The sequence below is a fragment of the Salmo salar genome, chromosome 23, assembly GCF_965601325.2.
Source record: "Salmo salar chromosome 23, fSalSal1, whole genome shotgun sequence".
NCBI classification, from domain to species: Eukaryota; Metazoa; Chordata; class Actinopteri; order Salmoniformes; family Salmonidae; genus Salmo; species Salmo salar.
The window spans coordinates 14,518,299-14,662,477 of record NC_138313.1 but is presented as its reverse complement, the minus strand read 5'-3'; the positions used below and the strand labels follow the sequence as shown (position 1 = coordinate 14,662,477).

General features: G+C 41.6%; 3 protein-coding genes across 5 annotated transcripts; 2 read left to right on the top strand and 1 right to left on the bottom strand.

The window, feature by feature from the left end:
* Positions 1-1,441: 1,441 nt before the first annotated feature.
* On the bottom strand, positions 1,442-18,097 carry LOC106584200 (leukocyte elastase inhibitor). Of its 2 annotated transcripts, XM_014169210.3 has the most exons (8): positions 17,866-18,097; positions 14,427-14,465; positions 12,553-12,735; positions 11,275-11,412; positions 10,850-10,967; positions 6,527-6,669; positions 6,053-6,220; positions 1,442-2,036 (listed from the first exon to the last, which is right to left on the bottom strand). In XM_014169210.3, the coding sequence occupies exons 1-8, from the start codon at positions 17,914-17,916 to the stop codon at positions 1,629-1,631; spliced, it is 1,248 nt and encodes a 415-aa protein (XP_014024685.1). In that variant the 5' UTR covers positions 17,917-18,097; the 3' UTR covers positions 1,442-1,628. The 2 variants fall into 2 exon arrangements, with proteins under 2 accessions (XP_014024685.1, XP_082824048.1); XM_082967922.1 differs by lacking the exon at positions 17,866-18,097 and having other exon boundaries at positions 12,553-12,731; positions 14,427-14,447.
* A 22,663-nt stretch (positions 18,098-40,760) lies between these two features.
* LOC145862974 (uncharacterized) lies at positions 40,761-54,519 on the top strand. The gene is made up of 3 exons (XM_082967851.1): positions 40,761-41,042; positions 53,961-54,255; positions 54,496-54,519. Exons 1-3 carry the CDS (start codon positions 40,978-40,980, stop codon positions 54,517-54,519), a joined length of 384 nt encoding a protein of 127 aa, XP_082823977.1. The 5' UTR covers positions 40,761-40,977.
* A 15,975-nt stretch (positions 54,520-70,494) lies between these two features.
* On the top strand, positions 70,495-112,782 carry LOC106584199 (uncharacterized). 2 transcript variants are annotated; one of them, XM_014169209.3, is made up of 14 exons: positions 70,495-70,916; positions 101,489-101,585; positions 101,804-102,161; positions 102,305-102,531; positions 104,887-104,992; positions 106,507-106,600; positions 107,219-107,328; positions 107,611-107,752; positions 108,351-108,421; positions 108,543-108,671; positions 108,961-109,113; positions 109,245-109,323; positions 109,449-109,499; positions 109,630-112,782. In XM_014169209.3, exons 1-14 carry the CDS (start codon positions 70,776-70,778, stop codon positions 109,690-109,692), a joined length of 1,821 nt encoding a protein of 606 aa, XP_014024684.1. In that variant the 5' UTR covers positions 70,495-70,775; the 3' UTR covers positions 109,693-112,782. The 2 variants fall into 2 exon arrangements, with proteins under 2 accessions (XP_014024684.1, XP_014024681.2); XM_014169206.3 differs by lacking the exon at positions 70,495-70,916 and adding an exon at positions 93,741-94,971.
* The last annotated feature ends 31,397 nt before the right edge of the window (positions 112,783-144,179 follow it).

Genomic DNA, 144,179 nt, shown 5'->3' with positions numbered 1-144,179 from the left:
AATTGGATTACCTTTGCTGTTCTTCGTCAGAATGCACTCCCAGGTCTTCTACTTCAATAACAAATGTTGGTTTGGTTCCAAATAATCCATAGTTATATCCAAATAGCGGCGTTTTGTTGTGCATTCAAGACACTATCCGAAGGGTTTCGTTACAAAAAAATTCAAAATATTCCATCACCGTACTTCGAAGCATGTCAAACGCTGTTTGAAATAAATTTTTATGCAATTTTTCTCGTAAAAAAGCGATAATATTCCGACCGGGAGTCGTTATTTTCGTTCAAAGACAGAAAATTTAAACATGGTGTCGTCTCGTGCACGCGCCCCCAGTCTCATTGTTCTCAGATCGACCACTATCCAAATGCGCTACTGTTTTTCAGCCATGGCCTGCAAAGTCATCATTCAACATTCTGGCGCCTTCTGAGAGCCTATGGGAGCGTTAGAAAATGTCACATTACAGCAGAGATCCCCTGTTTTGGTTAGAGATTATCAAGAAGGCCAAGAAATGGTAAGAGAGGGCGCTTCCTGTTTGGAATCTTCTCAGGTTTTGGCCTGCCAAATGAGTTCTGTTATACTCACAGACACCATTCAAACAGTTTTAGAAACTTTGGAGTGTTTTCTATCCAAACCTAATAATTATATGCATATTCTAGTTTCTGGGCAGGAGTAATAATCAGAATAAATCGGGTACGTTTTTTATCCGGCCGTGAAAATACTGCCCCCTATCCATAACAAGTTAAATTAGGTATTTTAAAATATATATATTTTAAATGAATAAATGCTTTCACTTTTTCATCATGAGGTAGTGTGTGCAGATTGATAAGGAAAAACAACTAATTTAATTCATTTCAGAATAAGATTGTAACATAACAAAATGTGGGGTCTGGATATGTTTCGAATGCACTGTATAGCCATTGATTTTTGATTATAACTCATACATCCTTCTCATGAGTGTAGTTCAACTCTGTTATGGTATTGTGAACAAACACAGCTTCAAAACATGGTTAAAAATGTATGGTCAGTCCTTGCATCTATAGCTCTGCCTATGTATTTGAGTGGTTGCATTTGTTCAACCATTTCAGTGACCTTGTGTTTTGAGTGGCTCGATCCCCGGCCGAGTCATACCAATGACTGTAAAAATAGTACCCAGTGCATATCTGCTTAGCACTCAGCATAAAGTAGACAGATTGGGGTAAGTCCCTGCAATAGACTAGCGTCCAGGGGGTATACAAGTTGACTCACGCTACAGAAACAGAAGATAAGCTCCTGCTCCTATGAGCAGTCTATCGGCTTGTGCAAGGCTACTTTACTACATTTCTCCAGCCCCAACTCTCAGCTGTTTACTCCTCCCCCCTTGTTATTTGAATCCCAGATTGCTCTGTTGTCAAAATAAGTGTATAAGGGAACCAAGATCGCACACAATGATACTTTTCAAACAGACAAATGTAGACATTTTCCTTTATTTTATTTTATTTTTATTGCGGATTCAATCAAGGGCTGATGAAACTAGCTACTAGCTAGCTTGCTAAATCTGGCACATTTACAGAAATGTTGAATGATGTTCATTTGTCCCTGTCAAATAAATGTTATAAATATAATGAAATCCTCTCTATGCTTTTTTAACCAGTCTTCTACTGAGGAGAGGAGAATCTACCGAGGAAGAGGATGCTTTTGCTCTTGTTATGCCTGATGAAGAAGAGGAAGGGATGGTCAGCTGTGAAGTGTTCCTCTCGGATCATACAGAACGATATTATCCCAGCAGTGGCGGCGGCAGCCTCCGTCCCCTCCTCGTTCACCTCCACAAAGGCCTTATGGGCCACCGTAGATAGGAAGAGCCCCAGCTCCCCGTTCATCCCAGACAGGTCGGCCCTGCCCCCCTCAAACACGTCCTTCATGCCCAGCTGGGTCAGGGGCTCGTTCAGCTCGTAGTCCTCCTCCAGTTTAAACTTGGGCAGGTGAACTATGACCTCTGTGCCCGTGTCCATGTTGTCCCTGCTGGTCCACTCGTCCAGTTTCTCCATGGTCAGCTCTCTCTCCAGCTAAAATGGTACATACAGTTAAAACCCAGTCAGTATATAAAGAAGGTGAAACACACACAGTTAAAACCCAATCAGTGTAGAGAGGCGTAGCAGCATTGACACGCCAGATGATACTGTAGTAGTGTGATATTCAGCAGCCTACCCGGGCCTGAGCCAAGTCCACCACCTAGTGGCAAATGATGCGTGGAAAATGCTAATATAGGTACCATGACTTGCATTGGATTTTGCCATGCCAGGGAAACAAAACCAACGCATGGATTGCTGTCACAGTGGTTCTTCTTTAAAAGTTTAGAGCTTAGGCCGTGACCATTAGTGGTAGATTCTGTCATTGCGCCACACTATCACAAGGGGGAGTTAGGACGCTGATCTATTGGTAGTCTAAACTGTTGCACAAATTGACTATCTTTTCGTAAATTAATGGAAATATTTTCAGTCTGTGTCAGAGAATGATTAAGTCATTGAAGGCAGACCAGCAGAAAGAGAAACATTCTCTGTGGGCAGAAATACGGGCGACAGCTGATACATTGGTCCAGAGCCAGGCGGTATTGGCGGAGAGTCAGGTGGAGAATGACGCGTTGAAGAGGGCGAGGCACGAGATGGAGTCACAATCCATGCCAGGCACACCTGTGAGCTCTGGAACCCAACCTCCGACAGGCAGAGTCAACATACGTGGTGGGTTTGTCAGTTCGTCGGTTCACCCTGACATTTCCATTCCTCTTCTGACAAGAAAACTTGACGAACTGCTCACCAGGCACAAGCAAGGGCCATCCGGACCGTTATGCTGTTCTGCTATTCCAAGGATGTGTAACCAAAGAGAGATACCATGAGTGGACACAGAATACCAACTGGGATGGATCCCGAGACAAATGTGGCTTACCAGTGAACCTCCGGGTGTGTCTCAGAAGTTTCTGTCCATAACTGATGGAATCCGAAAAAGCATTAAAGAGAGTTAATGAGTACTTAAGGTCACAGAGAAAGTCTGGACATGGCCTGCTCTCCCTTATGTAAGGAATTAGGCACTTTACCATGTTTACTATGTACTGTTGGCTATGTTTACTTGTCAGACTGCACAGTAGCTTAATAAACATATATTTCAAAACATAAAAAAAAAAATTGAATTCAATAATATATTTGTACCACTGTAGATGCTGTTTTTATTTACAGTTGTTATGAACAGCTGGAGGAATTTTGAAAACATGTTTTCAAACACTTGTTTTTCACAAAAGGATACTCTAATAGCTCGGCTAGGTGTGAAAAATCCCCAAATTTGTGCCACAGTTTAGACTACCAATAGATAGTGCGGTCAGTCAGAGTTGAGTCCTGTTGTAATGTGTAGCCTAAAGGCCAAAATGGGCAAACTTACAATGTATTCGATGCTTAAGTACTCTAAAACCAGATTTGCCCCAACAAAAAAATGCATCAACCCCTACAAATATATACATTTATTATTAACCCTGCATTAAAATTGTATAAAAGCCCCTTAGATATTAATTTAGAATCCTCTAAATGTAATAAGATTTACAAGGACATTTTATTGATCTGCCAGTATATTTATTTCGAGATTCCGGTAAACTCTTTGAAGTTTCCTTTTATGTGTCCTACTAATTATTATTGGATTATTCACCATGGCAACAGACTGAATGTATTTCTTAGTTAGGTTGGCTTTTGTGGAGATCAGACTATTTTCATTTGCAGGGATATTTGTGCGTTTTTGACCAAATGTAAGTCAGAACAAATACTTATTTCACTTTTATAATATTCCTGTTGCTATTGTTATATGTAAATACAATAAATGTGTATGTAACTTTCTTTACCAGTTCTCTTACCATTTTGTACAATTGTGTGATTAGCCTACCGGTTGGTGTAACTGTAATGTTAATTATCTTGAGAGGAACTATGGTGTGCTATTTTTCTCTTATTGTCAATTGTGTATATAGATTGTTGATATTAGTGTTTAATGTAATATTGTTTATTGGATTTACATTGTAGTAATTTTCTATTTCTTTCATCCTGTTTCCCTCTGTACACAGACCACATGTATACTCTGGTTCATCATTAAACTCCTAGACTGGTCTTCTGTGTCTGTCATCACTCTTTGACCAGAGTGCAGTACAGTATCCGTTTACTCCCAGTGGCCTATCCACACATTAGAGAGCACCAGACGCTGTTTTAATAATATAACTTATTTTGAACAAAAGCCAGGAATGAGTAAGTCACTCAGCCCTATGCTGTTCCTGCTTCTGTTGTCTATTCTCATTGCCCTGTTGGTTTCGTCAGACTGCACAGTAGCCTAGTAAACAAATTCATTTTAAAACAGTTTTTTAAAATCCAATTCAATAATATATTTGTACCACTGCAGATCCTGTTTTTATTTTTAGAATACAGTTGGTTTACAGTTGGAGGCATTTTGAAAACATGTTTTCAAACATTGCAGGTTGTTAACAACGTTTACACTCCGAGAATGAGAATGGTAAATGACCCTAATTAAAAAATGTATTTAATACATTGGAATACAAAAGAAGCCATCCACTGAGGATGGTCCATTAGCAGGACAATAGGAAAGGAGGGTAGGGGGACCAATGTATTTAAAGATACTGCACACTAGCCTAAAAATGAATTCAATAACATATTTCTACCACCGTAGATGCTGTGTTTTGGTTGATGGCCAATATTAAAACAGTCAAATGCATTAGTGAATTCAATCGCTTTAGATGACATGTTGTGGTTTATTCATTGTTGAATTATTTAAGGGTCCTTTCTCTTTGTGCTGGAGTTCTTGAATGCAAAAGAAGCCTTCCACCCTTGATAGGCTATCAGACGGACAATAGACACTTGCCGAGTTTAGGGACTTTAAATGCATTAATGTATGTTTGCGAGGCATGTCACCTCTCCCATACTTTTGCATAGCCCACCAAATGCACTGTTTTCGAACCACATCTGGATGGATCCAAAACAAATTACTATGGGAATAAATATCACTGAATAACAGAAATATTGGAATAAAGTAGGCTAAAGAAGGCAACAAATTGTTGCTTACTAAAACTCCCAAAGTCATCCAATTGTTATAATAGGATTTGAAGCAATAGCCTACCCGTGTGTGGTCAACTATTTCAGCACTGTTTTGTGCTGCTCTAAGACAAGCATGGGGACTGGGCTTGATAAATCAATGAAATATTATTTTTTTATTTGATCTCCATTTGGGTATTGGTTAGCCTACAATTAGGGTGGGAAATGTTAGGATTATTTTGCTCTTCACTCGCAGTCACTTAGTAGCCTAGGCCTACTCCCGACCGGTCACGTTGTACAGCGCCATATTTTCTTAATATTAAAAACTGGCAAATGCATTCCTGAATTCAATCGCTTTAGCCGACATGTTGAGGTTTATTCATTGTTTAAATATTCATGGCTCCCTTTGTTATTTCATTTTATAACTAAAATGCTTGAATGTATTTAAAGACATGTAAGACTTGTATACTGTGTGATGACACGCACAAATGAATTAATGAATGATTCATATACTGTATATTGAAGTAGGCCTGTATGCCAATAAGTAAGTTACGCTATAACAGCTCTTAAGGACTCTTAAGTCTACAGCTCCATGTCATTTCAATAACATAACTTCTCAAAGATGCCCTCTGGTGGTCAAACTAGAATTAATGGCAACAACGGCTAACACTTAAATAACGTGCCATAGAATTCTGCAGCAGCCCACAAGCTGTGCTGCAGTATGACACAACTTTCAAAAGAAGAACCACTGTACCTTGTCCATAGTCTGTTTTCAGGGTAAGGAAACCAATGTAATTTTGTAATTTGGGTGAAGTATCACTTTAACTATAGGAGGTTTTGTAGTGTATCAAACAAAGGGACAGCGAAGCGAACCCGGGTTGCTGGCATGAAAGGCAAAACTCCCTACGCAACGAGCCAATAGGGTTAACCCACTTTGTGGGAATTGTAACATGGCTCATTAGTAAGGATTGCTTCAGTAGTGTGACAAGGTTACAGGAGGTTGTGTATACCTTCACTAGAGGATCAGATCCATCAGTGGCCTCCTCAGGTAGCAGGACAAACATACTGAGCTCCTCGTCCACATACGGAAGCTCCACGATCTGGAGGTTATAGTCTGGGACGTAGTTAAAGGGGAACTTTTTCATCTGGTGCATCATTTGAACTGGCTTGCTTTCATTCTAAAAAATCCCAGAATATAACAGACAAGGAGAATGAGTTCATCTGACCACCATATAATTCACAATAGGCCTATACAGTGTAACTTGAAGGTTTGTTTTGTCTCTTGGATGACACACAAATGTGTCAAATCTTTGCCTGTACCATTGTTAAAAATAAGGCCCATTTAAAGTGAGCTTTTGAATCCTTTTTGGTTTAATATACATTTTCATCATATCTTCTAGCAGTGTAGTATATAATTATATTATAATTCCATTATTTAATTACTGAGCATAGATATCTATCTAAATATTATTGACAATATTGACCTGGTTTAGTTTGAAGGGCATCTCTTTGGTGTCTTTTTGGTCAAATCGATTCAGCCAGTTTCCTTTGAAGTAGATGGCGTTGACTAGAGCCAACCTTGTCATAACACTGACTGTCCCCGGCTTCAGCAGATCTTTGATTTTATCTGTAAACACAAACACACATGCACGTACACACACAAAATGAAACAATCTAAACCAAAAGCAACTCTAAAACAAGAAGTACCATATGGTTATAATTATGTAATTTAAGCAAAGACACATTTATTAATCTTATGTTGAGTTCCATGTTAGCTGATCCTAGTTACAGATCTGATGGTTCAATCAATCAAATGTATTTATAAAGCACATTTTACATCAGCAGATGTCACAAAGTGCTTATTCAGAAACCCAGCCTAACACCCTAAACAGCAAGCACTGCAGATGTAGAAGCACGGTGGCTAGGAAAAACAGCCTAGAAAGGCGGAACCTAGAAAGAAACCCAGAGAGGAACCATGCTTTGAGGGGGTGGCCAGTTCTCTTCTGGCTGTCCATGGCCATTAAGGCTAGATTGTTCTTCAAGATGTTCAAATGTTCATATATTTGTATTTGTATTTATTATGGATCCCCACTCTTCCTGGGGTCCAGCAAAATTAAGGCAGTTATACATTTTAAAAACATTACATTCATAACAGATTTGACAACATATTAAGTGTGTGCCCTCAGGCCCCTACTCTACTACCACATATCTATAACGTGTATGTATGTTATCATGTGTTATTTGACCAGCAGGGCCAAATAATAATGGTTGCTGTTCTTTAATCTAATCTAACGTGTGTGTTTAGTGTATGCTGTTGTATTTATGTTGTGTTCTTTCCTCCCTGTATTGCACTACAAATTTCCCAACTTGGACAATATACAGTATCAGTCCAAAGTTTGGACACACCTTGTCACACCCTGACCTTTGAGATCTTTTTATTCTCTATTTTTGGTTAGGTCAGGGTGTGACTAGGGTGGGTAATCTAGATGTTATATTTCTATGTTGGCCTGATATGGTTCCCAATCAGAGGCAGCTGTCTATCGTTGTCTCTGATTGGGGATCATATTTAGGCAGTTTTTTCCCACCTGTTGTTTGTGGGATCTTATTTTGAGTTAGTGCATGTTGCACCGCTGTTGTCACGGTTTGTTATTTTGTTTATAGTTTGTATGTCTTGTGAAGTTTCACATAATAATAAAGATATGGAACAATACTCATGCTGCGCCTTGGTCCTTCTCTACAAACAATCGTGACACACCTACTCATTCAAGGGTTTTTCTTTATTTTTAAAATTTTCTACATTGTAGAGTAATAGTGAAGACATCAACACTATGAAATAGCACATAAAGAATCATGTATTAACCAAAAAAAGTGTTAAACAAATCTAAATATTTTATATTTTATATTTGTCAAAGTAGCCACCCTTTGCTTTGATGACAGCTTTGCACACTCTTGGCATTCTTTTCCAACAGTCTTGAAGGAGTTCCCACACATGCTGAGCACTTGTTGGCTGATTTTCCTTCACTCTGCGGTCCAACTCATCCCAAAACATCTCAATTGGGTTGAGGTCATGTGATTGTGGAGGCCAGGCCATCTGATGCAGCACTCCATCACTCTCCTTGGTCAAATAGCCCTTACACAGCCTGGAGGTGTGTTTTGAGTCATTGTCCTTTTGAAAAACAAATGATAGTCCCACTAAGCGCAAACCAGATGGGATGGCATATCGCTGCAAAATGCATGATCTCTTATACACTATTTTAGGCTCAGCTGTTGAAACTTTGGCTTACCGGAATGTAGCCACTATATCGTGATCACTGCATCCAATGGGTACGGACACAGCTTTAGAACAAAATTCTACAGTATTAGTAAAAATGTGATAAGATACATGGGGATGATCTTGTTCCTGTAGTGTTTGTAAACATCTTGGTAGGTTGATTAATAACCTGAACCAGATTACAGGCACTGGTGTTATTAGGCCCGAGACTTTGAAGCAAGTCTCTTCTTCTTATTGCTGTCCTTTAGTAGTGGTTTTGTTGCAGCAATTTGACCATGAAGGCCTGATTCACGCAGTCTCCTCTGAACAGTTGATGTTGAGATGTCTGTTACTTGAACTCTGTGAAGCATTTGAGGTGCAGTTAACTCTAATGAACTTATTCTCTGCAGCAGAGGTAACTCTGGGTCTTCCTTTCCTGTGGCGGTCCTCATGAGAGCTAGTTTCATCATAGCGCTTGATGGTTTTTACGACTGCACTTGAAGAAACTTTCAAAGTTCTTGACATTTTCCGGATTGACTGACCTTCACGTCTTAAAGTAATGATGGACTGTCGTTTCTCTTTGCTTATTTGAGCTGTTCTTGCCATAATACAGTGGCTTGCGAAAGTATTCACCCCCTTGGCATTTTTCCTATATTGTTGCCTTACAACCTGGAATTAAAATTGATTTCTGGGGGGTTTGTATCATTTGATTTAAACAACATGCCTACCACTTTAAAGATGCAAAATATGTTTTATTGTGAAACAAACAAGAAATAAGAAAAAAAACTGAAATTTTGAGTGTGCATAGCTATTCACCCCTCCAAAGTCAATACTTTGTACAGCATCTTTTGCAGCAATTACAGCTGCAAGTCTCTTGGGGTATGTGTCTATAAGCTTGGCACATCTAGCCAGTGGGATTTTTGCCCATTCTTCAAGGCAAAACTGCTCCAGCTCCTTCAAGTTGGATGTGTTCCGCTGGTGTACAGCAATCTTTAAGTCATACCACAGACTCTCAATTGGATTGAGGTCTGGGCTTTGACTAGGCCATTCCAATACATTTAAATGTTTCCCCTTAAACCACTCAAGTGTTTCTTTAGCAGTATACCTAGGGTCATTTTCCTGCTGGAAGGTGAACCTCCGTCCCAGTCTCAAATCTCTGGAAGACTGAAACAGGTTTCCCTCAAGAATTTCCCTGTATTTAGCGCCATCCTTCATTCCTTCAATTCTGACCAGTTTCCCAGTCCCTGCCGATGAAAAACATCCCCACAGCATGATGCTGCCACCACCATGCTTCACTGTGGGGATGGTGTTCTCGGGGTAATGAGAGGTGTTGGGTTTGTGCCAGACATAGCGTTTTTTTGATGGCCAAAGAGCAACATTGATTTCTCATCTGACCATAGTACCTTCTTCCATATGTTTGGGGAGTCCTATGGACAGATACTCCAATCTCCGCAGTGGAGCTTTGCAGCTCCTTCAGGGTTATCTTTGGTCTCTTTGTTGCCTCTGTGATTAATGCCCTCCTTGCCTGGTCGGTGAGTTTTGGTGGGCGGCCCTCTCTTGGCAGGTTTGTTGTAGTGCTATATTCTTTAAATATTTTAATAATGGATTTAATGGTGCTCTGTGGGATGTTAAAAGTTTCTGATATTTTTTTATAACCCAACCCTGATCTGTACTTCTCCACAACTTTGTCCCTGACCTGTTTGGAGAGCTCCTTGGTCTTCATGGTGCCGCTTGCTTGGTGGTGCCCCTTGCTTAGTGGTGTTGCAGACTCTGGAGTCTTTCAGAACCCGGTGTATATATACTGAGATCATGTGACAGATCATGTGACACTTAGATTGCAGACAGGTGGACTTTATTTAACTAATTATGTGACTTCTGAAGGTAATTGGTTGAACCAGATCTTATTTAGGGGCTTCATAGCAAAGGAGATGAATACATATGCACGCACCACTTTTACGTTTTTTTTTTAAATTTTCATTTCACTTCACCAATTTGGACTATTTTGTGTATGTCCATTACATGAAATCCAAATAAAAATCAATTTCAATTACAGGTTGTAATGCAACAAAATAGGAAAAACGCCAAGGAGGATAAATACTTTTGCAAGGCACTGTATGGACTTGGTCTTTTACCAAATAAGGCTATCTTCTGTATACCACCCCTACCTTGTCACAACACAACTTATTGGCTCAAACGCATTAAGAAGGAAATAAATTCCAAATGAACTTTTAACCAGACACTCCTGTTAATTGAAATGCATTCCAGGTGACTACCTCATGAAGCTGGTTGAGAGAATGCCAAGAGTGTGCAAAGCTGCCATCAAGGCAAACGGTGGCTACTTTGAAGAATCTGAAATCTAAAATATTTGTTTAACACTTTTTTGCTTACTACACGATTCCATATGTGTTATTTCATGGTTTTGACGTCTTCACTATTATTCTACAATGTAGAAAACAGATTAAAAAAGATAACCTCCGGAATGAGTAGGTGTGTCCAAACTTGTTACTGTATGTGATTGATTAACTGAATGATTGATTGATATGTTGAATGATCATACTCGCTGTCTGCTGCTCCACCCAGCCGTTGATCTGTCCTCTGGTCTCCTCTGCTGCGCCGAGGAAATCTACTGCCATCATGTCTGCATGGTAGAACTTGTGGGTGGATTCTAAAAACTCCTACAGCAGAGTGAAACAGTTCAATTAGCATATAGAGGACAGTAAAACCCATACAGGAGAGAGAACAGTTCAATAAGCATATAGGGAAACACAGTAGAACTTCTGGGGTCAGTAATAACACAGCCAGTCTGTTGTCTGTTTCAATAAAGCCCTATTTGCACAGGACTAGTATTACTAGAGAACATCGGGTATGTAATTATTACCTCAGCATATCCGTAAATGTGATAAGACTGTATAGATTAGTAGACTGTAAAGTGGTAGTGTGGCTGTTACTTGCATGAAAAGTATAGTTTATAGTGAAACTCACAGTCAGGAAGTTGCAGGTCTTCTCTCCATACAGACGGTTGGCCAGTTTCATGATGTAAGATGCAGAGGGAGAGTTGATATCTCCATTGAGTGTCTGGAAATCTGTGTGGACGTCTTTAGTCAAGTTGAATGACAGAACCTGGGGAGAATTCAGAGAGGAAAGATGGTTAAAGTGATGATGATGGTGGTTAGGGTTGCAAAACAACTGGTAATTTACCAACGTTACCAGTTATTTTTGGTCATTTACAGTTAATCTATTGCAATTGATGGTAACTTTGGTAAATACTGTATACTTGAATAACTTTAAAAAAAAATATTCGTACAAAATATTCATTTTTATATCTGTGTCCATATTGTCCATGAGTTTCTAACGGATAAACTATGAGAAAATAGCGTAATTAATGAAAAAAACTAATTCTAATTAACAATGGAATCATTTTCAACTCTTCCAACTTTTTTCACAACTGACACCAGTTAAGTGCCAAAATATTTACAACAAAGACATATTGACATAGCAAAATAAAAAAGAGTATAAAAATAATAAAATATTTCTTGCTGAACTCCTCATATTAAATATGAATGAATGCTATTAAACTGGGTTATATTTAGAATAATATTTTACAGCTTTGTAAATTTTTTTTAAACATTTTAAAATCCTCTTATTTTATATATTTTACGTTATAAAATGTCTAAATCATACCCAAGTTTCCTAAATTCTGGTAGTTTACTGGTAAACTTAGAAAGTTATCGGTAATATACCCTCCCTTTGCAACCCTTTGGGCGATGATGATGAAATTAATAAAGGTGACTAAATCAAGCTTGGACTGTGTGTAGATAAAGTGCAGTGTACATCTCACACAGAAAGAGATTGTTATGGTGTAATACGCTACTGTAAATGAACAGCTTTGATTGGACACTGACTGACTCTGGGTGTGCGTCCCAAATGGCACCCTATTATTCCCTGCCTATAGCCCTATGGGCCCTGGTCAAAAGTAGTGCACTATATAGGGAATAGGGTGCCATTTGGGAAAAAGTAACCTGAGGGTTTATAGCCCTCTCCATGGTAACTAGCTGGACAGTGTCTTCCCTGACGTAGATACTGCTGTGGTACGTTCCAAAGTACAAGTTGAGTAGCAATAGTCAGAGTTAGTCATGTCTTCCATCTATGTTACATGTAGCCTACTTTAAGGGTGTGTATGTGTGTCTATCTCTCTCTGTGCATATCTGTGTGTATGCGTGCGTGTGTCCATGTCTGTGTATCTGAGTATGTGTACGTTACCTTTGCCATCTGAGCAGCTGTGTCTCCTTTAGCTCCCAGGTAGACCATAGCCAGAGCTGAGCTGATACTGAAGGGGGAGATGAAGACATTCCCTGTGTTGGTCTGACCCAGAGTGCGGTACAGCTCCAAGGCAAAGGCTGTGTTAGAGCTGCTGAGAGAAGCCATGGCTGATGACTGATCTGTCTGAAGAAAGGAGATTACAGTATTGTTTGACATATGCAGACTAATCAGATCATCAGATCTACACTGATTTTGGTGTGACAATATGAAGTTTTGCAGCATCTTAAGTGACCAAAATCTACTCCACACATCTCCCCATCTATTTCATTTTGGAAATAAAGTTATCATTGATCCTGCATGAATTCCAATCCAATTCACTCTAGTTTGGGCCTGCACTGTATAGGCTACTCAATGACATTGACAATAGAGAAATAAATAGCTTCTAAGGCAGAATGTTATTGTTCATTTTAACCCAGTGTGCTTGCACCCTCACATACCAATTGCTACAGGTGTGTGCCTTTCTAAATCATGTCCAGTCAATTGAATATACCACTGGTGAACTCCAATCAAGTTGTAGAAGCATCTCAAATCAAATCAAATGGTATTAGTCACATGCACAGGATACAACAGGTGTAGACCTTACTGTGAAATGCTTACTTACGAGCCCCTAACCAACAGTGCAGATTCAAAAAGTAATAATATGGATAACAATAAGAGATAAAAGTAACAAGTAATTAAAGAGCAGCAGTAAAAAATAACAATATATACAGGGGGGTGCCGGAGTCAATGTGTGGGGGCACTGGTTAGTTGAGATAGTATGTACATGTAGGTAGAGTTATTAAAGTGACTATGCATAGATGACAATAGAGAGTGGCAGTGGTGTGGAGAGGGGAGGGGGGGCAATGCAAATAGTCTAGTCATTTGACTAGATGTTCAGGAGTCTTATGGCTTCGGGGTTGAAGCTGTTTAGAAGCCTCTTGAACCTAGACTTGGCGCTCCGGTACCGCTTGCCGTGTGGTAGCAGAGAGAACAGTCTATGACGAGGATGGCTGGAGTCTTTGACAATTTTTAGGGCCTTCCTCTGACACTGCCTGGTATAGAGGTCCTGGATGGCAGGACGCTTGGCCCCAGTGATGTACTGGGCCGTTCGCAATACCCTCTGTAGTGCCTTGCGGTCGGAGGCCGAGCAGTTGCCATACCAGGCAGTGATGCAACCAGTCAGGATGCTATCGATGGTGCAGCTGTAGAACCTTTTGAGGATCTGAGGACCCATCTCCTGAGGGGGAATAGGTTTTGTGTGCTTGGACCATGTTAGTTTGTTGGTTATGTGGACACCAAGGAACTTGAAGCTCTTAACCTGCTCCACTGCAGCCCCGTCGTGGGAGAATGGGGGTGTGCTCGGTCCTCTTTTTCCTGTTTTTCACAATCATCTCCTTTGTCTTGATCACGTTGAGGGAGAGGTTGTTGTCCTGGCAGCACACAGCCTCACAAGAGTGATCAATGGAAACAGAATGCACCTGAGCTCAATTTCGAGTCTCATAGCAAAGGGTCTGAATACTTATGCATCGGTATTTCTGTGTTTCATTTTTTATAAATTTGCAAAGAATGTCTAACAACCTGTTTTCGCTTTATCATTATGGGGTATTGTGTGTAGATTGCTGAGGATTATTAATTTATTTTTTAAACGTAATCAATTTTATAATCAGGCTGTAACTTAACAAAATGTGGAAAAGGTCAAGGGATCTGAATACTTTCCGAAGGCACTGTATATTCAACAGCTGAAAGCAAAATGCATGTAGGCTACAAGTGTAGGCCTACAAATCATGCTACTGTAGTGTTGCTTGGGATTAGGATGACTAATATTTGTCACTTACCGGTTCTGCTTCTCTGCGTGTGAAAAGCTTCGATATGCACTGTTCCAGTGAAAGAGAAACAAAACAGACTTAAAGAAAGCAAATAGGTAATGCCTTCCTCAACAGAGGACTGCAAATAAGCCCTGGAAATTTGCCGCATGCCCAAGTAATTTGGTGTGTCCTTTAATATAGGCTATGCACTGCTCTACCGAGCCATAAAACTGGGTGGGGACTGAACATACAGGCCTGTCCACTTTGCGTAAGTCAGTTCGCCTATTGATATTGTCAGTAAGAGTGAGTTAATTTTCACTAGGCTACTACCTGCTGGACTTTGGTCCCTCTGCCATACCTGCCCTGCTAAGATAGAGGATGTCCAAGCAGGGAACCCACAATTCAGGATGACTTTAATGATTAACACATACACAACTTCAAAGCAGAGTCAGAGCAGACAGACACCATTACCAGTCACACCTTGAAATAACCCATCAATATTAAGCCAGGTGACTTTTGTTCTCTCTGATACATTCCTGTCTTCTTCAACAGCAGGCAGGTGAGTTTCTGTCTCAGTCCCGTTTCAGTTTCCACCCTTTTCTTTCTTATTTTGTGACTTTTTAAAATTTAACTAGGCAAGTCAGTTAAGAACAAATTCGTATTTACAATGAAGGCCTTATCAGTCACTCCAAATGGGGTAATCCATGGTGACCAATGCAAAACAAACATGACTGATTCTCACTATCAATACCTCGCCCCGCCCTCCCTTTCCGCCCCTCTCTCTCTCTCTCTCTTTTGGCTGAGGTCACCCGTCCTCCCCGACAGTACCAAAACGAGGGAACAGACAGAAAGGGGACATACAGACAGGGGGACAGAAACTGCCACACCTGATTCAGTTAGTCAAAGGCTTGATGATTAGTTGACTTATTGAATCAGGTGTGTCAGTTTAGCGTTACATTTTTGGGGGGAATGTCTGGGGGGGGGGGGGGGGGCGAGGAGAAGGTTGGAAAACCCTGACGCTTCTGACCTTGACTTAATTCCCTAATAATTCCAGCACCTTCACGCGCGAAAATACAATGAATAGTTAGTTAAAAAGGTAAACAGCCCATAGTTAGTTAGTTAGCCCATAGTGCACGTCAGAGCAAAAACCAAACCATGAGGTCGAAGAAATTGTCCGTAGAGCTCTGAGACCGGATTGTATGATTGTAGAATTGGAGGTCCCCAAGAACACAGTGGCCTCCATCAAATGTTCGTTTTTATTTTTTATATTTTTTAATTTTTACCACTTTTTCTCCCCAATTTTGTGATATCCAATTTGCAGTTACAGTCTTGTCCCATCGCTGCAACTCCTCTACGGACTCAGGAGAGGCGAAGGTCGAGAGCCATACGTCCTCCGAAACATGACCCCGCCAAGCCGCACTGCTTCTCAACACACTGCTCGCTTAACCCGGAAGCCAGCCGCACTGTGTTAGAGGAAACACTGTCTATCTGGCGACCAAAGTCAGCTTGCAGGCGCCCGGCCTGCCACAAGGAGTCATGATGGGACAAGGAAATCCCGGCCGGTCAAACCCTCCACTAACTCGGACGACGCTGGGCCAATTGTGCGCTGCCCCTTTGGGTCTCCCAGTCATGGTCGTCTATGACATAGCCTGGGATCGAACACGGGTCTGTAGTGATGCCTCAAGCACTGCGATGTGGTGCCTAAGATGGCTGCCCCACTCAAGTTTGGAACCACCAAGACTCTTCCTAGAGCTGGCCGCCCGGCCAAACTGAGCAATCGGGGGAGAAGGGCCTTAGTCAGGGAGGTGACCAAGAACCCGATGGTCACTCTGACAGAGCTCCAGAGTTCGTCTGTGGAGATGGGAGAACCTTCAAGAAGGACAACCATCTCAGCAGCACTCCACCAATCAGGCCTTTATGGTAGAGTGGCCAGACGGAAGCCACTCAGTAAAAAGCACATGACAGCCCATTTGGAGTTTGCCAAAAGGCACCTAAAGGACTCCCAGACCATGAAAAACAAGATTCTCTGGTCTGATGATACCTGACAACATCCCTACGGTGAAGCATGGTGGTGGCAGCATCATGCTGTGGGGATGTTTTTCAGAGCCAGGGACTGGGAGACTAGTCAGAATCGAGGGAAAGATGAACAGAGCATAGTACAGGGAGAGCCTTGATGAAAACCTTATCCAGAGCGCTCAGGACCTCAGACTGGGGCGAAGGTTCACCTTCTAACAGGACAATGACCCTAATCACACAGTCAAGACAGCGCAGGAGTGGCTTCGGGGCAAGTCCCTGAATGTTCTTGAGTGGCCCAGCCAGAGCCCGGACTTGAACCCGATCTAACATCTCTGGAGAGACCTGAAAATAGCTGTGCAGCAATGCTCCTCATCCAACCTGACAGTTTGAGAGGATCTACAGAGAAAAATGGGAGAAACTCCCCAAATACAGGTGTGCCAAGCTTGTAGCGTCATACCGAAGATGACTCTAGGCTGGAATCGCTCCCAAAGGTGCTTCAACAAAGAACTGAGTAAAGGGTCTGAATACTTATGTAAATGTGATATTTCATAATTTTTTTTATATAGCAAAAATGTAAAAAAATAAAAATAAATCCTTTGTCATTATGGGCCATTATGGGTCTCTCCAGAGATGTTCGATCGGGTTCAAGTCCGGCCTCTGGCTGGGCCACTCAAAGACATTTAGAGATAGGGCTGTGGGATCACAAAATTTCGTCAGCCGGTGATAGTCAAGCAAATAACTGTCGGTCTCATGGTAATTGACCATTAATTAACATAAACACATTTGGCACCTCCTGGCTTCCACACATTTGGGACATCTACATATTAAAAAGTCTAATAAATCCATGTAATATAGCCTACATCTTCACAATAAATCCATTATTTATTTTAGACAGGTCTAAAGAAGCATGATATGCAGAAAATGTAGTCTATTTCAGAACAACAGAATAGCATACTCTTGAGTTGTCCTTATGTTAGGTCCTGATCTGGCTATGCCAAATGGCTGTGGGCTACACTAGTTAATTTAGCAGAAAAGATTTGCTTAGAATTCCGAGGCATTATTTTATAGTATGAAGAATACAATTAAACAAAGCTGAAAAAAATCTAAAATATTTGAGTGTGCGCCCATGCGGCTATTCTGTGTTGAGCGGTAAACAAAGTAATAGGTATTCCTATATGCTTAATTTAGAGTTATTAAATGTTACTTTAGTTGTTCTACAAATGTTGGGCTATATGTTTAGATTTTTAATACATTGTAAGGCTGCATGATGTGACTAATGATTATTTGAGAAAAGTCGCTTGAAAGTCATGAACTCTGCTTTGTTTTTTGTGCAGGCTGTACATGTACATCAGTCACTCATTCACAATTTGACAAGCACTTGATAATGCGTAGAATTTCACGGCGGCATTCCCTTTGCGTGTCGTAAAGCACCCTAAAACCCCAAAAATTGTACCTTTTGCGGCCAGTGGCGGTCATGCCCTTCTCCCTGAGTGCTATGCTCCATCACATGATCGGGTCTTTCTCACATGCAACAAGTGGTGACAGACACATCCGGGACGCAACTGCACGTGGCCTTATCCAATTCCGAAGTGCATATTAAAGATATTGGAAGAACTGTCCACATTTACTTTTCGTCAGCCAACAAGATGAGTCGGCCTAACGAACAGCAAAAGCAATAGCCTTTGTCAATCTACTATCCCCCAGAGTACAAAGGTCGACCTATTCTATTCTGTGCGAGAAATAAATATTCCAAACATAGTCTGGGACAATAGTGGGATGCGATAGAACCCAAATGAATACAACCACTAGCATCAAAATACTTATTTTACGCAATGTGGCTGACGCAACAGATCAGAATGTTTAGCTTAAAATGTTGATATACTATTAGACAACTTATTCACATTGTAAGCGCATCAATACGCACATGGTAGTAGGCTATAAGCGTGAATGTTCCATCAGCGGAAAACACCATTATCAAAAGTGAAAGCAAATGCAAATATGCATGTAATGCTTTTATTATAAAGGTGCATTTCTATGGTGAAAATGATCTCTCCCAAACTTGAAACTCACGCGCTGCTTATGTATGCCAGTTAAACACTACACCCATTGTAAAGCAGAATAATATGCTACATTTTAAAAAGTTATTTGGCCACTTTAGTTGTGATACAAACCTTATGAAAACATTTTAGCCTATGGGCTAGGCTACATGAGGTGCGACTATGATTCGAAGAACAAAATTGGTGTCCCTTCCCACAGGATGGTTAAGCAAATGAAGGCTAATGTGATTAGCATGAGGTTGTAAGTAACATGAACATTTCCCAGGACTTGGACACAGTTGAAGTCGGAAGTTTACATACACTTAGGTTGGAGTTATTAAAACTCGTTTTTCAACCACTCCATAAATTTCTTGTTAACAAGCTATAGTTTTGGCAAGTCGGTTAGGACATCTACTTTGTGCATGACAAGTCATTTTTCCAACAATTGTTTACAGACTGTAAGGGCTGTCTTCAGGAATGGACCAAGGTGCAGCGGAGTTAGTGTTCATCATCATTTAATAAAGAGCGAACACTATACAATTTACAAAAACAAGAAACAACCGACAGCCAAACAGTACCGACAGCCAAACAGTACCGACAGCCAAACAGTACCGACAGCCAAACAGTACCGACAGCATAACACCCTGAACAGAAACAATTACCCACAACCCCAAAGAAAAGCACACACTACTATATAGGACTCCCAATCAAAGGCAACTCAACACACCTGCCTTCAATTGGGAGTCCAACCTCAATTAACGAAACATAGAAAAACAAAAACTCTGCCACGTCCTGACCAAAACTAATACAATTACGCCCTCTGCTGGTCAGGACGTGACACAGACAATATTTCACTTATAATTCACTGTATCACAATTCCAGTGGGTCAGAAGTTTTCATACACTAAGTTGACTGTGCCTTTAAACAGAAAATGATGTCATGCTTTAGAAGCTTCTGATAGGCTAATTGACATAATTTGAGTCAATTGGAGGTGTACCTGTGGATGTATTTCAAGCCTACCTTCAAACTCAGTGCCTCTTTGCTTGACATCATGGGAAAATCTAAAGAAATCAGACAAAAAAATGGTAGACCTCCACAAGTCGGGTTCATCCTTGGGAGCAATTTACAAATGCCTGAAGGTACCACATTCATCTGTACAAACAATAGTACACAAGTATAAACACCATGGGACCACGCAGCCGTCATACCGCTCAGGAAGGAGACGTGTTCTGTCTCCAAGAGATGAACGTACTTTGGTGCGAAAAGTGCAAATCTATCCCAGAACAACAGCAAAAGACCTTGTGAAGATGCTGGAGGAAACAGGTACCAAAGTATCTATATCCACATTAAAACGAGTCCTATATCGACATAACCTGAAAGGCCACTTAGCAAGGAAGAAGCCACTGCTCCAAAATCACCATAAAAAAGTCAGACTATGGTTTGCAACTGCACATGGGGACAAAGATTGTACTTTTGGGAGAAATGTCCTCTTGTCTGATGAAACAAAAATAGAACTGTTTGGCCATAATGACCATCGTTATGTTTGGAGGAAAAAGGGGAGGCTTGCAAGCCGAAGAACACCATCCCAACCGTGAGTCACGGGGGTGGCAGCATCATGTTGTGGGGGTGCTTTGCTGCAGGAGGGACTGGTGCACTTCACAGAATAGATGGCATCATGAGGGAGGAAAATGATGTGGATATATTGAAGCAACATCTCAAGACATCAGTCAGGAAGTTAAAGCTTGGTCGCAAATGGGTCTTCTAAATAGACAATGACCCCAAGCATACTTCCAAAGTTGTGGCAAAATGGCTTAAGGACAACAAAGTTAAGGTATTGGAGTGGCCATTCCAAAGCCCTGACCTCAATCCTATAGAAAATGTGTGGGCAGAACTGAAAAAGCGTGTGCGAGCAAGGAGGTCTACAAACCTGACTCAATTACACCAGCTCTGTCAGGAGGAATGGGCCAAAATTCACCCAACTTATTGTGGGAAGCTTGTGGAAGGCTACCCGAAACGTTTGACCCAAGTTAAACAATTTAAAGGCAATGCTTCCAAATACTAATTGAGTGTATGTAAACTTCTGACCCACTGGGAATGTGATGAAAGAAATTAAAGCTGAAATAAATCATTCTCTCTCCTTTTATTCTGACATTTCACATTCTTAAAATAAAGTGGTAATCCTAACTGACCTAAGACAGGGAGTTTTTACTAGGATTAAATGACAGGAATTGTGAAAAACTGAGTTTAAATGTATTTGGCTAAGGTGTATGTAAACTTCCGACTTAAACTGTACCTGTAAGGGGTGTTTAACTGGCGGCAGAGAAGTCAGACGCAGGAGAGAAATAACTGTGTTTCCAACGGCGCAGTTTATTACAAAAAACCCACCGGAAAACATAATAATAAAAATCAATGGGTTAACATAACCTGACGCACACCAGTACAGATGTACCCAAACACTTACAATAAACAATCTCCGACAAGGACATGAGGGGAAACAGAGGGTTAAATACACAACATGTAATTGATGGGATTGGAACCAGGTGTGAAGGAAGACAAGACAAAACCAATGGGAAATGAAAAATCGATCAGTGATGGCTAGAAGGTTGGTGACGTCGACTGCCGAACACCGCCCGAACAAGGAGAGGGACCAACTTCGGTGGAAGTCGTGACAGTACCCCCTTTATTTATTCTACGGTGCTGACTTGGTATACAGGGAGAATACGGTAAGAATGGCCCTTGTTCTGAATTCTCTCGCTGTACATTTCAAAAGTGCTTAACAAATAGTTATATTGACTACGTCTGTCCTAGCTTGCTCATTAATGTCTTAATCAAAATGACATTATGCACTCATCGTCCCCTTATACCATAGTTTGTACATCTCAATTGTCAGTAGAAACCACATTTGTTTAAGAAAGTCAGCCATATCAGCTATGTTTTTTTAAAAGACAGTAAATGAGGCTGAATGAACTGTTTCGCTGCCAGACAAGGCTCAGCTGATAGACAGGTGTAACAGTGGTAAGATGTTGGGACTGCTGTTTGGCCCTAACAGTTTGTGGTCACCGTTATAGTCCAATGAATGTATTGTTTAGTGTTGTGTTGCGTTGCGTTGTGTTGTGGCTTTTCTGGCATGCATCTATTAACAATTTGGGGAGTTTGCCCCACCAAGATTTACATGCTAAAATCGCCAATGAAAATGACTCAAGTAAAACTGAAGTCACCCAGTAAAATACTACTTGAGTAAAAGTAAAAAAATATTTGGTTTCAAATATACTTAATTATTAAACGTCAATGTAAATGCCTAAATATGCTTAGGTATCAAAAGTAAAAGTATAAATAATTAAAAATTCCTTATATTAAGCAAACCAGTTGGCACAATTTTCCATCACTCAGACATAATTTACAAATTAAGCATTTGTGTTATGTGAATCCTCCAGATCAGAGACAGTAGGGATGACCAGGAATGCTATCTTGATAAGTATGTGAATTGGTCCATATTCATGTCCTGCTAGGCATTCAAAATGTAACGTGTACTTTTGGGTGTCATGTATGGAGTAAAACGTTGATTATTTTTGACAAGTAGAAGTTGTCAAAAATATGAATAGTAAAGTAAAGTACAGATATTCAAAAAAAAGTTGTACTTGAAATTATTTTTACTTAACTACTTTACACCACTGATGTTAGTTTACCACATAACATTCTTGTTGAATACCCAGTTCTCTTTTTGAGTTAGCATTAAATAGTGTACACTCCCCTGTATTTTATATTTTGACAAATAAACATTATTTAGAAATATCTGAATGTCTACCATCTGTTTGATGCTAAAGAGCCCTGTACAGCTTATTTATATCTTCTGTGATTCCATAAAGGTAGACAAGTTTGGAAGATGAAATAAATATGGATATGTTCTATCAATGGTGTTCTATATGGTCTTATGCTGAGCCACACTGTCTGCAATTACACAGGCAGCCCAATTCTATATATTTTCCACTAATTGGTCTTTTGACCAATTACATCAGATCTTTTTCAGAACCAATTAGTGAAAAAGATATCAGAATTGGGTTGCCTGTGTAGACGCAGCAATAGTCCTTTATCCGGCTTCAATACACTGGCAGTGGTGTTTGGCATGGTGGCTTGTGAAAGCTGAGACTGTTTGTGCTTGTGGCGAATGGTCTTGTTTTGTAGACGTGTCTTTGTATTGTGTTTTGAGAATATGCAGAGAGAAGAATGAGGTGGTTGTGTCATTATTGTTCTAGTCTTGATTTTATACCTTTCAGTGCACCTTGCTGGTTTTTGGCCCACAATCTTTATGTGCTCCATAACCGCAAGGTGTGTCCCTTCTGTCACGCTCGTGTACCCAGAATTCTGCCGTTTGGTGTATTTTTCAGCAGGGCACGGTGCTCATTGTAAATAAGAATTTGTTCTTAACTGACTTTCCCAGATAACCAGAGTTTTACAAAGAGAAAATGGATAGACTAAATTGATTACATGTTCTGGAAGGTACTCTGTGGTCACCAGCCAAGCTTCTGGGAGAGCACGAGGGTCCCCTTTTGATTAGGTACCATGTGGTATTGGTATTTATTAAGCAAAAGCAGCAGCTACTTTTCTTGGAGTCCACATGAAACATGACATAATACGTAGTACAGAACATTATTAATCAAGAACTAAACTACATGAATGTTTAACGTCACACAGCCTACATATCCGTACATACACACAATATCTAGGTATAATATATAACAGTGCAAATTACAATACAATATATATAAAATTGCTTTCTCTTCACAATCCCCTTTGTGCAGGAAGGTGTTCTTTTGTCTGTTTTTTGAATCTGGTTGTATTGCTAGCTTGAGTTATCTGGGGTGGCAGAGTTACATGTAGTCATGGCTCTATTTAATACGGTGCACTTCCCAGCCTCTGTTCTGGACCTGGGGATTGTGAAGAGACCTCTGGTTGCATGTCTTGTGTTTTTCCGATGAGTATCTGAACTGTGTGCCAACTGTTTGAACAGACAGTTCGGTATCTTCAACACATCAATACCTTGCACAAAGACCAATAGTGATGCAGTCATTCATTTCTCAACTTTCAGCCAGGTGAGATTGACATGCATGTTACAGACACTTGCCCTCCATGTACATCTAAGTGTGATACATGCTGCTTTGTTCTGGACCAACTGCAATTTATGTCCCTTTTTGTCGCACATTTTTGCCGCCGTAGTCCAGGTGTGACAAAACTAGGGCCTTGGTCGACTGAAATATCAAGAAGGGAGATCAACGCCCTATCATGGACAGACCTCTTCCCATTTTAGCAATCATTGAATTTATATGTTTTGACCATGACATCTTTCTATCTAGGGTTACACCCAGCAGTTTAGTTTCCTCAACTGGCTAAATCACCACATTATTCAATAATAGATCTAAATGAGGTTCAGCATTGAGCAAATGATTTGTCCCAAAATGCTTTTTTGTTGTTGTTGATATTTAGCACTAGCATGTTGCTAGTTACCCATTCTAAAACTCACTGGAGCTCTATGTTAAGGGTGTCAATTATTTTACTGTTGCAGCCGACGTGTATAATGTTGAGTTGTCAGCATACATAGACACAAAGGCTTTATTCAAGGACAGTGGAAGGTCATTAGTAAAAACAGAAAACAATAATGGCCCTAGCCGACTCCCCTGTGGTACACCACACTCAACTGAATTTGCATGAGAGAGGCTTCCATTAACGAAAACCCTCTGTGTTCTATTAGATAGGTAACTCGCAAACGATAGCAAGGCAGAGGATGCAAATCCATAACACCTACGTTTTTTCAGCAATAGGTTAAGATCAATGACATCAAAGTCTAGCAGATTTCAGTGGTCTTCAGGTTACATTTAACCACCTGTAATCCCATAACACAAACAGAAATCCATACAAACACTACCCAATTCATGTTTATGCCATGCTTACTTTAAATTGCGCTATATTAGTTGTCAGTTGTAAATAGTTTTTGCCAACTTACATTCACCTTGTGCGGAGTTAGGGGTTGAAGGCACATGCAGATTCTATACCACCCACAACAAAATACACAACAATACACAATTGAATCACCCCACTAATTGTATTGATCTCTATTAGACTGGCTAGCTTAGCACACCTAACATGGACATTTCAATATTGTCAGCTTGCTGTTAGCTGGTGTCACTAAATTGGCAGCAAGACTGCTAGCCAGCTGAGAACCAACTAACCAACCATAGATGATTTATACACATTCATCATTGCTACCAACACACGAACAGAGAGTGAGTAAGCTATAGCGACAATTATATTTTTAGTAACAGAGTGTTTTCCAGACCAGGGTGGAATAGATAGCTACCAGATTGAGCTACTCTTATTTGCTAATGTTAGCTAGCTTATGTTAGCTAATGTTAGTAAAAAAATAGAACGAACAAACAAACATCTTTACTCTGCTGAACGTACCAGTCTAGCAGTGACTACCATGGCATAGGCAAAATTGATTGACAGTGTGTATCCAAAAGACAGCTAGCTAGCTATTTGATTTAGCTGATGGCTTTCAGAGTTCAATATAGGACTGTAATGTTAGCTAGCTAGCTAACTTACCTAGTCCAGCTAGGCTAGCATGCTAGCTAATGTTATGTTATCTCTAATCAAGAATCTTCTGTTTTGTTGTGAGGGAAAAAAATGATGGTATTGCATTACTTCTCTGCTATCGTCCAAATGAATTCCCCATCAGTTGGATGGCGGTCCCGTGTCGTGCAGCGGGCTAAGGCACTGCATCTCAGTGCTAGAGGTGTTACTACAGACCCTGGTTCAATTCCAGGCTGTATCACAACTGGCCGTGATTGGGAGTCCCACAGGACGGCGGACAATTGGCCCAGCGCCGTCCGGATCTGGCCGGGGTAGGCCGTCATTGTAAATAAGAATTTGTTCTTAACTGACTTGCCTAGTTAAATATTGGTTAAATAAATAAAAATCAGTTCACCCTGAAAATCCCTCTAATCTTTGGTCACTGTAAGCATTATTTTTGGTAGCGGCAAGCCACTGCGGCAGCATCGGGATAAATCTCTGGTAGGTATAACAGCACTCGTTCTAGCTTGTGGTTTTGCTAATTTTGATGTTTCTGACCAAAAAATGTAATGTTGTTAATATAGTAATGACAATATGTCGTGGCAGAACCAGGGTGAAATTCCCCCGTTAATCTTTGGTACTTCATTCAGCTGACTAATGTTAACTAGCTAGCATTTGATGTTGAGACACTACACTGTTAGACCTACTGTGTCAAATGTTCCCTTACCTCAGTTCTTTTAAAGTCCTTCATAGTCGACTTTGTTGAAAGTCTTGTTGAAGTCTTCTCATTAAAATCACAGCTACTGAGGACAGGCATGATTTTTTTTAAGGCCCTCTAAAAATGTATGTTACGGTGGTTCAAGGCCCTCTCCTCTTCTCTCTATACACCAAGTCACTTGGCTCCGCCATATCCTCACGTTGTCTCTTCAACTACTTTTCTCCTTCCCCCCTTCTGTCACCCAGGTGACGACATGCATCACTGCTTTCCTGGCAGATATCTCAGCTTGGATGTCAGACCACCACCTTAAGCTCAACCTTGACAAGCCAGAGCTGCCCCTTCCTCCCAGGGAAATCCTGCACACTCAAAGACCTTTCCATCATGGTTGACAACTCCACAGTGTCGCCCCCTAAGAGTGCAATGAACTGTGGCATGACCCTGGACAACACCCTGTCGTTCTCTGCAAAATCAAAGCAGTGACTCATGCTCTACAACATCCATTGAGTGCAACCTTACAACACACAGAAAGTGGCGTAGGTCCTAATCCAGGCACTTGTCATCTCCTGTCTGGACTACTGCAACTCACTGTTGGCTGGGCTCCCCCCTTGTGCCATCAAACCCCAGCAACTTATCCAGAATGCTGCAGCCCTTCCTGAATTCTCCCATGTCACCCTGCTCTTCCTCACACTCCACTGACTTCCAGCCGAAGCTCGCATCCACTACAAGACCATGGTGATTGATTATGGAGCAGCAAGAGGAACTGCCCCTCCCTACCTTCAGGTTATGCTCAAACCTCTGGTCTCTTGGCCTTCCCACCGTTACGGGAAGGTAGCTCCCACTCAGTCAAGCCAGTCCAAGCTCTTCTCTGTCCTGGCACCTCAATGGTGGAATCAGCTTCCCCCTGAAGCTAGGACAGTAGAAACCCTACCTCTTCAAATAGTATTTTAAATAATTCCCCCCCCCCAACACTTTCACTTGATCCCCTCCCTTTCTAGTTCTGACTTTGCTGATAACTACTTTATTGAGGAGAAGTGTACTTACTATGGCTTTGATGTGTGGTTGTCCCAACTAGCTATTTTAAAATTAATGCACTTTAATGCACTGTAAATCGTTCTGTGTAAGAGCGTCTGCTAAACGACTAAAAGTAAACTGACACTGAAATTAAAATATTCCCGCCTCAACATGAGTTGTACTAGCTAGTTGGTCAACTGTGTACTGACATGACACTAAGATGTTTCCTCTTTCCAAACGCGAGTGTCACGCAGTTTACACACCACAAAAAATACAAATTACGTTAATGCACAATAATCGGTGTGCACGATCCCAGAAATCCTTGTTAATGTGTAATTGGGAGTGTCCAGTCCCGGAAATACTTGTGTCAGTGCGTGGTCAGGAGTGTGCAGCGATCGGCACACAAATTTGAGAAATTACAGCTTACCTCCTGCTCAAATTTCACAAAATGTGTACATTTGTAATAATGTGATTACGGTGTATGTTTTCGCAAATGATGCATACTCATAATGGGGGACAGCTAGTTAATCAGCTTCTGATAGATGTAGTGTATGTTGCTAGCCTGATCATAGTTCTGTTTGTGCTGTCTGCACTTGTGACAAGGAGTGACATTACCAAAACATCTGCGATCAGTCTAGTATGTTACTAGGGAGATAAGTGAATTCCAACAGGCTTTAACACATGTCCATTCTCAAATAATGTTTGACCTTTTAAAACAGTCCTCATTGCTATTATGGCTTATCCATGAACCTTCTGAGTCACATACAGTCCAGGCCTGTCAGGAAGCCAGCTTATCATGGAAAGCACAAGGGATTCTACCTTGTTATTTATCTACCAACGTCCTCTAACACAGGACATTTAGACACACACACACACACACACACACACACACACACACACACACACACACACACACACACAGTAGAGATGACAGGAAAGATATGAAGATATCGAGGCAAATGGCAGTGTTTCACATCTTGCATATGTGTGCTAGGGCCGAACAGGGTTAAGGTCAAGGTGCTGTGTGTACATTACTTTGGGAAACTATGGTGGCTGGAATTTTGGAAGCTGTAAACCCTAGTCCATGCATGCATGCACAAAAGATTACACATGATGGTCAGACAGCTTTCATGCTCAGACTCAGCCCAGTGTATCCAACACACACACGTGCACGGGCAAACACACACATACACACACACACACACACACACACACACACACACACACACACACACACACACACACACACACACACACACACACACACACACACACACACACACACACACACACACACACACACACACACACACACACACAAACAGCTGTGACCTTCTGAGGGATCCCACAGGAATCTGTCCTATTAAACTGCTAGTAAACTGTGTTAGGTTATACTGTTTATCATCTGTCAACACACAGACACACGCGCACACACACACACTCAGTATATCATTCAAATTTAGTGATATATCTATCGCAGTTTACACACCATCTCAGGCTATGCATACTTCCAGAATACAGTACAGTTTATATGGAGATCTATAAATTGCTCTAACTAATTGTAGCCTACACAGCCCAGGACAGACCAGCCCTTTGAAGGCCACAATGTCTTCTGCTGCTGGTGCCTCTCACCTTTACATATTTGCTGTGGCCTAGGTTGGTCTAGCAGTCTTAAGCTGCTGTCTCTGGAATACTGCATCATGGGTTTGAAACCAGCCTACTGCTATTTCAACACCTCTTGCCACTGTCTTTCCTCTAGCTACTATCTTTCCTCTAGCTATCCTATCCAATAAACAGAAAATACAAGAGGAGTGGGACTGCCCCACTCCTTCAAAAAACAAACAGAATTGCTATCTCAGAGCTGGACAACAAGGTTATAGGACTCTCTCCAAATCGTGTTCTATGATGACCTGTATCATTTACAGTAAGTTCTCCAGAGAAATGTAACCCATCTGTCATAGCAGCCCTTTAGGACTTGACTTCAAAAGGATTTAGAAGACAAACTTAAAAACATAAGATGTATCATTCAATGAAGACGAAAGGCTCTATTAAATCTGTAAAGCTGAAGCATTATAGATTCCTCAATAAAAATGTGAAGTTAATTTCCGATTGAGCCGACATATGCAGCATTTACCGTGAATGCAGTCTCTGCTAAAGCGGAAACCTTGCCTTAAAATTTCAATCTCGCTGTATAGCCTTAACTTCTGCAAGGTGGATTGAATTGAGCCCGAAGAGTTTTATCCCATTTGTTTACAGAACATGTCATGGGGTTGTTAAGTGACAGACATGTATTTGTTTGAAACCTATCACTAGATGGTTTAATTTCAGAGAGACAAACAATCATGTTTTGTTGCAAAACGCTATATATCCACGCCACTCAAAGAAAAAAGTAGCACTGCAAGGTTATACACAGTCCAATGTGACTATGCAAATTAGTCATTTGTGACATCAATATTTAAAAATAAATATCTTTAAAAAATGTATCAATACAGTAATATGAGCTCTGTACGTAAAATACACAGGAGAACATTCCATTTCAGATAAACAATAGATACATAGCATCTTGTGGCAAACCCCATTTTAATGCACATCTAAAATCTAATAATAGAAAATAAAAAATAAAACCTAATATTTTACAGACACATTAAGCATTCATTTCTTATGAAAAAACACAAACTTGAAAAATGTGTCAGTATTGCATTTTTGGAAAAAAACTATTCAAACATAAGACGCATCCTTCCTGTCATAGATAGATGTGTAATTCAGGCCAAATTCAGACAGTGCAGCCTATGATAAACTTGACACCTTAGGGGACTACTATCCCAGCCAACAACAAACGTTCCCACAACTTTAAAGAACTTTCCCTTAAGAGTCTCATTAGGTCATGACCTAACGTTTTCATAGAAATGTTCTAGTGATGTGCAAGGACTGTTTCCAAGAGACCATTCCCTAAATGTCAAACAGAACTTACACAGACCATGGTTACTATCTTCTCGGAATATTCAGTATTAATATTCTACACGTTTCATTGGAACATTGCAAGAATATTCCAGTTTGCAGTTTTCTGAGGGTTAGGAGAATAGTTCAACGTCACACCAAACACACACAGAATATGGTTTCAGAATATAAGACATTAATGTTCTAGACAGGTTTCATGGGAATATTGCAAAAACATTCCTGTGTCCAATTACGTTTAAAACATAGGACGTTCTGTCATGGTCCCCTGGAGGTTTTTGTCTAGTTCCCAGTTTGTTCCGGGGACATCCCTAAAGACTTTTTAGGACGTTGCCTGATTGTCCCAAAGAGATGCTATCCCCCAGGAAACGACTTGCTTCTCTACACACCTCTTGTTACTGTTGCAGAGCCCATCAGTGCCCTGATTGGTGAACCACTGATCCATTTACAGCTCACCCCCCCACACAGTGCTCTCAACATACTATACAATGTTTTCAACTTACATACGTGATTCCATTATGCATGTTTATTTATACAGTAATTATTATTCACAAATCTTGTTTCACAGCAATCCAATCTTCCTGCTACACCACCATGTCTGCATCAGGTATCAGTTAATCTGACTATTTTCTCATCATTTATTGAATTTACTTAGTACAGCAATTTTAGGGTTTCTATATACAACAGTTGCCTAATTTTGGTGGGGCATATTCATCTGTTTTAATGCTACTTCTTAATCACTTTGATAAATAAAATACTTTTTCTTGAGTGTACTTTTAACAGAGCTGAGATTTACTTCAAAGTGCAAAGTGTAGCAATACAGTAACCGGAAGCTTAGAATGCTGTGAACCAAGAGGTTGTGAGTTCAAATCCCAGGAGAAGACATGTTGAATAATAATAATCACTGTATAAATGAACATGCACAATGGAATCATGTGTGTCAAATAATGTATGTCAGATGAAAGAACTGTGTGTGGGTGTTCCTAACCATGCCAACAGACAAAGTGCTGTGAATGGATTACTCAAATCCAATTTTATTGGTCACATACACATATTTAGCAGACATTATTGCGGGTGTAGCGAAATGCTTGTGTTCCTCGCTCCAACAGTGCAGGAGTATCTAACAATTCACAGCAATACACACAAATCTTAAAGTAAAAGAATGGAATTAATAAATAAATAAATATTAGGATGGGAAATGTCTGGTTCACCAATCAGGGCTTTTTTCTTCTTCTTTGGGACCATCAGGCAACGTCCTAAGAACATCTTTAGTGTCACGGTTGTCGAAAGGAGGAGCGGACCAAAGTGCAGCGTATGTGTCGTTCCACATTTTATTTACACTGTGAAACTATGCAATACATAAACATAAACTAAAGAACAAAACAACAAACCGTGACGCAGAGGTTCCGGACTGTGGGCCGTCTCAGGAGGTTCCGGACTGTGGGCCGTCTCAGGAGGTTCCGGACTGTGGGCCGTCTCAGGAGGTTCCGGACTGTGGGCCGTCTCAGGAGGTTCCGGACTGTGGGCCGTCTCAGGAGGTTCCGGACTGTGGGCCGTCTCAGGAGGTTCCGGACTGTGGGCCGTCTCAGGAGGTTCCGGACTGGGGACCGTCGCTGCAGGCTCCGTGCCATGGATCACCACTGGAGGCTTTGTACCATGGATCATCCCTACAGGCTCCGGGCCATGGATCATCCCTACAGGCTTCTTGCCATGGATTATCCCTACAGGCTCTGGGCCATGGATCATCCCTACAGGCTCTGGGCCATGGATCATCCCTACAGGCTTCGTGCCATGGATCATCACTGGAGGCTTCTTACGTGGAGCCGGAACAGGCCTCACCGGACTGGGGAACGTCGCTGGAGGCTCCGGACTGGGGGACGTCACCGGAAGCTCAGGACTGGGAACTGTTGCCGGAAGCTCTGGACTGGGAAGACACACTGGAGGCCTGATGCGTGGAGCTGGCACAGGTGGCACCAGACTGGTAACACGCACCTCAGGGCGAGTGCAAGGAGCAGGACACACCGGACTGGGCAGGCGCACTAGAGACCTGATGCGTGGGGCTGGCACAGGTGGCGCCAGACAGGTGACACGCACCTCACGGTAAGCACGAGGAGTTGGCTCAGGTCTCCAACCTGACTCTGCCAATCTCCCCGTGTGCCCCCCCCCCAATTTTTTTGGGGGGGGGGCTGCCTCTCATGCTTCCCTTGTTGCCGCGCTCTCGCTGCCTCCACCTGTTCCCATGGGAGGCACTTTTCTCCTGCCCCTAAATCCTCCAAAGCCCTGGAATTACTCCTCCTTATCTCCTCAATAGTCCACTGGTCCATACCACGCTGCTTGTTCCTTTGGTGGTGGGAGATTGTTTTTGAGTAGTGTATGTTTCACTTCTGCGTCACGGTTTTTGTTTTGTTCTTTAGTTTATGTTTATGTATTGCATAGTTTCGCAGTTTAAATAAAATGTGGAATGACACACACGTTGCACTTTGGTCCGCTTCTCCTCACAACAGCCATGACATTTAGGGACATTTTCGGAACAAGCTTGTGGACTAGACAAAAACCTCCAGGGGACCATGACAGAATGTCCTGTGCTTTAAACGTCCATAGACACAGGAATGTTTTTGCAACGTTCCCATGAAATATGTCTAGAACAATAGTATCTCATATTCTGACAACATGACAACCATGTTCTGTGTATGTTTGGTGTGACATTGATGGAATATTCCCCAAACCCTCAGAGAACTGGGCACATGAATGTTCTTGAAACGTGTCTAGAATATAAATATCTTATATTCTGAGAACATGAGAACCATGTTCTGTGTATGTTTGGTGTGACATTGATGGAATATTTTCCCAACCCACAGAAAACTGGAACATGAATGTTCATGCAAAGTTCCTATGAAATGTGTCTATAACATTAATATCTTAAGTTCTGAGAACATGGTAACATCGTTCTGGGTAATTTCTATTTGACATTAAGGGAATGGTCTCTTGGAAACATTCCTTGCACATCACGGGAACCTTCCAATAAAAACGTTAGTTAATGACCTAATGACTCTTGAGGGAACATTGTCTACACAGGCAGACCAATTCGAATCTTTTTTTCCACTAATTGGTCTTTTGACTAATCACATCAGATCTTATCACATAATGTTTTTTTTTTTTGTTGATCGGATTGGTCAAAAGACCATTGGTCATAGTGTTATGAAAACAGAGAGCGAGAAAGAGAGTGATAGAGAAAAGAGACATGAAGAGTGAGGGGAGCGCAGAGAGAAAGAGAGAGGGAAAGACAGAGCTGGACTAAAGAGATAGAGTAGATGGAACAGATATTTAGAAAGGGAGACAGGAAGGTGAGAGGAGAGCTAGAGAGGAGGGGATATAGAGTAGAGGTAAAGGGAGAATATATGGGTTGTATGGTGTATTTTCATAAGTGTAACTTGGTAATTTTTGGGGATTTCACATAATTTTAACATTCTATCATAAAGAGCATACCCTGAAGCCCAAGGCAAATACTTGGTATTTTGTTTGAACGACTTAGTATCTCGTTTGAACTACTAAGTCATTCAAAAGAGATAAATCGTTCTAACGAAATACTAAGTCGTTTGAACAACTTACTTGTTATTTTGTCTAATTAGGCCTCATTTGTTATGCAGTTATGCTTTTCAGACCGTTTCTGCAGCCATATATTCACTGACTCCATCCATCGATATGATTATTCATTGATCGTTTTTTGATAGGGCTGCTATTGAATGCCACAGCATGTAAGTGGACCACGGTTATCTCAGGGTTTTACCAATTTGACTTCAGATTCTGACGTTTATCCACATTTCTCCAAATGTCAAATTTCAAAGTGTTTTTGAATCTTTATTTGTTTACTAAGTCGTTTAAATGAGATACTAAGTCATTAAAACTTGATACTGTCGTTCATTTTTTAAAATTTGTTTCGCCTATGGCTTCAGGGCACCTGTAAAAGCACATGTTCAACTTCATAAAAATCATGTTTTCCCATCTCAAGAGGTAAAATTAAAAAAAGACTATAGTAAGTGCCTATTATATAAAATATATAAATAAAGTAACAGGGTTGACCATAATAGGGTTGACGATTTAAATCCCCTTGTGACAGGAGGAATGGATGCTTGTTGTGTGCAACAGGGAGTGGCAATTTAATTAAATCTTCACCCCAAACATTTTTTTACGTTCTTACAACATTTCTAGCCTGTCTATCTATGGGTAACACGGTTGACGTGTTATCCTCGACTGGCTCAGTTTTCTACCACAAAACACCAGAACATTTCCTAAAATAGTAGAACCAGCTCACCTCCTTTTACACTATGATTTGACTAATAGATGTTCAATGTTTCTTCTAAAAAAATATTTTAAAAGGAATACTTTTTTCCATATTAAAAAGAGTTCAGCTCACGTTAAAAGGTTAACCTTAAAATGAGGGACAGACGTAAATGAATCACTAATCACATTAAATAAATAATAATCTTCAGAAATGACTTTGTCCAAGAAACCAAATAACCATGGCTTTACAATGATTGTGAAAACTTGGAGAAATGTTGGGGTTAAGTGGGTTCAAATCTTCAAAGAAGTGACACAGGGTTGATGGAGGGACATGTCAAAATGCTGAATTTTGGCACTTTAGCAATCCAGCTTGTACAAAATGTTCCAAGAACTATATGTTTCTTAGATCTTGGTATTTCTTGGAATTTCATTACTTTAACAAAACGTTTCCTAAAAGTTGAAACATGGTTAAATTTAATAAATGTTTTGGTAATGCTCTAGCATCGTTCTCCTGTTAGCCAGCCTGCCAGCTTAGTGGAGTCTGCCACTAGCACAGTCAGTGTAGTCAGCTCAGCTATCCCCATTGAGACCGTGTCTGTGCCTCGACCTAGGTTGGGCAAAACTAAACATGGTGGTGTTCGCCTTAGCAATCTCACTGGAATAAAGACCTCCTCCATTCCTGCCATTATTGAAAGACATTGTGATACCTCACATCTTAAAATAGGGCTACTTAATGTTAGATCCCTCACTTCAAAGGCAGTCATAGTCAATGAACTAAATACTGATCATAATCTTGATGTGATTGGCCTGACTGAAACATGGCTTAAGCCTGATGAATTTACGGTGTTAAATGAGGCCTCACCTCCTGGTTACACTAGTGACCATATCCCCCGCGCATCCCGCAAAGGCGGAGGTGTTGCTAACATTTACGATAGCAAATTTCAATTTACAAAAAAAAAGAAGACGTTTTCGTCTTTTGAGCTTCTAGTCATGAAATCTATGCAGCCTACTCAATCACTTTTTATAGCTACTGTTTACAGGCCTCCCGGGCCATATACAGCATTCCTCACTGAGTTCCCTGAATTCCTATTGGACATTGTAGTCAAAGCCTTAAATATTCTAATTTTTGGTGACTAATATTCACTTGGAAAAGTCCACAGACCCACTACAAAAGGCTTTCGGAGCCATCATCGACTCAGTGGGTTTTGTCCAACATGTCTCTGGACCTACTCACTGCCACAGTCATACTCTGGACCTAGTTTTGTCCCGTGGAATAAATGTTGTGGATGTTAATGTTTTTCCCCATAATCCTGGACTATCGGACCACCATTTTATAACGTTTGCAATCGCAACAAATAATCTGCTCAGACCCCAAACAAGGAGCATCAAAAGTCGTGCTATAAATTCTCAGACAACCCAAAGATTCCTTGATGCCCTTCCAGACTCCCTCTGCCTACCCAAGGACGACAGAGGACAAAAATCAGTTAACCACCTAACTGAGGAACTCAATTTAACCTTGCTCAACACCCTAGATGCAGTAGCACCCCTAAAAACTAAAAACATTTGTCATAAGAAACTAGCTCCCTGGTATACAGAAAACACACGAGTTCTGAAGCAAGCTTCCAGAAAATTGGAACGGAAATGGCCCCACACCAAACTGGAAGTCTTCCGACTAGCTTGGAAAGACAGTACCGTGCAGTATCGAAGAGCCCTCACTGCTGCTCGATCATCCTATTTTTCCAACTTAATTGAGGAAAATAAGAACAATCCGAAATTACTTTTTGATACTGTCGCAAAGCTAACTAAAAAGCAGCATTCCCCAAGAGAGGATGGCTTTCACTTCAGCAGTAATAAATTCATGAACTTCTTTGAGGAAAAGATCATGATCATTAGAAAGCAAATTACGGACTCCTCTTTAAGTCGGTGTATTCCTCCAAAGCTCCGTTGTCCTTAGTCTGCACAACTCTGCCAGGACCTAAGATCAAGTTAGACACTAAAGTGTTTTAGTACTATATCTCTTGACACAATGATGAAAATAATCATGGCCTCTAAACCTTCAAGCTGCAATACTGGACCCTATTCCAACTAAACTACTGAAAGAGCTGCTTCCTGTGCTTGGCCCTCCTATTTTGAACATAATAAATGGCTCTCTATCCACCGGATGTGTACCAAACTCACTAAAAGTGGCAGTAATAAAGCCTCTCTTGAAAAAGCCAAATCTTGACCCAGAAAATATAAAAAACTATCGGCCTATATTGAATCTTCCATTCCTCTCAAAAAAATTTGAAAAAGCTGTTGCGCAGCAACTCACTGCCTTCCTAAAGACAAAGAATGTATACGAAACGCTTCAGTCTGGTTTTAGACCCCATCACAGCACTGGGACTGCACTTGTGAAGGTGGTAAATGACCTTTTAATGGCATCAGACCGAGGCTCTGCATCTGTTCACGTGCTCCTAGATCTTAGTGCTGCTTTTGATACCTTCGATCATCACATTCTTTTGGAGAGATTGAAAACCCAAATTGGTCTACACGGACAAGTTCTGGCCTGGTTTAGATCTTATCTTTGGGAAAGATATCAGTTTGTTTCTGTGAATGGTTTGTCCTCTGACAAATCAACTGTAAATGTCGGTGTTCCTCAAGGTTCCGCTTTAGGACCACTATTATTTTCACTATATATTTTACCTCTTGGGGATGTCATTCGAAAGCATAATGTTAAATTTCACTGCTATGCGGATGACACACAGCTGTACATTTCAATGAAACATGGTGAAGCCCCAAAATTGCCCTCGCTAGAAGCCTGTGTTTCAGACATAAGTAAGTGGATGGCTGCAAACTTCCTACTTTTAAACTCGGACAAAACAGAGATGCTTGTTCTAGGTCTCAAGAAACAAAGAGATCTTCTGTTGAATCTGACAATTAATCTTGATGGTTGTACAGTTGTCTCAAATAAAACTGTGAAGGACCTCAGCATTTCTCTGGACCCTGATCTCTCTTTTGAAGAACATATCAAGACTGTTTGAAGGACAGCTTTTTTCCATCTACGTAACATTGCAAAAATCAGAGACTTTCTGTCCAAAAATTATGAAAAATTAATCCATGCTTTTGTTACTTCTAGGTTGGACTACTGCAATGCTCTACTTTCAGGCTACCCGGATAAAGCACTAAATAAACTTCAGTTAGTGCTAAATACGGCTGCTAGAATCCTGACTAGAACCAAAACATTTGATCATATTTCTCCAGTGCTAGCCTCCCTAGACTGGCTTCCTGTTAAGGCAAGGGCTGATTTCAAGGTTTTACTGCTAACCTACAAAGCATTACATGGGCTTGCTCCTACCTATCTTTCCGATTTGGTCATGCCGTATATACCTACACATACGCTACGGTCACAAGACGCAGGCCTCCTAATTGTCCCTAGAATTTCTAAGCAAACAGCTGGAGGCAGGGCTTTCTCCTATAGAGCTCCATTTTTATGGAATGGTCTGCCTACCCATGTGAGAGACGCAGACTCGGTCTGAACCTTTAAGTCTTTACTGAAGACTCATCTCTTCAGTAGGTCCTATGATTGAGTGTAGTCTGGCCCAGGAGTGTGAAGGTGAACGGAAAGGCTCTGGAGCAACGGACCGCCGTTGCTGTCTCTGCCTGGCCGGTTCCCCTCTCTCCACTGGGATTCTCTGCCTCTAACCCTAATTCAGGGGCTGAGTCACTGGCTTACTGGTGTTCTTCCATGCCGTCCCTAGGAGGGGTGCGTCACTTGAGTGGGTTGAGTCACTGACGTGGTCTTCCTGTCTGGGTTGGCGCCCCCCCTTGGGTTGTGCCGTGGTGGAGATCTTTGTGGGCTATACTCGGCCTTGTCTTAGGACGGTAAGTTGGTGGTTCAAAGTATCCCTCTAGTGGTGTGGGGGCTGTGCTTTGGCAAAGTGGGTGGGGTTATATCCTGCCTGTTTGGCCCTGTCCATCGGTATCATCGGATGGGGCCACAGTGTCTCCTGACCCCTCCTGTCTCAGCCTCCAGTATTTATGCTGCAGTAGTTTATGTGTCGGGGGGCTAGGGTCAGTCTGTTATATCTGGAGTATTTCTCCTGTCTTATCCAGTGTCCTGTGTGAATTTAAGTATGCTCTCTCTAATTCTCTCTTCCTCTCTTTCTTTCTTTCTCTCTCTCAGAGGACCTGAGCCCTAGGACCATGCCTCAGGACTACCTGGCATGATGACTCCTTGCTTTCCCCAGTCCACCTGGCCATGCTGCTTCTCCAGTTTCAACTGTTCTGCCTGCTGCTATAGAACCCTGACCTGTTCACCGGACGTGCTACCTGTCCTAGACCTGCTGTTTTCAACTCTCTAGAGACAGCAGGAGCGGTAGAGATACTCTCAATGATCAGCTATGAAACGCCAACTGACATTTACTCTTGAGGTGCTGACTTGTTGCACCCTCGACAACTACTGTGATTATTATTATTTGACCATGCTGGTCATTTATGAACATTTGAACATCTTGGCCATGTTCTGTTATAATCTCCACCCGGCACAGCCAGAAGAGGACTGGCCACCCCTCATAGCCTGGTTCCTCTCTAGGTTTCTTCCTAGGTTCTGGCCTTTCTAGGGAGTTTTTCCTAGCCACCGTGCTTCTACACCTGCATTACTTGCTGTTTGGGGTTTTAGGCTGGGTTTCTGTACAGCACTTTGAGATATCAGCTGATGTAAGAAGGGCTATATAAATAAATTTGATTTGATTTGACATTGGGAGTGTTCTCAAATAGTTCAGAGAACGTTAAGAAACAACGTTCTTATGTGGGTACCTCAGCATAATGTTTCCTATAGGTTTTCTCATGGTTCTATTTAAAGTCATGTTCTCAAATTGTTCAGAGAACGTTAAGCAATGTTCTCAGAACGTTCAGAGACTATACAGTTCTCCTTTATGTAATTTCTTGGCAATATTCTGGGAATGTAAAAAAAAAACAAGAATTCTGCACATTAACATCAATTAGCTCTCAATTCCGTTCCCAGAATATGGAGAAAAAGTTCCATAAAAACCACAAGAAAACTTTAGTAACATTCAGAAAAGAATGTTATTTAAAAACACTCATTCCATTCTCAGCGTCAACAGGGGTGTATTCATTTTGTTTTGCAACGAAACCATTTACCGTTTTAAGAACCAAACGGAATCAATTAGAGCAAACAGAACAAAACAGGTAGGAACCTACCTTCATTTATCCAATAGAAACTCTTAAAGAAACAGTTTCTGTGGAACAACCCATATAGAAGAACAGACTTGGGGGATTAGAGCAGTAAGTGTCAGTGACCCTTGGGAGTTACGAGTTGTTCAGCTGGACTATAAAAGTCCTAAATATACTGAGTCCAGGTGGAGAGGACCATCCCACTCATAGCCTTATGGTTAACCGACTGTTAAACCTTATGGGTAAACTATATGCGTATCTTTATGGCCAGCCATCAAATCAAATAAAATCAAATCAAATTTATTTTTATATAGCCCTTCGTACATCAGCTGATATTCTCAAAGTGCTGTACAGAAACCCAGCCTAAAACCCCAAACAGCAAGCAAAGCATGTGAAAGAAGCACGGTGGCTAGGAAAAACTCCCTAGGAAAAACTCCCTAGAAAGGCCAAAAACCTAGGAAGAAACCTAGAGAGGAACCAGGCTATGAGGGGTGGCCAGTCCTCTTCTGGCTGTGCAGGGTGGATATTATAACAGAACATGGTCAAAATGTTAAAATGTTAAAATGTTAAAATGTTCATAAATGACCAGCATGGTCAAATAATAATAATCATAGTAGTTGTCGAGGGTGCAACAAGCACGTCCGGTGAACAGGTCAGGGTTCCATAGCCGCAGGCAGAACAGTTGAAACTGGAGCAGCAGCACGGCCAGGTGGACTGGGGACAGCAAGGAGTCATCATACCAGGTAGTCCTGAGGCATGGTCCTAGGGCTCAGGTCCTCCGAGAGAAAGACAGAAAGAGAGAAAGAGAGAATTAGAGAGAGCATATTTAAATACACACAGGACACCGGATAAGACAAGAGAAATACTCCAGATGTAACAGACTGACCCTAGCCCCCCGACACATAAACTACTGCAGCATAAATACTGGAGGCTGAGACAGGAGGGATCAGAAGACACTGATCCTGCACACATAAAAAAATGACCTACAGTATATTCTTCTATTCTATTTTTAATCCCTTTCTGTTGTTCCTCCCTTTACCCTTGTGTTCATGCCTTTAAACCCCCATCCTCTGTCCCTTCTTTAAACCACCCAAAGTCCCAGTTGTCAGCCCTTTCTTACCCTTAATTCCCTTACACCTGTCTCCCCTCTTCTCTCCTCATTCTCCCTTATTCCTCTGTCCCTGTCTCCCCCTCCCTCTCTCCCTGTCCCTCTCTCCCTCTCCCCCTGTCCCTATCTCCCTCTCTTTCTCCCTCCCCCGCCTTGTTCCCCTCTCCCCCTTTGGGAGACACATGGCGCTACAGCATTCCAGGCGTTCCATTATAACAAGCCACATTCCCTGGAACACTTCCTCGCTCCCATCTGTTCCTGTGGTCCTGGAGGGGTGCAGATATATAGACCCTCCTCTAGTTTGTATGCCTCCTGCCCCCCTACTCCTACTATACCACTCCTTCTCCACCTCCTGCTTCTGTACCCCTCCTCCCCCTCTTAACCCCTATTCTCTCTATATACCTCTCCTACCCCTCCTCTCCTCTGTACCCCTCCTCACCCTCACCCCCAACCCCATCATCCCTCTATATTCCTCCTCACCCCCTCCATAGTATTGATTCTTATCCCTTCAGGGCCACTACAGATCACTCCAACTCCAGCCCTGTACACTGAGTTGTGTTACTAAACACACACACAGGACAGAACAGACTCTTCTATTACCAGACCTGTCACCCCAGTGCTCAGCTGAGCTGGGAAGTGCCCACTGCTTACTGTGCCCACTGCTCATCACAGGAGAGAGGGACAGAAACAGTGGACAGAAGAGAAAGAGGAACTGTATCGATGAGAGATATGGGAGGGAAGGAGAAGAAGATTTTGGGCATAACTGATGTTCCGAAATACCAGGGGTGAGTGTCACTCAATCCAGTTTGCTTTTACAAATGAGCTGTGATAACCGGAAAAAGAAGACTTTGATAATGCAAAACAATAATTCAACCAGTCTGACTTTTTTATACATTTGCATTCTGCTATGAAAACAGATTAGAGCCCTTTAAGTTTAACCTCTTGTTAGCCTTTGTTGTATCTGTGTTGGTCTCTGTTATTCTACAGAGGTTCTATGCAATCCCATGCATGCACAATAACAATGCTATGAACGTTAACACCCCAGCTAGCAAATAACGTTCTGAAATCCATGTGTTTCTCAAAGCTTGGTGAGAGCGTGGTTGTCCTATGGTTATTTTGCATACAACCATCCCATAACTTTCTTGGAATGGTGCAGGATAGTTGCTTGTCTTCGGAACATTCTCAGCACATTTAACATTAACAGAACGTTTCTTAAAAGTTTAAACATGGATACATTTCATTTAAATTGGTTTGACATTGGGAAGTTTCTAAAATAGTTAAGAAAAGTACTGTGGGAATTTCAGTACTTAAGGATAACATTTCACACAGGTTTTCTCATGGTTCTATTTAAAGTCAGTACAACTGCATAACGTTTCCTACATGTTTCCTCATGGTTCTATGTTAAGTAATGTTCTCAAATTATTCCGTGAATGTTAAGAAGCAACGTTCTTTTGTGGGAATTTCAGTGCTTCCACAGAACATTCCCACAAGTTCTGATGTAGTTCTATTTATGGTAATATTTTTACTACATTCTGGAAATGTGCTAAAATATGGTGTAACTTAAGCGATGTTCTCAAAATGTCCAGAGAATATATGGTTGTCTATTATGGCAGTTCTTGGCAATATTCTGGAAATGTAAAAAAAAATGATAATGGAATTCTACATGTTAACATCAAATATCTTTCAATTCCGTTCTTGAATTTTCTATAAAAATCACAAGAAAACGTTTTAAGAATGTTATTTAAAAACATATACTTTCCGTTCTAAGAAAATGAAGAAACATTTCCATAAAAAACACAAGAAAACATTAGTAACGTTCAGAAACGGTTCTAAGAATGTTATTTAAAAACATATATGTACCGTTCTCAGTGTCAACAAAACTATCTGTATCCTTTATCTTGTTAAGCATGTTCAGGTGTGCTAAAATGAACACCTTTGTATGCATAAAAAAACATGGCATGCTAGCTCCATCCTGGTGGTGCGGTGGACTAATTCCTGGGGTAGAGAACAGAAGATCATAGGTTCAAATGCTATGTCAAAATAAATGGTTTCCATGATTAATGCCTAATTCAATGAATGTCCATGTGTCCTACTGTGCTTAGACTTCAAAGAAGTTTACCCAAAATAAGCTAGCAGTGTAATTCAAAATAAAAACATTTTGAGTCTGAAGAACACTTTCAATAATAACCATAGCAAATTTTTCACAACATTAAGAGAATGTTCTCAGAATGCTATTTAATTACCTTCAAATAGCCTCTCTGACAGATACTTTTCCAACCACTTACAAGAAGCCTGATCCAGGCCTATATCAGTCAACCTTTGGATAAGAATGTGATGGTCAATGGTATTGAAGTCCTCGGAAAGGTCTATAAATAAGGCAGCACAATGATTGTTTTGATCCAAGCAATTGAATACATAATCTAAAACAAGCGTAGCAGCTGAAACTGTACTATGTCCTGGTCTAAAACCAGATTGGTGCACATTCTTAACTGAAAGTTAGTCTGGGATTCTAAAACTTTGTAAATTGGACAGTAGTTATCTATGTCAGAAGCATTTCCTCCTTTGTGTAGGGGGAAGGCATGTGCCGCTTTCCAGATCTTAGGGATAACACCAGAAACAACTGTCAAGTTAAAAATATAGGTCAGTGGTTATATAATAAGTGGGGAAGAGAGCTGCGGTAAGAAGGGATCACGTGTATGCTTTTTTTTTTACATCAATCTTTAACAAAGCACTTCATACATCATAGACATCAAAGGGTTGAAATGAAAATAAATAGGTGGCCAGCTGAAGCAAAATGGCTGTTAAAAGCATTACCATTTTCCATTTTGTCTAGAATGGGACCACAGGCTGTCAAAACCTGCTGGGGCAATGAGGGATTGGAGTTTTGTTTCAAATATTCGACCACTTTCCAGAAGTTGGCTGGATTACCACCACTCTCTGAGACACAACTCAAGAAATGTGTTGATTTACTTTTTTAAACCAGGGATAGACATCTATTTCTCAAATGTCTGAAGGACTGCCAATCAGACATAGAATCAGTCCATCTAGCCTTAGCTCAAGCTACATTTCTTTGCTGTAATTTCTCAGACAATTCATGGATAACATCGGTCTTTTACCCTTCATTTTTTTTTGTATGGCACGTTTATCTGCAAAAGTGTTAAACAGGGAAATAAAACAATTAAGAGCCTGATCCGAGGTCAGTGATAGTTGACACAACCCCCCAGTCACTCAACCTCAGCTCAGACAAAAAAAAAAATGCTCATTAAAATTCCCAAAATGTATCTTTGTAATAATGTGTGAGCAAAATGTTGGTAGTTTAACATCTCTTATACAGGCAAAGGAACAATGGTCTCTAAACTCATTGGCAAATATCCCATTGGCTGTAAATTTATGAGAGGCATTAATTAGGATACTATCTAATAGAGTAGATTTCCAGGGTGCTTAAAGTTGGGGTGAGTTGGTTTAGTTATCAGCTGAGTTAGATTTAGCTAGGTACAAATATATTTCAGCCCATCAAATGCTGGCATCAACCAATCTAGATTAAGATCACCCACTATCAGTAAGTCAGATTGAGCATAGTTAGAAAGCAGGTCAAACAATTTTATTTTCTAAGAGGGAGGGCGATTAATTCCCACTAGCTTCAGATTGGCATTTTTACCAAGTCCCACATTTAGGACTAGACATTCAAATTGCTTAAGGACAGAGTTGGTGATGGATACCAACACATTTAAGTAGCTCTTTATGTATATGGCGACACCCCCTCTGCCAACTCTATCATTTAAAAACATTAGAACCAGTCAGATACGCATCAGAGTCCGGAATAGACTTCTTTAGCCAAGATTCAGTTTGACCAGAATGTCCACTTTGGTTTGAAAGGCCGGAGTTACAATAAAATCCATTATCGAAAAATAACTTCTGGCATTTACATGAATCAGTCCAAGGCTGCAGCTGTGGGATTTCAGATCAGCCTGAGTTATAATACACACATGTCATGTTCAACAGGTAACCCCCTACTTTGAAAAATGCCAAATCCTCCAACTTCCAGTAGGGGGCCTAGCCCCCTTCCGGACCACCCCCCAGCCATCCTCACATACTTTGTACTCCCTCATATTTTGGGGGTGCATGTCACCCCTGCTGCCCAGTGTGAGAGGCCTGATAAGGAGGAGGCCATAGTTGGATTTGTCTCCCACTTCAATCTTGGTGGTGACTGAAGCCAAGTGGGTGACTGAAGCCTGCTTGATTGAAGCAGGGTACATGGGTCCCCCTCCTTTCCCACTCCTCTCCCCATCAATCTCTGTAGTTGGTTGCATCTCATAAAGCCTAAGTAATTCACTTTTACGTGATATGATACATGATGTCACATTTTTGTTACTGAATAGTTTTTCCCCCCAAGCATTCGGATGGGACATGAGTGTTACAAATTATACAAATCAATGGGTCCTGCATACTGTAGGGCGGCCGGGTGCCTATATTAGGCTTATGCCTCTAATAATATTTTGATGTAAAATTATGTCTCACCATTATTTCTCAACTTTATTTATCATTAGTGTTAATGTTGATCGATATTTCAGCTATGCTGGCCAATTGTATATGATCAAATAAATGTCTGATCAATGCATCCAATTCTGAACAAATTGTCATTTATAATGTTAATTAAGGCAGAGGCACCAATATATTGCCGAGTACACTAATTGTATACTGTTTTCATGTACATTCCCTTATGTCTACGTTTTTAAGGTGGCCCAGGCTTTACTAATTCTTATGAAGCAAGGTATCACTGAACTGTATTCTGTAATGAGTTACAAAACAATAGAAATGCAATTGTGTATTGCTGCTTTTTGTCTGATATTCAACAGTCCATGATCAGTTCTGTTGACCATGAGATTATTTTGAAGATAATTTTTTTTGAGGCATACTTTTTAGGCGCAGAGTGACATGTCGCCCATTGTTTGCCTTGTCTTCAATTACATGTGGCCATTGTTTACCTTGTTACCTGGCAACGACCACAAGGGCGTTTCAAAGAGCTATCAGTCAAAGTGAGCTCATGAATTTAAGCTCCCCGCCCACTCAGGCTTCCTGATAGTTAGAGATGAGAGAAAAAGGTACAATTTCTTCATTTCTGAACATTTTAATAGCATAAAAATATTATAATGTTTTGCTCATTCAAAGGCTATTTTTACTTGGGAAATAGGAGGAATGTGTGGGATCTTTTCTTTCAGTTTTACCAGTCAGCAAATGTATGGCTTCGTTCCTACAACCAAAGTGAAACCAAAAACATGCATTCCCACAACTTCAAAGGAACCAAATGTGCTAGCTGGGACCTCTTTCCCTATGGTGTTGGTTTCATCCCCTGCAAGGTGATAGCTAACAATAAACTCTGCACAGGAACATTCACAGTTTAGCTATCGTAGATTTCATGGTGCCCCATGGAACATTTCATAGATTTTTTTAACTATTGGCATACAGTATAGCCCTTAGTGAGGAATATTAACTTTGTTATGAACCCAAAAACATGATTTGCATGCATGTGAAGTCTTGTTATATCATTTACATGTCAACTCAAAAACAAAAACCAATCAGGAAGGCCCTGCTGCTTGTAACACTGTACTCTGAAGGTAGTCAGCAGGCCACGCTGACAGGAAAGACACTTCATAACTTCATAGCTTTTTAAAGGATGGGTATTTTTTCTCTCTCACAAGATATGTATTAATTTACTACAACACCTTGTTGTCCATATCAAAGAGAATATGGGTTATTAGCATATATACATTTTTGGGAATTCACCTTAAAGATTATATGACAACACAAATCATTGAATATTTGAAGCAAATAATTATTCAACTGCCAGTACTGAACCCTTACTGAATTGAACCTTTGAAATGCAATGATAACAGATGCTATATTGTCTACTTCTCCACTTCTTATAGTTCAATATGCCTCACTTTTTTACTTTATCAATATAATTACTTATACTGCAAATAATAATGGAGCAAATGAGTGCTATAACACCTGCAGTATAACGCAGAATCTTCAACATCAACACCTACAACTGCTACAGTTTTACATGTCTGCACAGAGAGATGAGGTACACATGCAGAAATTCACAGCAGGGAGATCTGAATGTGAGATTCCATTATGATTATTTTTGGTAATGCCGAATGTGAGTCCATCTGCTGCATACTAAAATAAGGACACTCTCTTCTTTGTTCTCTGCTGTGGAATGGAAAAGTACATTGGTTGGGAGGAGAAGGGTACAGTTACACTTTTCTGCAAGGTTGCTTGGCTGTCGCCGGTGTGAAGGCTGAGGAACGAGTGTGTTTGTGTGTGTTTTTGTGTTTGTGTGTGTGAGCGAGATAGAAGAGATAGATAGAGAAAGAGCTACCAAGAGGGAAAGAGTCAAGTGCAAGTGTGGAATTATTTAAGATACTATTTGAAGATGGTTTCAGATGGTTTCATGTGCCTTCATGTGTGTTTGCCGCATACATGCAGGCCTATAGACTTGGGGTTAGGTTATGGAGCATTTAGGTGTTGTAATCATATACACCCCCAGTCCAGCCTTTCAATAAGAGTGACGGTGATGATACTGTGATACTCTGATGTGTGTGTGTGTGTGTGTGGGTGTGTGTGGGTGTGTGGAGGAATGTTGTTGGCTTGAATGGAGAAAATAAACTTGCTGATGGCTCACATATTCAATTTATTTGGCATTAACCTACTATTAATTAGTGAAGTGGACTCTGTCACAGTGTCAGTTAGAGAGATAACGTCACACAATCACACATCCTCTCTTTGAGGGCCTCTAAAGAGAGGGGACAAGGGACAAACACAATCTACTTGGCCTCCTTTGGGATCTTTCTGGTAAACTGTGTTCATGTTTGGATAGTGTCGTCAATTAGTCCGGGGGTATTTGGAGATCTACACATTAGACTCTGGCTAAAGGCCTGGGAGCTGCCAGTTAGATCTACATGTTAGTCTCTGGGCTAAAAGCCTGGGAGCTGCTAATCAAATCTACACGTTAGTCTCTGGGCTAAAAGCCTGGGAGTTGCCAGTCAGATCTACACATTTGTCTCTGGGCTAAAAGCCTGGGAGCTGCCAGTCAGATCTACACATTAGTCTCTGGGTTAAAAGCCTGGGAGCTGCCAGTCAGGGCCAAAACTGGATAAAAAACTTGGCAGCTGCTAATGGGGATCCCTAATAAATAAACTCAGCAAAAAAAGAAACGTCCTCTAACTGTCAACTGCGTTTATTTTCAGCAAACTTAACATGTGTAAATATTTGTATGAACAGAACAAGATTCTACAACTGAGACATAAGCTGAACAAGTTCCACAGACATGTGACTAACAGAAATGGAACAATGTGTCCCTGAACAAAGGGGGGGGGGGTCAAAAACAAAAGTAACAGTAATAGTCAGTATCTGGTGTGGCCACCAGCTGCATTAAGTACTGCAGTGCATCTCCTCCTCATGGACTGCACCAGATTTGCCAGTTCTTGCTGTGAGATGTTACCCCACTCTTCCACCAAGGCACCTGCAAGTTACGGGACATTTCTGGGGGGAATGGCCCTAGCCCTCACCCTCCGATCCAACAGGTCCCAGACGTGCTCAATGGGATTGAGATCCGGGCTCTTCGCTGGCAATGGCAAACACTGACCTTCCTGTCTTGCAGGAAATCACCCACAGAACGAGCAGTATGGCTGATGGCATTGTCATGCTGGAGGGTCATGTCAGGATGAGCCGGCAGGAAGGGTACCACATGAGGGAGGAGGATGTCTTCCCTGTAAAGCACAGCGTTGAGATTGCCTGCAATGACAACAAGCTCAGTCCGATGATACTGTGCCACACCTCCCCAGAACATGACGGACCCTCCACCTCCAAATTGATCCCGCTCCAGAGTACAGGCCTTGGTGTAACGCTCATTCCTTCGACAATAAACACGAATCCGACCATCACCCCTGGTGAGACAAAACCGCAACTCGTCAGTGAAGAGCACTTTTTGCCAGTCCTGTCTGGTCCAGCGTCTATGGGTTTGTGCCCATAGCCGACGTTGTTGCCGGTAATGTCTGGTGAGGACCTGCCTTACAACAGGCCTACAAGCCCTCAGTCCAGCCTCTCTCAGCCTATTGTGGACAGTCTGAGCACTGATGGAGGGATTGTGCATTCCTGGTGTAACTCGGGCAGTTATTGTTGCCATCCTGTACCTGTCCTGCAGGTGTGATGTTCGGATGTACAGATCCTGTGCAGGTGTTGTTACAGGTGGTCTGCCATTGCGAGGATGATCAGCTGTCTGTCCTGTCTCCATGTAGTGCTGTCTTAGGCATCTCACAGTACGGACATTGCAATTTATTGCCCTGGCCACATCTGCAGTCCTCATGCCTCCTTGCAGCATGCCTAAGGCATGTTCACGCAGATGAGCAGGGACCCTGGGCATCTTTCTTTTGGTGTTTTTCAGAGTCAGTAGAAAGGCCTCTTTAGTGTCCTAAGTTTTCATAACTGTGACCTTAATTGCCTACCGTCTGTAAGCTGTTAGTGTCTTAGCGACCGTTCCACAGTTGCATGTTCATTAATTGTTTATGGTTCATTGAGCAAGCATAGGAAACAGTGTTTAAACCCTGTACAATGAAGATCTGTGAAGCCCCCTTGAGGAATATTCAGGTCCCTGAGGTTCTCTGCGGTCTGTTCTGGTCTGCGTCCTAAGTGGCTCCCTATCCACAGGCCTCACAAGACTTGTCTGAAGGTCCCCCGGTACTAGGTGAAAAAAATGAATGGAAGTACATTATATGGACACTGTTTAGTGACAAAAATAAGGGGTTAAATAGATGTAAAAAAATATAACAAATGTTTCCTAATCTTTCTTGTATCTCTCAGATATAGGAAATACACTTCAGAACAAACTTCCTTTAGATTTTTTCGGGGGGGCTATCTGTTGTTCCAAGTATTGAATCTATTTTCACATTACTCTCCCCTTGTACCGTAAAATAACTACACACCCTCCCCTCCCATAGAAAACTAAAAATAATGTTTACGACCACAAATAAAAATAACTGTAGCGACCCTGTGTTTATAAACGTAGATATCAACTTTGCCACTTCCGCATGCTTTTGTGACACAGTCAATGCCACGCAGGGCTATGGGCCAGAAGGTTGAGGGTTCACCGACCACCGCAAACGACCTCACTCTCCCTGCCTGTTCCATTAATTACAGTACGATCAGAGGCAGCTGCAGGCAATGATCAGCTAGGGGGAAATCAGACTTTCAACATTTTGATGCCATATTTATAATAATGTAAAATATATGCAACACATTTTCCGCCAACAGGTTTCTGTACCAATGCAGCACACAACCAATAAACAAAGCATACCGACTTCGGGAACTTCAATATCATAGTTTGCATTTTCAACACCACAGTAAATAGACTATGTCAATCTCAACAACCAGAAAACATTTACATTTACGTCATTTAGCAGACGCTCTTATCCAGAGCGACTTACAGTAGTGAATGCATATGCCCTCCCAGGCTCACCCATGGCTGCGCCCCTTCCAAGTCATGTGAAATCTATAGATTAGGGCCTGATTTCCTTATATGAACTGAAACTCAGTAAAATCTTAGAAATTGTTGCATGTTGTGTTTATATTTTTGTCCAGTATATTTTGGACAAATGTTCGTATGCCTACAGGAGCCCTTTCTAGCAGGCTAATTAGATTAAAACATTGTGACTGGTTGTATTTATGCCACATATAAAAGCTAATGCATTTAAAAAGTTAAATGATACATATTTAGGATATATTGAAGCATTAGGTTCTAGGTGCGCGAGGAACCTTGGAGAAGAGAAGAAGAGACAGGCAGAAGACACACATTAAACTTTACAGAATAACTGGTCCTGCCGGGACATACATTATATATACAAAAGTATGTAGACACCCCTTCAAATGAGTGGATTCGGCTATTTCAGCCACACCCTTTGCTGACAGGTGTATAAAAATGAGCACACAGCCATGCAATCTCCTTTGACAAACATTGGCAGTAGAATGGCATTGCTGAAGATGTCAGTGACTTTCAAAGTCTGGGACTTATAAACAAAGTCTGGGACTTATTTCCATTGTGGTCCTCGTGAAGCAAGATGGCTAGGTAAGATCGAACACGGTTGAACACAGTAGGACAGCGAGATAATAAAACAAAAAACAAAGAAGAACATCTATCTCATCATTGCAGTTACATCCTAGGGGTCATTCATATGGGCACAAAATACAGTTTTTTACTTTATTTTTAAAGCTGCCCAGAGAGGACGTCATTTTTATGGGAAGAGGCAACTCATTCCACTCTGAGGCTCCAGTATACAATAAATGACCTTTCCCAGCATTATACCTGAACCTGTATAAGCACACATTAGCAACACCTGATCTGGTGCTGTGAATGTGTGCATTCCTAAAACATGGAAAGTAATCAGTTAGATATCTGGGCGCAGAACCATAAATACTCCTGTAAACCAAACCCAGTCTAATCTGGGACACCCAAGCCTCAACAGGCAGCCAGTTGAGTTCCTGAAAGCAGCTCCTGCCTATCTGAGTATGTGAACTCACCTTCAATACTACCCTGGTCAACTTATTCTGGGCTATCTGGAGCTTCCCCTTCATAAGCTTAGATAGAAGTACTAGCGTAGTCAAAATGTCATTGAATGAGGGCAGTGGCTTGCACTTTCATGGAGTCCTTATCAAGCAGCTTGGACTTTCTCGACCACATTTTGTCCTGTCATCAACCTTCCCTAGCACTTTAGTGGCCATGCTCACACCTCCCAAGCTTCCATCAAGGATGCATCCCAGGTAGCTATCAGATGTTTTAGTAGTCAGCACCTCAACCCGAACTCCGCTCTGATTTCAGAGGACCTACTCAATTTAGGTCTGGATGCAAAAACAATTCCCTCAGTTTGACCTAAGTGCAGAGATAGCTTATTATCTCCAATCCCTTTGCTAATGTTAGTAAGCTCTGTGCTAAATATGCTCTCCAACATAGTTTTACTTTTGTGACACACCAGAAGTGTAGAGTCATATGCATAAAGAAAAAGACGACAAGAACAACCATCTTTCATATTGTTAATATACAGTAAAAACAGTAGAGACCCAAGCACCCTCCCCTGCAGAATGTCACAACTCATTGGTTTAGCCTGACACAATGAACCATTAACCTCTACTACTTGCTCCCTACTTGATAAATAGGACTACAGTGGTTAACTGTATCAAAGGCCTTTTGTAGGTCAAGCAGTACCATTCCACAGAGATTTACCTCATCAATCTCTTTCCAGACAAATCAAATCAAATCAAATGTTATTTGTCACATGCGCCGGTGTAGACCTTATAGTGTAGACCTTATAGTGAAATGCTTACTTACAAGCCCTTAATCAACAATGCTGTTTTAAGACAAATAAGTGCTAAGAAAGTATTTACTAAAATAAACTAAAGTAAAAAATAATCAAAAATAAATAAAAAAATGAAAGAGCAACAATATAATAACATAAGTGTAGGCTATATACAGCGGTTACCGGTAGAGAGTCAATGTGGGGGGTCACAGGTTAGTTGAGGTAATTGAGGTAATATGTACATGTAGGTAGAGGTAAAGTGACTATGCATAGATAATAAACAGAGAGTAGCAGCAGTGTAAAAATGGGGATGGGGGGTAATGCAATAGTCTGGGTAGCCATTTGATTAGCTGTTCAGAAGTGTTATGGCTTGGGGATAAAACCTAAACTTGGTGTTCCAGTACCACTTGTCATGCGGTAGCAGAGAGAACAGTCTATGGCTAGGGTGGATGGAGTCTTTGGCAATTTCTAGGGCCTTCCTCTGACACCACTTGGTATAGAGGTCCTGGATGGCAGGAAGCTTGGCCCCAGTGATGTACTGGGCAATACGCACTACCCTCTGTCGTGCCTGCGGTCGGAGGTCGAATAGTTGCCATACCAGGTCGGCGGTGCAACCAGTCAGAATGCTCTTGATGGTGCAGCTGTATAACTTTTTGATGATCTGAGGTCCCGTGCTAAATCTTTTCAGTGTCCTGAGGGGGAATAGGTGTTGTCGTGCCCTCTTCAAGACTGTCTTGGTGTGTTTGGACCATGATAGTTCGTTGGTGACATGGACACCAAGGAACTTGTAGTCAGTCAAGTAAAGTAGACATGAATCAGTGGAGTATGTTTTACTAAAACCTGACTGAAAATCATACATTAGACTTTGTTGACATAATTCATACATTTTCTCATGTACAAATCTCTCCAGGATCTTTGATGTTATACTGAGGATAGATACAGGCCTATAATTCCCAGGGTCAGACTTTATCCCCTTCTAATAGAGAGGTATAACTTTTGTGTGTTTCATGTCCCTGGGAAAGAAGCCTTGTTCAAGAGAGTGATTAACGACATGCGTAATACAAGAGGCAATTTGCTCAGCAGAATCTATGTGAAACCTTGCAGGAATAGTATCCAGGCCTGTGTCTTCTTATATAATGTAGAAGTTACATTAAATGTTGAAAAATAAACAGTGTGTGGAACAGGACAGAAATAGCCAGGAAGAACAGGTGCGTTCCTGACAGGCTGTGTGGTTTCAACACTGCTGACTGAGATTGTCTTGAAATCCAACACTGAGATATAGTCCCTTGATTCTGAGGAAGAAGAAATAGGACCTTGAGGGGGAGGTTTAGGATGGGACGGAGACGGTAGGACTAGTGATAACCTGAACCTGCAGACCACTGGCCCTTGATGACGTCTGTAAAATCCTTTATGAACACTAATGAGCCGAGCCAAGCTGCACTGTTCTGGCCTGCTCATGAATACACTGTAGTTGCTGGAACCCTGCTGGAAAGGACAGTGTAATAAGATAATATCTACACCAGTGCAGTATGATTAGGGTCAGCACAATACCAACTTGAGCCTGCTTACCACTTGCTGATCTGGTGATATAAGTGTCTCACAGACTCATGCAAGTTTAGGAACTATTAAGAATAATTTGAAGTTGTTGTTTGGAACAGTCAAGTTCCCAAATCATCAAAACCAGCCAAAATTGGGTTTCCTGAAAGCACTAAGATCATCTTACATCTATTATAGGCAACGGACAAAAATTATGTTACTTAGTGTTTCGAAGCTTTGTAGAAACTCACCCCAAAGGACTTGTCATGCTATATACACTTGTTGAGATTACCTTTGTAATTGTAAAGCCTGGGACATCATTGCCGCTATGCAGTTACATACAATGAGTGTACAAAACATTAGCAACACCTGTCCATGACATAGACTGACCAGGTGATTCCAGCTGAAAGCTATGATCCCTTGTTGATGTAACTTGTTAAATCCATAATTGAGACATGAATTGTATGTGTGCCATTCAGAGGGTATCAGTATAGAATAGATGCCTCCTCCGTATCATCACTCAACAGAGTTAGATTGTAAAACTGTCCCACTGGCATGGAGGATTAGCAAGATTAGTGAGGGAGAGCTTTACAGCTACCGGTATTTCAAAGCACTGCCATCATCTCCAGATATAGACTGCTTCAACAGAGCTGGAAACTGATGGATGATTGAATGATACTGTATTAGGACCTGTAAATGTGCAATTCAGTATCAGATGAGAAAAACAAATTCCCTCTCAGGAGCATTAAAATAGTATAATATTTGATTCTATTTCTAACTGATCTCATTTTGTTTGTTTGTTTGACGTTGCTGCTGTAGGTCAGATAAGAAGCCTCCTCCGTGCTCTGAGGGTTGTAGTAGTGAGTCGACCTCAGGAAGCAGGAAGCAATATGGAAGAGTCCATCAGACCCAGACGTCGGGGCTGCCATGGTCCCAGCCCTGCTCCAACTCCTCCCCTGCTGGGGACAAGATGGAGCGGCTAAAGGTGATCCGTAACCATAGCAACAGCCTCCGCCTGGGTCGTCTGGCGTTCTTCAGACACCTGGAGAAGGTGGAGACCATGAGGATCTTCTGGGAGCTGAAGCACGTGGAGCTGGAGGGAGACCCACAACAGGTAGGCCTTACGCCCGACCACTCACCTGTACTCCTCATCTTCTGCTCTGTACCCCCAAACCTCATTCATACCCTAACCCTCTTATATACTCTAACCTATACCCATCCATCCTCTTACCCTTTACCCTCGACAGCTAGGGTCTTCACCCCATTCCTCACCTGTATCAAATCAAAGTTTACTGGTCGCCTACACAGATTTGCAGATGTTATTGCAGGTGCAGGGAAATGCTTGTGTTTCTAGCTCCAACAGTCCTGTATAGAGTAAGGCTATCACCCCAGATCCTCACCTATATCCCTCTCCAAAAGGTAAGTCTTGCAACCAAAGCCTCACCTGCACCTGTACCCCTCATCTCCTCACCTGTACCCCCTCATCCTCTCATCTCATCTCAACCCCAAACCCCGATTCATACCCAGCAGCTTACCACCCTGCATCCCACTGCTGGCTTGCCTCTGAAGCTAAGCAGCTTTGGTCCTGGTCAGTCCCTGGATGGGAGACCAGCTGCTGCTGGAAGTGCTGTTGGAGAGCCAGTAGGAGCAATGGTGGGAAAAGTACACAATTGTAATACTTGAGTAAAAGTAAAGTTATGTTAATAGAAAATGACTGAAGTGAAAGTCACCCATTAAAATACTACTTGAGTAAAAGTCAAAAAGTATTTGGGTAAAAATATACTTAAGTATCAAAAGTACATGTAATTGCTAAAATATACTTGAGTAGTGAAAGTATATTTTACAGATAGCCAGTGGCACACTCCAACACTCCAACCTAATTTACATAATTTAATGAGTCCGCCAGATCAGATGCAATAGGGATGACCAGGGGTTTTCTCTTGATCAGTGTGTGAATTGGACCAGTTCCCTGTCCTGCTAAGCATTCCAAATGTAATGAGTACTTTTGGGTGTCAGGGAAAATGTATGGAGTAAAAAGTACATCATTTTCTTTAGGAATGTAGTGAAGTAAAGGTAAAAGTTGTCAAAAATAGAAATAGTAAAGTACAGATACCCCCAAAAACTACTTAAGTAGTACTTTAAAGTATTTTTACTTAAGTACTTTACACCACTGAGTAGGAGGCACTACAGGCAATAGTTAGGCACTATAGGCTAATGATCATTTAACTGATGTCAGACAATACATTGCGCACTTGATCTCCCACACCCAGCAGAGAACTGCACTCAGCTTGCATTTTGACTCACAGCCATAGCCTTTTCTACAGTTGAAGTTGGAAGTTTACATACACTTAGGTTGGAGTCATTAAAACTCGTTTTTCAACCACTCCACAAATTTCTTGATAACAAACTATAGTTTTGGCACGTTGGTTAGGACATCTACTTTGTGCACGACACAAGTCATTTTTACAACAATAGTTTACAGACAGATTATTTCACTTATAATTCACTGTATCAAAATTCCAGTGGGACAGAGGTTTACATACACTAAGTTGACTGTGCCTTTAAAAAGCTTGGACAATTCCAGAAAATGATATCATGACTTTAGAAGCTTCTGATATTCTATTTGACATCATTTGAGTCAATTGGAGGTGTACCTGTGGATGTATTTCAAGACCTACCTTCAAACTCAGTGCCTCTTTGCTTGACATCATGGGAAAATCAAAAGAAATCAGCCAAGACCTCGGAAAAAAATTGTAGACCTCCACAAGTCTGGTTAATACTTGGGAGCAATTTCCAAATGGCTGAAGGTACCACGTTCATCTGTACAACAATAGTACGCAAGTATAAACACCATCGGACCACGCAGCCATCATACCACTCAGGAAGGAGACGCGTTCTGTCTCCTAGAGATGAATGTACTTTGGTGCAAAAAGTGCAAATGAATCCCAGAACAACAGCAAATGACCTTGTGAAGATGCTGGAGGAAACGTGTACAAAAGTATCTATATCCACAGTAAAAGGAGTCGTATATCGACATAACCTGAAAGGCCACTCAGCAAGGAAGAAGCCAATGCTACAAAAACGTCATGAAAAAAGCCAGACTACGGTTTGCAACTGCACATGGGGACAAAGATCGTACTTTTTGGAGAAATGTCCTCTGGTCTGATGAAACAAAAATAGAACTGTTTGGCCATAATGACCATCGTTATGTTTGGAGGAAAAAGGGGGAGGCTTGGAAGCCAAAGAACACCATCCCAACCGTGAAGCACGGGGACGCAGCATTATGTTGTGTGGCTGCTTTGCTGCAGGAGGGCCTGGTGCACTTCACAAAATAGATGGCAACATGAGGACGGAAATTATGTGGATATATTGAAGCAACATCTCAAGACATCAGTCAGGAAGTTAAAGCTTGGTCGCAAATGGGTCTTCCAAATGGACAATGACCCCAAGCATACTTCCAAAGTTGTGGCAAAATGGCTTAAGGACAACAAAGTCAAGGTATTGGAGTGGCCATCACAAAGCCCTGACCTCAATCCCATAGAAAATGTGTGGGCAGAACTGAAAAGTGTGTGTAAGCAAGGAGGCCTACAAACCTGACTGTTACACCAGCTCTGTCAGGAGGAATGGGCCAAAATTCACCCAACTCATTGTGGGAAGCTTGTGGAAGGCTACCCGAAACGTTTGACCCAAATTAAACAATTTAAAGGCAATGCAACCAAATACTAATTGAGTGTATGTAAACTTCTGACCCACTGGGAATGTGATGAAAAAAATAATAGCTGAAATAAATAATTCTCTCTACAATTATTCTGACATTTCAAATTCTTAAAATAAAGTGGTGATCCTAACTGACCTAAGACAGGGATGTTTTACTAGGATTAAATGTCAGGAATTGTGAAAAACTGAGTTTAAATGTATTTGGCTAGGGTGGATGTAAACTTCCGACTTCAACTGTATATAGGCTATGGCTGCCTATTATGATTATTGCTGTTAAATTAGGAACTGAATGAGTAGTGTTTGGTCTGATACTATTTTGAAAGACAAGAAGAAAAATGAAAAAATGAAAAATAAAGTACATCACAATTATATATTTTACTTTATGGGGTCTGAATGCTGAGTTAACCTCTACGGGATCGGTGTGCCCCCCCTCCCCCGCGCGGGACGGTTGAGCTAATGTAGGCTAATGTGTATAGCATGAGGTTGTAAGTAACAAGAAAACTTTCCAGGACATAGACATATCTTATATGGGCAGAAAGCTTAAATTTGTGTTAATCTAACTGTTAATCTAGTTATGATAGTGAAATAATACCATGCTATCGTTTTAGGAGATTGCATATTTATTAACTTGAAAATGTATCAATAAACCAATTAGGCACATTTGGGCAGACTTGATACAACATTTTGAAAATAAATGCAATGATTCATTGGATCAGTCCAAAACTTTGCACATACACTGCTAATTTGTACCTAACCTGAAATAATACATTATGGCCTTTCTCTTGCATTTCAAAGATGATGACATTTTTTTTTGTTTTTTTCTTTGTATTATCTTTCACCAGATCTAATGTCTTACATTATCCTACATTAATTTCCACAAACGTCAAAGTGTTTCCTTTCAAATGGTATCAAGAATATAGATATCCTTGCTTCAGGTCCTGAGCTACAGGTAGTTAGATTTGGGTATGTCATTTTAGGCAAAAATTTAAAAATAGGGTCAGATCCTTTTAAGGCTTCCAAGCTTGCTAGGACAGACCAGATACAACTTCAATTAGCACTGAGGTGTGAAGTGAGAGGTGTCGATGCCTTTGGGCCCAACAAGTGGCAGGAGTTTCTCGCAGCCTGCTCCACCAAAATCCAGAGATCTTTGAAGTCCCCTCCCGCTGTTCAGAGACCATCCACTGCCATCTTCTACAAGAAATCTACCTCCAGAAATGAAAGCTTCTCCCAAGAGGGTGTGACACCTACTCCCGTTGCCTGCTGCACTGCTGCTTGGATTCCACCTGGTGATCTGTTAACCATCTGCCCTGGCCTGTCTCCCCCTGTCTGCTACAGGTACCTCTGCCACACTCCCCCCTCTCTCCCGAGCTTTCGCTCGGCTCCAGCACGTACGCAATGTTGGGGCGAGGGACTCTGAACTCACAATGGCCAAGTTGTTATATATTAAAAAAATTATTGTGCATTTTGATATTTTTCTATTTGCTTTTTGACTCCTACATGCTTTGTTGACTATGAACTTTCTTTGTTACCCAACCATGGGACAGACTATGTTTGTTCCCACACTCGGGAATCTGACTCTCTATAGTAACACAGACTTTTGTTCTCCCATCCTATTCTAACCACCTCTCGCCGGCTTTACATTCATGTTGCCTGATGAAATTGCAATCTGTCCATAGGACCACTTTGAGCCGTACACTCCACAGAGCTGGGCCTTACGGAAGAGTGGCCAGAAAAAAGATTTGCGAACATGTTTGGTGTTTGCCAAAAGGCATATGGGAGACTCCCCAAACAAATGGAAGAAGGTACTAGGGTCAGATGAGACTAAAATTGAGCTTTTTGGCCATCAAGGAAAACACTATGTCTGGCACAAACCCAGCACCTCTCATCACCCCGAGAAATCCATCCCCACTGTGAAGCACGGTATTGCTGTGGGCATGATTTTCATCGGCAGGGACTGGGAAACTGGTCAGAATTGAAGGAATGATGGATGCGCTAAATACAGGGAAATTCTGTTTCAGTCTTCCAAATATTTGAGACTGGGACGGAGGTTAACCTTCCAGCAGGACAATGACCCTAAGCATACTACTAAAGCAACACTCGAGCGGTTTAAGGGGAAACATTTAAATGTTTTGGAATGGCCTAGTTAATGCCCAGACCTCAATCCAATTGAGAATCTGCGGTATGACTTAAAGATTGCTGTGCACCAGCGGAACCCATCCAACTTGAAGGAGCTGGAGCAGTTTTGCCTTGAAGAATGGGCAAAAATCCCAGTGGCTAAGCTTATAGAGACATACCCCAAGAGACTTGCAGCTGTAATTGCTGCAAAAGGTGGCTCTACAAAGTATTAACTTTGGGGGTGTGAATATTCCGTTTTTTTGTCTTATTTCTTGTTTGTTTCACAAGAAAAAGTATTTTGCATCTTCAAAGTGGTAGGCATGTTGTGTAAATCAAATGATACAAACCCCCCAAAAATCTATTTTAATTCCAGGTTGTAAGGCAACAAAATTGGAAAAATGCTAAGGGGGTGAAAACTTTTGCAAGTCACTGTAATATTGATGATGTGGTTGTTACTGACAAGAAGCACATAGCTGAGCTCTTTAATCACCACTTCATTATGTCAGCATTCCTATTTGACTCAGCCATGCCACCTTGCCCATCTAACATTTCCTCATCTCCCACCTCTTCTAATGCTTCTAGCCCCGATGCTCCTCCCTCTTTTCCCCCTGGCCCATAACAAAGTTTCGCCCTGCAGGCGGTCACTGAGTCTGAGGTGCTAAAGGAGCTCCTTAAACTTGACCCCCAAAAGACATCTTGGTCAGATGGTTAGACCCTTTCTTCTTTAAGGTTGCTGCCCCTATCATCGCCAAGCCTATCGATTGACCTTTTGAGAGTCTCTCCTCTCTGGGGAGGTTTCCATTGCTTTGAAGGCAGCCATGGTTCGTTCTTTATTTAAAGGGGGAGATCAAGCTGATCCTAACTGTGATATGCCTATTTCTATTTTGCCCTGTTAATCAAAAGTGTTGGAAAAAATGTGTCAATAATGAACTGATCGGCTTTCTTGATGTCTATAGTATTCTCTCTGGTATGCAATCTGGTTTCCGCTCAGGTTAAGAATGTGTCACTGCATCCTTAAAGGTCCTCAATGATGTCATCATCACCCTTGATTCTAAGTAATGTTGTGCTGCTATTTTTATTGACTTGGCCAAGGCTTTTGATACGGTGGAGCATTCCATTCTTGTGGGCCGGCTAAGGAGTATTGGTGTCTCTGAGGGGTCTTTGGCCTGGTTTGCTAACTACCTCTCTCAAAGAGTGCAGTGTATCAGATCTGCTGTCTCAGCCACTGCCTGTCACCAAGGGAGTACCCCAAGGCTCGATCCTAGGCCCCACGCTCTTCTCAATTTACATCAACAACATAGCTCATGATACTGTAACATTTCCATCTGTTTAAAGTACATTTGATGACATGATAATGTTGGCAAAGTTGTTTCCTACTAAATCAAATCAAATGTTATTTGTCACATGCGCCAAATACAACAGGTGTAGACCTTACAGTGAAACCGCTAGCGGGACACCTACGACAACATCCGTTGAAATTGCAGAGCGCGAAATTCAAAATACAAAAATCGCAATATTAAACATTCATGAAAATACAAGTGTCTTGCATCATTTAAAAGCCTAACTTCTTGTTAATTCAACCGCGTTGTCAGATTTCAAAAAGGCTTTACGGCGAAAGCATACCATGCGATTATCTGAGGATCAGAAATCACTTACCTTTCAAGATCTTCCTCTGTTTTCAATCCCAAGGGTCCCAGCTACACAATGAATGGTCGTTTTGTTCAATAAAGTCTTTCTTTATATCCAAAAAAGTCAGTTAAGTTGACGCCAATGATCTCAGTAATCCACTCGTTCAACTTGCATACAAACAAATCCAAAAAGCTACTGGTAAAGTTCGTCCAAACAAGTCAAACGATGTTTCTAATTAATCCTCAGGTACTCTAATATCAAAATAAACAATAATATTTAAGACAGAGAATAGTATGTTCAATAGGAAAGATAAATAAGAGCGCGCACCTCATTCACGCGCCAACAAGACTACTTTTCTAATGAGAGACACCTTGGAAAAACTACAACTACTTGTTCATTTTTCAAGAAACAAGCCTGAAACCCTGTCTAAAGACTGTTGACATCTGGTGGAAGCCATAGGAACTGCAATCTGGGTCCTATCTATTTGTATATCCCATAGGCTAGCATTGAAATGGCCTGTGACCTCAAAAAATTAAAATCCTGGATGGATTTTCATCGGGTTTTTGCCTGCCATATCAGTTATTTTATACTCACAGATATTATTGTAACAGTTTTAGAAACGTCAGAGTATTTCCTATCCAATGCTACCAATTATATGCATATCCTAGCTCCTGGGATTGAGTAACAGGCATTTTACTTTGGGCACGTTAATCATCCGAAATTCCGAACACTGCCTTGTATGCCGAAGAAGTTAACCAACAATGCAGTTTTAAGAAAAAAGTCAAAAATAGATGAGTAAAATAAAAAAAAATAATAGTAACAAATAATTAAAGAGCATCAGTAAAATAACAATAACGAGGCTATATAAATGGGGTACCGGTACAGAGTCAATGTGCAGGGGCACCGGTTAGTCGAGGTAATATGTACATGTAGGTAGAGTTAAAGTGACTATGCATAGATAATAAACAGAGAGTAGCAGCAGAGTATAAGGGTGGGGTGGGGGGGTGGAGGGGGGGCGCAATGCAAATAGTCTGGGTAGCCATTTGACTAGCTGTTCAGGCGTCATATGGCTTGGGGGTAAAAGCTGTTAAGTCTGTTGGACCTAGACATGGCGCTCTGTTACCACTTGCCGTGTGGTAGCAGAGAGAACAGTCTATGACTAGGGTGGCTGGAGTCTTCAACAATTTTTAGGGCCTTCCTCTTACACTGCCTGGTATAGAGGTCCTGGATGGCCGGAAGCTTGGCCCCAGTGATGTACTGGGCCATACACACTACCCTCTGTAGTGCTTTGTGGTCGGAGGCCAAGCAGTTGCCATACCAGGCAGTGATGCAACCAGTCAGGATGCTCTCGATGGTGCAGATGTATACATTTTTGAGGATCTGAGGACCCATGACAAATCTTGTGAGTCTCCTGGGGGGGAATAGGCTTTGTCGTGCCCTCTTCACGACCGTGTTGGTGTGTTTGGACCATGATAGTTTGTTGGGGATGTGGACACCAAGGAACTTGAAGCTCTCAACATGCTCCACTACAGCCTCGTCAATGAGATTGGGGGGTGCTCGGTCCTCCTTTTCCTGTAGTCCACAATCATCTCCTTTGTCTTGATCATGTTGAGGGAGAGCTTGTTGTCCTGGCACCACACGGCCAGGTCTCTGACATCCCCCCTATAGGCTGTCTCATCGTTGTCGGTGATCAGGCCTACCACTGTTGTGTCATCGGCAAACTTAATGATGGTGTTGGAGTCATGCCTGGCCATGCATTCATGAGTGAACAGGGAGTACAGGAGGGGACTGAGCACGCACCCCTGAGGGGGCCCTGTGTTGAGGATCAGCATGGCGGATGTGTTGTTGCCTACCCTTACCACCTGGGGGGGGGGGGGGGGGGGGGCGGCCTGTCAGAAGGAGGTGTTTAGTCCCAGGGTCCTTAGCTTAGTGATGAGCTTTGAGGGCACTATGGTGTTGAACGCTGAGTGTAGTTAATTAATAATAGCATTTTCACATAGGTGTTCCTTTGTCCAGGTTGTAATCGGCAGTGAGGAGTGCAATACAGAATGCATCATCTGTGGGTCTGTTGGGGTGGTATGCAAATTGGAGTGGGTCTAGGGTTTCTGGGATAATGGTGATGATGTGAGCCATTACCAGCCTTTCAAAGCACTTTATGGCTACAGACATTCAGGCAGGTTACCTTAGTGTTATTGGGCACAGGGACTATGTTGGTCTGCTTAAAACATGTTGGTATTACAGACTCAGTCAGAGACAGGTTGAAAATTTCAGTGAAGACAGTTGCCAGTTGGTTAGCGCATGCTCGGAGTACACGTCCTGGTAATCTGTCTGGCCCTACGGCCAATCAAAGGATTTCTGCCAAAACCACTGGGACTATTACCCCTATCTTTACACCCTCACCACCAATACAGCCTTAAAGTGGCCCTGTTGAGGACAAGCATTAAACCGTGTGTTCACTCTCCTATTCAGAGCATTGTTTTTAGCCTGCGGTTATGTATGTGTTTGTTTGTGTGTGTGTGTTTTTCTGTGTATGTGTGCATCACAGGAAGTTGGTGGCACCTTAGTTGGGGAGGACGGGCGTGTTGTAATAGCTGGAGCTGAATAGGTGGAATGGTATCAAATATATCAAACACATGGTTTCCATGTGTTTGATGCCATTTAATTCTCTCTGTTCCAGTCATTATTTTGAGCTGTCCTCCCCTCAGCAGCCTCCACTGGTGTGCATTTATTTCTCTATGTATTCTGTACTGTACAGGCACATGTGCTTTCTTACTGTGGTGTTGTACTGCCCTCTGTTGGTGAAAAATGGCAGCTATATTTACCCTGATGAAGACAGCTTGTCTGTCGAAACGTTGGACCTAACATTTTTTCATCTGAGCTCCTAGAGTGTGCGTCTCTCCTTCATTTATTTTTTAAGACCTACGTTTACACAACCATCAGTATCACCAGCTTGTTTTACGTAGGATCCCAGCTGCTTTAAATAAGCATCCCAAATGGCACCCTATTGGTCCTGGTCAAAAGTAGTGAATATGGACCAATTTGGGACGTAGCAGGATCTATTCTAGCCTCGCAAGCTGCCTGATCTCACAAGTTTACATGAACGTTCGCTATGTGGAACAGGCCGAACACGCAACACAGCACACACAGGCTGATGTAATACCTCACTTCTAACACTAGTGGAGGCTATGGCTCTGTGAATCTGCATTGAGAGCCCCTCTCACAAGCTGCAGTGGAACTATGGTGAGGACGGCACTGAATCCAGCATATAACTATTTAGAGCCACAAGGTGGTGTCTAGGGACTGAGTAAAATGTAGGGATATTTCACAATAGTTAACCAGAAAGCCACAGTAATGTGCTGCTACTGAACATGCCATAATTGTTTTTTCGCTATACTGTATCTGTGTTGATTTTTTTTACTTGTGCCCATAAGTGTGTGGACTTATGGGCACATAAGTCCCATAAGGAGGTCAGATATCCAAACGAAGTGGTCTCGTCACAGCGATGTATTTTTGTCAGTGTGTACAACTAAAGTAGGCAAAATTATCAAGATCATTTCAAGTAAAATCTCCTTACAAAATAGCTGTTTGTGCACCACAGCAGGCTGAGCAGCAAATGAACTGTGCTCTGCTTTCATTTTCTATTTATACCACTATTTGCCCAAGCAACAGCCAATGAGAGCCCAAGGAAAGGTTCCAATTAGACTCTGGGCTGCATGTAAGTGTAACTCAAGATTCCTGGCTATTTAAATCAGACCTCTCTCTCTCTCTCTCTCTCTCTCTCTCTCTCTCTCTCTCTCTCTCTCTCTCTCTCTCTCTCTCTCTCTCTCTCTCTCTCTCTCTCTCTCTCTCTCTCTCTCTCTCTCTCTCTCTCTCTCTCTCTCTCTCTCTCTCTCTCTCTTGGCATGGGAAACATATGTTTACATTTGCCAAAGCAAGTGAAATAGATAATAAACAAAAGTGAAATAAACAGTAAACATTCCATTTACTAAAGCTCCAAAAGAATTAATGACATTTAAAATGTCATATTATGTCTATATACAGTGTTGTATTGATGTACAAAAGGAAAAATAAATAAACATAAATAAAGGTTGTCTTTACAATGGTGTTTGTTATTCACTGGTTGCCCTTTTCTTGTGGCAACAGGTCACAAATCTCACTGCTGTGATTGCACACTGTGGTATTTCATGAATAGATATGGAATTTTATCAAAATTGGATTGGTTTTGGAATTCTTTGTGGGTCTGTGTAATCTGAGGGAAATATGTGTCTCTAATATGGTCATACATTTGGCAGGAGGTTAGGAAGTGCAGCTCAGTTTCCACCTTATTTTGTGGGCAGTGTGCACATAGCCTGTCTTCTCTTGAGAGCCAGGTCTGCATTTGGCGGTCATTCTCAATAGAAAGGCTATGCTCACTGAATCTGTACATTATATTTCCTTAATTTTGTGTCAGTCATGGTGATCAGGTATTCTGCCACTGTGTCGTCTCTGTTTAGGGCCAAATAGCATTCTAGTTTGCTCTGTTTTTTGTAAATTCTTTCCAATGTGTCAAGTAATTCTATTTTTCATTTCTCATGATTTGGTTGGGTCTAATTTTGTTGCTGTCCTTGGGCTCTGTGGGGTCTGTTTGTGTTTGTGAACAGAGCCCCAGGACCAGTTTGCTTAGGGGGCTCTTCTGTTGGTGATGGCTTTGTTAAGGAAGGTTTGGGAATCGCTTCCTTTTAGATGGTTGTAGAATTTAACAGCTCTTTTCTGGATTTCAGCGGGTATCAGCTTAATTCTACTCTGCTTGCATTATTCGTTTTTTTACTCAATTGTCATACTTGAGTAAAAGTAAAGTTAAAGTAAATACTATACATAAAATTCCTTATATTAAGCAAACCAGACGGCACAATTTTTTTAATTTACGGTCAGCCAGGGGCACACTCCAACACTCAGACATAATTTACAAACACAGTATTTGTGTTTAGTGAGTCCGCCAGATCAGAGACAGTAGGGATGACAACGCGTTATATTGATAGGTGCGTGAATTGGACCATATTACTGTCCTGCCTGAGCATTTGAAATGTAACTAGTACTTTTTGGTGTCAGGGAAAATGTTTGGAGTAAAAAGTAAATTATTTTCTTTAGGAATGTAGTGGAGTAAAAGCAAAAGATGTCAAAAATGTAAGTAGTAAAGTAAAGAACAGATACCCCCCAAAAACTACTTAAGTAGTACTTTAAAGTATTTTTACTTAAGTACTTTACATGTCCCATGTTTCATGAGCTGAAATAAAACATCCCAGAAATGTATCATAGATACAGTGCATTCAGAAAATATTCAGACCCTTTCACCTTTTCAACATTCTGTTACATTACAGCCTTATTCTAAAATTGATTAAATAATAGTTTTTTCTTCATCAATTTACACACAGTACCCCATAACGACAAAGCAAAAACAGGTTTTTAGAATTTTTTGCTAATTTATAAAAAAACAAAAAACAGAAATACCTTATGAAATACCAATGAGTCTCGAAATTGAGCTCAGGTGCATCCTGTTTCCACTGATCATCCTTAAGATGTTTCTACAACTTGATTGGAGTGAACCTGTGGTCAATTCAATTGATTGGACATGATTCACAAGGCACACACCTGTTTATATATAAGGTCCCACAGTTGACAGTGCATGTCAGAGCAAAAACCAAGCCACGAGGTTGAATGAATTGTTTGTAGAGCTCTGAGACAGGATTGTGTGGAGGTCCCCAAGAACACAGTGGCCTCCATCATTCTTAAATGGATGAAGTTTGGAACCACCAAGACACTTCCTAGAGCTGGCCGCTCGCCCAAACTGAGCAATTGAGGGAGAAGAGCCTTGGTCAGGGAAGTGACCAAGAACCTGATGGTCACTCTGATAGAGCTCCAGAGTTCCTCTGTCGAGATGGGCGAACATTCCAGATGCTCAAACATCTCTGCAGCATGGTAGAGTGGCTAGACAGAAGTCACTCCTCAGTAAAAGGCACATTACAGCCCACTTGGAGTTTGCCAAAAGGCACCAAAAGACCATGAGAAACAAGATTTGCTGGTCTGATGAAACCAAGATTGAACTCTTTGGCCTGAATGCCAAGCATCACATCTGGAGGAAACCTGGCACCATCCCTACGGTGAGGCATGGTGGCGGCAACATCATGCTGTGGGGATGTTTTTCAGCGGTAGGCACTGGGAGACTAGTCAGGATCGAGGGAAAGATGAACGGAGCAAAGTACAGAGAGATCCTTGATGAAAAACTGCTCCAGAGCACTCAGGACCTCAGCCTGGGGTGAAGGTTTACCTTCCAACATAACACTGACCCTAAGCACACAGCCAAGACAACGCAGGAGTGGCTTTGGAACAAGTCTCTGAATGTCCTTGAGCGGCCCAGCCAGAGCCTGGACTTGAACCTGATCGAACATCTTTGGAGAGACCTGAAAATAGATGTGCAGCGACGCTCCCCATCCAACCTGACAGAGCTTGAGAGGATCTGCAGAGAAACTCCCCAAATACAGGTGAGCCAAGCTTGTAGCGTCATACCCTCCACAATCACCCGACCTCAACCCAATTGAGATGGTTTGGGATGAGTTGGACCGCAGAGTGAAGGAAAAGCAGCCAACAGGTGCTCAGGATATGTGGGAACTCCTTCAAGACTGTTGGAAAAGCTGCATGATTCCATATGTGTTATTTCATAGTTTTCATGTCTTCACTATTATTCTACAATGTAGAAAATTTTAAAAAATAAAGAGAAACCCTTGAATGAGTAGGTGTGTCCAAACTTTTCACTGGTACTATATATGTATGTATGTGTCTATATTACTACATTCATATCAGACAGAGACAAACTGATTTTTTAGGGTGGCTGCAATGTTGCAATATTAGTATATTGAAACCTTCTTGTTGATAGACCATTTTTCAATATTCTCAGAGCCGCCTTGTTTGTTGTTGATACAATATTTCAATACTCTCAGAGTCACCTTGTTGATGCAATGCTTCAATATTATCAGAATGTTTCATTTCTCTGGTGAATAATGTACTGTAGACAGGCAAATGAAAAACATTATAAGGAACATCTCTGAATACAGAGCAACAATGTTGGTGGGAAGCGCACAACACAATTACACTGTCATATTATACTTCATGTGCTGTTCCACAAGTACAGCCTATTGCAGGGGTTCTGTAACCTTTTTCACGAGTACCAATTTATAATTGATCCTACCATTTCTAAAGATCTGCATGCCAGTTATGATGTTCATATAAGCATTGTAGGCTACTCAAATGTGCCCCAAAAAATGTCTAACTGCCCACTAAAGGAATAATTGTAGCTGGCTACAAGACAGAGACGCTGTTCATTCAGCAACACGCCACAGAGCTCCACTATGCCTACCTGTACCGATGCGGTGCTGAATCACAGGTAAGGCCTTAATGTGTAGATTTTACTTTTGTCTTTCATGATTTTCTTAATTCCTTGGTCGGATTTGTTTGTCTTTATTTGTCCTTGTCAATTGTAGGCCTTAGTATGTCCTTTGATGTATGCCTTTTTATTTTAATGCATGTGTAGGATTTATCTGGCACAGTTTGCAATCACAGTCAGCTGTGTTATGCTCTGGTTACTTTCACATTGATGTTGGTGTTTGAAGTCGGCCTTGATAGCGTGTTTTATGCATCTATTTCGTGTTGCACTGTATGCCTGTTCCACAAGTAAATGAGTCAATGTAGCCTATGTATGATGAGGTTGAGTAGTACATTTTACACGCCATTCCGCAGACCTTTGAACCTAATATAAACCTAATATTGCAGTGATACTTAATGTCTGTGGTCATTTTTGTTTGTTTTTGCTCTTCTCCAAATAGCATTTTGGAGAAAAATCCCCCCAAAAATCACAGCCCCCTCCACCCCCAAACTACAGTCGTTCCGCGGCTATAGCTCTACAGTAATATTAGGCCTATGAGATAAATGACTGTGCCCTCCGTAGCAGTCTATTTACTTTCAAGCATGGTTGGCTATTGAACGAGCACTGGATAAATGGTTGCCTAATATTTGTTCCCATGCATCAAACACCTCCATTTCCGCCAAAGAACAATATGCTTGTAATACAGTTGATCAAGCACTAGAAGTTGTGCATATGCATGACCTGAGATGGAGACACTTTCCCATCAAGTTCAACATTTATAAATGCCAACCTTTGTGGGAAAACTGGCACATGCTAGGTTTAGAGTATTTTTTGTACACACGCACCTTTGAAAAATGAAGCCACTGTTCCTTACTGAGGTCAGATTATTTTCAAGTATACATCTAAGAGGTATTGCTCTCTAACCCCTGGTTACATCTCAAATGGAACCCTATTCCCTATATAGTGCACTACTTTTGACCAGGACCCACAGGGAATAGTGCACTATATAGGAAATAGGATGCCATTTGGGGAGCACACATGCTCTATGCTACCCCACCTGCTGTTGCCTGTTAAAGGTCCAGGAGACCAGGTTTCGAACACTGCTGGGATTTGGTTCACAGTGTGTAGAGGTGGCGTCGCACGGTCGACCATAAATCAACCCCTCTGGTCAGACAGATAGGTGCCAGAGACCGCAGTCCAGATAAGGTGGCGATATCAGTGACAGTGGACCTGTCTCAATATGCAGTCCCCCAAGTCATCGCTTTACCTACCATTTTTTAACAGTGCCTTCAGAAAGTATTCATACACCTTCACTAATTCCACATTTTGTTGTTTCACAGCCTGAATTCATACCCCATAATGACAAAGTGAAAACATGTTTTTAGACATTTTTGCAAATTGATTGAAAATTATATACAGAAATATCAAATTTGATATAATCGCCAAATACAACAGGTATAGCCCTTTCCGTGAAATGCTTAATTACAAGCCCTTAACCAACAATGCAGATAATAATTTTGTATTATTTTATTTACACAAGTATTCCCCCCCTTGCTATTGTTCAATAGACAATCAATCTTGCACCCCTTTGCCGTGACACTCCAAATTGAGCTCATGTGCATCCAATTTCCTTTGATCATCCTTGATGTCACTACAACTTGATTGGAGTCCACCTGTGACCAATTCAATTGCTTTGACATGATTTAGAAAGAAACACGCCTATCTATATAAGGTCCCACAGTTGACAGTGCAGGTCAGAGCAGAAACTATAGAACAGAAATCGGACACCACTCCTATAAATAAACTTAAATTGAAATGTTGTGACATTGATTGTCATTGCCTTGCACGCTGAAGAGTGCTGTCCTATTTATGTTTTTTGGACTACAGTATATTTAATACATTTTTAATTCAGGGATTAACACAACAAAATGTGGAATACGTCCGTCAAGGTGTATGAATACTTTCTGAAGGCACTGTATGTGTTGTCTGAGCGTGTGTGTCAGTGAGAGAGAGAGAGAGAGAGGTGCACAACAGATATGTACTTAGCACCTTGCCCACACAGGAGCATATGAGTATGTAGCTTGTGTGTGCGTGTGCGAGAGAGGGAGAGAAAGATATAGAGGTGAGGAGCAAGCGACTCCACAACAACAGAAATAGTTAGTGCCTTGTGGATGTAGGCAAGAGTATGGAGAATATACTCTGCAGGCATGAAGTGCTGTGGACGAAGTTAAAGGATACCAGGCATGAGTTGTGTCCCAAATGGCACCCAAAGGGCTCTGATCAAAAGTAATGCACTCTACAGGGAATAGGGTGCCATTTGGGACAGAGCCAACGGTAGCACACACACACACCTGTCCCCCTCTCGTCTCTGAGACAGCATGTTCTCTCCTTTTAGGTCCCTTGGCAGGCGGGGTGGAGGGTCGGGGGTCAGGGGAACATGGTCAATGGGGGGGGGGGGGTTGGCACAGCGTGACTGGACAGAGACATGCCTGTCGTTCTGAGAGGAGTGTGGGGGGGAGTGTCTGAATAACAGTGCGATCAGATCAGTCAGAGAGAGACAGAAAGATAGGCCTCACTATTTCGTAACTGCTGGCGCCCACTGTGGTGCCCATGTCAACAACCCCAACCCGCTGCCGATCGCCCCACGAGACCCGATCGCCGCCGTCGACAAGAGAGCGACAGATTGAAATAATCCAGCCCTGAGCTGAGACTAAAAAGAGGAGCAGGAGGAAGAGGAAGGGCAGTGACTCTGAGATCTAAAACCACCAGTAGTTACCATGGAGAACTTTCTGAAAGATAAGGATATTTGGATAGTAGGCAGCGTGTGTCTGGTGGCATCATTCCTATGGCAACAGATCTGGAATTTATTCACCTACAAGAGGAAGAGGGGCAGGGAAACACCCTCCCCAGACATACAGGTACTAGTAGTTTACTGTCTTAATGGGTTCATTCATACTACTGAGCTGAGCCAAAGTGTACTGTGCTGGCTGGTTTATGCATCCACTATTGTTGCTGGAGGACCATGTAAAAATCAAATAGTATAGTTTAGGTCAGCATGATAGAGTAAAAAGGGTACATGATTGCAGGGCTTTGTGCATGCTCAGGTAGTGCAGGTGTGACTGGTAGAATCGTTTTGCGGAGGTGAGTTTCTGTTCGCCTTTTGACTCATCAGATTTGGACATTTTTGTTAGTGAAGCAAATTCTACACAGGATGTTTTGATGTTTTTCATCATCCTGTCATAATTGGTAGAGATGGTAGAGGATAGAGAGAGAGAGAAATTGAGAGTACCAGTTGACCTGTAGGCGGAAGTAATGTCTTGAAAGATGACACATTATCACCTTAACAGACATGTTAATCCATAGCGACTTTGAAATGCATACTCAAATGGCTTGACATGTAAAGACAGTGATAGTTTGTAGTCTTTGTCGTTACATGAAAGAGACTTAGAACCGGTATCCTGTACACAGAATAAGCCTAGTTTTGGACAAAAAATTTCTTTCAATGAAGATTCTCAATTGAGCATGCTTTAAAATCCAGGACTATGCTGGATTGGGAGCTCTCTGGTTTGCAGGATCAATTTATACGATTCTAGGCCCTAATGGCTAGGAAAGACCAACCTGGTCCCAGAACCTTTTGTATTATTCTGTACGTAAATCCGAGATACTCCACTTAGTATGATATGTTACATTTGGTATGGTTACATAAGGCAGATGTTTATATAAGGCAAAAATGAAAAGAGGGTGGTTGGGTTGGCATATAAAATGGATGTACAATGACACTCTAGATGATTCTGTGCTTCTAACTTTGTGGTAACAGTTTGGGGAAGGCCCTTTCCTGTTTCAGCACAAAGCGAGCTCCACACAGAAATGGTTTGTCGATCTGTGTGGAAGAACTTGACTGGCCTGCACAGAGCCCTGACCTCAACCCCATCAAACACCTTTTGAATGAATTGGAACGCCGACGGCGAGCCAAGCCTAATCGCCCCCTCATCAGTGCCCAACTTCACTAATTCTCTTGTGGCTGAATGGAAGCAAGTGCCCGCAGCAATGTTACAACATTTAGTGGAAAGCCTTCCCAGAAGAGTGGAGGCTGGTAAAACAGCAAATGGGGGACCAACTCCATATTAATGCCCATGATTTTGGAATGAGATGTTTGACGAGCAGGTGTTCACATACTTTTGTTCATGTAGTGTATAATATGAATTTGAATTCGTAACATATCATACGAAATAGGTGATGGACAACCACAAAGTAATACATACCATACAATATGTAACACATCATACTAAATGGAGTTTCTCAGATTTATGTACAGAATAATACAAAATGCTCTGAGACCATGTTGGAAAGACAACTAGGCCCAAACTGCCAGGCGAGACAACGTGCTGGGTAGACTGTGATATGTTTGATTGATCATGTCACAGGCCTTGGAAAGAAGACCTGGCCATCTCTCATCTGAACTATGTCCATGTGATCTGAGGGTGGCAGTGGCTGCATTTAGTTACAGACAGCTTTCTCTCAGAGAGATCTGAAAAAAAGGGTCTGCTTTCATGGTGCAGCTACAGATCTGGTTAGGATCAAAACCATGACAAAGACATTGTGTCCAATTCAGAGGTAGTAAGTGTGCACAACTTGAGTAAATCATTGATTGATGTCAAATGGAGAGTTGTCGGAATACCGCCACTTTTAAGCCTGACTCAGACTCACGGGTCTGACAACTTGGATGGAAAATTACTGTTGATAATAGCGGACGATATTGCCACTCCTATTTGCCATATCTTCAATTTAAGCCTACTAGAAAGTGTGTGTGCTCAGGCCTGGAGGGAAGGAAAAGTAATTCCGCTACCTAAGAATAGTATAGCCGACCAATCAGCCTGTAACCAACTCTGTTTGACCAGATACAATCCTATTTTACAGTAAACAAATTGACAAGTCTTTCAGCACGCTTATAGTGAAGGTCATTCAACAACCACAGCACTTACACAAAATGACTGATGATTGGATGAGAGAAATTGATGATTAAAAGATTGTGGGGCTGTTTTGTTAGACTTCAGTGCGGCTTTCGACATTATCGATCATAGTCTGCTGCTGGAAAAACTTGTTACAGAGGGTGTTCTTTAATGGAAGCCTCTCCAACATAATCCAGGTAGAATCAGGAATTACCCAGGGCAGCTGTCTAGGCCCCTTAGTTTTTTCAATCTTTACTATCTTTACTTTACTTAAGTGTTGCAGCCATTTCAGTCGCTGAAATAGCTGACGTGTTGAGTCATCCACATACATTGACACACTGGCTTTACTCAAAGCCAGTGTGTCTATGTATGCGTATGACTCAACACTATACACGTCAACTATTTCAGCGACTGAAATGGCTGCAACACTTAGCAAAGAGCTGCAGTTAGTTTCAGAATGGGTGGCAAGGAATAAGTTAGTACTAAATATTTAAAAAACTTAAAGCATTGTATATGGGAAAAATCATTCACTAAACCCTGAACCTCAACTATATCTTGTAATGAATAATGTGGAAATTGAGGAAGTAACTAAACTGCATGGAGTAACCCTGGATTGTAAACTGTCATCGTCAAAACATGTTTATACAACAGTAGCTAAGATGGGGAAAAGTCTATCCATAAAAAAGTGCTGCTCTGCCTTCTTAACAACACTATCAACAAGGCAGGTCCTACAGGCCCTAGTTTTGTCGCACCTGGACTACTGCTCAGTCATGTGGTCAGGTGCAACAAAGAGGGACTTCGGAAAATTACAATTGGCTCAGAACAGGTCAGCACGGCTGGCCCTTAAATGTACATGGTGCACTAACATTAATGATATGCATGTCAATCTCTAATGGCTCAAAGTGGAGGAGAGATTGACTTCATCCCTACTTGTTTTTGTAAGAAGTGTTGACATGCTGAATGCACCGAGCTGTCTGTTTAACATACTAGCACACAGCTCGGACAACCATGCATACCCCACAAGACATGCCACAGACTATGGGAGAAGCACAGTACTATATAGTTCCATGTAATCATGGCTCTATGTTCCACATCAGCTAACTGATGCAAGCAGTAGAATCAGACTAAACAAACAGCTAAAAATGCACGTTATGGAACAGTGGGGATTGTGAAGAGACACACACAAAGGTACAGACACACGCATACACACAAACGTACAGTGCCTTCAGAAAGTATTCAGACTCCTTGACTTTTTCCACATTTTGTTACGTTACAGCCTTATTCTAAAATGGATTATACAAAAAAAAGTCCTCAGCAGTCTACACACAATACCCCCCCACAGGTTTTTAGAAATGTTTGCCTTATAAGTATTCAGACCCTTTGCTATGAGACTTGAAATTGAGCTCACGTGAATCCTGATTCCATTGATCATCCTTGAGATGTTTCTACAACTTGATTAGAGTCCACATGTGGTAATTGATTGGACATTATTTGGAACGGCACACACCTGTCTATTTAAGGTCCCACAGTTGACAGTGCAAAAACCAAGCCACGAGGTCGAAGGAATTGTCAGTTTAGCTCCGAGAGAGGATTGTGTCGAGGCACAGATCTGGGGAAGCGTACCAAAACATTTCTGCAACATTGAAGGTCTCCAAGCACACAGTGGCCTCCATCATTCTTAAATGGAAGAAGTTTGGAACCACCAAGACTCTTCCTAGAGCTGGCCACCCGGCCAAACTGGGCAGTCGGGGGAGAAGGGTCTTGGTCAGGGAGGTGGCCAAGAACCCGATGGTCACTCTGACAGAGCTCTAGAGTTATTCTGTGGAGATAGGAGAACCTTCCGGAAGGACAACAATCTCTGCAGCACACCACCAATCAGGCCTTTATGGTAGAGTGGCCAGATGGAAGCCACTCTTCAGTAAAAAGCACATGACAGCCTGCTTGGAGTTTTCCAAAAGGCACCTAAAGACTCTCAGACCATGAGAAACAAGATTCTCTGGTCTGATGAAACCAAGATTGTACTCTTTGGCCTGAAAGCCAAGCGCCACGTCTGTAGGAAACCTGGCACCAGCCCTACGATGAAGCATGGTGGTGGCAGCATCATGCTGTGGGGATGTTTTTCAGCGTCAGGGACTGGGAGACTAGTCAGGATCGAGGCAAAGATGAATGGAGCAAAGTACAGAGTTCCTTGATGAGAAACTGCTCCAGAGCGCTCAGGACATCAGACTGGGGGGCGAAGGTTCACCATCCAACAGGACAACGACCCTAAGCACACAGCCAAGACAACGCAGGAGTGGCTTCGGGACAAGTCTCTGAATGTCCTTGAGAGGACCAGCCAGAGCCCGGATTTGAACCCGATCGAACAACTCTGGAGAGACCTAAAATAGCTGTGCAGCAAAGCTACCCATCCAACCTGACAGAGCTTGAGAGGATCTGCAGAGAAGAATGGGAGAAACTCCCCAAATACAGATTGTCCCAAGCTTGTTGCGTCACACCCAAGAAGACGCGAGGCTGTAATCGCTGTCAAAGGTCCTTCAACAAGGTACTGAGTAAAGGGTCTGAATACTTACGTAAATGTAATATTTCAATAAGGTATTTCTGTTTTTCTTTTTTTTTAATTGCTTTTTCATTATGGGGTATTGTGTGTAGATTGAGGAGCAAAACAATTTAATCAATTTTAGAATAAGGCTGTAACAACAAAATGTGGAAAAAGTCAAGGGGTCTGAATACTTTACGAATGCACTGTATCTGCAGTATGATGATCATATTTTAGATTCTATATAATCTGCAAATCATTAGGTTGTAAAGGGTGGCAAACAGCTACAGTATAGAGACAGGAGCTGAGAGGTAAAAAAAGAGAGAGCGTGTCTGTGTATGTCAGAGAGACTGAGTGAGTGGGTATGTGGTTGGTATGTGTCAGTGGCGAAAGAACACAGCTTAATATGTCATCATGTGGTTCTGTGAGGTCTATGCGCGTCATTAGTGTGTCCGGTAATACAGTGTGACCACAGGCACGTTAGTTAAAGGACAAGCTTGACTTCTCTCACTTTACCCAGAAGATGTGAAGATCTCTGTCTGCCTCTCTCTTTTCTACTCTCTCTATGAAGAGTCCATTTTCATCTACAGCCAGAGTGCGAATTACGGGGGACCCAGGGCAGTCTCAGACCCCCTAAATTCAAAAAAGTCAAACATTGGGTATCTCTAAATAATGCTAATTTAACCATTCTCCTATTTGTTTAAAATGCAACTTGTACTGCTACAGTGGTAAACATTAATACAATGTTTACACCCCCACCTCTGTTTCATGTTAAAAAAAAAGATATCAATGTCGTTGCACTTGTCACCCCGGGACAGTCCCGAATCTCAGCACCTTTTCAGGTGTTATACTCAGGTAGCCTACTTTTTGAATTGATTTGTTTGACAATATGATGAAAACATCATGACTGGTTAAATTAAAAGGTAATAACAAAAAAATACAGTTAAATGACGTGTCTTTACTATTAGGCCCATAGAACCTGTGTATTTGCAAGGTCCTGTGAAAAAAAATAGAGACCCCAAAACGGCATGATTCTCTCTCTCGCACTCGCTCTCTCACTTCTTCTCAATTCAAAGCTTATTTTGGATATTTACAATATGAAAAAAAATGAGAATCAAAATTGTCAATGGGACAACAGTAACAACAATAACCAAGGTTAAAAAAAACCATACATTGATCAATAAAAATAAGCATACAGTAGAGTACATGTGCAGAGTACTTCTCTCTCTCACTTCTTCTCTCTCTCTCTCTCTCTCTCACTTCTTCTCTCTCTCTCTCGCTCTCTCGCTTCTTCTCTCTCGCTCGCTCTCTCGCTTCTTCTCTCTCGCTTCCTCGCTCTCTCGCTTCTTCTCTCTCGCTTCTTTCTCTCTTTCTCGCTTCTTCTCTCTCTCGCTCTCTCACTTCTTCGCTCTCTCGCTTCTTCTCTCTCTCGCTCTCTCGCTTCTTCTCTCTCTATCGTTCTCTCGCTTCTTCTCTCTCTCTCTCGCTTCTTCTCTCTCGCTCTCTCTCTCTCTCGCTCTCTCGCTTTTTCTCTCGCTCTCTCGCTTTTTCTCTCTCGCTTCTTCTCTCTCTTCTTCTCTCTCTCTCGCTTCTTCTCTCACTCTCTCTCTCTTTCGCTTCTTCTCTCACTCGCTTCTGCTCTCTCGCTTCTCTCTCTTTCTCTCTCTCTGTCTCTTTCTCTGGCTCTCTCGCTTCTTCTCTCTCTCGCTCTCTCGCTTCTTCTCTCTCTCGCTCTCTTGCTTATTCTCTCTCTCGCTTTCTCGCTTTTTCTCTCTCTCTCTCGCTCTCTCGCTTTTTCTCTCTCACTCTCGCTTTTTCTCTCTCGCTTCTTCTCTCTCTCTCTCTCGCTAGCTTCTTCTCTCTCTCTCTCTCTCTCTCTCGCTTCTTCTCTCACTCGCTCTCTCTCTCTCGCTTCTTCTCTCACTCGCTTCTGCTCTCTCGCTTCTTCTCTCTCTTTCTCTCTCTCTGTCTCTTTCTCTGACTCTCTCGCTTCTTCTTTTTCTCTCTGGCTCTCTCGCTTCTTCTTTCTCTCTCTGTGTGTGTGTCTCTCTCTCTCTCTCTCTCTGTCATATCAGGACCCTTTGAGAATGTGCTGTTTTCACCCAGAGGAGTTCTCTTTCCTCTGGCCTCTATCTGGTGTTTCTGCACTGGTGTACTGGATACCCACGCAAAAAGTAATTCATAAACTTTTTTAATTTCCGTATGCGCCAGGAAGTGTTTGATTCTTTAGGCTTTAAACAGTTCCTTATCTCTGGTATATATTGGCATGCATTATTCAAGACTAAGTTTAAATTGTGTGTAGCACAATGTCTCGGGAAAGACTGTCTGGCTTGGCAATATTCAGTATAGAAAACAGTGGGAGCCGCAACCTGGACCTAGTCTCCTGAGGACTTCAGGGGAGTCTCTCAAGTTAGATTTAATTGAATTGAATTTACCTTGAATAATGCATCCCATTTGTGTAGGCTATTAGCCAGACAAAATTTGCTGAGTTCAACAATAAATAGTGGCTGAATTTATCCTCAGACTACTTTTTTCCTCATTGTTAGGCTATTTGATGTGTGTTTTATTTGTTTTGTTCATAAATAGCAGCTAAATAGTAAAAAGTAAAAGTTGCCAATGGTACATCACCTAGATTTGAAGTCAACAGAGGAGTGAGGCAAGGTTGCCCAAATAGTCCATTCTCCAGCCCTTCACGTAATTACAACTTTTTCAAAGATCTCAGGTTCAAATCTGAATTTGAAAAAGTGTGACATTTTTAGCATCGACAGGTACTGATATCACTGAAGCTTGCAGTATTCCAGTCAAAGGCACAGTGACTTATTTAGGGATACAAATTACAAAAGAAAAGGAGAGAATGAAGAACCTTTAATTTTTCCTCAGTTGTCTCAGCTATAGAAAAATAAGTTCAACTCATGGTTAGGCAGAGATTTGTCCATTCAAGGAAGAGTTTTGGTGACTAAGGCTGAAGTCTTGTCTAGAGCCTCTTATGTGTTATTTTGTCTTGACAGTCCAAAATCTATTTGCTCCCTATTAGATAAGATACGGTTTAACTATATATGGAAAAATAAACCTCAATGTGAAAAAATTATGTTCTTACAAACACTGTGTGAGAGCGGTCTTACTGTTTTGGACTTCACTGTTTTTAACCAAGTCTTAATTCCAGGTTGTAAGGCAACAAAATACAAAAAATGCCAAGGGGGGTGAATACCTTCGCAAGCCACTGTAGTTTTGTGAAATGTCAGGCTTAACATAAGAATATGACCACCAAATAGGCCTGTTAATCAACATGTATCCATTAGCTAAAGAAAAGCTATACATGCCCTGGCACTAAAGAAAGCGTATCATCAATTCAATAGATATGCCCCTGCATAGACATTTCACAATTTCAGCACCATAGACCACACCATAGACAGTGATTGGTAGTCTACACTTTGTGGAGGGGGGAGAGGGGTGGAGGGCTCGAACTCCATCTTTGCGGGGGTCCAGAGTAACTGTGTTACGCCAGTGTGTCTCTGGTGTCAGGTAATGGAACGTTTGCATAACTCATTACTAGCGCAGATCAGCCTGGCACCTACTTGGCTTGCTGCTTGACACAGTCAGAACTCAGAGCACAAACAGATGCACCCTGTGCAGATGCACATACAGGAAATCGTATACCCACACACATAGAAACAGGTGTCTCTACAGCTTACTATGTATGTAGTCTTGCAGTATCTCATGCAATAAGTTATAATGATTGCAAACTGTGCCAGTTGTGTTTCGTGTGTGTGTGAAAGTGAGTGTGTTTAGTAGCTCTTGCCTGTGGTCTATCCGTACAGTGAGGGAAAAAAGTATTTAATCCCCTGCTGATTTTGTACATTTGCCCACTGACAAAGAAATGATCAGTCTATAATTATAATGGTAGGTTTATTTGAACAGTGAGAGACAGAATAACAACAACAAAAATCCAGAAAAACACATGTCAAAAATGTTATAAATTGATTTGCATTTTTAATGAGAGAAATAAGTATTGGACCCCCTCTCAATCAGAAAGATTTCTGGCTCCCAGGTGTCTTTTATACAGGTAACGAGCTGAGATTAGGAGCACACTCTTAATGGGAGTGCTCCTAATCTCAGTTTGTTACCTGTATAAAAGACACCTGTCCACAGAAGCAATCAATCAATCAGATTCCAAACTCTCCACCATGGCCAAGACCAAAGAGCTCTCCAAGGATGTCAGGGACAAGATTGTAGACCTACACAAGGCTGGAATGGGCTACAAGACCATCGCCAAGCAGCTTGGTGAGAAGGTGACAACAGTTGGTGCGATTATTCGCAAATGGAAGAAACACAAAATAACTGTCAATCTCCCTCGGCCTGGGGCTCCGTGCAAGATCATACTTCGTGGAGTTGCAATGATCATGAGAACGGTGAGGAATCAGCCCAGAGGATCTTGTCAATGATCTCAAGGCAGCTGGGACCATTGTCACCAAGAAAACAATTGGTAACACATTACTCCATGAAGGACTGAAATCCTGCAGCGCCCGCAAGGTCCCCCTGCTCAAGAAAGCACATATACATGCCCGTCTGAAGTTTGCCAATTTTTATTTTTTATTTTATTTTACCTTTATTTATACAGGTTTATTCTCATTGAGATAAATATCTCTTTTCCAAGAGAGACCTGGTCCAATAGCAGCAAGGGAAACAACGTTTCAGACAAACCAAATTACATACACTCACACAACATTAAACAAAACTATAAACACACATACAGCACAAAAAAAACATATGACATTTAAAAACACAAACATCTTGACTAAAAACAGCTGGCCTAAAAACAATTACACTCTTCTATAATATATACATCAATCAAGTGTTTGAACTCCGCCAACGAAACTAGATCATCACATTTTAAAATGTTCAAAAGACAATTCCAGGACCACGGTGCTAAGTAACTGAAACTATTTCTACCATGACCTGTTCTAATTTTTGGTACTGTTAGAAGCAAATCAGAATGGGACTGTAATTGATACTTATTTACTGACCTAACTAAAAAAGAACAGAGATAAAATGGAATTTTACCCAATATGGCCTTATAAATCAGTGTATACCAGTGTTTAAGCCTACGCAAGGTCAATGAGGACCAGCCAACAGCGCTGTAGAGATCACAATGATTTGTTAGACATTTCTGATTTGTAATGAACCTGAGGGCTGCATGATACACTGAATCAAGTGCTCTCAGGGTAGTGGCTGAGGCCTGCATATATATAACATCACTAAAATCTAAAACCGACAGTAATGTACATCGTACCAGCTCCTTCCTGGCCTCAAAAGAAAAACAAGCCTTATGCCGGTAATAAAATCCTATTTTCAGCTTGAGCTTCCTTATCAAGTTCTCTACATGCACAGTGAAGCTCAGCTTATCATCAACCCACACACCCAAATATTTGTACACTTTAACTTGCTCTATATTATGTCCAGCCAATGTAGCAATGACAGGATTTGTAACATGCCTGGCATTTGAAAATACCATGCATTTTGTTTTACCCGAATTTAGAATGAGCTTTAAATCATACAGATTCTGTTGTATGATGTTAAATGCTCTTGGGCATTTTCAAAAGCTAAAGATAAACTACTACCACTTGAATAAAGAACAGTATCATCTGCATAAAAATGAACATCCGCTGTTTCAATAAGATCCCCAATGTTGTTGATATACAAAATGAACAACAGTGGGCCCAAAATAGAACCTTGAGGAACACCTGAGCACACCTCTATGGACTCAGATTTGCAACCATCCGCCATTACACATTGTGTACAATTTGATGGGTAATTTATAAACCATGACCAGTAATTCCACAACATTTTAACCTTTGCACTAACACAGCATGGTCCACGGTGTCAAAAGCCTTCGACGAATCAATAAAAACAGACACACAATGTAACTTCTTATCAAGAGCACAGTGGATGTCATTTAAAACCTTCAATGTTGCTGAAACAGTGCTGTGGCCAGACCTAAAACCTGATTGCATTCCATTTAAGATATTGTTTTCTTGGAAGTAGATCTTTAGCTGCCTACTAACTAAGGACTCCAGTACCTTTGATAGTACAGACAATTTTGAAATGGGTTGATAGTTGTCAAGTAGCGAGGGATCTCCACCTTTCAGGAGAGGCAGTACAAAAGCAGATTTCCATAACTTGGGGATTTCCTTAACATCAAGCGTAAGGTTAAAAATACATGTTAAGGGGGGAGCAATGATGTCAGCGGCTAGGTGTAGGAGGCGGGGGTCTAGTTCATCAGGGCCAGGGGATTTTTTAAAATCAATTTCTTTCAGGGCCTTACACACTTCTGAAACAGAGAAGGATGAAAAGGAAAACGTGGTGAAGGAGTGCACAGGGGTGTCAGGTAAATTTATAGGGGGCTCAATTATACCTTTGACCTTTTGAAATAAACTACCTGCATCTAAAAAATGCTGGTTCAAGGCTTTCAGAATGGAGGTTCTCTCAGTTACAATCTGAGTGTTGACCAACAATTGTTTAGGAAGCTGTGTATCTTTTCTGCACTCCAAACCTTTCACTACTTGCCAAAATTTGGATGGATTATTTACATTTTGTGAAGTAGATTTCAGGTAGTGGTCTGCTTTCAATTTACGAATCATAGCCACACCCATATTTTGAAGACGTTTAAAAGCCATCCAATCATCTGCCAAACCAGTCCCTCTTGCTTTAGCCCACATAGCATTTCGTTCCCTTATGATTTTTGTAAGTTCCTTAGTAAACCAAGGGTTCTCTCTGCCCTTAATCCTGAATTTTTTTAAAGGGGCATGCCTATTGCATACATCCTGGAATGCGTTGTGGAAGTAAGAAAATGCTAGTTCAACATCAGGGATTAATTCCATTCTTTTCCATTCAATGCTAGATACATCATGTAAAAAACCTTGAATATTAAACCGCTTCCAGTTTCTTTTCATAATGACACGTGGAGAATGCTTAGGAATTTTACCATCTCTCACACAGGCAATAGCACAGTGATCACTTATGTCATTTGCAAAAATACCAGAAGCATTAAAACGATGAGGAGTATTGGTTAAGATCAAATCAATCAAAGACGATTTCAGAGGATATTTTATATTCAACCTAGTTACAGTGTTGACAATCTGAGTAAGATTGTAGGTATTGCACATCATTTTAAGTTGATCAAAGCTAGATGTTAGCCAGTCCTGATTCAGATCACTCATCAGGACAAACTCAGAATTGACATTCTGTGATAACAATTTGAAAATACAATCCAGAGAGCCAACAGTAGCAGATGGAGGTCTATAACAGCAAGATTCTATTCCATTCTATAATATTTAAAGATGAGCCAAGGTTTAGGTTCAAAGACAGATATTCAAATTGCTTAGGTTTAGTAACAGAAGTTAGAATGACCACATGAACCAATGAACATCTGAATGATTCAGAGGACAACTGGGTGAAAGTGTTGTGGTCAGATGAGATCAAAATGGAGCTCTTTGGCATCAACTCAACTCGACGTGTTTGGAGGAGGAGGAATGCTGCCTATGACCCCAAGAACACCATCCCCACCGTCAAACATGGAGGTGGAAACATTATGCTTTGGGGGTGTTTTTCTGCTAAGGGGACAGGACAACTTCCCCGCATCAAAGGGACGATGGACGGGGCCATGTACCGTCAAATCTTGGGTGAGAACCTCCTTCCCTCGGCCAGGGCATTGAAAATGTGTCGTGGATGGGTATTCCAGCATGACAATGCCAAGGCAATGCCAAAACACACGGCCAAGGCAACAAAGGAGTGGCTCAAGAAGAAGCACATTAAGGTCCTGGAGTGGCCTAGTCAGTCTCCAGACCTTAATCCCATAGAAAATCTGTGGAGGGAGCTGAAGGTTCGAGTTGCCAAACGTCAGCCTCGAAACCTTTATGACTTGGAGAAGATCTGCAAAGAGGAGTGGGACAAAATCCCTCCTGAGATGTGTGCAAACCTGGTGGCCAACTACAAGAAACGTCTGACCTCTGTGATTGCCAACAAGGGTTTTGCCATTTCTTTGTCAGTGGGCAAACGTACAAAATCAGCAGGGGATCAAATACTTTTTTCCCTCACTGTATGTGTGTGTGTGTGTGTCTCCCCAACAACCCGGAGTCATGTGACCAGCCCAGCCGCATCCCATGTCTCCCTAAGGCCAATGATAGCGAGATGGGAAGGGAGGGATGGAGGAGGGGTAAACATACCGAGTGAGTGTGAAGGGGAGAGAGATTGTGGGAGAAGTAGAAGCTAGGGAGACATTTTGAGGGTTTCGAGGGAGGGAAGTGAAGGAGGGAAGGTGTGTGTCAAAGGGGCAGAAGAGTGTCTATTTCTTACATCACCCATGTAGCACTGAACAAAGAGGAGGGATAATGGGAAGAGGAAGAGCAGGGAGAGAGGGAGGAGAGAAAAGGGTTGAATTGAGCTTTTGACTGACACACGATCACAGCAGGTAGTTAAAGAGCTATTCTACTGCAGTCCCACTTTATGGGCTGTCAGCGCGTTGGGCTTTTAAAGACTGAGATAGACGGATAGATTTGAAAGAGACAGACCGATAGATAGAGACAGAGAGAATTCAGAGGATAAGGATATACAAGTAGACATCAGTGAACATGGACAAGCGATCCAACTGGGAAAAAAACTGGTTGAATCAATGTGGTTTCAACGTCATTTCAACCTAAAAATTCAATGTGATGACATTGAATCAACGTGGAAAACTGATTGGAATTTCAAAAAGTCATTAATGCAAGGGCATTTATTTAAAAAAAAATGTTTACCCCCAGTGTTTTACGTAAATCCAATGACATGGTGACATTTTTTGTTGATTTCACATTTAAATTCAACCAAATGTAAATCAAAGTTAGATGTTGAACTGACGTCTGTACCCAGTGGGATGTTTGTATTCTATTCTTATTCAACCACTTGACTACAGATCCAACCCAACTATACCCCTCTGATGTATGATTAGTTAACAACATTTCCAGGGACACCAATGGATTACCATGTACTTAAACGATTCAGTCGGTGTGACTGGCCAGGCCAGTTCTGTAGCATCCTGGAGAGTTTGTGTGTCTCTCCTGATCTCTAGTGGTCGGGGAAGGAAGGACAGGAGTAACTAATTCTGTGTAACCCTCTCTGACTCCAGTTGGAGCGAAAGATGAGTGATGGTTCTTGACTAATCCAGCTAATTAGCTAATGTTTGATTGACACTTAAGATTTAATTACAGGTGAGAACCAGGATAGAGTATGCTGTCTTGCATTAGACTGTCCTTTGACGGTAGTTTGTAAAGTTAGGAATGTGCAGTACGTTTCTAAGTAATATCCTGTTATGAGTTTGGTATGTGTTTTGGTTTTTAAGTATCTCAAGTTTCACCAGGGGTAACTGGTAACTGGGTAACTGAGGATGGCTAGAGTTATTATTCTTTTAACACCCTGGCCTTCTCGGTGTGGCCTTGGTCTGTGTGTGTATGCACGTGTGTGTGTGTGCATGCATGTGTCGGGCCTAGGAGGAGAAGTCAGTCCCACTGCTCATACCACAGGGTCAGAAAGCACCGTTTACCCAGAATACTCGGCTCATGGGTACTTCTTTTCCGAACAGTTGTCTTGAAGGCATAAGCAAAGTTACATAATATAATCCTGGGAACCAGTAACTAGCAGGTAATTGTGTGTTTATGTTTGTGTGTTAATGTGTGTGTGTCCGCATGAGTGGCCAATTTAGTGTGTAGCCCGCAGCTCACAAAGCTGACATCACTAGCTACCTCTACATGGAAACAATCTCTCAACTAAATCAGAGGGTACAGGTCATTTAGACATTCAGAATGAAGAACGTGTCATATCTGGACGTCACTGACACAGTCCAGTCAGCATGACCATGAAAGGACATACCAATACATACTAGTAACAAACAGAGAAACATAAACAAGCCAGTGACACATAATGTCAGGCTTGAGAGACGGGTTGTGGGTTGAGGGTGCTAGTGTACAGGACATGTTAGGCTTGTGTGTGTGGGGTGTGTTTGTTTTTATTCTGACAATTTGTCCACTTTTACTGATGTCTCTCCTTCTCTACCGTCACATTCTAGACAAGTCATCTACCTGATAAATAATCTACAATGGCTATTAATGTATTGTTGCTAGTGGCTAAGCTATGCTACACTATCTCCTATATGTAACCCGAAACTGAGTGGCTATGCTAAGTGGCTATGCTAAGCTATCTCATACTGTGTAGTCTGAACCTTCTATGCAATGTAACAGATACCTTTATTTTAGCACGACTAGCTAGCAGGGCTTAATTCTATTCCTCTTCATCTGAGGCTATTATTGTAGCCTTGTGTTCAGGCTGAGGTATGCTCCCAGTCCCTCCTCCCATGTTGTGAACTCAGTCTATTACTGTGGGCTGACTGAGGGGATAGCTGATGGCGTATAGTGTTACAGGATGGTGTGCAGAATACAGATGATCTAGATTAAAATAAGCATTGTGTATTGACTTTGTCTCTTGGTCTTGATGAGTAACCCTGGTTTAGTTTCTGGTTTAGTTGATGAGTAACCCTGGTTTAGTTTCTCTGGCACTGTTTCCACATGCTAACATTTTAGCATTTGTGGCACAAATCCGATTCTAGTCATAAGACCGATATTACATTTTTTGTACATCATGTCCAAATCATCCAAAAGTATCTCAAATTGATTGTGAAGCTTAAGTCACTTTTAGATCATGTGAACATGATACGCGAAAAATGCTAATATCCCTCCCATGACTTAAAGTGGGATTTGTGCCACAAATGCTCAAACGTTAGCAATGCCAGGGAAACTAAACCAAAGCATTGATTACTGTCATACCTTGTCCATAGACTGCTTACAAACTAAGGAAACCAACATGTAATTTTGTAATTTGGGTGAACTATCCCTTTAAGTAAAGAAGTTGGAAACCTACTCTTGTCTGTTATTCATTTTTGTATTCACTCAGCAATTATCCTATTCGTCTCATCATAGTTGCTCATTGAAAACTTTTAATTTTTTTTATTTTTTATTTTATTTTACCTTTATTTATACAGGTTTATTCTCATTGAGATAAATATCTCTTTTCCAAGAGAGACCTGGTCCAATAGCAGCAAGGGAAACAACGTTTCAGACAAACCAAATTACATACACTCACACAACATTAAACAAAACTATAAACACACATACAGCACAAAAAAAACATATGACATTTAAAAACACAAACATCTTGACTAAAAACAGCTGGCCTAAAAACAATTACACTCTTCTATAATATATACATCAATCAAGTGTTTGAACTCCGCCAACGAAACTAGATCATCACATTTTAAAATGTTCAAAAGACAATTCCAGGACCACGGTGCTAAGTAACTGAAACTATTTCTACCATGACCTGTTCTAATTTTTGGTACTGTTAGAAGCAAATCAGAATGGGACTGTAATTGATACTTATTTACTGACCTAACTAAAAAAGAACAGAGATAAAATGGAATTTTACCCAATATGGCCTTATAAATCAGTGTATACCAGTGTTTAAGCCTACGCAAGGTCAATGAGGACCAGCCAACAGCGCTGTAGAGATCACAATGATTTGTTAGACATTTCTGATTTGTAATGAACCTGAGGGCTGCATGATACACTGAATCAAGTGCTCTCAGGGTAGTGGCTGAGGCCTGCATATATATAACATCACTAAAATCTAAAACCGACAGTAATGTACATCGTACCAGCTCCTTCCTGGCCTCAAAAGAAAAACAAGCCTTATGCCGGTAATAAAATCCTATTTTCAGCTTGAGCTTCCTTATCAAGTTCTCTACATGCACAGTGAAGCTCAGCTTATCATCAACCCACACACCCAAATATTTGTACACTTTAACTTGCTCTATATTATGTCCAGCCAATGTAGCAATGACAGGATTTGTAACATGCCTGGCATTTGAAAATACCATGCATTTTGTTTTACCCGAATTTAGAATGAGCTTTAAATCATACAGATTCTGTTGTATGATGTTAAATGCTCTTGGGCATTTTCAAAAGCTAAAGATAAACTACTACCACTTGAATAAAGAACAGTATCATCTGCATAAAAATGAACATCCGCTGTTTCAATAAGATCCCCAATGTTGTTGATATACAAAATGAACAACAGTGGGCCCAAAATAGAACCTTGAGGAACACCTGAGCACACCTCTATGGACTCAGATTTGCAACCATCCGCCATTACACATTGTGTACAATTTGATGGGTAATTTATAAACCATGACCAGTAATTCCACAACATTTTAACCTTTGCACTAACACAGCATGGTCCACGGTGTCAAAAGCCTTCGACGAATCAATAAAAACAGACACACAATGTAACTTCTTATCAAGAGCACAGTGGATGTCATTTAAAACCTTCAATGTTGCTGAAACAGTGCTGTGGCCAGACCTAAAACCTGATTGCATTCCATTTAAGATATTGTTTTCTTGGAAGTAGATCTTTAGCTGCCTACTAACTAAGGACTCCAGTACCTTTGATAGTACAGACAATTTTGAAATGGGTTGATAGTTGTCAAGTAGCGAGGGATCTCCACCTTTCAGGAGAGGCAGTACAAAAGCAGATTTCCATAACTTGGGGATTTCCTTAACATCAAGCGTAAGGTTAAAAATACATGTTAAGGGGGGAGCAATGATGTCAGCGGCTAGGTGTAGGAGGCGGGGGTCTAGTTCATCAGGGCCAGGGGATTTTTTAAAATCAATTTCTTTCAGGGCCTTACACACTTCTGAAACAGAGAAGGATGAAAAGGAAAACGTGGTGAAGGAGTGCACAGGGGTGTCAGGTAAATTTATAGGGGGCTCAATTATACCTTTGACCTTTTGAAATAAACTACCTGCATCTAAAAAATGCTGGTTCAAGGCTTTCAGAATGGAGGTTCTCTCAGTTACAATCTGAGTGTTGACCAACAATTGTTTAGGAAGCTGTGTATCTTTTCTGCACTCCAAACCTTTCACTACTTGCCAAAATTTGGATGGATTATTTACATTTTGTGAAGTAGATTTCAGGTAGTGGTCTGCTTTCAATTTACGAATCATAGCCACACCCATATTTTGAAGACGTTTAAAAGCCATCCAATCATCTGCCAAACCAGTCCCTCTTGCTTTAGCCCACATAGCATTTCGTTCCCTTATGATTTTTGTAAGTTCCTTAGTAAACCAAGGGTTCTCTCTGCCCTTAATCCTGAATTTTTTTAAAGGGGCATGCCTATTGCATACATCCTGGAATGCGTTGTGGAAGTAAGAAAATGCTAGTTCAACATCAGGGATTAATTCCATTCTTTTCCATTCAATGCTAGATACATCATGTAAAAAACCTTGAATATTAAACCGCTTCCAGTTTCTTTTCATAATGACACGTGGAGAATGCTTAGGAATTTTACCATCTCTCACACAGGCAATAGCACAGTGATCACTTATGTCATTTGCAAAAATACCAGAAGCATTAAAACGATGAGGAGTATTGGTTAAGATCAAATCAATCAAAGACGATTTCAGAGGATATTTTATATTCAACCTAGTTACAGTGTTGACAATCTGAGTAAGATTGTAGGTATTGCACATCATTTTAAGTTGATCAAAGCTAGATGTTAGCCAGTCCTGATTCAGATCACTCATCAGGACAAACTCAGAATTGACATTCTGTGATAACAATTTGAAAATACAATCCAGAGAGCCAACAGTAGCAGATGGAGGTCTATAACAGCAAGATTCTATTCCATTCTATAATATTTAAAGATGAGCCAAGGTTTAGGTTCAAAGACAGATATTCAAATTGCTTAGGTTTAGTAACAGAAGTTAGAATGACCACATGAACCAATGAACATCTGAATGATTCAGAGGACAACTGGGTGAAAGTGTTGTGGTCAGATGAGATCAAAATGGAGCTCTTTGGCATCAACTCAACTCGACGTGTTTGGAGGAGGAGGAATGCTGCCTATGACCCCAAGAACACCATCCCCACCGTCAAACATGGAGGTGGAAACATTATGCTTTGGGGGTGTTTTTCTGCTAAGGGGACAGGACAACTTCCCCGCATCAAAGGGACGATGGACGGGGCCATGTACCGTCAAATCTTGGGTGAGAACCTCCTTCCCTCGGCCAGGGCATTGAAAATGTGTCGTGGATGGGTATTCCAGCATGACAATGCCAAGGCAATGCCAAAACACACGGCCAAGGCAACAAAGGAGTGGCTCAAGAAGAAGCACATTAAGGTCCTGGAGTGGCCTAGTCAGTCTCCAGACCTTAATCCCATAGAAAATCTGTGGAGGGAGCTGAAGGTTCGAGTTGCCAAACGTCAGCCTCGAAACCTTTATGACTTGGAGAAGATCTGCAAAGAGGAGTGGGACAAAATCCCTCCTGAGATGTGTGCAAACCTGGTGGCCAACTACAAGAAACGTCTGACCTCTGTGATTGCCAACAAGGGTTTTGCCATTTCTTTGTCAGTGGGCAAACGTACAAAATCAGCAGGGGATCAAATACTTTTTTCCCTCACTGTATGTGTGTGTGTGTGTGTCTCCCCAACAACCCGGAGTCATGTGACCAGCCCAGCCGCATCCCATGTCTCCCTAAGGCCAATGATAGCGAGATGGGAAGGGAGGGATGGAGGAGGGGTAAACATACCGAGTGAGTGTGAAGGGGAGAGAGATTGTGGGAGAAGTAGAAGCTAGGGAGACATTTTGAGGGTTTCGAGGGAGGGAAGTGAAGGAGGGAAGGTGTGTGTCAAAGGGGCAGAAGAGTGTCTATTTCTTACATCACCCATGTAGCACTGAACAAAGAGGAGGGATAATGGGAAGAGGAAGAGCAGGGAGAGAGGGAGGAGAGAAAAGGGTTGAATTGAGCTTTTGACTGACACACGATCACAGCAGGTAGTTAAAGAGCTATTCTACTGCAGTCCCACTTTATGGGCTGTCAGCGCGTTGGGCTTTTAAAGACTGAGATAGACGGATAGATTTGAAAGAGACAGACCGATAGATAGAGACAGAGAGAATTCAGAGGATAAGGATATACAAGTAGACATCAGTGAACATGGACAAGCGATCCAACTGGGAAAAAAACTGGTTGAATCAATGTGGTTTCAACGTCATTTCAACCTAAAAATTCAATGTGATGACATTGAATCAACGTGGAAAACTGATTGGAATTTCAAAAAGTCATTAATGCAAGGGCATTTATTTAAAAAAAAATGTTTACCCCCAGTGTTTTACGTAAATCCAATGACATGGTGACATTTTTTGTTGATTTCACATTTAAATTCAACCAAATGTAAATCAAAGTTAGATGTTGAACTGACGTCTGTACCCAGTGGGATGTTTGTATTCTATTCTTATTCAACCACTTGACTACAGATCCAACCCAACTATACCCCTCTGATGTATGATTAGTTAACAACATTTCCAGGGACACCAATGGATTACCATGTACTTAAACGATTCAGTCGGTGTGACTGGCCAGGCCAGTTCTGTAGCATCCTGGAGAGTTTGTGTGTCTCTCCTGATCTCTAGTGGTCGGGGAAGGAAGGACAGGAGTAACTAATTCTGTGTAACCCTCTCTGACTCCAGTTGGAGCGAAAGATGAGTGATGGTTCTTGACTAATCCAGCTAATTAGCTAATGTTTGATTGACACTTAAGATTTAATTACAGGTGAGAACCAGGATAGAGTATGCTGTCTTGCATTAGACTGTCCTTTGACGGTAGTTTGTAAAGTTAGGAATGTGCAGTACGTTTCTAAGTAATATCCTGTTATGAGTTTGGTATGTGTTTTGGTTTTTAAGTATCTCAAGTTTCACCAGGGGTAACTGGTAACTGGGTAACTGAGGATGGCTAGAGTTATTATTCTTTTAACACCCTGGCCTTCTCGGTGTGGCCTTGGTCTGTGTGTGTATGCACGTGTGTGTGTGTGCATGCATGTGTCGGGCCTAGGAGGAGAAGTCAGTCCCACTGCTCATACCACAGGGTCAGAAAGCACCGTTTACCCAGAATACTCGGCTCATGGGTACTTCTTTTCCGAACAGTTGTCTTGAAGGCATAAGCAAAGTTACATAATATAATCCTGGGAACCAGTAACTAGCAGGTAATTGTGTGTTTATGTTTGTGTGTTAATGTGTGTGTGTCCGCATGAGTGGCCAATTTAGTGTGTAGCCCGCAGCTCACAAAGCTGACATCACTAGCTACCTCTACATGGAAACAATCTCTCAACTAAATCAGAGGGTACAGGTCATTTAGACATTCAGAATGAAGAACGTGTCATATCTGGACGTCACTGACACAGTCCAGTCAGCATGACCATGAAAGGACATACCAATACATACTAGTAACAAACAGAGAAACATAAACAAGCCAGTGACACATAATGTCAGGCTTGAGAGACGGGTTGTGGGTTGAGGGTGCTAGTGTACAGGACATGTTAGGCTTGTGTGTGTGGGGTGTGTTTGTTTTTATTCTGACAATTTGTCCACTTTTACTGATGTCTCTCCTTCTCTACCGTCACATTCTAGACAAGTCATCTACCTGATAAATAATCTACAATGGCTATTAATGTATTGTTGCTAGTGGCTAAGCTATGCTACACTATCTCCTATATGTAACCCGAAACTGAGTGGCTATGCTAAGTGGCTATGCTAAGCTATCTCATACTGTGTAGTCTGAACCTTCTATGCAATGTAACAGATACCTTTATTTTAGCACGACTAGCTAGCAGGGCTTAATTCTATTCCTCTTCATCTGAGGCTATTATTGTAGCCTTGTGTTCAGGCTGAGGTATGCTCCCAGTCCCTCCTCCCATGTTGTGAACTCAGTCTATTACTGTGGGCTGACTGAGGGGATAGCTGATGGCGTATAGTGTTACAGGATGGTGTGCAGAATACAGATGATCTAGATTAAAATAAGCATTGTGTATTGACTTTGTCTCTTGGTCTTGATGAGTAACCCTGGTTTAGTTTCTGGTTTAGTTGATGAGTAACCCTGGTTTAGTTTCTCTGGCACTGTTTCCACATGCTAACATTTTAGCATTTGTGGCACAAATCCGATTCTAGTCATAAGACCGATATTACATTTTTTGTACATCATGTCCAAATCATCCAAAAGTATCTCAAATTGATTGTGAAGCTTAAGTCACTTTTAGATCATGTGAACATGATACGCGAAAAATGCTAATATCCCTCCCATGACTTAAAGTGGGATTTGTGCCACAAATGCTCAAACGTTAGCAATGCCAGGGAAACTAAACCAAAGCATTGATTACTGTCATACCTTGTCCATAGACTGCTTACAAACTAAGGAAACCAACATGTAATTTTGTAATTTGGGTGAACTATCCCTTTAAGTAAAGAAGTTGGAAACCTACTCTTGTCTGTTATTCATTTTTGTATTCACTCAGCAATTATCCTATTCGTCTCATCATAGTTGCTCATTGAAAACTTTTAATGTCAATTAGGCCTCGAGACTTACATTTTTATTTTAGTGCAGCGCTCATCCAGAGCGACTTACATTAGTGAATACATACATTTCATAATTTTTTTCTGGTCCCCCGTGGGAATCGAACCCACAACCCTGGCGTTGCAAACACCATACTCTACCAACTGAGCCACACGGGAGGTAGGAAGATCAGTGGAAGGCAGGCTCTCCAGGGAAGATTTGACCCTGGAAATGACCGGTTGGCATTTGGAGAGGTTCAGAAATACTCCCGATGTGTAGTGTTTGTAACACAGGTTCAGAAGAGTTAATAGAGTCTTAGTGGCCTTGCATGCACTCCCACCTGTTACCGCATGCATTCAACACACACACACACACACACACACACACACACACATACAAACAATGTGAGAGCAACAACTTACACACCAACCAAGACATTAAATAATCAACTTCCTGTGATCAAACCAACGGGGTTCAAATGGTCTGAACTGTCCCTCGCTTTTTTCACTCTTCACTGCAGCGGCTGTTTGTATTTCTATTTTTTTTGTCTTTGGTTGTTGGCTGATTTGTTTTTTAGATGTGGCTTGTGTTTCAAAAGAACATTCTCAGGATAGTGACATCTGACTGGAAGCTTTTGAAGCATCTCAGATGTCACACAGATATCCCTTGCATCCCCCTCCGCACCCACCAGTGCTCAACCCCCAGCCTCTAGTGCCCATCACTAGCCACTCACCACTGTGAGGTTCTGACGTCAGATGCGGGCTGCACTGTATTTCGGAGGACACCCTCTACGCCCCATTCTATTCTTAAAACTCTACCTCTGTTGAGCTGTGTAGAAAAGAGGACATACTGGCACCTCTCTCTGTTCTCTGTCTCTCTTCACAGTCTCCTCTGACTGTATTTCTGTCTTTGGGAAATTATTTTAATTTCATTGTTCTTCATAAACAAGCTGGAACTGGACTTATTGGACTTTAATCCATTGTGAAGAGGGTACAGTGGTCGAACAGTCAATTGGTTGGACGATCTGACGGTTTTCTGTTTGGACTATAACCACGAAGAGAGTTTTCTGTGTTTGAGGAGAGCAGGGAAGAGATGAGCTAGCTGCTGAGTGAAAGAGTATCATCTTGTAATTAGTGGACTGGACTCTGAAAGAGGTGCTGGTTTAAGATAAGGAAAAGGAACGATCACCCTGGGTTCCCATTTAGAGTAAATACAGGACAAGGAGGGTTACATTTCATTTCAACCAACCATTGACTGTTGTTTAACCAAGGAAGGAACTTGCTTGTGTTTGAGAAGAGCAGGGAAGACCTACCGTAGCTGCTGTGTGTGAAGAACACAGGTGGTTACATTACGGTTTAACCAGCCATTGACCATGGTTGACCGCTCTGCTGCGGAACCCACCATGAGCTCCAGCCTGGTCAACTCTCTTGCCAAGGTGTACGACCCCAACCCTCTTCATGGTCAGAAACTGGCCGGAACAAAGCTGATACGTTCACCCACTGGACCTGACAAACAACCCCAGACACCGTCCTCACCCTCTTCCTCCTCCTCCTCTTCTCCGGTCATTGCTACATGGTGCGTTGAGACTGAAAGCCGCATGGACTCTCTAAGCAGCCAGATGGAGCGTCTGATTAACCTCCAGGAGACCGTCCTCACCCGGCTGGACGGACTGTCCCGGGACCTGGGGGGCGTGGGGAGGGAGGTGGCCTCTCTCCGGGCCGGGGCCTGGGGGTCGGCTGGAGGTCTGGGCCAGACCCAGGGTAAGACCCAGACCCAGGGGGTGGAGGTGGAGGGTCAGGCCCAGGAGGTGGCTGCGGCCTGTAGGGTGCTCCAGGGGGTGGTGCAGGAGGCCAGCCAGCGAGTGGAGCAGCAGGGGCAGAGGCTGGAGGGAGTGGAGAGGCTCGTGGAGGGCATGCATCAGGTCATCGGTTTCATCGGAGAGGTGGTGAAGAGCTCTATGCTGGCTGAGCTGCTGTTTAAAAAGCCTGGAGGCTGTAAGGGGGCTAAGGCCAAACAAGCCAGGAAGGTGAGTTTGTATGGGACACTACACATACCACACATGCCTTGAAGAAGGCATTAGCTGAAACGCATGCCAGTGTGTGGTGTATAAAGACATGTTGCTATGAAAGAAAATTAAAAGCTTAAATTGTAAATCATAATCAATTGAGTGCTGACCCTTTTTTTTCCATTTTTATATTGAAGCCAGGGCTCTGTATCTTAATATCAGGGCTGACACACACCATTGCTGGTCCTCTTTGTATCTTCATCAGAGGCTTTGCTAGGTTGTAGATGTATATGCTAGCTTGAATCACCACTCAAATCTTTGAATGTCCATATCCAACCCTGGTCATATCATCTACACAGCAATGGAGAGGACTATAGTGTCTGTGAAATGAGACAAATCATTTGTCTCTGAAAGGTAAGATTAGGGTTCCTCAACATTATGTGACCTAAATTCACACTGTCCAGTGAAGGAGTCTAGAAGTCATAGAGACTGAGCCAGACATTTATAGTGGAGAATTGTGTTAGTGGATAACTCTCTGAATGTGTGACATGACTTCTCATAATTCATCAGTCTACCAGTTGGACAGTTGGCTTTGTGGAGGCATCTCCACATATCCAGCATTACACTGTGCATGTCAGCCATGCTTAGTCATTTAACTATCCTTCAACCATTGTCTGGAGGGCGTTTGGAAGTCCTATTCTCAAGGCTGAGATAATATTGCCCCAACCTAGAACTAAAGGAATTTGGAGGCCTTGTGGGTTTTTTAGATGACTGGTGTCGATTTTATTCACTTTAGAAGCAGCCAACATATTTTGGGTTTAACAAATGTCGAACCGTATACCATGTGTGTCAGTTTTCTTTGTGCTTATGTATTCAGGCTATTTTCATATTTACATTGTGTTTATCGTTGTGTGTCTGTAAGTTTGTGTGAACTAAACAATACTGTACTCTGTGTGTGTGTGTGTGTGTGTGTGTGTGTGTGTGTGTGTGTGTGTGTGTGTGTGTGTGTGTGTGTGCGTGAGTGTGCGACACAGTGAGTCTGTGCGTGTGTGTGATGTGCGAAAGTGTGCGTGATGTGCACACATGAGTCTGTGTGTGTGTGTGTGTGTGTGTGTGTGTGTGTGTGCGTGATGTGCGAAAGTGTGCGTGATGTGCACACATGAGTCTGTGCGTGTGTGTGTGTGTGTGTGTGTGTGTGTGGGTGTACGTGTGTTGAGGTACCGGTATCATTTATACCTGCCTTCTGCTTATTCAGTAGCTCATGTAGGGACATGGCATGTACCACTGTAATGGATAGCAGCCGTTTTACGGGCTCCTGACCAATTCTGCTATTTTGTATTTTTTTTTGCATTGATCGTAACTTGCATAATGTTTCTGACACTGTTTACTATGACCGGAAAGAGCTTCTGGACATCAGAATAGCTATCATTAACCTCGATTTGGATGAAGATTTCTACTTCAACGAATCAGAAGCACAGGACATACTACTCACCCGGGACCAGGACTTAATCCCCAAGACTCGGAAGAGAAAAAGGCAGCGTAAGAGAGGCCGATGTGAAGGCACCCTGACGAAACTACATCGGCGAGTACATAAACTGCTTCCACCCTTCGTTCTATCCGTTCTATACACTCACTGTAGAACAAACTGGACATACTTCATTCAAGACTATTCTATCAACGGGACCTGAAGAACTGTAATATCCTATGTTTCTCAGAGTCATGGCTGAACAAGGACATGTTTAATATACTGTACATCTAGCTGTTTTTTCTATGCATCGGCAGGACAGAACAGCAGCGTCGGGTAAGCTCAAGGGGGGAGGTGTGTGTCTCTCTGTTAACAGCAGCTGGTGCACAATCTCTAATATTAAGGAAGTCTCGAGGTTCTGCTCGCCTGAGTTAGAATACCTCATGATAAGCTGTAGACCATACTTTTTACCAAGAGTTTTCATCTATATTTTTTGTAGCTGTCTATTCACCGCCCAAACCGATTATGGCACTAAAACCACATACAAGGAGTGGTATAGGGCCATAAGCAAACAAGAAAATGCTCATCCAGAGGTGCTCCTAGTGGCCGGTGATTTTAATGCAGGAAAACTGAAATCCGTCTTACTTAATTTCTACCAACATGTCACCTGTGCAACTAGAAGCAAAAAAACTCTAGCTCACCTTTACTCCACACACAGAAACACATACAAAGCTCTCCCTCGCACTCCATTTGGCAAATCTGACCATAACTCTATCTTCTTGATTCCTGCTTACAAGCAAAAACTCAAACAGGAAGTACTATGTTCCAAGATTGATCCAATGGCATTGAGGAGTTTACCACATCAGTCACCAGCTTCATTAAGAAGTGCATCGACGACGTTGTCCCCACAGTGACCGTAAGTACATATCCCAACCAGAAGTCATGGATTACAGGTAACATCAGCACCGAGTTAAAGGCTAGAGCTGACACTTTCAAGGAGTGGGACACTAATCCAGAAGCTTATAAGAAATCCTGCTACACACTCCGACAAACCATCAAGTAGACAGAGCGTCAATACTACACCGGCTCTGATGCTCGTCAGATGTGGCAGGGCTTGCAAACTATCACGAATTACAAATGCAAAGCCAGTCACGACCTGTCCAGTGACTTTAACCTACCAGATGAGCTAAATGCCTTCATGCTCGCTTTGAAGAAAGCAACACTGAACCATGCATGAGAGCACCAGCTGTTCCGGGCGACTGTGTGATCACATTCTCCATTGCCGATGTGAGTTAGACCTTTAAACAGGTTAACATATACAAGGCTGCAGGGCCAGATAAATTACCAGGACAGGTACTCAGAGTATGCGCTGACCAGCTGGCCAGTATTTTTGCTGACATTTTCAAACTCTCTCTGAACATGTCTGTAATACCTACATGATACCTAGATGTTTCAAGCAGACCACCACAGTCCCTATTCCCAAGAACGCCATGGTACACTGTCTAAATTACTATTGCCCCGTAGCAATCGCATCTGTATCCATGAAATGCTTTGAAAGTCAGGGCTCACATCAACACCATCATCCCAGCCTCTCCCTCAGTGTCAGCAAGACAAAAGAGCTGAATGAAGGTCTACAGTAGCCTCAACAGCACTCTGTAGGGTAGCACCATGGTGTAGCTGGGGGACAGCTAGCTTCCGTCCTCCTCTGGGTACATGGACCTCAATACAAAACCTAGGATGCTCATGGTTCTTCCCCCATTCCATAAACTTACCCAGTAATTATGACAACTTCCGGATAACGTCCTCCAACCTATCAGAGATCTTGCAGCATGAACTGACATGTTGTCCACTCAATCATAGGATCAGAAAATGTATCTAGTACTGAAAGCATAAGCTATAAGCTAGCTAGCAGTGCAGAAAATGTGGTGAGTAGTTGACTCAAAGAGAGAGAAAGACAATAGTTGAACAGTTTTGAACAAATCAATTTCTTCAGAAATGAAGGAGAAGCGAGAGAGAGAGAGAGCGAGAGAGAGCAAGAGAGAGCACTAGCAATATTTTTTTCCACTTTCACTTTTACTTACTTAGCTAGCTAATACAGATTGCTAGTTTAGACTACTCAAACACCCGGCTCAAACAGACGTCATGCTATGTTAGATAGCTGGCTATGACTATCCAACACTGGAACTCTTCCAAGTCAAGGTAAGCTTTTGGTTTTACTAATTTACTGCCACTGGGGCCCGCTGGTGTAACTGCTAAACTGCTTACTGACTGTACACAGTACTGCATGATTGTAGTGGGTTTACTAATGCATTAGTTCTATTAGCTATGTTGACAATGACGTTACTTTAACTAATATGGTGACAACGATGCAGCCTGTGTGTAGCGGTTAGCGGTTACGTTATCAAGGTTTTTGTTGGATTTTTGTTGTTGTTGCCTAGTCCCAGACAGCTGATGTGTTTTGCATTGAAGTCCACAAATGAATGGAAAAGGTGAGAGGAGGAAAGTGCGTAGATGGCTGTTATGAAAGTGAACTGTGTTTACTTGTGACCAGGGGTGTATTCATCCTGCCGATTTTGTTGAAAAACGTTTCTTAAACGGAAGCAAATGGAATGAAACGGAGATAAACATACCTGCATTTGTCCAATAGAAACTCTTGTTTGCAACTGCAACTAATGATTACACCCTATATCAGCTAGATGCAGGCAAGTGTGTGCAAAGTGTCATTGAATGTGTCACTGTCTGTCCATGTGTCACCGTCTGTCACCTCACATTTTTCTCTCAACCTGTGTCACCAACATATGCTAGGTTGTAGCAACCCCATGATGGGTATAGGAAATATTTGAGTATCATGTAGTAGCCTAAACCTATTGATGTAACATTGAGCTGGGTGAATATAATATGAATGACAGTAATCCAATATGCTGTAATAGAAATAAGGCCATGCTCATAAAAAAAAAGATTGTTCTCCCTCATCATAAACGGCACCGACCGCCACTGGCTGGTACCCTGTGTAAATAGCCAAGTTCTCATTACTCATATTGTATTTTTGGGGTTTTATTATTATATATTTACTTTTCTATTATTTCTCTATTTTCTTTCTCTCTGCATTGTTGGGGAGGACCGGAGTGAAGCATTTCACTGCTAGTCTACACCTGTTGTTTTCAATGCATGTGATGAATAAAATTAAATTAAATTTGACACACACAAACATACACACAGTCTTGCTTAACTAACCTTGTGGGGACACACAATTGATTCCCATTCAAAATACTATTTCCCCTAACCTCTAACCCTAAACCTAACCCTTTCCAGTTTTTGTTTGTTAATTATTCTTGTGGGGACTTCTAGTCCCCACAAGACGAGTTAGAGACACACACACACACACACACACACACACACACACACACACACACACACACACCCCCCCCCCCCCCCCCCCGATGACATGAAAGCCCTCTACTGTTCCTGTCGAGGAGAGGATCTGTCCGCCATGACATGACAACCATGCTTCAGTTATGATGGCAACCATAGCAACGGCTACAAACACATGCATCTGTTTATGAGTAGTGAAGATACAACTTAACTGTTGCTATCGGAAATGTGCTGCTGTATACACACTATGTTATATAATACATGCATGAAATCTGAACTAATAGCTTTCACAGATAATTAAAGCATCCTGGCCATACGTGCGAATTGTTGGTAATGGGAGGTGCAAATGAATGTGCCAACACTTTTGGAGTCTCAAATTTTTCCCTTCTAAATTTCTTTCCATCACTCCCTTCTCTTTACATTCACTATCATAGCATTAACAAGTCACATCATAGGTTGTATGGACTCAACCTGTGTGCAATAACAGTGTTTAGCATTATTTGTTGATGACTACCTCATCTCTGTACCACACACACATACAATTATCTGTAAGGTCCCTCAGTCGAGCAGTGAATTTCACCCACAAAAACCAGGGAGTCCAATGCCTCACAAAGAAGGGCATCTATTTGTAGATGGGTAAATTTTTTTATTAAAAAAGCAGTCATTGAATATACCTTTGAGCATGAGTTATTAATTACACTTTGGATGGTGTATCAATACACCCCATTACTACAAAGATACAGGCGTCCCTCCTAACTCAGTTGCCGGAGAGGAAGGAAACCACTCAGGGATTTCACCATGAGGCCAACAGTTACATAGTTAACTCTGCTTGAAAATCTATGTCAAGACCTGAAAATGGTTGTCTAGCAATGACCAATTTGACAGAGCTTGAAACATTTTAAAAATGATAATGGGCAAATGTTCCACAATCCAGGTGTGGAAAGCACTTGGAGACTTACCCAGAAAGACCCACATCTGTAATCGCTGCCAAAGATGATTCTAACATGTATTGACAAGATATATTAGTGTTTTATGTTTCATGATATTTTTCACTAATGTTCCTATTTTTCTTCCACTTTGACATTACAGAGTATTTTGTATAGATCGTTGACAAAAAAAACGGCAATTAAATCCATTTGAATCCTACTTTTTAACACAACAAAATGTGGAAAAAGTCAAGGTGTTTGAATACTTTCTGAAGGCGCTGTATACTTCGCATTTAAAAAAAAAACTGGTACCAGGCTGCCTTCAGGCGAGTCTTGTGAGGCTGGTGGGTGTTCTAGAGCAAAACAAGACTCCCCTTTCCATAGAGGGGTCATATTAGTGTGTAGCCCAAACTGTTCGGACGCTACAAACAGAAGTTGGCAGATCGGCGGTACCGACTTCAGAGGTGTCCCGTGATGCTTGTTGGTGTCCTTGAGCAAAACAGGTGACATGTAAGTGTCCATGAGAGTCTCATCTTTCCATATTAGTTTGTAGGCCAAACCGTTCGGACATGTCTTCTGGTCTGACAAAGACAGCTGTAGCTTGGCCACCTTCTAGCTAAGATGCAGAAGGCCGACATTGGAGGATGTGGGGGATTGAGATGCAGCCCATGCAAAAAAACGGATATCTCTAGCTTAAACAGACAGCTTTTGATGGGGATTTCTTCAGTTTGCTATGAGAGTTTAATGTTTCTGTCTCCTCCTCTCTCCCTGTCAGCTGAAGGACAATGGGATGAGGGATGGGAAGGACAAGGCCAAACTCAGCCTGAAGTGCCTGAAAGCCCAGAAGAAGAAGAAGCCTCCAGATGTATCAGGTAGCAGAGATAGACACACAAACTTCACCTCAACTTTTAACACAATGAAGCAGTCAAATAAATGTAAATGAACTAGAGCAGGAGTGCCCTTTGGTAATACACATCCAATGAAGGCTGCTCTTTGAAAGTAAGGATGATTGTTTCAGGAAAATAAAGATGTTGATGGGGTGAATCTACCCCAAAGCATGATGTTGTCTGCTCTGTTTGTCCCTCCTCAGACTCTGTAGAGGCCCTCCTTCTAGACCAGGTAGAGAAGCTCAACAGGCAGAATGCTGAGCGTTCCCATGGTAATGGGGTGGTTCTGGACATGCCCCGCATCCCCGTTGTCCAACCAGATGACATGGAAGAGCTAGAGGGGAAGGAGGAGGAGAAGAGGAAAACCCCTGACCAGGAGGAAGAGCAGAGGGCCAGGGAAGAAGAGGAAGAGGAGGGGGATATATTTGGTGAATCTGACCCTGAGGAAGAGGAGGGAAGAGAGGGAGAGGCACTGAAGATTAAGGTGGAGCACGTTCAAGAGGAAGACGGGGAGAAGAGAGGGGAAGGAGGGGAGAAAGAGTCATCAGAACCTCTAGAAAGGTACCTTTCGACACTCAACCCATCTTATGACGTTACTACTATGACTGTAAATCTCAACTTCTGTACACGCTTAGCAAAAGAACTACTGGAAGTTACTTACTTAACACAATTGATAGTCATTTTGATGTTTGTTCATTATTTAGTTCTGAGGAGTTAGGTGAGGTGGCTGCCAGCAGTAAACGTGGCGTCCAAGAGGAGTATTGGGTGAAAGACAACTTGAAAAAGAGTCGAGTGGAGGAAAAGAAAGATGGGGAAGAGGAGGAAGGAAGAGTTCCTGAGGGTTCAGAGCTTCAGGCTGCCCAATCAGAGGCAGAGAAGACGGAGAAGGAAGAGGAGGTGGATGATGGACAGCCAAAAGAGTACATTATTGGTGAGGTTCATCATTTTGCAGAATTGGAAACTGACAAATGTTTGAAAACAAAGCTAATTTGGACTTTTGTAGCCATTGTGGCAAAATTCCTAAAATAAAATAGGGTATTGAGATATCTTCTGTAAATTAAGTTAAGTATCTTGATATTACCCTGGATGCGCAAGCAGGCTGATAAACATTCAGAAACCCTAACTACTACTGTATTTCTAGTTAGGGACATTCGACTTTCAGTCACTCACACCACAGGTCACATTACATTAAAGGGATACTTCGGGATTCTTCTGACTACTTTCCCAGAGCCAGATTAACTCGTGTATAACATGTTTATGTCTGTGTCCAGAATACAGGAAATTAAAGGAAATTTCAATAGCCAATGCTAACTAGTATGCTAGTAGATACAGTTGAAGTCGGAAGTTTACATACACCTTAGCCAAACACATTTAAACTCAGTTTTTCACAATTCCTGACATTTAATCCGAGTAAACATTTCCTGTCTTAGGTCAGTTAGGATCACCACTTTACTTTAAGAATGTGACATGTCAGAAATAACAGAAAATTAGTAGTGAGAATGATTTATTTCAGCGTCTATTTCTTAAATCACATTCCCAGTTTACATACACTCAATTAGTATTTGGTAGCATTGCCTTTAAATTGTTTAACTTGGGTCAAATGTTTTGGGTAACCTTCCACAAGCTTCCCACAATAAGTTGGGTGCATTTTGGCCCATTCCTCCTGACAGAGCTGATGTAACTGGGTCAGGTTTGTAGGCCTCCTTGTTCGCACATGCTTTTTCATATCTGCCCACAAATGTTCTATAGGATTGAGGTCAGGGTTTGTGATGGCCACTCCAATACCTTGACTTTGTTGTCCTTAAGCCATTCTGCCACAACTTTGGAAGTATGCTTGGGGTCATTGTTCATTTGGAAGACCCATTTGCGACCAAGCTTTAACTTCCTGACTGATGTCTTGAGATGTTGCTTCAATATATCCACATAATTTTCCTACCTCATGATGCCATCTATTTTGTATAGTGCACCAGTCCCTCCTGCAGCAAAGCACCCCCACAACATGATGCAGCCACCCCGTGCTTCACGGTTGGGATGGTGTTCTTCGGCTTGCAAGCTTCCCCCTTTTTCCTCCAAACATAATGATGGTCATTATGGCCAAACAGTTATATTTTTGTTTCATCAGACCAGAGGACATTTCTCAAAAAATGATGATACGGTATTCTGTTTTTTTTATGGCGGTTTTGGTGCAGTGGCTTCTTCCTTGCTGAGCGGCCTTTCAGGTTATGTTGATATAGGACTCCTTTTACTGTGGATATAGATACTTTTGTACCTGTTTCCTCCAGCATCTTCACAAGATCCTTTGCTGTTGTTCTGAGAATGATTTGGACTTTTCGCACCAAAGTATGTTCGTCTCTAGGAGACAGAACACTTCTCCTTCCTGAGCAGTATGACGGCTGCGTGGTCCCATGGTGTTTATACTTGCGTACTATTGTTTGTACAGATGAACGTGGTACCTTCAGGCATTTGGAAATTGCTCCCAAGGATGAACCAGACTTGTGGAGGTCTACAATTGGTTTCTGCGGTCTTTGCTGATTTCTTTTGATTTTCATATGATGTCAAGAAAAGAGGCACTGAGTTTGAAGGTAGACCTTGAAATACATCCACAGGTACACCTCCAATTGACTTAAATGATGTCAATTTGCCTATCAGAAGCTTCTAAAGCCATGACATCATTTTCTGTTAAAAGGCACAGTCAACTTAGTGTATGTAAACTTCTGACCCACTGGAATTGTGATACAGTGAATTATAAGTGAATTATTCTGTGTGTAAACAATTGTTGGAAAAATTACTTGTGTCATGCGCAAGGTAGATGTCCTATCCAACTTGCCAAAACTATAGCTTGTTAACAAGAAATTTGTGGAGTGGTTGAAGAACGACTTTTAATGACTACAACCTAAGTGTATGTAAACTTCCGACTTCAACTGTACCTATAGACTTCCAGACTATGCACTAATGCTAGTTAGCAACTTCCTTCAAGCTGCACGCAGAGACATAAAAATAGTATCCACGAGTTCATCTGACTCTGGGGAAATAGATTGCCAAAATCCGAAAGTATCTCTTTAACACCATGCATGTATGAACTTCACGCACATGACACAGCTGGCATATTGGATTATGAAATGCTGGCATTACGCCATATGATCTGTTTGGTTACTAAGAACAGAAAATAATCTATCTTCTGTATGCTCCTCCCTATCCCCACTTCTGTCCCCTCACACCCTTTTTCCCCATGTACATGATATCCCTTATCCCTCTCCTTTCCTCCATCTATCTCTCTTCTCTCCAGACTCTAGCCCTCCGCCAGCAGCCCCCTTTGATCACCGCATCGTGACACCTAAACCTCACCAGGTTACTACCTTCTACGCCATTAACAGAGAGGAGGTCCTAGGAGGGTGAGTTGGGAGGAGAGTGTGAGAGACATGGAGAGAGAAAGAGAGAGAGAGAGGATGGCAGGCCCAGGCAGGGGATCCATAATACACTCACAGTTCAAGTAGACCCTCAAACACACACTACACTGAAACCCCCAACCTCAGCTCTCATAACATCACAGTCAGGCCATTTATTTTTACTCCACAGTATGTGAACCCCCCCCCCCACCCTCCCCCCCAGCTGGAATGAAATCAGGGGAAATCTCACACTTGTGGTGGGGCCAGTTACAGTATTTTCCAGAGCTGTTTTAAATGCCCTCTTAATGGCAGATGATTAGACGGCCCAGGGGGCATTTATTACGCAATGACAGAATGTGTGTGTGTGTGAGTACGCCCACGCAGTGGTAGAAAAAGTACACAATTGTCATACTTGACAAAAAGTTAAGATACCTTAATAGAAAATAACTCAAATAAAAGTGAAAGTCACCAAGTAAACTACTTGAGTAAAAGTATACAATTATTTGGTTTTAAATATACTTAAGTATCAAAAGTAAAAGTGTAAATAATTTAAATTCCTTATATTTAAGCATGTCAGACATAACAATTTTCTTGGTTTTTTTTAAATTACGGTTAGCCAGGGGCACACTCCAAGACTCAGACATAATTTACAAATGAAGCATTTTTTATAAGTGTTCAAAATGTGTCAGGGAAAATGTATAGAGTAAAAAATACATTATTTTCATTAGGAATGTAGTGAAGTAAAAGTACAAGTAATCAAAAATATAATAGTAAAGTACAGATACCCCCCAAAAACGACTTAAGTAGTACTTTTTTACTTAAGTACTTTACACCACTGTGTGTGTGTGACAGGGGTCTCTAATGCAACCAGCCAACCAGCCAGTGATAAAGCCTGTGTGTGTGTGTGTGTGTGTGTGTGTGTGTGTGTGTGTGTGTGTGTGTGGCAGGTCTCTCTGATGCAACCAGCCAACCAGCCAGTGTTAAAGCCTGTGTGTGTGTGTGTGTGTGTGTGTGTGTGTGGTGTGTGTGTGTGTGTGTGTGTGTGTGTGTGTGTGTGTGTGTGTGTGTGTGTGTGTGTGTGTGTGTGTGTGTGTGTGTGTGTGTGTGTGTGTGTGTGTGTGTGGCAGGTCTCTCTGATGCAACCAGCCAACCAGCCAGTGTTAAAGCCTGTGTGTGTGTGTGTGTGTGACAGGCCTCTCTGATGCAACCAGCCAGTCAGCCAGTGTTAAACCCAGGCTCTGTATCTGCTGATTACTGTATTACTGCTCTGCACGCTAACACATCTCCCAGATAGCTGCAATAGTGACACATAATTCATATTACTGATTGACGTCATTACAGAGAGAGAGTGCATTTGCCATGCCTATGCCCTACAATGACAACCCCAAAAGCCTGATATAGAAAATAAACATTACTATAAGGTTATTACTGTACTATCCTTAGCCTAGCCTAGACAGAAAGAACAGGGTGTCATCATTGTTTATGAACGTGTTTCTCTGTTTGTGACTTTGGGTTCATAGGGGACGTTTTGGACAAGTCCATAAATGCGTAGAGAACTCTTCTGGACTGAAGCTTGCCGCCAAGATTATCAAAGCCAGGAGCCAGAAAGAGAAGGTAAAGACCTTGATCTAAATATTAGACCCGAAACAGATACTTTAATAGAGGCCTCCCAGGTGTACATTTCAGACATTGATAGCATATGTCATAAAGAATTCGTATATCCCAAATGACACCCCATTCCCTATCTAGTGCACTACTTTTGATCAGGGCCCTGGTCAAAAGTAATGCTCTACATAGGGAATACAGTGCCATTTGGAAAGAAGCCATTATATCAGTTGTACAGTATGTGTCCAATGTCCCCTCCATGAAGATGGAAGGATATTTTATAATAGCACAACGCCATAAAGAATAGAGAAACATTTTTAAATAGATATAGCTTAATCCCCCCTAATACTCACGACACATGAGTCAGTCTCATCTCAGCTTAGTGTGCCATGTGAGATGAGATAGCGGTCAGATGTCTGTGGCAGTGCATCGCTGAATGGCTACGTTATCATTTCAGATATTCATAAAGTCTAGTTAGCCTACCGAAACCAGGTTCAAAGCCGTAGCTGGCTCAAGTTTCTGTGTGATACTGTAGGTCTCAATAACGGACCTCGCTGGGTTTGTGTGTCTGTGTTTCTGTTAGTCTGCCTGTGGATCTAATGTCTAACGTATTGGCCTGTCTCCCAGGACGTGGTGAAGAATGAGATCCAGGTGATGAACCAACTCAATCACGCCAACCTGATCCAGCTCTACGCTGCCTTCGAGTCAAGCCACGACATCATCCTCGTCATGGAATAGTGGGTCTCCCTCTCTCTCTCTTTTTCTCTGTATATATACAGGTATATATATGTATATATGTGTGTGTGTGTATTCATGAGTTTGCATCTGTGGCCTTTGAAATGTTTGAATCCTTTTGTTTGTAGTGTGATTTGAAGATTCAAATCAAGTATCTAAAGTGTGTGTATTTCTCCTCTTTGCGCTACACCATATATCACCTGTCTCTATTCCTGTGTGTGACGGTATCTCTCTCCGTTCTACCATCCAGAATGTGTGTGACTGTATTTCTCACCTCTATACAGTGTGGATGGAGGGGAGTTGTTTGACCGGATCATAGACGAGAACTACAACCTGACAGAGCTAGACACAGTGCTGTTCATCAGACAGATCTGTGAGGGATTACAGTACATGCACAAGATGTACATCTTACATCTAGACCTCAAGGTATATGACCCACTCTCTAGGTCTTCATTTGCTATTCAAATCGAATCACATTTTATTTGTCACATGCGCCCAAATACAACAGGTGTAGAAGTTACTGTGAAATGCCTACTTACGAGCCCTTAACCAACAACGCAGTTCAAGAAATATAGTTAAGAAAATATTTACTAAATAAACTGAAGTACAAAATAAAATTAAAAGTAACACAATAAAATAACAATAGGGAGGCAATATACGGAGGTTGGGTAAATGTAAATAGTCTGGGTGGCCATTTGATTAATTGTTCAGCAGTCTTATGGATTTGTTGGTAGAAGCTTTTTGGACCTAAACTTGGCTCTCCGGTACCGCTTGCCATGCTGTAGCGCCTTACGGTCGGATGCCGAGCAGTTGCCGTACCAGGCGGTGATGCAACCTGTCAGGATGTTCTCGATGGTGCAGCTGTAGAACTTTTTGAGGATCTATCTCTTTCCCATTTTCTCCTCCACCTGTGCACTTCTCCCTATTTATCTTTTGATGACCATGCCTGTACCACCAGCTTTCGGTCACTGGCTTAGAACAGGTAGCTAGTTTCTTTGTCTCACTCTTTTGTCTCCTTTCCTAGCCAGAGAACATTCTGTGTGTGAGCAGAGCTACAAACAAGATCAAAATAATAGACTTTGGGCTTGCAAGAAGGTAAGATACAAATATCTACAGTACAGTATATATGGTCTATTTCTCTGTCTCTCTTTAGGGGCATTCTCTACACGTTCTTAACACTCTTCTCTCCTCATTCCCTCCTCTGTCCCTGTCTCAGGTATAAGCCCAGGGAAAAGCTGAGGGTTAATTTTGGAACGCCGGAATTCCTAGCTCCTGAAGTCATCAACTATGAATTTGTCTCATTCCCTACAGACATGTGGAGTCTGGGAGTCATCACATACATGCTGTGAGTCCTCATAGACAATAACATTTACATTCTCATACTCACATACAATACACAGGCTACCTACCCTAAGATGTGGATGGGTGACATTAAAAATACACTACAGTGACATGGTTTTAACTCAATGTGCTGACACCTAAATAACACTATTCAAAGGAAACAAGCTCCCCGGGGAACGGAGCTTGCATTGTATTAAAAGCTAACGTTTCAGCCTCCTAGCCTTTGTCAGAGCTTTTGTGATCACTTATCCTCAATGTCATCACTGTGGCTCACCTCTCCGCTGTGCCTCTAGGCTGACTGGTCTGTCTCCATTCCTGGGTGACGATGACAACGAGACTCTGAACAACATCCTCGCCTGTCAGTGGAACTTTGAGGAGGAGGAGTTTACAGACATCTCTGAGGAGGCCAAAGACTTCATCGCGCGCCTGCTGATCAAGAGCAATAGGTGAAAGTTACTGTGTGTTACTTTGTGTGTGCTATCTAAGGTTGTATTATTATTCAGTTGTAGACCTGTGTATCCCTGTGATTGTGTGTGTTTTCATCATGCATGTGTGTGTTTGTGGGTGTGTTCCCTAGTTGGAGGATGAGTGCCTCACAGTCACTGAAACATTCCTGGCTGTCGGACCGTAATCTTCACTACCGCCTGCATCAGAAGGTAAAACACACACACACACGCACACACACCACTTTCCATCCTTGAGATTTGTTTGGTATGATGCATTTAACCCATTTGTATCACAATACACTAACATGGTAAATACACGGTACATTTTCTTACAGAAAAATAAGTGCCACTCAACACACCCTCACCCTCCCCGAAAATCTAGACAGGTAAGCCCTCAAAACCCCTCAGCCAACCAGCTCACAAACCTTATTGACTTTCCATTCATCTATATTCACAAATATACTGTAGGTGCCAAACATCAGGGGCTTATTCAGTCTTTCTTTTCTATTGGTTTAGTCCCCCATCCAGAATGAGTCTCCCCTCCAAAATGACGCCCAAGACCCTGTGGGCACCTTATGATGACATGGGCTGCTGCCTATTGATGACACTGGGGCCAGGGGCGGGACCCAACACTGGACCAACACTGCTGTACCTGTATGGCTACTCGATCACTACTCTCTGCGCTGCCTCGCATCCTCGCATCCGTTAGCTTTGCACCGCGGCTCGCTATAGCTCTCGCCACAGATGGGAGGGTGTGAGGCCAGCAGGAAGTTTAGGGTTACATTTCTACCTCCAACCCCAGCCCCATCCCACTCTGTTACTCTGGCCACAACATCACCAAAGACACTCAGCTAACAACCCAGCTAACAATGTCCACAGTGGCATGGTGCACCATGCGGTCATTCAGTCCTGCAAGCACAAAAAGAAGGGACCTTCGCCATGACAAGGGAAGAGGGGATTGCAGGTGGGGTGGCCAACAACTTTGTTCAACAGCTGAATGTCCCTTATGGGCCAGTGTATTGCTGTCCTAGCTTCAGTTGGGTAACTGAAAGAACTCAGTTGGGACAGAGCTGACATGTGCAGCCCCTGGGCTGAGGGTTAGGAGGAGGGCTTCTAGTCTGAGAGGACATCACGCACAGCCCCTCGGACCCAGTAGGCATCATCCTGCTGAATGAAAGATGAGGCGTGGAGTGAAAGAGTGGAGTGCCCATTACCCCCAGTAGAAATTGTACCCAGTATTAATGTAGTATTTATCATATTGCAGTTAATGTGGTGTAACAGTTACCTAAAACTCGACATTACTTGATAAAGAAACGTATGTGTTAATATGATGGCTACCTTCATAATAGTTTTGTGTAATTAATAAAGGTATTTTGCATAGTCACATGTTATAAGCATCATGCCCTGAACTTTTAATGGATCGCTATCAAATACAAACGGAACCCCCATCATATTATTTGTGTATATTTTCAGCATACTGTGGATGTGAAATACCTTATCATAGGTCTAGTTTACCAAGTCTTGTCATACCATTGCTTTTTATTTATTTGAGAGGTTTTGAATTAGAAGTCTGATGTGGGAGCATTTCTTTTCCTGGTATTTTCCTAGCATAGTTTCTAGAGTTAGGAGTGCTTTTTTTTTTCTTTACATTTGACAATACTGTCCATTTCTTCTTTATTTGCCCCATTGAAGTTTGTTGTATTAATTAATTGAAATTGGAAAATTAACAGATTATTCCTTAGTATTGGCTCTTCCCATTGCTGCTAACTTTACTTTCTCCTGGCACCACTGGTGTGAATTTACTATAAAACCACCTCTGTGCTTGCATGCTGTTGGCTTGACCTTTGACCCTGCTTTGCTTTGGCCATTTGGAGTAGCCCTCTCACCTTCCATGAAGGCATACTACTGATCTACAGAACACTACCTATATGATTGAATAATTCATGTTTATCACTGAAGTTAGTAGCCACCCACAGGGCACAGATGTCAGTTCAACGTCTAGTTTTGATTTACATTTCGTTCAGTTGTCAACTAACGTGAATTCAGTATTTTTTTAGGTTAAAAGATTTAGGTTAAAAGTTGGGTGAAAAAAATACGAAATGCCTTTACGTTGATAGCGCAAATCCAATTATACTGAACAAAAATATGAACGCAACATGTAAAGTGTTGGTCCCATGTTTCATAAGCTGAAACAAGGGACATGTCCCCCCCACATTCTGAAATTGCATTTTTGTCCCCCCCAGTTTTATCATTGGAATGTGATACAAAACAAGGCAACGGTGTGCTTTAGGACCATTTCGGACGCCTCCGAGCAGTCTGGTAGGCTGTTAGGAATGTTTATCCAACTGAAAACAAGTTATAAAATAACAATCATAATTATGGTCCCCCCCACTTCTAAAACCAAAGTTGCACCCCAGATTATTACACAGGTGCACCTTGTGCTAGGGACAGTAAAAGGTAACTCTAAAATGTGCAGTTGTGTCACACAACACAATGCCACAGATGTCTCAAGTTTTGAGGAAGCGTGCAATTGGCATGCTGAGTGCAGGAATGTCCACCAGAGCTGTTGCCAGAGAACTGAATGTTAATTTCTCTACCATAACCACCTCCAACGTCGTTTTAGAGAATTTGGCAGTATGTCCAACCGGCCTCAAAACCGCAGACCACATGTAATCACAACAGTCCAGGACCTCCACATCTGGCTTCTTCACCTGCGGGATTGTTTGAGACCAGCCACCCAGACAGCTGATGAAACTAAGGAGTATTTCTGTCTTTAATAATGGCCTTTTGTGGGGAAAAACGAATTCTGATTGGCTGGGCCTGGCTCCCCAGTGGGCGGGTCTATGCCCTCCCAGGCCCACCCATGGCTGCCCAGTCATGTGAAATACATAGATTAGGGTCTAATTTATTATTTTCAATTAACTTACTTCCCCATATGAACTGTAAATCAGTAAAATAGTTGACATTTTTGCACGTTGCGTTTATATTTTTGTTTCCGTAAAGTTTTACATGTTGATTCAACATCATCACATAGATTTTTGGGGTTGAAATTACGTGGAAACAATGCTGATTCAACCAGTGCCAGTCTACTTGTGCTCTCACATCAAGTTGTTGTCACTCATTGTCATGTCATTTATAATTAGCTTGACACTGACAGCAATGAAGTTGGCAAGAGCACAAACTGATCTGGGACCAGGCTATGAAGTTAGAATTTATGTTCATGAGTTGTCTTGGTTCCTCAACAGATTTTACTTGAAACGCAAGGCTTAGCGTCCATGAGAAGGGTATATAATTGTATATAAGACCCAGGAGAGAATAAACACATAAAAGAAGAGCTAATTTATTTATTTGTGTTCTACCGATTACATTTGAAGTGTTTGAGTAATTCTACTGTAGATCTAAATAAAATAAAAATGTGTGTATTATTGCCTCGCTATTCTCAAACTGTGGATAGTGGGTTGATTATTATTTGGTCAGATATTGATTGATTGTCAGATTATTTCTTGGTCAGATGTGCCCTCCATGATATGAAGTTGTCCTCCTTATACCCTTTCAAAGTGGAAAAGCGTTGTGAATTGTTAAAAAATATGTGACTTGTTTTTCCAAGTTTGTTTTTCTGTGATGATTCCTAGATAGAAATGTAGAAAGATAAATAAATACAAATCCTGACATGATTTATTCCTGGTTTTACTCTACAATGTGAACAATACTTTATTTGACAGTATAGAGAAAGTTAATTGAAATGAGTTACGGAAAACCGTGAGGCAGTAGAATCATCCTATTTTCTACAGCAGTGATGGGCAACTTGTGTTTCCCCCACTTGAGAGCAAAACATTTTAGCATCCCCCTTTTAACAGCGGAGAGAAAAAAATGTAGTTTCAGAGTTAATTTCCTGCAATTTTGCAAATTTTGCCTTCAGGTTGAGGGAAATGTTTACAGTTTTTAATAGGATATTTGAGTGAGTAAAAAAATATATGGGGGCCCACGGTCGGTAATTTGACCAAGTTTAGATAGCTGGCCGCTAGACTAATTTACGAATCTAAAAATGTTTTGCTGACATGGGCTATTTAAGTGACTGAAATAACAAGAGAAAAACTGCTGATTCACAACCAAATTTCTCCTCTTTTGTAGCCCTGTGGGATCCCTGTTGTACAGGGCTTATCAATCAGTGATAATTTGGAGACTTTGTTTATGTCTGATACTGGCCACCAGAGAGCAGTATTAGACGGCAACAATCATCCCTCAAACCGACTGAGGAAGCCCCATATTTCAAGCAGTGTGGCTCATGCTTGATTTGTTGAAGGTCCACATCATATTGCTTTGATAGTCCCTGGTGAATCAACACCATATTTCTGGTATTTTATATCTCTTTTTGAAGACAAGACATAAGTAAGACAAGTTGCCTAAATATGGAGAAAACACTTTTTTTTCATTTATTTTATTTCACCTTTATTTAACCAGGTAGGCTAGTTGAGAACAAGTTCTCATTTACTACTGTGACCTGGCCAAGATAAAGCACAGCAGTTCGACACATACAACAACACAGAGTTACACATGGAATAAACAAACATACAGTCAATAATACTGTAGAAAAAATAAAAAATCTATATACAGTGAGTGCAAATGAGGTAAGATAAGGGAGGTAAGGCAATAAATAGGCCATGGTGGCGAAGTAATTACAATATAGCAATTAGACACTAGAATGGTAGATGTGCAGAAGATTAATGTGCAAGTAGAGATTCTAGGGTGCAAAGGAGCAAGATAAATAAATAAATAAATACAGTATGGGGATGAGGTAGTTGGATGGGCTCTTTATGGACCCTATACATATTCTCTGGATAGGGGCTATAACAAAAACATTAACACTACTTCTTCAATGCCTATTTAGATGTATCTTTTTTTTAATTCACCCCACAGACGTAATCATTGTTAAACTAATAGTTTCCCAAACTCGGTTCTGGGGACACTTTCCTGGTTCAAATAATCAAAGCTTGATGATAAGCTGGTTATTTGTCCCATCTGTGTAGTGCTAGGACAAAAACCAAAACGTGCACCCAAGGGGGCCCCAGGACCGAGTTTGGGAAAACCTGGCCTAAGGGGTAAATGTCTTGGCTGGTCAGACCTGATGCTGTTCCAATAGGACAAAAGTGAGACGGTGGCTAGACTACAACTTTCTATTAGGGCTACAGTACATGATCCTATACAACAAACCTACAGGTCTACCCTCTGCTTGATGCCTGTGGTGGGCTCATGATTAGACCACAGGACCTGACTTCTTGCCATGGGTGTGCTGCTAGTGCTCCTTGTGCCCTGCCTCCAGGTATTTACCTTAAAACCAGGCCCTGAGCAATGCGGCGGCGGGATATGGGTGTCATGCAGAGCAAGATGAAAGCAGCAGGTTCTAGACGTAATTAGGCCCTCCAACTGAGAAGCCAATATATTCACTTCACTACGCTCACCTGAACAAATAAACCCTGAAGGGATGGCGGGATTGATGGGGGCGTTTTGATCATGTAGAGAGAGGGGAGAGAGTGTGTGTGTGTGTGTGCATTTGGTAGGTCAAAGAATAGAACAGAGCTGGTCGGTCATCCTGTGGTCAACCAGCAGTGTGAGAGGTTCCATTATGCCTATAGCTAAACTTTGGAATCTGATCTATTTCTACCGACATCAAAAACTAAATCCCTCACCCTTGAAACATAAACAAATTAACTCTAATTGATTTTAATGAAATCTACCTGATGTGTTTATTAATGTATAATGAGTGTCCAGACTGATTTAACAGGGCTTTACACACAGCAGCTGCTTCAGGGTGAGAAGAGGACTCGGAAGAAGCCAAAGAAATCACATTTTTACCTCCACTCACATTTAGTTCCAGGGTATGTAGGACAAAAGAACCACCACTCCTTTCTTTTGTCCTCTGTCCTTTTTTTCTTTCTGCCTCCTTCTTTCTCACTGCATTTCACTCCTGACAGGTAAGGAGAAAACTCACCAAACCGATTGTCGGTTTGTACAGTAGGGGGGGCGTTCATTTGCTGTCCATAGATGGCCTGGCCCGCCCTACCATACCTCCTTGCTTGTCCAAATAAAATAATGAAATATTGATAATTTGACCGAGATGCGCACCGACAGAAAGACGCATCAATCTCAGATAAATCATCCGAGTGAGCGAAACAGCACCTCCCGTATGTGTAGACCATGTATCTGATGCTGTCTGGACAAAAGGAGTATGGCATGTCATACTTTTTCTGGACAGAAAGCATCAGATCAGATCAGGTCACATATGGTAAGACAGAGGGGCGCTGTTTTTCTCCATAGTTTCAGCAAAGAGGAAGAGGCGAATCTAGAGCTCTCACTCTCGCCAAACTCGGTCCTGAATAAGCCCAATGTGTTTCTATGGGCATAATATGCAGACCTAAGCTTGTCACCTGGCTTTGGGACAACGACTCGCATTGTTAGGTTGGAAACAGAAACATCTCGTCATAACATAAGGATCTCTGGTTTCAGACCTTTGCGAATTGGAAAGGAAAGTTGGCGGGTGCACAGCGCACTGTTCGGATTCTGGCTTCCCCTAAAGTAAATTGATGCGCATGTGTCTGGTTTCTCAGCCCTGATAAAGTTGAGGGAGCGTGTGAGCACCCCAATCTGCTAAATTGATGTAATGTTGCCAATAGAAAGGGGCTTAGAGAGATTAATGTGATTGAAAGAACCTGCATTTTCATCAGAATATTTTAAACTGTTTTTATTTGTCAGCTTTAGGCCGATGTATTTTACTTAGATGAGGATAGAAGTTATAGGCCTACTACCTACACGAGACAGTAATACTTTTGAGAAAAGAAAATGTTATTATTGAAATGAGTGTTCCATGGAAGTGCGCATATAAAAATAATCGTAACTGGCACGCAGATAGGTAGAAATAGTGGGATAAAGTGTAAGCTTCCCCAAACGTGAAACTCACTAACTGTCTATGGTGCGATCTGTTTTTACATGTACTGCAGTGAATATGTTATTCAATGTGTTGTATGGGTTAATAGCAGTAAGCCGTATGTTGAATTTGTACCTTTGAAACAGTTCAATTTTAAACGTAATATACAATATCAGAAGGGGAAAAAAAACAATAGGCGGGGCAGCAATGCCTACTGGAGAGTTGATCTTTCTAGAGCTGTTAATTTGGTCTCTCAGCCAAGGTTTTAACCAAGCCTTGCTTAGCTTGGATATTTGTTACTGACTACTATATAATTAATAATATTCACTGTTGCTATTGAAGTCATGACAAAGAGTAGGTTTAACGGACCAAATTAAATTTTACCATACTTTACAAGTCATACAGTGCATTCTGAAAGTATTCAGACCCTTTGACTTTTTTCCCATTTGTTACATTACAGCCTTATTTTAAAATGTATTAGATTTTTTTTCTTCATCAATCTACACACAATACCCCATAATGAGAAAGCAAAAACAGTTATAAAGTATGGTGTGCCAAGTGCCTTGTAGCGTTGTTGCCAAGCTTGTTGCAAAAATAGATGATGAAGAAAAAAAAACAAAGCAAAAACAGTTTTTTTTTTTTTAACTGAAATATTAGATTTACATAAGTATTCAGACCCTTTACTCAGTCCTTTGTTGAAGCACCTTTGGCAGCGATTACAGCCTTGAGTCTTCTTGGGTACGACGCTACAAGCTTGGCACACCTGTATTTGGAGAGTTTCTCCCATTATTTTCTTCAGATCCTGTCAAGCTCTATCAGGTTGGATGGGGAGCGTTGCTGCACAGCTATTCTCAGGTCTTTCCAGAAATGTTCGATCAGGTTCAAGTCCAGACTCTGGCTGGGCCACTCAAGGACATTCAGAGACTTGTCCCAAAGCCACTCCTGTGTTGTCTTGGCTGTGTGGTTAGGGTCGTTGTCCTGTTGTAAGGTCAACCTTCGCCCCAGTCTGAGGTCCTGAGCGCTCTTGAGTAGGTTTTCATCAAGGATCTCTCGTACTTTTCTCTGTTCATCTTTGCCTCGATCCTGACTAGTGTCCCAGTCTCTGCCGTTGAAAAACATCCCCACAGCATGATGCTGCCATCAACATGCTTCACCATAGTGATGGTGCCAGGTTTCCTCCAGATGTGACACTTGGCATTCAGGCCAAAGACTTCAATCTTGGTTTAATCAGACCAAAGAATCTTGTTTCTCATGGTCTGAAAGTCTTTAGGTGCCTTTTGGCAAACTCCAAGCGGGCTGTCATGCCCTTTAATGAGGAGTGTCCACCCTTTCGTCTGGCCACCCTACCATAAAGGTCTGATTGGTGGAGTGCTGCAGAGATGGTTGTCCTTCTGGAAGGTTCTCCCATCTTCACAGAGGAACTCTAGAGCCCTGTCAGAGAGACCATTAGGTTCTTGGTCACTTCCCTGACCAATACCCTTCTACCCCGATTGCTCCGTTTGGCTGGGCGGCCAGCTCAACAATGGGGCTTGGTGGTTCCAAACTTCTTCCATTTAAGAATAATGGAGGCCACTGTTTCTTGGGGACCTTCAATGCTGCAGAAATGTTGTGGTACCCTTCCCCAGATCTGTGCCTCGACACAATCTTGTCTCGGAGTTCTACGGACAATTCCTTCGACCTCACGGCTTGGTTTTTGCTCTGACATGCATTGTCAACTGTGGGACCTTATATAAACAGGCATGTGCCTTTCCAAATCATGTCCAATCAATTGAATTTATCACAGGTGGACTCCAATCAAGTTGTACATACATCTCAAGGATGATCAATGGAAACAGGATGCACCTGAGCTCAATTTTGAGTCTCATAGCAAAGGGTCTGAATATTGATGTTAATAAGTTTTTTTTTTTTTTTTTTATACATTTGCAAACATTTCTATAAAACACTTTTCCCTTTGTCATTATGGGGTATTGTGTGTAGATTGCTGAGGATTTTATTTTATTTAATCCATTTTAGAATAAGGCTGTGACGTAACAAAATGTGGAAAAAGTCAACTGGTCTTTCCAAAGGCACTGTACATTATATCATCAGTGATACTATTTAGGCCTATATATCATTTGCAAAATCATCAACAGCTATTTTTTAAATTCAACCAAAGGGTTCAACAAAAAATATACAATACATATAGACCTAGGGGTTTCATGCTTTTGTTGACTTCAAAGCTAATGTTCAATTTAATTATTAATACGTTGGAATCACTTTTCCAGCTCAAAGAAAATCAAAGTTAAAGAATAGGAAGAAATCAAAGAAGTTGTAATTTATTTAAGGTGCATTTAAAGTTTGATTAGATTAGATTTAGTCATGTTCTTTAACTTAGATTCTTGACGTCAATCCATCATATTAATTATTATTTTTGTAGACAAACTGGATATTGAATTGTATTTGGTTGTTGGATATTGAATTGTGTTTGGTTGGATATTGGTTGGATATTGAATTGTGTTTGGTCAATACAACCAAATTTCAACATTTGAAGGAGATGTATCTTCTGCTTGGATAGTTCCATTTGTGCCACTGACCCAGTCTGGTATGTTGGATTCACATCTCCATCTCAACCAAAAATCGAAGTTAAAAAATAGGACTAAATCGAATCAAACTTTAAATTCACTTTAAATTAAGTTTGATTTGATTTTGTCTTATTTTTTATATTTAGATTGTTGGTTGTGTTGTCAACCAAACACAATTCATTATTACTTGTGTAATACAGTAAATAGCTTAAAATGAAGACTATCTTGCAAACTAAAGTAACAGTATTTATTCAACCTTAAAATTAGAAACACACTCACATTTTGAGGTTACTGTAACTATAATGTCTTCTACTGTAATCATATAAAGTATGCATGTTCAAGATAGAACGCCAAAGTTGCAGGTCTGTGGAGATCTTCACCATTTCTATTATAATATGCACAGAATCTCGAACAGCATTGATCACTTGCACTATGTACTTTTAATGTCATCTCAACTGCAATCCAGGTTTTGTTGTGCTATTAGATGAAGTACAGCGATAACACATTACATTGTTGTATAAATACAAAATATCTGACATTGTTTTCCCATTTCAACCTTGGGCTAGATTGTATCAGATCCGTGCTATCCGACACCCGAATAACGGTTGATTTGAGTGGTGTCTGAGGTGGAACTGTTTTAGAGAGGCTGCCAGCATTATACCTAATGTAGACATTGACATTGGCTGCACGGAGTCGTATTAAGAGAAATCCCATGCAGCTTTGTTTACACCATTATCATTATCCCAGAAACCCTAGACCAATTGCAATTTGCATACCGCCCCAACAGATCCACAGATGAAGCAATCTCTATTGCACTCCACACTGCCCTTTCCCACCTGGACAAAAGGAACAACTACGTGAGAATGTATTCATTGACTACAGCTCAGCGTTCAACACCATAGTGCCCTCAAAGCTCATCAATAAACAAGGACCCTGGGATTAAACACTGTTCTTTGCAACTGGATCCTGGACTTCCTGACGGGCCGCCCCAGGTGGTAAGGGTGTGTAACAACACATCTGCCACGCTGATCCTCAACACGGGGGCTCCTCGGGGGTGTGTGCACAGTCCCTACCTGTACTCCCTGTTCACCCATGACTGCGTGGCCAAGCACGAATCCAACACCATCAGTAAGTTTGCAGATGACACAACAGTGGTAGTCCTGATCACCGACAATGATGAGACAGCCTAATGGGAGGAGGTCAGAGACCTCAACGTGATCAAGACAAAGGAGACGATTGTGGACTACAGGAAAAGGTGGGTGGAGCACTCCCCCATTCTCATCGACGGGGCTGTAGTGGAGCAGGTTGAGAGTTTCAAGTTCCTTGGTGTCCACATCACCAACAAACTGTCATGGTCCAAACACTATGCATAGTTACTCTCCCTCTACTTACATGTACATATTACCTCAATTACCTCGACTAACCTGTGCCCCCGCACATTGACTCTGTAACGGTACCACTGTATATAGCCTCGTTACTATTATTTTATTGTTGCTCTTTGTTATTTTCCCCCCCAAAATAATTTATTTCATTTTTATTTTCATTTATTGTTCACAGTTTATTCAGTAAATACTGTCTTAATGCTTATTCTTTCTTAAAACTGAATTGTTGGTTAAGGGCTTGTAAGTAAGCATTTCACTGTTGTATTCGGCACATGTGACAAATAATTTGATTTTATTTACAAGTTCGAACAGATGCAATCTACACCCCGATCAGGCTGACAGAAATCCTCATTATTTAGTTTTATGACTTTCAATTTGAGCGTCATTATTTCTATATAGCGTACACTTTCTCATTCGGAACTTTGAACACGAGTGGCTGGGATTGGGGCGGGTGTGGCTTTATGGCAAAAACCACACAAGCAGCTGCTCTGATTTGTCAGCTGTTACACCTCCGACACCACCAAAGTACCAGCTATGCGGGTGTCGGCTATCGTATGTTAACTCTTGATCTGATCTAGGCCTTTGTTAAGCTTTTAAATCAAATCAAAATCAAATCAAAGTCAAAGTTGATTGGTTGAAAGCGCAGTGATGACAGGTGTTGATGACAACTAAACCAAAAATTCAACAAACTTATCGCTGTCTTTTTGAGTGGGTGAACAAAAAGGTGAAAAATCGCTCAATGTGGCCTTGTGCAAGCCACTTAACCCTCATTTGCTCGAGGGGCGCCGTACTACAATGGCTGACCCTGTAAAAGAACAGATTTTACTGCACCTATTCGGTGTATGTGACAATAAATAAAACATGAAATCTCATTGATCAACGTCTCTACCAAATATGACCCACATTTCCACGCTGAAATGATGTGGAGTGCACAGTTGGATATTACGCATTCGTGTCAGTAGAGCACGTATCTAGTGCTAATCCCCTCCCCTCTCCTCTCCTCTCTTCTCTCATTGGCCCTCAGGAGTCTGAGGCTGTAGGGAACAGTGCTTACTGGATATCTGTGTGACAGCCGCCCAGAACACCCAACGCCCCGGAGCCTCCAGCACTAGTCAGGGGCCCAACCCCAAATTGGTGAGAAACTAAATTTGAGACCAGAGAGAAAAAGAGAGATCCTTACCCCCCACACACGCACGCGCATGCGCACGTGCACACACACACTCACACTCTTTTACTCTGCGATCTTAGAGAGTGGAATCAAAACCAGCTGGACTTGCTGGAGCTTAACACAACAAACAGAGAGCATGGGGATTCTCACTGAAGGAGACAGAAAGAGACCACCACAGAACATGGGCGTGCTTGTCACATGTCATTACCAATAGCAGCACCCCCTCTAGTGTAGCATTTTTAGAACTATTGATATTTTGTTCATTGAAGTTAGCATGAATTGATTTGAGCTGAAGATTTGAGTATATGTGGTAGTTTATCATATGTCTGATATGAGGTGAGCGTTGTAGGTATTTTAGCAGCTGAGGGCGGTTATGAGGATCTTCTTGAAGACTTGGGTGGCCAACACAGTTACAAACACAAACAAACATTCACGCACGCACGGACGCACGCACGCACGCACGCACAGACACACACACACACACACACACACACACACACACACACACACACACACACACACACACACACACACACACACACACACAAGGGTGTTAAGGGCTTCTCTCCTCTTCTTCTACACTGCAAGACACACACACAGTGAGACTCACATACCAACAGACATACAATGAAACACACACAGTGAGGCTCACATACCTAGCCACACACAGTGAGACACACACAGGCAGGAAGTGAGATGAAAAGATCAAACCACAGGAGAAATGAATGGCTCTAAGCTTTTCCCTTTTGATCGGAAAGGGTGGATGGACAGCCTCTGTGGTTCTCAGGACCCCAGGCAGGTGGTTTTTATTTGGAAGGCCAATGAGACGGTATTTACATTTAGGTGTAATGGAATTGTATCGGTCATCACGCTGTGCAATTCACTCGGGGAAGGCAGAGTGAGCGCTTTCATAATATTACCGACAGACTGAGGTTGCATCCTGCGTACTGTTGCACCCTATTCCCTATGTGGTGCACTACTTTTGACCAGAACAGTGCACTAAATAGGTTATCATTTTGGACACAGACTGAGACACCGACTAACTGTGGGAATAGATGTTTTCAGACAAGGTCACATTTTACTCAGATTAATAAAGGAATATAATATTTGCTCAGTGTATTTGATTGCCCCATAAGATATTTTCTGTCACCCCAAATGTTCCAATTAAATGGGAAACTTATCAGGTAGAACACAAAACTAGCAGGCTCCAGACCTTATTTTTATTTTATTTATTTTATTTCACCTTTATTTAACCAGGTAGGCAAGTTGAGAACAAGTTATAGGATAATAGTTGAATAAACGTGCCCTAGGGGCACCAATTTCTCAAATTTTGGAGTGCTTTGGAGATCATTCCACATGTAAGGTGGAAAAAAAACTTAAAGCAGATCTACCTAACTCAGTGGAGATGGAAGGGATCTCCAGAGTTAGCCTTCCCTGTGATAAGGTCTGGTGACTCGTATGTCTGCAATTTAACCATTAAGTAATTTATGAGGGAAGTTTGCACAAGAGGGCCTTATAAACAAAAAGAGAGCAGTGCATTGATCTACAAGAAGAGAGGGCCAGCCTACTTTCTGATACAGAATGAGGTGATGTAACCTATCGCCCGTATTTAGTGGGGTGGTAAGGAATTCAGGTAAATATTTCAAGTATACAATACAAGCAAAGTGTGTGAGTAGTAGATACATCTATCTGACATAAGACGTGCTGATACTTTTTTTACAACCCCCAATTTGCATCACTTCTGTAGAATTCCCCATACAGGTAATAAGGTTCCATTTGGAATGCAGAAATGGTCTCGTGGGATTAGTCTGTGCTGCAAAACAAATGTCCCTACGAAAGGATAAAGATGTTGGTTGTTGATCATTGCTAGACTGCCATGTTCAAGTCTTGCCATAGATTTTCAAGCCGATGTAAGTCAACTAGGCCACTCAGGAACATTTAATGTCGTCTTGGTAAGCAACTCTTGTGCATATTTGGCATTGTGTTTTAGCAGTGGTGTAAAAATACTTTAAAGTACTACTTAAGTAATTTTTTGGGGTATCTGTACTTTACTTTACAATTTATATATTTGACTACTTTTACTTTTACTTCACTACATTCCTAAAGTAAAGTACTTTTTACTCCATGTATTTTCCCTGACACCCAAAGTACTCATTACATTTTGAATCCTTAGCAGGACAGAAAAATGGTCCAATTCACTCACTTATCAAGAGAACATCCCTGATCATCCCTACTGCCTCTGATCTGGTGGACTCATTAACACAAATGCTTTGTAAATTAGTGTTGGAGTATGGCCCTAGCTATCTGCAAATAATTTAAAAAAACAATACAATTGTAACGTCTGGCTTGCTTAATATAAGGAATTTGAAATGATTTATAATTTAACATTTGATATTTTAGCAATTACATTTACTTCTGATACTTAAGTATATTTAAAACCAAATACTTTTAGACTTTTACACAAGTAGTATTTGGCTGGGTGACTTTCACTTTTATTTGAGTAATTTTCTATTAAGGTATCTTTACTTTTACTCAAGTATGACAATAGTGTACTTTTTCCACCACTGTGTTTTAGGTTATTGACCTGCTGAAATGTGAATTTGTCTCCCAGTGTCTGTTGGAAAGCAGATTGAACCAGGTTTTCATCTAGGATTTTGCCTGTGCTTAGCTCTATTCTGTCTCTTTTTATTAAATAAAAAAAACTCCCTAGTCCTTGCCGATGACAAGCATACCCATGATGCAGCCACCATCATGCTTGAAAATAGGAAGAGTGGTACTAAGTGATGTGTTGTGTTTTCCCCGAACATAACACTTTGTATTCAGGACATAAAGTTAATTTCTTTGCCACATTTTTTGCAGTTTACTTTAGTGCCTTATTGCAACAGGATGCATGTTTTGGAATATTTGTATTCTGTGCAGGCTTCCTTCTTTTCACTCTGTCAATTAGTATTGTGGAGGTAACTACAATTTTGTTGATCCATCCTCAGTTATCTGAGCCATTAAACTCTGATACTGAAAGTCACCACTGGCCTCATTGTCACAACGTCTACTGAGGGTGGCTCCTCTCCCTGTTCGGGTGGCGCTCGGCGGTCGTCGTCGCCGGCCTACTAGCTGCCACCAATCCCTTTTTCCTTTTCGTTTGGTTTTGTCTGTCTTGTGTTACACCTGTTTTGAGTTGAGTTCGTTAGTGGGGTATTTAGTCTTGCTTTCTAGGTTGAGGTTTTGTGTGGGATTGTTTGTTGTTTCCTGTCGTGTGGTTTTGAGGTAGTTTTGTTTTTCTTGTGTATTTTCTGGAAGGACGTTTTTTCTGGACTGTGTCCCGACCCTGTTGAGGTGGACTTTTTGGTCTGTTTGTTTTCCTTGTTCCATGTCTGGGTATGGTATTTTGGACTCAGGAAATAAAACGTTCTACTACGCATATTTGGTCTCCTGCGCCTGACTTCACCCCATCACTACTAGTGAGTTCTGACACTCATGGCGAAATCCCTGAGCGGCTTCCTTCCTCTCTGGTAACTGAGTTAGGAAGGACGCCTGTAACTTTGTCGTGACTTGGTGTATTAATACACCATCCAAAGTGGAATTAATAACTTCACCATGCTCAAAGGGATATTTAATGTCATCTTTTTTACTTTTAAGCATCCGCTAATAGGTGCCCTTCTTTGCGAGGCATTGGAAAACCTGGCCTCTGTGGTTGAATCTGTACTTGAAATTCATTGCTCTACTGAGGGATCTTACAGATAATTGTATGTGTGGGGGTACAGAGATGTAGTCATTCCAAAATTATGTTAAAAACTATTGCACACAGTGAGTCCATGAAACTTAGTATGTGACTTGTTAAGCAAATGTGTACTCCTGAACTTATTTAGGCTTGCCATAACAAAGGTGTAGAATAGGTCCTACTCATTTACTGCAGACATTTCAGCTTTTAATTTTTAATTAATTTGTAAACATTTCTAAAAGCATAATTACATTTTGACATGAGGTATTGTGTGTAGGCCAGTGACACAAAAGCTAAATTGAATTGATTTGAAATGTAGGCTGTAACACAACAAAATGTGGAAAAAGTCAAGGGTTGTAAATACTTTCTGAAGGCACTGTATATTTCACATTCAGTGCATGATAAGAAGCCTGAATGGGAAAACCTTGAATTTCCTGAATTGAAAGGGAATTGACTCCAACCCTAAGCAGTACACAACAGGTGAAACACTCAGCTAAAAATGCTTATCTGACCCATGTTAAGACAATGTTGACTCAGTCGTCTGCTGTCCTTTAGATGTGTTCTGAATGTGTTGATCTAGATCAGTGGTTCCCAAACGTTTTATAGTCCTGTACCCCTTCAAACATTCAACCTCCAGCTGCGTACCCCCTCTAGCACCAGACTGTTGTTTTTTGCCATCATTGTAAGCCTGCCACACACACACTGTACGATACATTTATTAAACATAAGCATGAGTGAGGTTTTTGTCACAACCCGGCTCGTGGGAGGTGACAAAGAGCACTTATAGGACCAGGGCACTAATAATAAATCATTTTGCTCTTTATTTAACCATCTTGCATATAAAACCATATTTGTTAATTAAAAATTGTGAGTAACTCACCACAGGTTAATGAGAAGGGTGTGATGAAAGGATGCACAGAACTCTGCAATGTTGGGTTGTATTGGAGAGAGTCTCAGTCTTAAAACATTTTCCACACACAGTCTGTGCCTGCATTTAGTTTTTATAGGTATAGGTATAGGTATAGGTACGTGCTTCCAAAGCGCATCAGATTCTTAACAGCGCAATTTGGCAAGGCAGGATACTCTGAGCACAGCTCAATCCAGAAATCTGGCAGTGGCTTCTGATTAAATTAAATTTTCACAAAACTGCTTGTTGCAGTTTCGATGAGGCTCTCTTGTTCAGATATCGGTAAGTGGACTGGAGGCAGGGCATGAAAGGGATAACGAATCCAGTTGTTTGTGTCATCCGTTTCGGGAAAGTGCCTGCATAATTGCACACCTAACTCACTCAGGTGCTTCGCTAAATCACATTTGACATTGTCTGTAAGCTTCATTTGCACACATAAAATCATACAATTATGGAAAGACCTGTGTGTTGTCCTTGTTAATGCAGACAGAGAAGAGCTCCAACTTCTTAATCATAGCCTCAATTTTGTCCCGCACATTGAATATAGTTGCAGAGAGTCCCTGAAATCCTTTATTCCGATCATTCAGGGGAGAAAAAACATCACCCATATAGGCCAGTCGTGTGAGAAACTTGTCATCATGCAAGCGGTCAGACAAGTGAAAATTATGATCAGTAAAGAAAACTTTAAGCTCGTCTCTTCATTTAAAAAAATGTGCCAATACTTTGCCCCTTGATAACCAGCGCACTTCTGTATGTTGTAAAAGCGTTACATGGTCGCTGTCAACATCATTGCATAGTGCAGAAAATACACGAGAGTTAAAGGGCCTTGTTTTAACAAAGTTAACCATTTTCACTGTAGCATCCAAAACGTCTGGCATTCCCTTGGCAGCAAGGGCCTCTCGGTGGATGCTGCAGTGTACCCAAGTGGCGTCGGGAGTAACTGCTTGCACTCGCATTACCACTCCACTATGACTCCCTGTCATGGCTTTTGCATCATCAGTGCAGATACCAACATGAGCAGCAGCTACATTTGGCTACTTACGGACCATTGGTTGAGTTCCCGCGAGAGAGTAACGGTTAATGTGATTGGATGTTTATTATTTGACGTAGGCTACCTGTATTTGACATTGTGTTGTTATTTCCCTGAACACTAGATGGTTTAATTTTCAAATAAAAAAACCATGGGAATCACATTTTTATTTGGAGTACCCCGACGGAATTGCTCATACCCCCAACGGCATTGCACGTACCCCTGGGGGGTACCCCATTTTGGGAATACCTGATCTAGATCAATAAAGCACTGTGTCAATATTGCCGTGCCTGGCCCTTACTGGGTAGTTTCCGTAACTGACCAGATGTTTGCTCATGCTCAACGCTGCCGGGAACTACTGTTACGCCAGAGGGTTTGCCGAGAAGAGGGTCGTCAGACAGATTTACTATTGCCAAGGTTTCTGAATCTGTGGCCGCATCCGGGAACACACTGTTACAGGATTTGATCACCGGACACATTACACACACACACTCACACACTCAAAGACGTTTACTGACTTGCATTATTTCCAGTGCATTACTATTCTTCCCAGAGTGGGAGGTTGTAATGTTGGGCTCTATTGGTTTTCATTGGCTCATTTAGAGTAGGCCTACATCTATCCATGCACTTTAGCCACACACACATGCTGCTATACCCTGTGAGATGACTGGCCATAGCTACAGACTTGGCTCTCCTTAGAGAACAGTCATCATAAGTGTGTGTGTGTGTGTGTGTGTGTGTGTGTGTGTGTGTGTGTGTGTGTGTGTGTGTGTGTGTGTGTGTGTGTGTGTGTGTGTGTGCGTGCATACGTGTGTGTGTGTGTTCACCAGCAGGTTTCTCTCTACAGGCCTTTGGAGATCAGTGGATATCAATCTATAACAGGGATGGGCAACTTTGATGGGGGTGGGGGCCACAAAAAATCTGAACTCATCATGAGGGGCTGCAGTTCATTGCAGGTCTGCATACCCACATCAAAAAACTCTCAGCTTTTTGTACAATGCACATTAGTGACATTGGCTGGTCAGCAATAAAAAGCAGTGTTTGATGTTCATACAGACTTTTTTCATCAAATCTGTATGGCGCGGTGGTTAGTTGTGTTAACAGCTAGTGGACCAAACTCCACTCCATGGTGAAGGAAGTTTATGATGAACTTCGCCAACGGCGTGGAGCCGAGACCAGGCTTTGTGGAATCTATATATACTGAACAAAAATATAAATGCAACATGTAAAGTTTTGGTCCCATGTTTCATGAGCTGAAATAAAAAATCACAGACATTTTCCATACGCACAAAAAGCTTATTTCTCTCAAATGTTGTGCACACATTTGTTTATATCCCTGTTAGTGAGCATTTCTTCTTTGCTAAAATAATCCATCCACCTGACAGGTGTGGCATAGCAAGAAGCTGATTAAACAGCATGATCATAACACAGGTGCACCTTGTGCTGGGGACAGTAAAAGTCTGCTCTAAAATGTGCAGTCTTGTCACACAACACAATGCCACAGTTTCAAGGGAGCTTGCAATTGGTTTGCTGACTGCAGGAATGTCTACCAGAGCTCTTGCCAGAAAATGGAATGTTAATTTCTCTACCATTAACTGCCCCCAACATACTTTTAAAGAATTTGGCAGTACATCCAACCGGCCTCACAACCGCAGACCACATGTAACCACACCAGCCCAGGACCTCCACATCCAGCTTCTTCACCTGCGGGATCGTCTGAGACCAGCCACCCGGACAGCTGATGAAACTGAGGAGTAATCATGTCTATAATAAAGCCCTTTTGTGGGGAAAACTCATTCTGATTGGCTAGGCCTGGATCCCCAGTGGGTGGGCATGGCTCCCAAGTGGGTGGGCCTATGCCCTCCCTGCCCACCCATCGCTGCACCCCTGCCCAGTCATGTGAAATCCATATATTAGAGCCTAATGAATTTATTTCAATTGACTGATGTAACTCAGTACAATCGTTGAAATTGTTGCATGTTGAGCTTATATTTTTGTTCAGTATACCATACAGGTGTGGAAAGCTCTTAGAGACTTACCCAGAAAGACTCAAAGCTGTAATCACTGCCAAAGGTGATTCTAACATGTATTGACTCAGAGGTGTAAATACTATGTGAATTATATATTTCTGTATTTCATTTTCAATAAATGTGCAAAAATTTCTAAAAACATGTTTTCACTTTGTCATCGTGGGTATTGTGGTTAGAAGGGTGAGAAAAACAATATAGAAACAATTTTGAATACAGGCTGTAATACAACAAAATGTGGAATAAGTCAAGGGGTATGAATACTTTCTAAAGCCACTGTATGTAGCCTAGATAATAATGAGAGATAAATAACCCTTGATTATGTATTTAAATGTTGTATTAATATATTTTTTTAAACCTAACTTATTACTAATGCATATTTAAATGGTAGATTCTCATGAAACCCGTTTTAAACAAGTCTGTAGCAATCTGAGTTATAAAATCATGATGCATCTGCATAAATCATTCTGAGGACTAAGATGTGTCGTTTTTGGCAAAATGTCTTATTTTAAATAGATTTTACATTTTCACCTGTCCAGATTAAATTCCTAGGTCATTTTATACTATTTTACTTATTTGAATAAAACACAAAGTATGTTGCTGAAGTTTTTCCATAAATCATAAAAAGTGTATACTATTTGAAGTTCGCATTAAACTGTATTATACCACAGCATTGTTGAATGCTCGTTTCTGACTGTCTAGACGGTAATTCTAGAATGGACATTAAAACTGTTGGGGCTAGGGGGCAGTATTGAGAAATTTTGAAAAAATATGTGCCCATTTTTAACTGCCTCCTACACCAACTCAGAAGCTAGGATATGCATATTATTAACACATTCGGATAGAAAACACTCTGAATTTTCTAAAACAGTTTGAATGGTGTCTGTAAGTATAACAAAACTCATATTGCAGGCAAAAACCTGTGAAAAATAGATTTTAAAAAAATGTGAATTTTGTGACTGTACTATTTAGTGTCATTGTTTTATAGATACCATAGTGAGAAAGGATTCATTTCGCAACTCCTACGGCTTCCACTAGATGTCAACGATCTTTATAAAGTTGTTTGAAGCGTCTATGATAAACAGAGAGCAAATTAGAATGCAGGGAAGTTGACATGTCCTCACTTCATTTTTTTTGCGCCTGCGCATAAATCTGAGAAGCGTGAGTTTGTCATAATTGTTTATCTAGACATAGGATAGGTTGTGTGAAAATATTACTGATGTTTAACGTTAAAAATGGACCAAAAGATTAATGCTAAACAACGTTTGACATGTTTGAACGAACGTAAATAGATTATTTACTAGGTTTTTTTAGCTTTTCGGCGTGATTTTACACCCCCCCACCACGTTTTGTGGGAGCATAATGAACGCTAACTACTTGGTGTTATTTGGACATAAATTATGAACTTTGTCAAAAGAAACCACATTTGTTCTGGACCTGGGATGCCTGGCAGTGCCTTCTGATGGAGATAATCAAAGGTAAGGGGATATTTACAATGTTATTATCGATATTAGATGATGCTAACTGTATAGCATAGCTTATTGTTCTTAGCATAGCACCCCGTTAATTACAAAATGTGATTTCCCAGTAAAGTTATTTTGAGATCTGGCCATTCGGTAGCAATTACGAGATGATAATATATTATTCTTTGAATGACAATATTATAATTTACCAATGTTTTCGAATAGTAATTTTGTTATGTTCACCGGAAGCATTTCAGAGAAGAAAAAAATCTGAATTTCACGCTACTGTAAAATGCTGTTTTTGGATATAAATATGAACTTGATGGAACAAAAAATGCATGTATTGTATAACAATGTCCTAGGAGTGTCATCTGATGGAGATTGTCAAAGGTTGGTGCATAATTTTAGCTGGTTTCTGCTTTTGGTGACGCCTGACCTTGAATTGAAACTGGATGTTTGTACTTTTGTGGCTATGTACTGTCCTAACATAATCTAACTTTATGCTTTTGCCGTAAAGCCTCTTTGAAAATCGAACAATGTGGTTAGATTAAGGAGATGTTTATCTTTTAAATTGTGTAAAATAGTTGATTGTTTGAGAAATTGAAATTATTAGATTTTTGATGTTTTGAATTTCCAGCCTTGTTAGCAATCCCGTCTCGGGGTTCATTGCTAACCTGTAGCCCCAACAGGTTAAAACCAGATAATGGGACAGTTATCTGCACACCTTTCAATTATGATGCAATATGTGCCTACACATGCAGAATGCACTTACTACAAAGTTACAGAAAGCTAAACCAACAACTAAACAAACTGAAATTGGATACATTGTAAACACAGGTCCAATGAGGAAAAAACATACCTGGCAAGCTAGCTATAACTGATTTGTTTTTGCAGAGACATATTTTTGGGGGCTTCTGATGACCTTAGTGATTTGAGGAAATTAAGGGCTCAGGCACACCAATAGCGTTTGCCTGCCGTGAGTACTTTGCACGTTTTACATGTAGAATCGTATGAAAATGTCTGCAGTCAGAAGTCAACAGCATGCGCAAAAAAGATTGGTAGACGAAAGGGAGATCCACATTCAGTGCATGAGTGCGACCCTTAAGAGACATGGAACATGGCAGCAGCGAACCCTAAGGTCATTCAGTCACACAGAGTAGTGTTATGGGGGAGAGAGAGGTGGGTGAGTGAATAACATGAATTTCTCCAGTTACCTAAGCTGTCAAATCCTCCCACAAGTTTCTAGTTTGACCAGCTGTTTTCAGCAACTGATATTTTTGAATTTGGTTGTCATATTGGCAGGTTTGCTAGCAACAAACTATTTAGCTAGCTTCTAGCCTAGTGTTTGATATGCTATGCGATCTCCTTGTTATTAACAGTCCTTGTTGACAAGTGTCCTGACAAGAAGGCAAACTTTTCTAGCTATCCAGGCAAAATTGGCCATTTTCAGCTCATTGTTATGGATGTATCCAAATGAATGTCAATAGAAAAGAGCTAATTTGCTGTTATTCTGGTTGCAGATGTCATGACTGTATTAGCTGGCTAGAAAGCAAGGGATAAGAACGTTGCCAGTGAGCATGGCTACGGAACATGAAGAACGAATGACTGGGTTGCGTCCATAAATATCGAACTAATTGAATTAACAACTGGGTCACATGCAACCCAAAGATGAGAAAGTATGAATGCCTTGGTTTTTGCCTTGGTTTTTGCTCTGACATGAATTGTCAAACTGTGGGACCTTATATAGACAGGTGTGTGCCTTTCCAAATCATGTCCAATCAATTGAATTTAACACAGGTGGACTCCATTCAAGTTGTAGAAACATCTCAAGGATGATCAATGGAAACAGGATGCACCTGAACTGAACTTCAAGGGTCTGAATATTCATGTAAAAATGTCCAAAAAACTGTTTTCGCTTTGTCATTATGGGGTATCGTGTGTAGATTTCTGAGGAAAATGTTTTATTTAATCAATTTAAGAATAAGGCTGTAACATAACAAAATGTGGAAAAAGTCAAGGGGTCTGAGTATTTTCCGAAGGCACTGTACCACAGCTAAGGGTTGTATCTAGGCACTCTGCGTTGCGTCGTGCGAGAACAGCCCTTAGTCGTGGTATATTGGCCATATACCACACCCCCTCTGGCCTTACTGCTTAATTATACTTCTAGAGACATGGAGTCGAGAAGATTTGCAGACATCCTTTCCAAAGAATTACAGGGAGTTTACTGTACCTCCAGTGAAACACCCACATGTAAAATGTGGAAGAGATTCAGGAGGGATTATAATCTGGTTTAAAGAAGATCTTTCAAATGATTTCACAGCAGAGAGAAAAGGAAAAACATACATTTGGTTAAAGATAAAAAATACATTGTCCTCTCCAATAGAGACATTTACATGTAATGTATATGCCCCCATCCTACTTTCCATACTTTTCAGACTCTCTATTCTGATATTATAAATATAATACATGTTCAGTCAGTAGGCAAAGTTCTGTTAATTAACGGGGGATCTAAATGCTAAACTGGTAAAGAAGCAGGAGAATTGAATATCAAAAAAGAAAAAACTACCAAAGGACAAATTATTTGACAAAGAATGTTCAACTGCAAGAAAACACTTTTGTCAAACCAAAAACACATACATCCTGTGAACCAGGAGACACGTCTCAGATAACAACAGGCCTTAAGCCAATGTAAGAAGGTATTACGAAGGGAAAAATCTCTCTATATGACCATTGAGCTTGACAAAACAGAGAAGGCAATCAATCAAAATTCATTTTGGGATTTATGGAGAAAATTAGATACCATTGTTGAAAAGAAAGACCTCCCAATCAAATGCGAATATCTAGAAACAGCATTTTGAAAACCTCTATAAATTCCAAGAAAAATAAGTTACCTCCACCCAAACATCAGTAATAGAACAATTAAACTAATTAGAATGAACAACAAAAGACTAACAAAAACAAATGGACAATCCTATTACACTGTCTAAGCTAAATTATAAAATAAAGGCCCTCAACAGTGGTAACGCAAATCGGCCAGACAGCATTCGAACAGAGATGCTGAACCACTGCAGCTCTAAGCTGAGATAGGTTATTCTCAAACTGTTTAACCTAGTGATAAGGGTAGGCTACTTTGTTGAGATCTGGAGTCTTTATCACACCTATTTAAAAAAAAAAATGTGACAAGTTTGACCCTTATAACTATCGAGGCATCTCAGTTAGTAGTAATTTAGGAAATATTTTATGTAGAATAACACAGGGGTTCACAAACTTTTTCACTCAGGCCCTCCTTCTACAATGTAGAAAATAGTCAAAATAAAGAAAAACCCCGGAATGCGTAGGTATGTCCAAACTTTTGACTGGTACTGTATATGTACCCTAGACACCTTGTTCAAAAAACACATCGGATAAATATTTGACGTTTTTATAGACTTTCAAGAAGCCTTTGATTCCATATGACATGAATGTACGTTCTTAAAACTCCTACAAAGTGGTGTAGGAGGAACGGTCTATGATATTATCAATGTGATCTATACTGAACAAAAATATAAATGCGATATCATTTTTTTTTTTACTGAGTTACAGTTCATATAAGGAAATCATTCAATTGAAATCAATTCATTAGGCCCTAATCTATTGATTTCACATGACTGGGAGTACAGATATATATCTTATCCTTTGTATAGAGTTGGAATGGGAATGTTGTCCCACTCCTCTTCAATGGCTGTGGGAAGTTGCTTGATATTGGCGGGAACTGGAACACGCTGTCATCCACGTTGATCCAGAGCATCCCAAACATGCTCAATGGGTGACATATCTGGTGAGTATGTATGTATGCCATTGAAGAACTGGGACTTTTTCCTGCATCCCGGAATTGTGTACAGATGCTTGCGAAATGGGGCCGTGCATTATCATGCTGAAATATGATGAACGGCGGATGAATGGCACGCCAATGGGCCTCAGAATCTCATCACAGTATCTCTGTGCATTCAAATTGGCATCGATAACATGCAATTATGTTCGTTGTCCATACCTTAGGGATAGCCCTCTTTTTTTCAATTTTTGCCTAAAATGACATACCCAAATCTAACTGCCTGTAGCTCAGGCCCTGAAGCAAAGAAATGCACATTCTTGGTACCATTTGAAAGAAAACATTTTGAAGTTTGTGGAAATGTGAATTGAATGTTGGAGAATATAACACAATAGATCTGGTTGAAGAAAATACAAAAAAAATACAACAATTGTTTTTCCACCACCATCTTTGAAATGCAACAGAAAGGTCCCAAATTTAGCCATCACTCTGGTTGTAATTCCGATGGTGTCCGCAAGATGGCAGCAGTGTATGTGCAACATTTCAGACGGATAACTTGAAGTATGAGCAAACTGCATGACATTTAGTGTGAAGTCACCCAGGTACATTTGGGCAAATCGTGAAGGAGACATTCACATTACATTTTTTTCTGGAAGAATTTTGTCAAATCTGTATACTTGGACTTTGATTTAGCTTTTCCAGTATAAGTAGCCATATTATAAGTTCAACATTTGCAAAACACCCAGTTTTCATAACTTCACAACTCTCCATTTTTGTCCAAAAGGAAAGGCTTGCTGTCGCACAAGGTTAGCAGCTACATATTGTGACAAATACGGGGATTCCCGATACTCCCGTAAAGCCCAGCTCATTGGCTATCTAGCTAGCTTTGTTTGACCCCGATTAGTGCTTATTTGACAAAGTTACAATCAATCAGGTGAAGACTGCCCACGTCATCGGCGTGCCATGAAGGCATCGCTCTCTGACCAAATTTGGTGTCCTACAGGATATACTACACCCTTAATGATATAGTGAAGTCTGGTTACATTCTAGGATCTCTGAGGAATAAATACAAACATGATTTGACTGGTTGAAACAACGTTTAGGGTTCGATTTTCACAGATTCCTTTCTTTGCAACTTGAACGAGTGGAAATACAAAATTGATTGTGCATGCTATATGGACCCTTTGGAAGATAAATCAGAGCAAGATTTCAGAATGTAAGTTCACATTTCACCTTCAGAGGTGAATTTATCAAACCTATCGCGTTGAAAAAAGTGTTTTGTTGTTTTGAGCTCTCCTCAAACAATACCATGGCATTTTTTCGCACTAATAGCTACTGTAAATTGGACAGTGCAGTTATATTAACAAGAATTTAAGCTTTCAGCCAATATAAGACACTTATATGTACCGACATTTTCTGTTTCTCACGGCACTGCATGATTTACAAATGTCCCGTCGATGGGACGCCTATCCCTAAGTTATGCCTGCCTGCCGGCCCATACCATAACCGCACCACCACAATGGGACATTCTGTTCTCAACATTGACATCAGCAAACCGTTCGCCCACACAATACCATACACATGTGAGGCCGGTTGGAAGTACTGCCAAATTATATAAACATAAAATTCTCTGGCAACAGCTCTGGTGGACATTCCTGCAGTCAGCATGCCAATTGCACGCTCCCTTACAATCAGTCAAATGGATGTAATTTGGAAATTTTGCACAGAAAATCTTTAAAGATCTTTACTCCGCGAAAGAAGCTCTGGTTAGCGCCAGTTTGCGCTGTTCTGTGAAGGGAGTAGTACACAGCGTTGTACGAGATCTTCAGTTCCTTGGCAATTTCTCGCATGGAATAGCCTTCATTTCTCAGAACAAGAATAGACTGACGAGTTTCAAAAGAAAATTCTTTGTTTCTGGCAATCTTGAGCCTGTAATCAAACACACAAATGCTGATGCTCCAGATACTCAACTTGTCTAAAGAAGGACAGTTTTATTGATTCTCTAATCAGTACAACAGTTTTCAGCTGTGCTAACATAATTGCAAAATGGTTTTCTAATGATCAATTAGCCTTTTAAAATGATAAACTTGGATTAGCTAACACAACGTGCCATTGGAACACAAGAGTGGAACACAGGAGTGATGTTTGCTGATAATGGGCCTCTGTACTCCAATGTAGATATTCCATTAAAAATCAGCCGTTTCCATCTACAATAGTCATTTACAACATGTACAAATGTCTACACTGTATTTATGATCAATTTGATGTTATTTTAATGGACAAAAAATTTGCTTTCTTTCAAAAACAAAGACATTTCTAATTGACCTCAAACTTTTGAACTGTAGTGTACATCCAGTCAACTTGACACAACTTTGGAAAGCAATGGAGTCAACATGGGCCTGCATCCCTGTGGAACACTTTTGGCACCTTGTAGAGTCCATGCCCCTCCTGTTCTTAGGGCAAGATGTTGGATATTATAAGTAGAATATCTAAATTAGGCACCCCCCCAAAATTGTTACGTCTTCTCTGACTATAGCCTACAGCACATGTTCTATATTTATTGGTTAGGGTCGGGTGTGGGCCTCACATATAGTCGGGTAGTTGCGGATGGGTTATTAGCAGAGAGAGAGAGAGAGAGAGAACAAACTAACATGTCATCTGGCCCAGATATTCCTTCCTAGAAGCCCTCCCTGGAGACAGAGCCATCCCATTAACCATTCCCTGATCTTGAAAAGTAATTTCCAACCTCTCACATGCCACCCTCTGACCGGAACACCAGAGTACTCCTGTGGCATTCTCCCTTGGATCTCTTCCCCCCCACTGTCTCTCTCCCTCTTCCCCCTCCCTCTCTCCAGTGTTACACATTTTTTTTTATTTTGCCCTTCTGTCTCTTTGATATATCTCCCCCCTAACGAAGCAGTAGAATGCTGAGGCCCCTAGTCCCTGCTGTTGAATTTCCATACAGGAATATACCATCTGGATATACCATCTCAGACTCAGGGGGTGGTTCTCTAACACCAGTGTGGTCATAAGATCGAGGTGATACCATAAATCGCCAGGCCAACTACCGTAAAAAAATAGTGACTGGGCAGATACGTTAGGCTGCTTGTCTTGTGGTGGCCTCAGGATCCGCTTACTGTGGTTGGTTGAGCTGCAGGAGTCAAAGAGCTGGGGGACCACTCTGTGCTCTGTTCTCTGCTGGCCGTCTTAGTATCAGGACAGGGAGGGGGAGGAAGGTGAGGACTTAAAAGGCCTGATTCAGCCCCCCCCCCTTCTCTGGTCAGCAGTAAAATGGGCCTTTATTTTGGTTTAGGTTATTACTCCACTACGCTGCTCTCTTTAACTGGCCTTGCTAGGAAAACAACACTGTGTTTTGATACACCCCCAACCTATTTGATGTGCAACCTACAACCTCTCTCCTTACCTCTTTGTTGGATTTCTACACTGCACACTGCTCCTCTCCTCTCCCCCCTCCCTCCGTTCCACAGACTGCATTCAGTAGTGGTCACACAAGGGAGACAGAGGTTGTTGGAATGCCAGGAATAATAATCATAAAACTAAGAATCCGTGCACATATCCTCTGTGATCTCTCCTCCGTTGCTCGTAATCGCTCCTGATCGCCCCTCCAAGGCTGATTCTGCCTTGGGATGAGATCTATCTGGAGATCCAACAGGACTCAATAAATAAGAAAAAAGGTTATGTTTGGAGCAGATCCAGAGAGGCTAAACCTTAGCTTCATATTGGTGCTAAGCTATAGCATCAACTTTTTCCGCTTGTGGGACATTTCAGCCCTGAAAGAGGCCTGACATAGTCCTGCCTCCTAGACTGCATGCCGACCCCAAGACCAGAGCAAATCTCATGAACAGCGCAACTGCAGGGCTGCTTAACATGCTAACTTGGCTAGCTATTCTTGTTTAACTAGCTAACTAGTTAGTTAGCTAGGTAGTCTTGTTAGTTAGCTAGCAAGCTAGTAAATTATGTATGCTGGTTGATATGTGTATAACTACAAGAGACACTACATGTTTTGTGGATAATATTACCATTTACAGAGTGGGTGAGCTCCATTCCTGACAGGCTGAGCAGATTCAATCACAGCCGCATAGCTGTATCATATGCATCAGCCTATAAGGCACTTTGAGAGCTAATATGCTTGCAAGAAGTTTGCTCATGAAACCGGCACCAATGCAGCATCCTGATTTATCAGCCCATGAGACTGCTATCCAATCCCCTAATGAAAAAAAGATTGCAGCCAGAGTGCAGTTACTTTAATTGCAGTTTCAAAACTGCAATCTTTTTTTGTAAGGATCAAGCTCTGTGGTTGAAATCTCATCTGATCAGCCTGTCAACAATGGAGCTCGCATTTAAATACTATCCACAAAACATGAAGTGTCCCATAACTGATATGTGTATAAATCTAACTACCAGCATAGATAACTAGCTAGCTAGCTAACCGGACTACCTAGCTGAGTATCTACAGTAGCTAGTTCAAAAGACTAGCTAGCTAGGTTAGCTTGCTAAGCAACCCTGCAGTTGTGTTGTTCCTTGCATGCAATTGTCTCTGGTCTTGGGGCCGGCATGCAGCCTTGGAGACAGAGCTGTCTGTCAGGTGTTTTTCAGGACTTAAATGCCCTACGAGCCCTTTTTGATGTAAAAATAAAACATCAGAGCCAGCACAGTACGGTTCGGGTTGGCCCTGTAGTGTGAATCTGGCGCTAGTCTCTCCCAGACAGATATTTTCCCTGTGAGACTACTATGGTAGTGAGTCTAGTGCTAAGCTAATCAAGTATGAGCTAAAGCCCCTATATGTGTCTGCTCCTATATTCTACTGCCATGAATCTGAGCTGTAATAAAACAGAAGTAGATCACAGGAGGCTGCTGAGGGGAGAACAGCTCATAATAATGACCAGAACAGAGCATTAAACACCTGGAAACCATGTATTTGATACCATTCCACTGATCCAGTAATTACCAAGAGCCCGTTCTCCCCGATTAGGATGCCACCAACCTCCTGTAAAGTAGAGGTATACTGTAAATAAGAAAGACTGTGTGTGTGTGAACACTAGCAGATTCTGTAGGCTCTATTTTCGGCTGCTGCTAAGGAGACGCAAGTGTCAAACGCACGTTACTTTGCAATTTCGTCATAAAAAAACTGGTGCACTGGCATTTTCTAGCCCTAACGCCAGGTTTGGCAATTTACCTGCCTAACATCCGTTTCACCTGCGCTGAGGTGGGTGGGGTGGCAATATTTGAGGTGTGTCCATAAAACATGCTGTGTAGGCTACATATAGCTTGCCCAAATAGCTGCATGTAACTCCCCTCCTGAAAAAAGAACATGAAATTGCTAGACAACCTGTTTGTGTTGTGCTTATGTTTGCAATAGCCTACTGTTACAACAGACAAATAACTACATTGTTCAATGCAGCAGCAAAGTCACGAAGTGACTGAGCATCGAGCAGCAGCTGAAAGGAGGAGGAAGGGTAGTGGAACCACAGATACTCTGATTTAATAAACTCAATCCAGGACCAGCATGAGAATATTCCGTGCCCCCAGCCGAATATGAGGGTGATGACAACGCAAAGACCGTCAATAACCTACAGAACTTGAGACAAACGCATGTAGTATTAGGCCATGGGACGCATTGATTGGCCAGTCAGTGGCCAAGCCCTCCTCACACCTAAAACTTTATTAATCAAACCCAGCGCTTTCGCGCCACCGCCAGCTTTTGCACTCATAATTATGTCTGTGAAAACATAACCAAAAATTCGAACACACCCCCAGACCTATAGCGCTACTGCCAGTGCTTAGATTCTTGTTAAAATAGAGCCCTTTGTGTGTGTGGTTTGGTTTTATTACGCTTGTGGGAACCAGAAGTCCTCACAAGGATAGTAAAACAAGGAACATTCAGACAAGTGGGGACATTTAGCCGGTCCCCACAAAGAAAAATTATATTTTAGGCTTAGGGGTCAAGGTTAAGAGTTAGGGTTCTTACAGCTGGTGATTCTCTGATCCACCTCTACGCAGACGACACCATTCTGTATACTTCTGGCCCTTCTTTGGACACTGTGATAGTAACTAAACTCCAGACCAGCTTCAATGCCATACAACTCTCCTTCCGTGGCCTCCAACTGCTCTTAAATGCAAGTCAAACTAAATGCATGCTCTTCAACAGATCGCTGCCCACACCTGCCCACCCGCCCGCCCAGCATCACTACTCTGGACGGTTCTGACTTAGAATATGTGGACAACTACAAATACCTAGGTGTCTGGTTAGACTGTAAACTCTCCTTCCAGATTCACATTAAGCACATCCTATTCAAAATTAAATCTAGAATCGGCTTCCTATTACGCAGCAAAGCACCCTTCGCTCATGCTGTCATAACATAACATACCCTCGTAAAACTTACCATCCTACCGATCCTCGACTTCGGCGATGTCATTTACAAAATAACCCCCAACAGTCTACTCAACAAATTGGATGCAGTATATCACAGTGTCATCAGTTTTGTCACCAAAGCCCCATATACTACCCACCACTGCGACCTGTACGCTCTCTTTGGCTGGACCTCGCTTCACACTCATCGCCAAACCCACTGGCTTCAGGTCATCTACAAGTCTCTGATAGGTAAGGCCCCACCTTATCTCAGCTCACTGGTCACCATAGCAGCACCCACCCGTAGCACGCGCTCCAGCATATATATCTCTCTAGTCACCCCTAAAGCCAATTCCTCCTTTGGCCGCCTTTCCTTCCAGTTCTCTGCTGCCAATGACTGAAATTAATTGCAAAAATCACTGAAGCTGGAGACTCTTACCTAGCTTTAAGCACCAGCTGTCTGAGCAGCTCACAGATCACTGCACCTGTACATAGCCCATCTGTAAATAGCCCATCCAGCTACCTCATCCCCATACTGTATTTATTTATTTATATTGCTCCTTTGCACCCCTGTATCTCTACTTGCACATTCATCTTCTGCACATCAATCACTCTAGTGTCTAATTGGTATATTGTAATTACTTCGCCACCATCGCCTATTTATTGCCTTACCTCCCTTTCCTTATCTCATTTACACACACTGTATATAGATTTTCTTCAACTGTATTATTGACTGTATGTTTTTTTTATTCCATGTGTAACTCTGTGTTGTTGTATGTGTCGAATTGCTTTGCTTTATTCTTGGCCAGGTCGCAGTTGTAAATGAGAACTTGTTCTAAACTTGCCTACCTGGCTAAATAAAGGTGAAATCAAATTTTAAAAAGGGTTAAGGTTTAGTTTTAGGGTTAATGTTAGGGTTTAGGGTTAGGGGTTAGGGAAAATAGGATATTGAATGGGAATACGTTTTTTGTTCCTTACAAGGATAGTAAAACAAACGTGTGTGTGAACAGTAGCTGTGTGTGTGTGGCGATGTCACTCCCCACTGTGAGAGGACGTAAAGTGATGTATTTCCTGTGTGGACAGGAAATCCCCTCAGAGCTCACATTGGAATATGTGAGGGAGTTCTGCACATGCTCAGTCATTTATAGTGACATGCCTGGTTTGGGCTAAAGGAGGGGGTTAGATTACGAGTGCTCACTCCAAGAGAATACTGTATACTTATGTTATTTTAGTCTGTGTGTGTGGTTGTGTGTGTGTGTGTGGTTTTGAGCTTGTGTGTGTGTGTGTGAGTGTGTGTGTGTGTGTGTTGTGTGTGTGTGTGTGTGTGTGTGTGTGTGTGTGTGTGTGTGTGTGTGTGTGTGTGTGTGTGTGTGTGTGTGTGTGTGTGTGTGTGCATGCTACGCTGTATATGTGTTTGTGTGTATTCTGTGGTCTGTGATTGCGGCTTCATTAAACTCTATCAGCTCTAATTACGCCTAGTTGTGTGCCTGGAATCCTCTCTCTGTGGTCTAAAGAAAGCACATTAAATTGATTAATTTATACACACTGACAAATAAGCACGCTCAGTACATACACACTCTGAAACACACACACATAGCGTTTCTAATACACACACACACAAACACACACACACACACACACACACACACACACACACACACACACACACACACACACACACACACACACACACACACACACACACACACACACACACACAGTCATTTCAGCTGTCTCTTTACAGACTATTCTTCTACATCCCCAATATACGTGTCACTCAAGCATAAAGACAAATATCATGTGAATAAATACCCTCGACTTGAAATAAAATCCAGTCACTGAGAGCATGCCATGCAATAATACCCTGTCATTTCAATTCTAGACCAGCAGGGGATGCCAGATTAGCTTTCTATGGCGCATCGCTTATTATGTCTATCATCCCTAATGTTCTGCTCTGTCACATGTTGTTCTTCTTCCTCTCGCTCTCTCTCTCTCTCTCTCTCTCTCTCTCTCTCTCTCTCTCTCTCTCTCTCTCTCTCTCTCTCTCTCTCTCTCTCTCTCTCTCTCTCTCTCTCTCTCTCTCTCTCTCTCTCTCTCTCTCTCTCTCTCTCTCTCTCTCTCTCTCTCTCTCTACTGAGGCATGGCCATGCTTATATAGGAATAATAAACACAATCACTGTGTCTTGCTAATACGTCACATTTTCCCACAGTACAACAGTAACACTAGACTGAGATGTAAGCAGTGTTGTGGATACTGGATACCTTATTGGAAAGAATGTCGGGAGATGGGAGTAAGGATTGCTTTACCATAATATGAAAACTTTAGAAGACAATGTAGTGTGTTTTGTCTGTTTTTACCAAAAGTTTGCACTGCATTGCTTGCTGTTTGGGGTTTTAGGCTGGGTTTCTGTACAGCACTTTGTGACATAAGCTGATGTAAGAAGGGCTTTATAAATACACTTGACTCACTATGCCCATCAATGCCAAGTCAATGCTTTCACTAACTGAAACCATACAAAGTGGTGATGGTGATGATTCTGATTATTGGATCTAATGATGGACTTGGGAGTGTTTCTGATGAGCAAACATAGCAAACATACTTCATGCATATGGATTGGTTTAGCAAGACTCGGCATTGTTCGTTAGGGCAGAGATTGTGCGTTAAGCTAGGTGGTCTGTTGAATCTTTGGTGGGACAACACACACAGGCACGCGTCTTCACAACTTGTCCCTATAGAACATGTGCTTCTGCTTCTGTGTGTTTCTGTAAAGGGAAACTCGTTCCTCTGTATCCCATTGTTGGACAGTAGAATGTGTATAACACATCATCAGGTTCAGGTCTGTACTATATAGCCCTGGTCCTGGACTAGAAAGGGAGGATTCCTCCCAAATGACACCCTATTCCATATACAGTATATTGCACGACTATTGACCAGGGTCAAATGCAATGCACTATGTAGGGAATAGGTTGTCGTTTGGGATGCAGACCTCGATTCCACTGCCAGAGGACCATGGAAAGTACATCTGGCAGCTCTACTCTACCCCTGGGCTAAAATAGCCTCAGCTCAGCATTCACATGTATTATTGTCTCATTGTCACTGTACGTGCGTAGTGGCATACACCTGGGGCTTGTGATTGGCTGGCTGCTTTCTCTGGTGTGTAGTTTGAGGTGAGGTACTGTATATCTCACCTGGACCTGTCTGATATAGGTGTGCTATACATGACTCTCACTCCTACTTCAGGTGTATCTCACACACTGCACCCTGAGTACAGAAAGTACAGTATTGTAATAAACTAATCAGACTTACCACAGATACATGTCTGTTGTTCCCTTAGTTTCAAATCCAGAAGGACAGATATCAGCGACAGATAAGTCAGATCCTCCAATCCCTTTAGCCCTGACCTGTCACCTCTCTGACCAATGGAATTGTTGTTTAGTCTAGTTGCTGAAGCATGTGTGTGTGTGTCATTGTGTCTGTGTGCGTGGATTTGTGCATGCATGCATGTTTGTATCTCCCCACCCTCCCCTGGCTCCCCGTAACAGGAAACAGAGAGGTGAGGGCAGGGTTTATAGGCTGAAACAGCCTCAAAAGAGCCTCTTGTTTTCAAAAAGAAAACCAAGCCTTAATGTTTTTTTCCAATAATTAATTTGGCACGTCGACCCTGGCACTGGGGCAGGAAAATATGACAGGACCCAGGGGTCGGAGCTTT

Excerpts from the sequence above, each read along its gene's own strand:
- LOC106584200 (XM_014169210.3), bottom strand. The coding sequence starts at position 17,916 with ATGGAGCATAGCACTCAGGGAGAAGGGCATGACCGCCACTGGCCGCAA. Across the intron at positions 14,466-17,865 it reads ACCGCCACTGGCCGCAAAAG|TGCATATCGAAGCTTTTCAC; the intron begins GTACAATTTTTG and ends TCACTGGAACAG. Across the intron at positions 6,221-6,526 it reads TGCCCTTCAAACTAAACCAG|AATGAAAGCAAGCCAGTTCA; the intron begins GTCAATATTGTC and ends GGGATTTTTTAG.
- LOC145862974 (XM_082967851.1), top strand. The coding sequence starts at position 40,978 with ATGAGAGATATGGGAGGGAAGGAGAAGAAGATTTTGGGCATAACTGAT. Across the intron at positions 41,043-53,960 it reads GATGTTCCGAAATACCAGGG|GTCAGATAAGAAGCCTCCTC; the intron begins GTGAGTGTCACT and ends TTGCTGCTGTAG. Across the intron at positions 54,256-54,495 it reads TGGAGGGAGACCCACAACAG|CTCCAACAGTCCTGTATAGA; the intron begins GTAGGCCTTACG and ends TTGTGTTTCTAG.
- LOC106584199 (XM_014169206.3), top strand. The coding sequence starts at position 94,318 with ATGGTTGACCGCTCTGCTGCGGAACCCACCATGAGCTCCAGCCTGGTC. Across the intron at positions 102,532-104,886 it reads GCCAAAAGAGTACATTATTG|ACTCTAGCCCTCCGCCAGCA; the intron begins GTGAGGTTCATC and ends TCTTCTCTCCAG. Across the intron at positions 109,500-109,629 it reads CTCCCCGAAAATCTAGACAG|TCCCCCATCCAGAATGAGTC; the intron begins GTAAGCCCTCAA and ends CTATTGGTTTAG.